Here is a 144,179-nt window from a genome sequence, read left to right as displayed (position 1 = left end):
AAAGACGTTTAAAAAAGACGTCAAAAACTTTAATTCTGGCTCTTCAGCGGACGTCTTCTGAACGTTCACTTTTTATGTCAGTTGGACGTCAACAGTGAACGTCAAAAAGACGTCTAAAAAAGACGTCATAAAAACTTTCATTCTGGCTCTTCAGCGGACGTCTTCTGAACGTTCACTTTTTATGTCAGTTGGACGTCAACAGTGAACGTCAAAAAGACGTCTAAAAAAAGACGTTCAAGCTGACTCTTTATTGGACGTCTTTTGAACGTTCACCTTTTATGTCACTTGGACGTCAACATTGAACGTCAAAAAGACGTCTAAAAAAGACGTCATAAAAACTTTCATTCTGGCTCCTCAGCGGACGTCTTCTGAACGTTCACTTTTTATGTCAGTTGGACGTCAACATTGAACGTCAAAAAGACGTCTAAAAAAGACGTCATAAAAACTTTCATTCTGGCTCCTCAGTGGACGTCTTCTGAACGTTCACTTTTTATGTCAGTTGGACGTCAACAGTGAACGTCAAAAAGACGTCTAAAAAAGACGTTCAAGCTGACTCTTCATTGGACGTCTTTTGAACGTTGACTTTTTATGTCACTTGGACGTCAACATTGAACGTCAAAAAGACGTCTAAAAAAGACGTCATAAAAACTTTCATTCTGGCTACTCAGTGGACGTCTTCTGAACGTTCGACAAAGACGTTGTAATGACGTCGTTTGGACGTGTCTGTGCTCAGTGGGGAGATGTATTGTGGGTAAGGATGCAGCATATTAGCTCCACTGAATATTTTGAGATGTGTTTTGAAGTATCATCGGTAAGACAGGGTCAGCTCAATGCTCCCTGCTTTCCCATGTGAATGTACAGCTGCTTTTCAATAAAACATTGAAGTTTCTGTGGAGATTGTGTATGACTTTGTACACAAGTACATGAAAATTGTTGTCTGTTGTAAAAAGCATAAATATGGTTTTAACACATTTTTAACTGCCGTTTTAAATAAACGTTACTTTGAAAAAGTAAACCACAAACACACACGCCTGCTTAGCTTGAGCCTGTCTAAATACATTGCATAGACTTCTATTGTTTTTATATATAGCAAGTTATCAGTAATATAGGGTAGGCAATTTCAGAGAGGACAGCTTTCCATTGTTTTTCAATGTAGGCCTAAACACAAACTAGATGGATGTCTTTGACCATTGCGCTCGCATCTTTCTCGCACACGACACGGCATTCTAAAAACGCGCCGACTCCACCGACCTGTGTCTTGCGTTTCTAACAGCAAACACACGGCCCTGTCCCAAATGGCACACTTCATGTGGACTTTTGGCCTTGTGGACTTACAATGGCTGCCATGTGAGCGTGTCCGTTAACTCCATGAGACCCTAGTAGGGTGTCCCATTTGTCATTGGAGTGAGTGTGAGTGTTTAGGGTGCCATTTGGGACATAAGTCTCCAAAGGCATGTCTCCTCCAAAACACATGAACGCGCACAGCAGAGTCTGCAATGTACGGTGACCGGGAGGGGACATGTTCGGTTCACTTAGGGTGTATTCACATTGTTGTTCGTTTCGATTGGTCGGTAGCCTACCTAAAAAAGAAAAAAAAGTATCCTGGTCCACTTAGCGTTCAGATTGGCATTTTTTAATCGCCAAACCTAAAGGCAAAAGGATGCGTTCACAACCTGATTGGTCGGCTTAAATGACGTATTGCCTATTTTGAGACAGAACTAAACGAACATCCAAAACAATGCTGTGTGCTGCTGGGATAAATGCACTCGTTGTATGTGCATATCCTACATATGATGGTATTTTGACTATCTGAAAACTCGTGAAGAGCTTATACAATGTGTAAAGGAGTCTAAACAGGAATGCCTCCATCACACACACAAATGCAGATGTGCTGCGAAGAGACGCGGTTCTGACGCCTGTAACGTTACCGAACTGTGATGGCAACATCACGACTATGACAAGAAAAAACAGGTATGCGTGAGCATTCTGTCCTTTTTAGGGTCGCATCTTCCTGTTTTTGGTTTCCTATACATGTCTTTGTTCTGTGTTGTGTTCATATATTATTCGAACCGCACTAGATCTCAAGTTCGTTTAGAAGTGGACAGAGACCCATCTTTTCAGCGGTCTGCTTGTTTGGTGCTTACCAGGGTATGGGTGGCAGCGTTCAAACTTATGCCATTGAACCACACTAAGGGTGTGTTTACACCTGGCATGTCTGGTTCCATTAAAACGAATCCTGGTGCGATTGCTCTGTTAGTGCGGTTCATTGAGACTGGAATGACAATTCAGTTTTTTCACAACAGCATGCCCTCAACCACATTCAGTTCTGCCCTGTTGGAATATTGGAAAATATTGTGGACACTTGAATTTGATCCACCTTTGCCAAAGATGAGCAATCACCCTCTGCTGTTCGGCATCTTTAGCAGTTTCCTCCGCAATGAGTCTTAACATCTCATCTGAGACTGGTAGAGATGAACCACCATAGTCACATGTCCTTCCACTTCTGCTATATTGCTAATCTCTGAAGCTACAGTATAAGACCACAAGATCATCAATATATATGCAGACACCCTCTAGAGTCTAGACCAGGGGAAGATATTGTTATTATTCCATTTGGGATCAAGTCAGCTCAGGAGATTTTTCATCGAGCCATGGAAACCCTAAGCAGGGGTGGTGAACGTTGATCCTGGAGAGCCACTGTCCTGCAGAGTTTTGCTCCAACCCTGATAAAAAAAACCTCCCCTGCCTGTATCTTTCTAGTAACCTTGATTAGCTTGTTCAGGTGTGTTCGATTAGGGTTGAAGCAAAACTCTGCAGGGTGTGTGGAGGTTTGTAAATATTAAATACATGTTGAAGGCAGGTGGGAAATTGCATTATTGCATTCAGACTGATTTTGGACCGAATACAACGATTGGACGAACATTTTTTGGTCCTGCGACTTAAACAGAAGATTGGCCAACTTTTTAAAAATATTTTTAGACCATCTATTAATTGATTGCTATCAGGGTGTGAAAAGAGTTTCAACTAGTATTACAAAAAAGGTTTTATGAAAAACATTGCTTACCCATTTCACCCTAACATAGGCCTAAAACTTTCAGAATTTTTACAATAAAGAAAATGTGTCCCCAAAAGATAAAGTAGGCTAAGTAGTGAAATCTATAAATCGCAAATTATCTTGAAATTAACGCCGACTAATTAATGTCATTAACAAATAAAAGATTACCAGTCAAGGTCAAAATAACTTGAGAACGGCGAGCGGCAAGAACTGCTTAGATTTTCAAATAGGCCTACCTGCGATACTCCGACTCTGCCACAAGAAAAAGTGCGTACATCTTGAACCTGACGTGGTGCCAAGCAAAGACAGTCAAAGACTGTTTTTACATGAACGTTGATGCGTAGGCCTACACAAACGCCAAGTTCAAATCTGTGCATACACACATTTTATAAATGAGGCCACTAAAAACCTTACAGAATCCAGTTCAAAATACTTAATCTAAATTAGAAACCTGATTTGCCCAATTCATAAGCCTTTTTAACTAGTGAGGTCCAGCTCAGTCTGTGTTCAGATTTATAGGCTTATATTAGCGAGGACATTTTGGACCTCACAAGTATTGTCAAACCTAGGGTTGCCAACTTCAGAAGAGAAAAATGCGGGACAATCGTGGTTCTTTACAGGAAAATGGACACTCAAAATATTTGTTCTGTATCAAACAGTATAGGCTATATATGTCTTTTCAGGTTCGCATGTGTTTAAAAATTTCTCACAATATAAACAGATTTGTTTTGCTAAACCTATTTATGTACAATTTAATTCTAAACGAATTTTAAGGTCACACAAAAAAGTCACATTACACACAAACCATAATTCAAAATAATAGCATTTATCTGAAATAAAGCTTTTGTAACATTATACACTACAGTTTAAAGAAATTAAAGAAAGTAATAGCATACTTTTCCCTCAGGAAGATTTCATGTTTTCTTGCGTGGCTGGATGTTGGGACTCATGAACAATAATCACGTTGTTTGAATTCACCAAAACTGATTTGCCGAAATCAAAACCCGGCCGGACAGTGAAAGGGATTTGCCGTTAGCGCGAGTCCGGAATCTCCGGATCGAACAGGGAGCGACAGCAGAGGATTCTGTTCGCAAATCAAACAATAATTTGTCCCAAAAGAATAATTCATTCTCAATTTAGAGTTTGTTATTCGTATGGTCTGATGCGCGTGAGTGTGGGCTGTGATTGGATGATGTCGTGACGGTGTCGTGATCATTCTCAAGTGTCGTGTTGCTGTTGTATCAGTCAGTGGTTAGATCAGCATAGCAGTCTATTTAATCGGGACAAATAAATGAGACCCAAAATACGGCACGTCCCGGCTAATTCGAGACAGTTGGCAACTTGGCAAGTCAAACCTATAGGCCTACACTCACTCATGCACGCATTTGCGCTGTAGCCTACTTGCTTAATGTTTGAATTATTAAATTAATCATGATTAAATGAAACTAGCTTTTAAGTCACATTAATCTGTGGTTATTTAATCAAATCAATTTTAATTCAATGATTAGTAATAGCAATTGTATTTAATTTCTTCATAGTAATATATATGCACAGCATTTTTGCAAACTCTAAATATTAACATATTACATTGCTACTCGCCAAATAAATAAATGGACATGAACTATTGATTTGAGTTGATATTCTTTTATTATGTGAGAAGAAAGAGTGTGTGGAGTGATACAAGAGACACAGTGAATCTAGTACATCGCTAGGAAATCACTTTCCTGGGGCAATTATATCAATAATATAGTTTATATAGCCAATATATATAGTCAATGATATAGTTTTAAGTCATTATAGAAAAATATATGACTGCAGAATGCTGCGATTGATTAGTCACAGTGAAGTATTCTAGAAGTCTTGGAATGGAATAATAAAATTGTAATCTTTGAACCTTTTATAATGCACACAGTCTAATCAATTTCAAATGACATATTTTGTGAAATATTTGGCTGTTGTTTTCTGAACTGAAATCGATTTTATTCTAACAAATGTTACAAGAAAAGACACAAATCAGAACATGCAGGAGAATATGACAACCGTAAACACGCCAAAACACTCTTCAATTCTGCTATTAATACATCAAAACTAAACAATCCCTGCAAAACACTACGCAATCATATAGCATTGATACATCCAACATGATTCTGAATATCTTCATTGTAACGTAGGGTGCTAAAACATATTCTACAGTTTCTATACAAATATACAGCCCTACTCTAACAGGAATAACAAACATACAGCACTGTACAGAACTCCTTTAAAACCAATACAGATATACAGATCAATTCAGTTTTTTTTTTTTTTTTTACAAAATAATAAACTAGCTTTGTATTGTCATGATTTTCTGTGCAAAAATCTAAAGACCAGGCAAGTTCACATAGATTACAGCAGTTAACTAGACTCTAGCCACTGTGAGAAGAACCCAACTGGTGAATTGCTCTCAGAAGACCCAGCTGACAGGAACCCACTGGTGGTCTGTATTGAGTCTGTCTAGCGCCCTCTTGAGGCTGCGGTACGCTCCGTCAAGGTTATCGTTCACAATGCTCAGGTCAAAATAGTGACTGTACGCCCTCTGGATCCTTTCGCTCTCGTCCACTGTCCGTTTGAGTTCTGAGTCCTAGAGAGACACTAATTTAGTCAACACTGAGGGAACTAAGAATAAAAAAAAAAAAATTTGAAATCGCTAGGACACATATTTGACTAACTTTTTCAAAACTTCTCGCACAATTCTCTTATTGGCACAGCAGTTAATTTCACATTCAAAATGCACTAAAACTACCAAAACACTTCATACATGCCTCAAATCAACTCATTCTTCCATAACACTAGCAAAGACTGTCATCCAACAAACACACTTTGTCACTCGTAAAACACTGACCTAAAAAACACTAACAACAGGTTGCACTAGACAATGTTTGCTATTGTAAAAAAACAATTTTTTAAACAAGAATGACAGTTCTCTATTGTTTTTCCCTTTTGTGTAGATGGTAATGAAATTGAAAGACTTAACACCTGTGTATGTGTTCTAATCTAATGGTTTTGATAGCGTTTGATTTTTTAGATTTGGAATATATTTCTATATGGTATTATTGTAGAAATGTAGCAAATGACTGTCTTGTTCAGTATTGTATTATGTTAAGTTTTTAACTTAAGTTTAACCATTTTGAAAAGAGTATGTAAACGTGCAAATTGGCCTGTAGGTACATAGAGTTTTGGCGGTGGTTGTGTTTAAGTGAGAAAAGAATTTGTGTAATATAAAAAAGAAAACCTGCAGTGATAAAAAATCCACAGTTTAGCCCACATCGACTGCTGTTATGCAAAAAACTTTAAAGAAAGGAATTACCGTCATCTGTTTAGTCACAACACCAGACTCGATGGCAGATCTGTTCATGTCTTTCAGAACCTCAAAGTTTGGGGCTTCAATGAACACCACGTATGGAAGAAACTCGGCTGTTCGCAGAACTTTGAGTGCCTGTAGGAGAAGAATGTATGCAATGAAAAGTATATTAAATGGGAGGATAACTGTATAAATGTAATATTTATTTGCATTGCAGGAAAATTTCCCCATAGACTTCCATTGTAAGTGCTTTATACAATCAGCATCATGCATTAGTTGTATTTAGCTTCAGTGAACAGTCATTGTAAATAGGATATAGAACATTTCAAAGGGCACCTGCGGATTGACATCCAGAATGCAAATCTTGCCGGAGTCCACGACCTCATGGATGGAGTCGATCTTGGTGCCGTACAGGTTTGCGTCGTATTCCCCGTGCTCCAGAAAACGGCCACATTTAATGTCAGCTTCCATCTCGCTGCGAGACATAAACAGGTACATCTGCCCCTCCTTCTCATCCACCTTGGGTTTGCGAGATGTGTCTGTCCACAGGGACAAAAAGGGTCAGGTTAACATTAGCAGTGCAAATCATCTGATTTATGCCAAACAGTATATTTTATTTCCTAGTATTAAGCTACAACAGTAAATGTGACAGAACCTTTACTGCATCCAACATAAAGCCAACTTAAAGGCATAGTTCACCCAAAAATGAAAATTCTGTTATCAATCACTCTAATGTCGTTCCAAACCCATAAGACTTTCATTCATCTACGGAAATCAAATGAAGATTTTTTTAATCAAATCTGAGAGATTTCTATCCCTCCATTGAAAGTCTATTCACCAAAACATTCGTAAGATCAGAGTTTTGGGTGAATAGACATTCAGTGCAGGGACAGAAATCTCTCAGATTTCATTAAAAAGATCTTCATCTGTGTTCAGAAGATGAACGAAAGTCTTCTGGGTTTAGAACGACACGAGGGTGAGTAAATGATGTCCGAATTTTCATTTTAGGGTAACATCCCTTTAAAATGTCAAAAATATTTCAAATTTATGATTTATTTAATATATAAATATTGAATCAAAATGATAAATATGCACTGACAGGGTGTTGTGGTTCCATAACGATGCGGGTCCGACACCAAAATCTTATTTTTCAAGCTACGGCGTCCCACTCCCTGAGCTCCGATCAGAACCAGCGTCTTCCTACGGAATGGAGGCACCTTGGCCACTTCCTCGTAGATCCTCAACTCATGTCGGTCGAACTCTGGAAAAGTGAAACATCTCACCTTTTGTTAGTCTGATTTAGTCGCTATATCCATATTTATTACTTGTCAGTTCCAGTTCAGTTTTATTGAGGATCCATGTACTGTAGTTCTCATTCTCAATGCATTTCCGTTTATGAACCTGAAGCACCTTCCCTGAAATGGAACTGACTGCAAACTCATCATCAAATGATTTTAGCATGAAACAAATTTATAGAACTGACTTCAACAACAACAAGCACAACCGAGATCAAGAGTATGACACATGCGCATCCGTTGCACTGGACAGATGGAGCAGTCGTCTTTACCAGCGTTCTTGGTGGTCAAGTACATCATCTTCTTCTTCTTCTTACCCCCCATCCCTGCACACAGAGCCCCTGCGGACATCAGCACACATCCTGGTAGTATAGACACACACAGCATGACTCCTGTCTACTGCAGGAGTCGAACACATTTAACCTCAGGCCATACTTATCAAACCTTTCAGTTCGTTCTAATGTAATAACCAAGTGCACGCAGAAAAATAACACAATACAGTTTTGGAATGACATGTGGATGAATAAATAATGGCCTATTACTGTAATCAACACCAGAGCATTCTGCTGTTGATCTTCCGCTACTCTCAGTTTAGTGTCGTCTCAGGCTGTTAGCAGGCTTTACTTTTGAAGCCATGTTAGGGGCAGTCTATGGAAAGATATTATTGTCCTACTTTTTCATAATTTATGATATGTGACCATGGACCATAAAACCAGTCACATGGGTCAATTTTTTCAAATTGAGATGTATACATCACCTGAAATCTGAATAAATAAGCTTTCCATTGATGTAATGTATGGCTTGTTAGGATAGGACAATATTTGGCCGAGATACAACTATTTGAAAATCTGGAATCTGGGGTGCAAAAAACGAAACATTGAGAAAATCGCCTTTAAAGTTGTCCATTTATGTTCGCAACTGTGCTGCATTCACTCACAAAAATAAATGTTTTATACATTTACAGTAGGAAATTTACCAAATATCTTCATGGAGCATCATCTTTCCTTAATATCCTAATGATTTTTGGCATAAAAGAAAAATCGATAATTTTGACCCATACAATGTATTGTTGGCTATTGCCACAGATATATGACTTGTGACTGATTTTGTGATCCAGGGTCACATATCATGAGAATATGGAGCTCATGATTGAGGAGGAAAAAAACACCTTTCATAGGTCCAAACTGAGCATGTTGGTGCAGATGTTATTTATATGGAGATATAAAGTAATATGAAATTCTAACAGCTTTAGCATGTATTAATGAGATATTTATAACAGTTTCGCAGACTACGTACATAAAATGCATATAAATATCAGTTGTCACTCAATATCTTGCAAAAATGTCCTTTCTAAGATTATGTTTAATGCTTTTAAAGTAATAGTTTTATGAGCTCTGTAGTTTTAATTGTGGGGGGCAAATAATATAATGCAATGCAAAACAGTGTGAATGTGATAATATATATTATAAAAAGAGTAACATTATGAAATATAATTACAAATGAAAAGGACTGTATTCTATTTGAATCCATTTTAAAATGTAATTTATTTATGTGATGGCAAAGCTGAATTTTCAGCATCATTAGTCTTTACTTCTCATCATTACTATAGTCTTCTGTGTCACATGATCATTCAGAAATCATCAGACTTCCACACAATAAATATTCCACTGCATATCCATACTCTGTAGTGGCCTGTGTCCTACCTGTGCTAGTGAGCTCCAGGTCTCTCTTGACAAAAGCTTTTCTCTTCTCCTCAAGCAGCTGACTGGGGATCAGGCCTGCGCTGCCTCCTTCCAGATGACATGCCTACAGGTGAGACCAGACTCAAGGTAAGACCAACATACAGAGCTTAAGGGTCATATATTCACTCACACACATTGTGTTTTCATGTTTTATGGGGACTTTCCATAGACATAATGATTTTCATACTGTACAAACTGTATATTTTATCCACTTACACTAACCCAACCCCTAAACCTACCCATCACACAAAGCTTTCTGCATTTTTACACTTATATAAATATACATTAATGTTGAATATCTCTGATATTTATAGCATTAACAACACTGTAAAATCCAACAGTTGTTCTAACTAACACTTTTTAGTTAACTTTACTTTATGTCTTAACATAATTGTAAAAATCGAGTAATCTGAACTATTCACATGCCTTGTTTACTCAGAAAACCTAAGTTTAGATTAATTAATTGGGTTGAGTGCCATTTTGTCTTAATTCTTAAGACATTCTTAATAGACTTTCCTCCACTTCTGAATACACACATCTCTCTCGCTTTTGCTCACGTGCCAGCGATTAACCCTCCGCGTGCCAGTGTAGGCACGCATTCCATAGATTTCTGACCCCTGATATAGGGTTTTCCCGGCCACAAACACACACACACCTGCCACCAGTTAGGGTCCTCCTGGTTGAAGATCTGAAGGATGTCTCCACTGCTGAATTTGAGTCCAGCTTCTTTACAGGGGATCAGGTTGTCATGACTGGGGTCATAGTCAAAGTGACACTTTACAAAGGCCTGCAGACAGAGAGAGAGAGAGAGAGAGAGATACAGTAAAAACACAGAAACACATTGTTCTTATTAATGAATATGCCCATCCATCAGAGTGTCATATTGTCAGCCTGTTGAAAACTTTACAGTTAGCTATTCTTTACTGTTATCACTGGCTGACTGCAGAGTTCTGGCCTTATCTGTATCTCTAATGATTCCTTATTCTGTTAACATAAACATACACTTACTAATTATCAACTTCAGGCACTTTTATATTAATTTCATTTTTATGTTAGATTGATTTTACTACTTTTTGTCACATGAAGTTCAGAATAAAACTTGTCAATTGTCTTTTATGTGTAGATTTAGTAGTTTTACCCTTGTTAAGACTTGTTTTCAATCTTAAAAAAAGGAAAAACCATAATCAAAATACTAATTATTTGACCAATTCTGTAATATAATATTAATTACAATTTAATACTAATTATTACTCATTAACAGTTAATAATTTATAATGACTACTTGTTAAAAATTTATTTATAATGACTACGTGTTAAAAAATTATGAAATATGAACCAAAAAAACAATGTTTTACACAAATTACACCTCTCCCTCAGTTTTTTTTTAAAACATACTTTTAAGATTTACAGTACAGAACAAGTGCACATTCAATTCAATTAAGCACACTTAAGAAAACTAGCCTTATAACACCAAAATGTCAAAAACATTAAAAGTTAACACCTTTATATTCACACGATCCATTTTAAAGCATTTATAAAATAAAGGTGAGTAAATGATGACAGGATTTAGATTTTTGGTTGAACCATCCCTTTAAGTCCAATGTTAGTGTAAGAGCCAAATCCCCGTTGTCATGGCAACTGTAGTTACCTGCAGTCCAGTGGAATGTTGCTATTAGGTGCTGGAACCTCAATGTCACGGAAAATATGCCTGGATTACATCATTCAAACAGTCAACAACAAGCATAGCCTACTCCACACACAACACAACAACACGACACATGCCAACAATACCATCTGCCATCACAAACACCTAAAAACATGAATATTCCCCACCATGTAAGCGTGAATCACATTAGTAACATAACACACTGTGATGTCCAGTCCCATATTAGCAGCAGGCACAGGAAGCTGTTTGTTTATTTTGGGATCAAATGAAGACAGGCACAGATGGGATGCTGTGAATATGGCGCCATATGGGCAGACAAACAGAACTTCACTCATTTAATTCTCATTTAATAAGCAGCAAAGATGAAGATCTCTGACATGCAGAAAGCGGGTAAGAACGGCTGAAAGTGAAGAAGGGCAGACTTGAAGACTGTCGGTGTCTCATCTCAATCTGTGGGTTTGGTGCAGTGTCAAAAACAGGGAGGGCTTTGGCATAATGCACTAATCTCCCAGCATGCTCTGGAGTGGAGACAGGTGCCCAAACCTGACAGGGCAAACCAAAGTTTGAACTCAAAGATGTCAATTTAAAGGAATGTTGAACCAAGGTTATTACAGTAGATGTTAGTTACATGCGAGTACCAGAGCACTTCGGTCCCGTTACATCTGGTATTAACAGCCACCCGGGTGATCCAATTGACCTTACAACAGATAATAATGACTGACTGCCCAAATAGACAATTGTCTGTCGAGCTTTCAAACTTACTGAACTGTCAGACACATTCAAACCTCCTTTTTTGGCAAATTCATTTGACTATGGTAAAAGGGTGTGGTTATGTCACATGTAATTTGGATACTAGGGACTAGAACAGCTTTACGAACAGCTTGCACCAAACAAACCCTCTTTTGGTGTTAAAAATCACTGTCTAGATTTACTTAGGATAAATGTTTACTAATGCTTTACTGGTATTTGCGCCATTATTTACAGACCTTCACTCATTTTGGACATGACATGCTGTTATAGTTGAGAAAGATCACACTGTAGAAGAGAGAGAATTATCTCCACTCATGTTCATTTATCTGGAACGCCCAGGGCCAGCCAGCGGCAATGAGCGGAATTGCCAAATGCTAGGGGCGCAGCTCATCCACAGGGGCGCCCAAATGAGCGTTTTTTTATTTGACTAATAGGGTACAATGGGGATCTAAACCACTAGTTTGTACATACCTTGACGCGATCACTGAAAGCACTGAAAGTTGATTCTGCGCTAATTTGATCTCATATTTAATGTTTTTTAAATGTTGTAGATTTATGTAGCAAAAAGAATCGCTAAAATTAATGTCTATATTTTGAGACAAAGGTCTTGTTAAAGATTTTCAGTTTCGTTCGAAGTAAAAAAAAAAAAAAAAAAACCACAGTTTTTTAATTACGGAAGAATATGTAAAAGTATGGTATTTGGGGTAAAAAGCTCCCCGTCGGGGCGAAGGGCACAATAATTAACATGATAATAAACAGCTGGCTGACTTTTCCATTTGCTGACATGACATGGTTAGATATATGTATTTGTTACTATACAAGTAAAGCTTTATTACATTATTATTATGGGATCTCATTCAATGCTTTCAGAATCTTTATTTTTTTTAATATAATTTATATTTAATAATTTTTTAGAATAGTTTCTGTATTTTTAAAATGAACATATTTTAATGATAGTATATGTCAGGGTGTGGTGTAGGTTGAAGGCGAGGAGGCAAAAAGGCTCCAATATAAACTTTTACTCACAATGTCACACAAAAGGTACAGACGGGCAGAAGGGTAACACACACCAGCAAACGACGTAACTATGACTAGACATGACTCAGACGTTACCTAGACGAGAACGGACAAAGACTGACTGCACAGAAGGGAACTAAATACAAACACAGAAGAACACTAATTAACAGAACACAGGTGATGCAGATGATTATGATTAACTAAACACAGGTGATACAACTGAACTAATGATGACAGTAGACACGTGACATGACGACAGGAAGACAAGTCCAAAACAAAACAGAACACAACTGTGACAGTATATTTATTGAACAAAAATGTATCATTTTATTTATTAAAATACACCAAAAATAGTTTACTAAAAGTTTTTGAACCCTACTATTTTAATACTATTAATAAAAAAAATTAATAAAAAAAAACGGAAATCCCCCAAAAAAACAACTACATTGTGGTCCCAGCAAGTGTTTGGAGTAAATCAGAAATAGAACGGGGCATTATTTATCGTCTGGAATTTGTCATGTCGTACCGCGCCACATCCACTGTAGACAGCTTCAATTAATATAATGGATTCTATTTGCTTTTGTCACGTCATTTATCTAATTGCATAGTAGTAAGATGATACTAGTAAACTTCACTAATTTGAAATAGCTAGCTAGAGTTAATACCACTTATTATTGCCTTAAACCTTATGCGCTGTTCGCGAAAGCTGTACACTCAGGATGTTTGGGGCCTCCAGAGACCCCGAACAGTAAAATTTTGTGACATAAAAGCAGTGGAAGTGGTTAAATTACTAGCAGACAAGCAAAACACATAATTTACACCTGGTAGTACAGTAGCATGTCTCAAATGTGTCTCTGTGACCACTTTTAGTCTACATACATTTACAATTACTACTCAAAAAAGGATAACAATTCTGCTAAATAACTGAAAGTTGCCCACCTGTCGAGGTGTGTGTGGTTCTTGGTAACTGGGGAGGATTTTGAGGACCACGCTCCCGTTGGACTCCTTCAGCATGTTCTGAAGAACCTTCGGGTCACTCCCGACTTCTTTTCCGTTCACCTCTTTGATGATGTCACCCACATGCAGCAGGCCCTGCTGATCTATCATGCCCCCGTGCAGAATCCGAGCAATCACCAGCTCTCCGCCCTCCACCCGAAACGTCACACCCTGGCAGAGAAAACAGGATGTGATTCAAACAAAAGTGACACTATTTACTTAAAAAAAATTTTTTTTTTTGTTTTTTTTTTTGAGTGCTTCTTAAATAACAATATCAACTTTATTCGACTAATTTACATTTATCGATCACTAGGGTAGAAGTGAGAGTGCAAAATATATTTTTTTTAAATATACTTCTATCCATTGGACCCTTTTCAGGGACTGTGATGATGCATACTCTGTAAATCTATCAAGTGTTTTTTATATACAGTGCAATGCATAAGTTAATACAGCCATGCTAAAGTTGACTAAAAAGAGGAATAAAAAAATCATATTTTGGAAATTGAACTTAATGCCTTAATTTAAAAAATTAGGAAAAATCCAACCTTTAAGGACACCAATTTTCTTTGTGAATGAATAATGTATCGTAAATAAATAAATGTTCTTCCTTAAAATACATGGTGCATAAGTTAGTACACCCCTATGTTAAATTCCCATAGAGGCAGGCAGATTTTTATTTTTAAAGGCCAGTTACTTCATGGATCCAGGATACTATGCATCCTGATAAAGTTCCCTTGGCCTTTGGAATTAAAATAGCCCCACATCATCACATAGCATTCACCATACCTAGAGATTGGCATGGTTTTATTTCAGTTAGCCTAAAAGCTAGTTTGATTTGCATTGCTCTCAATGCTAATCAAACTATGCTATGGTATGCTATGTGATGATGTGGGGCTATTTTAATTCCAAAGGCCAAGGGAACTTTATCAGGATGCATAGTATCCTGGATCCATGAAGTAACTGGCCTTTAAAAATAAAAATCTGCCTGCCTCTATGGGAATTTAACATAGGGGTGTCCAGACTTATGCACCCTGTATTTTAAGGAAGAACATTTATTTATTTACGATACATTATTCATTCACAAAGAAAATTGGTGTCCTTAAAGGTTGGATTTTTCCTAATTTTTTTAATTAAGGCATTAAGTTCAATTTCCAAAATATGATTTTTTATTCCTCTTTTTAGTCAACTTTAGCATGGGTGTATTAACTTATGCATTGCACTGTATACAGTATTTTAATTTGAAAAAAATGAAATGTACATTTATAACACAATACTTTGTTATTTTACCCTGGCATTTAATTACAAACAACTAGTCAACACTGCAAGGGTGATTCTGATGGAGCTAATGAGGAAGTGACGATACATTTGAAATGTAAAACTTTTCTAAATGCCGTAATCAATCTCTTAAACGTCTGGAAATGCAATTTTTTCTTGTGCTGTTGGACCAAAATGGTAATACAAAACAATGTGTAATGTTATTATATTATATTGTTATTCTATTCTATTCTATTCTATTCTATTATAAATTATAATAATAAATTATAAACAGAAATCCATAATCATTTATACAATAATTATATAAATTAAAATTATAATTATTAATTATAATAATTGTATTTAAAATGATTGCCCTTAAATATACACTATTATATTTTTTTATTAATATTTTGCTTTTATATTTATTGTTTCTTCATAATTTTTTTTTTTTTTTGTAATTTTGTTATGTGATTTTGTTAGCTATGTGATTTTGTATTTTATTAGTTTTTATTCTTTTTAAATATAACTATTTACCTTTCATTTGTTTTTATTTTAGTTTCAGTTTGAGTTCAGTTTCAGGTCATTTTTATGCATTTCCAGTTAGTAGGTTTAGTGATTCACCTTTAACTTTTTTCAGTTAGTTGCCAATGCAACATTTAACTTCTTTTTTTTCCGCATTATTTCAATTAACAAAAATATTTTTTATTATTTTTAGTTTTACTAGAACTTTAACAATAACAACCCTGGTCCATACTGCTACAGAAATCTAAAAGTGCTACAGTCCATGTTCCAAATCTGGAAATGTGAAAGAGCTCTATTTAGAAACAGTCGTTTTTTTTTTTTACATTTGTTTTTGTTCTATTCGAGGCAAAGAAATGACACGCTTCATCTTTAATGAGCAGCTCACATTACAATGCTCCATTTTAGTTTTATGAAAGCAAAGTCATGTCTCGCTTATTTGAATATCCAGGTTCAGATTTATTTGCATAGTGCTCACATTACCTACAGCTACAAAAGAAGCATATAACAACAAATAACAGCACACAGTTTGTGAGGTTACTGCAGATTGTCAGGTCTCACCAGGTGCTCTCCAGACACTTTGCGGATGCCCACCATCCTGACAGCATCAGGGGGAACAGGCTGGTTGATGAACGCAGGGTCCATGAACGCACAGGGGCTGGGAGGCGGAGTCTCGTAGCTTTTGGAAGCTACAGAGTCATGTGTTTCAAGCAAAGACTGTAGACAAAAAAACAGGTATTGAGGGAAACCACTTTAAAAATCTATAGGAAACACAATTGAAGATATTGCTCTAGACTAAATCTCTGGACCTGAAAGTGAGGCTCTTTGAGGATGCAGACGAGCTCATGCGCCGCCTGACTGTGAGATGTGAGGGTGGTGAGGTCTCTCAGGATGTCCTGCACTAACTCCAAATTATTGTCCCTCACCGCCTCCAGCTTTGGCTCTTCGTAGTGCTCTCGAGACTGCACACACACAACACATTAAAAGTTCTTTAATATGAAGAAAATGTGAGGTCCGAACATGAGGGTGGGTAGATGATGACGGAATTTAGGTAAATTACATGTTAAGGTGAGATTCGATTGGACTGACCAAATTTAGACATGATGGATGCTTTCTGCCACTGTTGTGAATACTTTTATAACACATCAGACATTGTATAGCACCAAAAGGAGCTAAGCTACTAACTTTACTATATTTTGCTGTAGTGACAGTGGCTGTCAAAGCTATGGAAGCTTGTTTCCACCACAAAATCAAACCAAATGTAAGATAATTTTGACTTTTTTTCTCATAATTGCAAGTTTACATCTCTGAGATATAAACTCACAATTACGAATTATAAAGCCAGAATTGCGGGATACTTTTTCAAAATTGTGAGATATAAACTTGCAATTATGAGAAAAAAAGTCCGTATTTTTCCCCCTCAGAATTGGACTTTATAACTCAAGAATTTTGAAAAAAAGAAGTCAGAATTGTAAGAAAAAAATGGCAGAATTGCGAGAAAAAAAGTATATAATTTTTTTTCTTTTTCCCGGAATTGCAAGTTTATATCTCACAATTCAGACATTGTAAATCGCAATTGCCTGTTTATATCTCACATTTTCATTTTTCATAAATGGATCAAATATGATAACTATCTACAGACAGAGACCCAACTCTTAATTAAAGAAAAGCCTCATGTTGACAAATGGACATCAAGTTAAGAAATTGGGTGGCTCACCACTGGACTCTCCATGATTCCTTTCAGAAAGATGAGGTCCAGGTCATTGGCTGTGGTGGAACTGGTGCTGTCGCTCAAGGTGTCCAGAAGACTCAGCATTGCTGAGGACAGGAAGACAAAAATGATTCAGGCCATTTCATAACTGTTTTCAATGGTTTATTAGAACCATTGGCAGTCTATGCCATTGCCCCATTGGTGTCTAAGGTTCAGGCTGATAAAGTCTGCTGCAAATGCTGCCCGTTTGTACATAAATCTGGATTAAGTTTGAGGGGACACTCAAACTACAGTTTAAAGTCACCATAAAATAAAAATGGACAATTCTTGATTTCTTATGGAATATTGAAGTACTATTATTATAAATGATTTATCAGTACACTAATACATTTCTTATCGTCTGAGAAGCCGTTTCACTCGGATATATGTTACAACAGGGAAGAAAAGACTATTGCAACTTTCGTTTCTTGCCGACTTTAGGAGTGTGCACACAAATGACAAACACTTCTGGAGACAAATTGTAGCAACCACAAAATGCATGAATAAAACATGATATTGAGATAATTATATTTATTTCAGAAGAACTCCCCTATACACTGTTCAAATGAGAAACATGTCAATGGGAAATAGATGTATTTCCCACTGATCAAAGACAAAGTTCTTTCTCTTCAGTGCGCAACTCATTATTTAAACAAGCCTCATTAAAAGCATCTAACATCATGTTCCAGGGCAGATCAGAGAGACAGCAGATGATTTATAGTCTTCTATGAGTCATTTTGCTAAAATAATGTTTATAGATTGCTTGAATAGCCATAATTATTTATCCATTGAAGTCCTAGTTTGTACATAGATGCTAAAAAAAAAGACATGTTTCTTTTCATACTTGAGAAGCACTGAAACAGCCATGAGAGAAGATCAATGCAATGGAGAACCATCAAAGCTGAATCTCCTCATACTCAAACAGAGTTTATTTTAATAAAAAAAAATTGTTTCTAGAGAGATCCACGAGACCCTCATGGTTGATCTGCACCAGACTTTTTAAATAAGAAACAGACCTGGACTGCAAGCAAGCCAGTCAAGCACATTTCTTCTACAGTGTAGTGTGTCTAGAAACCACTCTGTTGTAGCATGTGCAGAATGAGGCCTGGCATTGTCTTGCTTACCAGGAAAGATGCCATCTTGATATATGTCAGTATATGTTTCTGTACAATCCCAATATATCCCTCCACATAAATGGTACCTTCACACATATGCAAGTCACCCATGCTGTTTGCACTGATGCACCCCCATACCATGACAGATGTTTGCCCTGTACCTGTCGCTGATGAAAGTGTGGATGGTGTCTTTCGTCTTAGAGACTGAGAACTCATGGTTGTGGCTATATTTAACACAGCAGCATGACGGTTTCTCATGCAATGCTGTCTGAGCACATTCAACAGAGGTTTCCTGCCTTGCCCTACACTTTTATCTTGCCTGTGTCCCAACTTTTATGGAGTGTGTTGGAGCCATCAAAATCAAAATTTGTTTATATTTGCAAAAATACAATTAATTTGGTCAGTAAAAACATTAAAAAAAATATATATATATTTATACATTTGTATTTTTCTCAAGAGGTTTAAGAGAATTAAATAATCACAGATTATATTGCGTTTTACAAAATGTCCCAACTTTTCTGGAATTGGGGTATAAAAGCCAACTTTTAATGTCTTTATAATATCACGCTTTACTCACACAGTATAAATGAGTCTTTATACAATTTATGGTTGGTGTTCCTCACAAGGGGATTATCATATTTGGGTCCTTGGTATAATATATACCTACAATTCAAATCTTAAAAGTAGATTTTTTAATACTATAGAAACAAACCACCACTTAAGTCTACTTAAAGAGAGTGCACTTTCATGACTGTTAATTAACACACTTAAGTGCACTTTGTAATAATGTCAAATTACATATAAAGATGTACCTGAATCCAACATGTAATAGGTAATAAAAAAAAAAAGCTCTCAAAAGTTCAGCTAATTGCATTTCATATAAAACTAAACTATGATACATTTTCATTTAATTGCAATTAACATGCAATTAAGTGTCTGAAACCAATACATTCAGTTTGCATTGAGTATACTCTTGTAAAGTATATCCTTTCCCTACTAAGCACTCTTTTTTAAAGTATGCTAAAGTGTACTTCTTTTTCACAGCAAATGACTAGTGTTTGGAACAGAGTTTGTGATCTGGGTTCTAATGAGATAGAAATCCAAAGCAGCTTAAGGAGTTTTGCTAAAACTCTATACCACTCCTTTCTCTTTTAGATTATTTTGTTGTTGTTGTTGTTGTTGTTGTCCATGAGCAAAGAGGATTAGGTTGCATATTCTGAGAGAGTAACAACCACTGAGATTAATGCGTACGCTAAAGGAGAGCCCTCTCCAGGTATTATAGACCTCTTTGCTATAATTTATACCACAGCTCTGTAATGTAAATCTCTATGGAAACACATCCTACTGGTGTGTCTCTGAGCAGAAGGGTCAAGCTCATTACTAGCTTAATGTCGACATCCTGCCGAGACTTACTGACATTTAAGCTGAAAGGACACACCAAAGAAATACACACATTTATTGAGTCTGAGCCCTGAGATTTTTAAGCTATGCTTGATTATAATTCTAAAACATGTTTTATGGAGAGGTGTATGGAACGTATACGTGACTAACTTGTGCAAATTTACCTGTAGGACATGCCTTGATGTTCAACAAGAATCTGTCACTGTATACTGTCACAATATGTCTTTCTCACGCTGCAGCACTGGTTAAATTCAGGTCTCTGAAATTCTGCAATGCTTATCTATATGTAAGAGCTACATTACTGCTGTTTATTTTCCCAACTCAGAACTAAGCGTTTGGCTTCTGACTCATTTCCATTCCACCACTCCTTCAGAAATGGAGAAAGCCTGTAGTATTTAGTTTCCACACCAGTACAACAGTCATTTCCTGGAACGATTAACCTTCCTTTACACTCATACTGCATGAAGCCTGGCTGACAAGACAAATTAGGTTACAATTTGGCATACTGTGTCATCAAATTCTGTTTCTTCATTTATTTAACTGAATCATCGACTTTTTTTTAAATGTCAAATTTTGCCACTGTTTTTACTTTATGCCGTTTTTGCTTTCATTTAGAGGGACATTTTGTCACGTGGAGCTCAAACTTGAGACTAATTGTGTCTCCTAATAATATTCATCCAGCACAGTTACAATCAATTAAATTCATAGAGATGGCCATGTATTTAAAAATACAGCCATTCAATGTTATTCGATGTCTCAATATTTATGTATTTGCTCTTAAATACCTTCATAAACACGTACAGTCAGTAAAAAAGACATTGTTGCCAATTTGATTTGCTTTCATATATATATATATATATATATATATATATATATATATATATATATATATATAATGTCACGTGTCAGTGTTTGTTTGTATTTTCGTAAGTCACATGTCTTCCTTTGTTCTGTTTTCCCGCCACTCATCTGTTTCCTTGGTAACCCTTATTAGTTCATCTGTCACACCTGTTTACCTCGTTAGTCTTGTCAGCTGTGTCTCGTTTTCCTGATCTGTTTACCCATGTACTTAAGCCCTGTGTTTTGCCTTGTTTATCGTCTTATCTCTGTCCTATTAAGTGTGTCTGTGCCATATTGTTAGTAAAAGTTTGCATTGGAACTTTTTCCGCTCTTCTTCTGCCTGCATCACACCGTGATATATAATATATATATATATATATATATATATATATATATATATATAAATTGCATTAATGATTTATATACTTTTTTTTAAATAAATGTTTGTGTATAAAAGTCACTTAAACCTCCAACTCATTTCTGCAAGTGATCTATTAAATGCAATCTGTTCATTCCCTAGAGCCCAAATTATTACTCACATTTATTCCTCTTCTCATTTACTTGAATAAAAATGCCTCAACCTAATTTCTAATTACATATTTCCAAACCTCTCATGGGGTTTAATCTTGATCATTTCTTAGCTTTAATGCTTTTTGTCTTATCTTTTACTAGTGATCTCATATTGGTTTGTGCGTTTGGTACTGTACACACTCACTCATAACAGTGGCTATACTTAAAAAAAATAAATAAATAAAAACTCTTACAATTAAAAGGCCCCCAAAAATGTATTTACTAATACTAAAAGACAAAATTAGGGCCCTGACATAACTGAAAAGTCAATTTTACACTTTTACCAGCCCTCCAAAAAGGATCACTGGCTAAATATCTGCAATAACAGTGAAAATATTTCAGTCCAACTCTATATTAAGTGTCTATAACTACTGTACTAATAACATTTAAATTGAACATTTAATTCAATGCACTTATTGCGTACATACATGTTTTTACATTGTACTTACATTTAAAAATGCCTGCATATAATAACAAATCTTTAATTGGTTTCTGTATTTACATCAATAAATAGGCTACAGTGTTGACCCTTCAACCCACCCTTAGTTTTAGTGACTTAATGGAATTGTCTTGATAACTTGGGAAAACGGGCAGTGGATTTCTTGTTAGAGTGGCGTGACGTGAAGGCCAAGTATGGTAACCCATACTCGGGGTTACCTTAGTTGCTCAAGGGCACCTCAGTGGTGGGTATTGAGGGTGGAAGAGAGCACTGTTTATTCACTCCCCCACCTACATTTTTCCTGCTGGTATTGAGAATTGAACTGGCAACCTTTGGGTTACAAGTCTGATGCTTTGCGTCAGTAAGTATTGTAAGTTGTAAGTGTTAAAAATAAATGTTGAAATTAAGTGTTATTTTATGGGGTTTTTTAGTGAAGGGAAAGACCTTTTTGCTGTTATTTTTAATAACTTGCTTGTTTAATGTTTGTAAGTTTTTGTTAGTTTCATTCAAAGTTGTCAGAACTCAAAAAAATAAATGCAAAGTGTTGTGTTCATTTTTTGTTGTTGAGCCAACTGTAACCGCAACTGAGCCATGTATAATTGCGATTCTTTTATGATCTACTTACGATACCAGATGTATATCTGATCCACAGAAACTAATATTGTCAGGAAATGAAGCATGTAATAAAAAAATATTCTAATATCTCCCTTTTCTGATATGAAAGGGTTTAAGTATGCAAAAACGTCTGGAGAATACGGCATTATATGTAAAAGTATAAAGGTTCAGTCATCTGAAATATTTTTGTACATGAATACCCTACTTTGCCTGATCATGCATCATTACAACTATCATTATTTGTTTTTATTTTTCCTCATTTATAAATCACTTAATAAAAGCATGGACGAAATGAAAAAAATGTAAAGTAAGGCCCAGTTCACACTAGTCTCGCGTAGTCATACCTTCGGAATGACGGCATTGGCCAAGAGGACGTCTGACCGTCATGTAAAGCAATTAATCACAGTTCATCCTGTAAATCCAGTTTAGTTCATCCTGATAAGTACGTTTGTCACAGTTGTAAACATGACGTCTTTTTTCTTCTATGAGGGGGTTTGGCGTCACAGCGGCTTTGTGTCCAGGAGGACCGTTAAATAACACAACACACACATCTACCGGAAACCCTGTAGAATTCAACCAGTCAGATGACATTTCATCTGATGTGAAATCACATACATCCCCAGAACAACTGATCAAATCTCCTTCGCTCCATCTGCGATCCCACTGTTGTGAATTTGAATCTTTGAGTTCCTAGATGCAGTCTGTCATTATTACACCCAAAAGTCCCTCTACTGATTTCTCAACAGCTTGACACATCACACCTAGAATATTAAGAGGCTCATCTTGTTGGCCTTTCAAAAATGTTGATAGGAAATGTCAGCCCACCTATTCATGCAATATACCCAGCCGGCCTACAGGTGTGTTAGCACGTGATTGAATGTAATCATGCATAATTCAACAGGCAGATTGAATATTCATGAGGCTGATGCTGCTTACTGTGTTTGGGAAGGACACGTTGTCAATATGTTGTCAACCATTTCAAGTGTCACTGGAATTTTAATTCAGAATAAAAAGTTGTGTCTAACGACGAAACTCCGTATAAATATGAGAAAACTGCATTTTTTATGAAAAGATGCAATGGAATGTATTCCACTCATAAATTACTGTATATTGAACCTCAGAGAAAGGGAGAGAGAGAGAGAGGAAATGTGGAAATACAGGACTCAGACTCATTCTCTCCAGGCAGCGATAACAAACACAGGATGTGCTCTCAAGCACAAAGCTAATTGGACACTAGTTTGTCACTTCTCTTTCAATGCACCCCTCCCTGTCTCTCCTTTCCACACACACACACACACACACACAGTCTGCTCTAGAGAGGAATGACATTTTTTTTATGACAATTTATATGAAGCCTGTATGAATAAGAGTATTAATAATTCATTAATAAGGTCTTAGATTTTACACTATTCAATAGTATCGTGCGTTATAGCACTATAAAACACATGAAATGTGCTGCTGATCACTGTTAACATGATGCCAAACATGTATAATGTTACATTCTTTATAGCCTTAGTACATTTTCATGTTCCCATCCAGTATTGATGTTTTGGATAAAATCTTATATTGGCAAATGTAAAAGATCAGAAATCATATTAGTTATTTTTTTATTGGACATACTGGTTCTACAAGATAAATTACACACAATTATATCCCATGCGAACTTTGACACATTGAGTCATGTTGCTAAATAAGGACTAAAGACATCAACCTGCAAGAGGTGGTTTCATTTTCGTAGGGAAAAGCAACACAAGCATACTGTGAATTGATTTGATTATTTCTGTGGCGTTTTGTAGTATTAGCTGGTTTATTTCATTCTAAAACAACCCACTGTATATCAAATATCAAGTTGACACCCTCACTTAATTTAATGTGTTAGTCCTTTACTAAACAACTGCTTACATAAGCTTTTGCATCTTGTCTTGTTTTACCTTATTGGCAATGAGTAAATAATTAAGTATTATAATGTATCAGAAGTTGTGGAAATAAATATAATAGATTGCATTATGTATGCCTTTAAAATACAAAATATATACAGCAATAAATGCACTACTATTTACGATTATTTATATTATTCATAATTATGGTTAGTGATTTGAACAAACTCCTAACCCTATTAAATGTACGTAACTGTAATCAAACGAACAATTAATTTGACCTGATAGAATAATAATACCATGAATGGGAAAATATAATCACTATGATAGCAATTATAAAAAGATTTTTATTAGATTCATCTAACTTTTAAACATTTTAATTTAACACCAAAAGTGGTATGACTTGATCATGTTATCAACCACAATGAGGATATGACAACTCTCGATACCAGCATTTCATAGGCATTTCAATCAATTCATCCATTATTATAGTTGCATGTACAGTTATAACTGCAAAACCACAACAAAAACTAAAGTCCCTATTTATCCAGTGACACCACAGCATGCTTTTAAAGAGCTGAGCTGATCGTTTGTTCTCTGTGTCTTACCTCCTGGACCCTCTAGAGATCTGATCGATCCAATCTCCTCCAGGGACAATCTATAGAGACTTCCAGCCATAGTTCAAACCTCTTTTCCTGCCTTTAATTCACATGCGCTCCTTCCCTATGTTCTGTTCCTTCCCTTTTTTTCATCTCCTTGACGTCAGTATCAGTTACCAGAAAGCTCCCCAATCTCTCATTCTTCCTCTTGCTTGAACCTTCCTAGATATTTAATTTCTTGACTGTTCCCTCCCTGTCTGGTAACACCTCAGGCTTCCTTGTTTTTCCAGTTTTAGTCTTCTCTCTTCATCCCCCCTCCCTATAAAAGGTAGTTTGAGGCAGCATACACAACTGGGCGTCTTTGCATTCTGCCTCTTAATTTGCTTCTATCTGACTCTAACAGCACTGTTTCCAAATACACAGGTTGCCAGAAAATTTCAGCCTCCTCCCCATCACTCCCTAGCTGAAGACTGTGTCTGTCTCAATGCCTGACAGACCCACTGAGAAAGCTCAAAACTAAACGCAGAGACAGAAGAGGGAAAGACAGAATATAGAAGAACAGAGGAGGAAGACAAAATGACTAATGCGATCACGAACAAAGAGTGGAAATTCTCTGTAGGAAAGAAGAATTACTTAAGAGACCTCTATAAAAGCTAATCTCCTTAAATGTTTCTCCTATTAAATTACATAAGAGTAAATGGAGTCTTTTATTTAAGTCTCTTAGATCTCAGATGCTGTAGAATTTCAGATCTCAACAACATCTCAAACCCTGCCAATATGCGTCTGCAATCAGAGATCTCAATATTAACTTTTCAATGAAACATTTCTTGTGAGGTACCTCCAATATGATCTGAGCTATCATATCCACACTGAAAAATAAGTAAAATTTACTCAAATTACTCAAACGTGTTTTTTCATTCAGATGTTTCAAGATAATTTTACAGACAAAATTCAAATCCAAGTAACTAAGTAAAAGTGCTGCTATTTTTCTATTTTAGTGTCCCTACATTTCTTTTGTAGGTCTCCTACAATAGGTTTACAACATGCATACAAGGTATAAAAAATAAAAATACAGTGTCTGAAATGGTTTGATAAAGGATCCTGTTTCTCTAAACCCCTCTTTTCCGAGAGCATACTCAGCTCTGATTGGTCAGATGGCCCAGTCTATTGTGATTGGTCAACAGCTTACAGTGCATGTCGGAAATGAAACGCCCATTATTATATCTGAATTTCAGCTCCAGTGGCTTCCTCAGCACTTGTATATACGGTTATAAAAACTGTACCAATGAAGTCAGTTTTATCAAATCAATTCGAGCCCAAGTCCTTTGGAAGTGCATGCAAAGTGGATTTGCTTTCGCAGCGCAGAACAGCATCTGCTTGACATGTTGACCACATGAATCAAACTCTTCCAGGACTCAGCTACAAGTTGAGGACTGGTCAAAGCAGACATTATGGGCTTTGACATTATCACATGCTTGGCCATGATGCAGCGTGTGCACAACGCGCATACACTTTGCTTCTCTCATCTACACGCAACAGTTCCCATTTTTGCAAATCATACATAAGTACAAGGAAAAATATTACCAGAGGGAAATCATTGTGGTGTTCATGAAGATGTGAAAAAAATAGGCATAAATCTAGCTTACACATTTACCCAAATTATTATACGCCTGTTTAACCGAAGCTAATTTGGGTGGGTTTCTCCCATCCCCATACAATGTCACTTCTCTGTCTTTTATGGCCCTGATGAGAACGTCTGTCTCCTCGGCTGTGAACCGCTCCTGGCAAATCCGCCGTTATAATAGCAATCCGCCATGGAACAAGCGCACCACCTTTTAAAGGGAATGTGAGATGACACTCTGATTGGTTTATTGCACGTTACGCCAAAACCACACCTATGGGTAATGTAGCTACTTCAGACAAACCCATTTTAGATTTGCGTCGGGCGCAAGAGTCATTTATCCCGCCGGTATAATAGCAACAGTGCCCGAGATCCACCCACAAAGTTACTTGCGTTTCGCATTTGATACTTGCATTTCAGATTGTTAAAATAGGGCCCTAGGTGTGTTTTACTTGAAGCGGCACTGCACAGACCAATCTGTATATGACATCAAAGTCCTGAAAGAGCAATTCGAAAGCATACGGAACCGTCTACTCTCTAATTTCTCTAGCGGTACTTTGATGTCATACACCGATCGGTCTGAACAGTGCCGCATCAAGATGAACACACCTATTGTTTGCGGGCAGCCAATGAAGATTTTAGGAATTTAGCTGGTTTGTGCAGGAAGCAAGACTGGAATTACTGACGACTCATTTCATGCAGTTTAGAATCGGTTCTTTCTTCTTTAATCTTTGCAAACCTTTTTATCTCAGCCAAAATGACATATTTAAATGTTTTTTCCTTGAAAAATAATTCTTCATGCCTTAGCTTGAATGTAACTACTTTGAGATGACTGTAATACAGACATATAATCACTGTAATTCTAAAGCACAATGTTGCTACATCAGTAATTTCTTGTTCATTGTGAAGTCACAGTACGCTATTTATGTATTTAACTGCAATATATATTGTAGAAGTACTATTGTAAAAAATGATTCTACAAGTATAAGAACTAGTTTCTAATAAACACCCCAATTCAAGCAAATGTTTAGTGTACTGTTACTGTAAACATAACCTTGCAAACAGTAAATCTAAACCTTGCAATAAGGTAAAAAAAAAAAAAAAACGAGAATGCACATTTCTAATAACTGGCTGAAGGAGTCATGCTGTATAATACGTTAGTTGTCACGATGTTGGCAGCTAGTATTTGTGGCAAACTGGACCTCATTATGACAAGTATCAACTGAGGTGATATATCTAGAGCTAAACGAGGACTCTGGTTGACATGGACACTTCAGTAATGGCAATGAAAGCAGTTTCTTTAGTTGATCGGATGAAGGAAGAGCATGGGATGTTCACAAGTGCTCATTAGCTAAGTGGAAGGTTGATTAGGTTCTTTCCAGTGCATAGAAAAAAAGCCTTGCTAGTGCCAAGAACAGGCAACAAAAACGTTCTGACATCCCTTTTAATGAAGACCTTTGACAATCTTGTCCTAACCCACCTAAGAACCTATCAGCTAAAGGAATTCTGTCCAAGAACCATTTTGCCGTGCACTTCATTCAGTGAGTAATCGAGCTGGCCTTCTGGATCAGCATGTTTAGGTGCTTAGAATCTGCTGAAATAGCATTGCTCCCTCAGCACAATGCAGAAAAGCATGCTGGATACTAGAGACTGGTAACGCTACATGTTTAAAACCTGAGCAGCATTATAAAGTACAGCCCACTATATACATACTGACAGCCAAAACTTTGATTTAAAATCACCCGATTCACAGAGTATTAGTTGCACAGAATTAGTTTTTAGGAAATATGTAAATTAATTGTTGCTTCGGATGTTATCTCTAATGTTTATTTCAGGCAGGATTGGCAATATATAGAAATCATTATGATGGGTGTGTCTACTGCATAACACAAAATATATTTTATCTAAATAATTATGTATTAAATATTAAACATGAACATAGTGAATGCTGTATACTGGTGGTGGTTGAGGTTGAGACTCCCTGATATAGGAAATCCGCTATATAAATACCTCATTCATTCATTCGTTCATTCATTCATTCGTTCATTCATTCGTTCATTCATTCATTTATTCATATACCTGGGATTATTAGCAGAAACTGATTTGAATACAATAAACATTATAATAGAAGCCTCTATTACTATATTGTATTTGCAACAGTATAAAAGTTTCGAAATAAAACTTAACTTAAAGTCCATACGCAGTCAGCATTATTTCTCTCAAAAGTATGTTTTGTTTCCTGATGTCTTTTTTATTGACCAACATTCACTTCTTACTAGCATGACAGTTTGCATGGGAAGTGTTATTTGTATATATTGTTAAATTAAATTATTAATTTAATCAATGTTTAATTGTTATCTTAAATGATTTCAAATACATGCTGATGCTGTTAACGGAATCATTTTTGAATCATTTACAGTTACAGTATTTATAACACGATATAATCATAACCACAGTGAATGCACTTTTTGTATTCACGCTGGTTCCATGTTTACTTTTTTTTTTTAACACTTTATATTCTCATTTGTTAATGTATTAACTAACATCAACTAAAAGTGAGCAATATATTTAATTCATCTTGGTTAATGTTAGTTAATAAAAATACAATTTGTTGTTTATTAATGTTAGTTCACCATGAATTAAGTAATGTTAACAACATTTGATGATTATAAAAATGTATTAGTAAATGTTTAAATGAACATTAACTATAAAATTAATAAATATTTTAAATGAAGTATTGTTTATTCTTAGTTCATGTAAACAAATGTAGTTAACTATAAAACTTTATTGTAAAGTGTAAAAGAAAAGTTTGAATGAAATGACTGTCATGTGGTGTAATCATCAAGTAGTAACATATTTTCCCTATACCTTGATATGCATCTCAATCATTATTTCCCAAAAAGTTTTTACATATATTTTTCAAGGTAAAAAGTATTTTTCACAAAACTATTATTTAAAATGAAGTATTTGCGGAGCCACACCGAATGATATCTTACAACCTGAACCTTGTCATAAAATATCAAATGATCAGTTATCAGTGGAGAAAATAATTATAGGAAATTAAAATTAAAATTGCAAAATGCTTAATAAGGTTTTCTTTTTACTTTGACATTTTTTACTTTATGCCCTTAAAACATCCAAATAATATCCAAATAATTTTTAATTTAGAAATGTAAAAAAGCTAACCACAGATAAGGTGTATTCAAGCATTATATGAATTGCTTTTTAAGGTTAAGGTTAAGGCATACTTTATATTAATGTTTTTTTTTTTTTTATATATATATAAATTAGTAGATAAAACTAAAAACTGATGACAAACATCACTGACCAACTATTAGAGATGCTTCTTACCCCCAGTGCTTCTTCATGTTGTGCTGCTGAAGCACTCTAGCTTGTCCCTGTGGAATTTCTTCCACTATAAAAACAGTCTTTACCAAATGACTCATAAATCATGTTTTAGTATGTTTCCTTTAACCAATCATGTGAAGCGAACTTAGCCTCTATGCACTTCCAATGAGAGGATCTGGTGAGGCCTGGTGAGGCCTTCTACCTGATAACCAGATGGCTGGCTATCTAGTACCCGTATTTGGGAACTTGCCTTTAGGGAGGCCTAGTGAGGCCTACTACCTGGCAGCCAGTAAAGCTAGCTGTGCAGTTGCACATCCTTGGGACTTCGACCCTAGAGAGGCCTGATGAGGCCTACTACCTGCCTTCAGGGAGGCTTGGAGAGACCTACTACCTGATAGCTAGCTAAAAACTGGTTATTGCTATGAACCCTGATTCCGGGTGTCAGTCCCAGGGTGGCCTGCTAAGGCCTGCCAGTCTTGGGGCTCAGTCTCGGAGCAACCTATTAAACCCGTAGTCTGAAAGCTTTCTTTAGATTAGAAACTGATTGCCATGGTCGTAAGGTTGGGGACCGAGCTACATGGTGGCCTGATAAGGCCAAGTGCCTGACAGTGGTCAATCCTATTTGGTTGATCATAATCGGGGCTAGCCTCCAGAGTGGCGCACTGAAGCCAATTGTCTGATTGGCCAGCAAATTAACCATTGAGCACTCCATGATGGGGTTCAGGGTCAGGGATGCCTTGCTAAGGTCAATACCTGACCATCAACACCACTGTTTGTCAGCCAAATTCATACTGCCGGGGACTCGCTATCAGTTAGGCCTGGTTGGGCCTACTAGCTGATAGCCAATCTATTCTGCTACACATATACCATTGGGAACCATACTACACCAACACAAATATTGAGGCCACCCACAGGAGGCCTAATAAGGCTAGCTAGAGGGTCGCAGCTAAAATGTATGTCCCACAACGTAAGGACTCCCTTCCGGGGAGGCCTGTTTAAGGTCTACTATCCATCAGTGAGTCTGCTGCCCGAACTACTAAAGCTAACCACCTCAGGTAAGCTGGCCTACCGCGCCCTCTTGGGGGCTGCCCAGTCAAGGAGGCCTGCTGAGGCCTACTACCTACCGACTCAGCCTTTGTTGGCAGATAAGCTGTTTACACAGTGCCTTACAGCATCCTGGTACCTAATCACATTGCCCATGGCAGTGTACTCAGCAAAAAACGCAGCACCCTTTAAGAAAGGGGAGTACAACATACACCACTCTGCCTCAACGGAGGCCCCAGAGTCATGGGCATACCATCTGTACACATGGACGTCAGCTCATGGCAATGCTCTGGCTTCATGGAAGCGTACTTCGACAACCAAAAAGAAGTGAAGGTTAGAACTTTCCGCTCGACCCGAGCCAAAATGGTGCGAGGTAGGATAATACAGAACTGAAGTGAAGTACTCAGACCTACCCTGTATCACAGGGGAATACTACAACCTCACCCTGAGATTTAACAGGGTGCGGGCCCGCCAGCGGCTCTAGAGGTGACAGAATTTTATCTGCGCCCAGCCTAGGGGAGTGGGGCTTGCTTGTAAGCCACCCACCTACAACCAGACACTCGAGCAGTAGCTCAGCAAGGTGAGTGGAGCCTATTCTGGCGGCCCAAATCCATATGCTAGTTCTGCACGGCGGGGTGGGGCAGACAAAACCCAGTCTCTTCGTGAGGCGAAAGACGACCTAACCCTGCTCAAGAAAGACCCATTGTACCGGGGAGGCCTTATTGAGGCCTAACCCAGGGTTTTTATAAATCATGCCTTTGCACCAAGCTGCATTACTCTTCTTGCCCCAGAAGGTTTGAATTTGTTACCATTAGTCAACACATTAGGTATTAGGTACTAACAATGAATGAACAACAGTTATTACAACATTTATTAATCTAGGTCAGGGGTATTCAATTAAAGTTCTAAGAGTTCCGGTCTCTATATTTCCTTCCCAGCGGAGATTGAGAGAAGCAATGCGCACGGAATGGAAAGTTGCTTGAATTAAGCGATTCAAGAGGATATAGAGGCGAAAGATTATTACCTTAAACGAATATGAGAGCTTGTGGTGTGTACAGTAAAATGGCACAATTATGTCCCACAGTCCAGATGGAACCAAGCCAGGGCCCAGGTTCCACAATTTGAATACCACTGATCTAGGTTAATGAATTCATAAATACATAAACTGTTCATTTGTACAGCTTAAAAAAATTTATGCATACGTTCCCACCAAATGTGCGCGTAATAATCTGTTACAGCGGATCAAAAAACAAAAAACAAACACCTTCACAAAAAGGGCTTTTCTCTCTCTCACACTCTCTCCTAACAGCACAAAGGTCAGCTCCACACCACAGAGCGGCGACCTGCCACACGCAGCATCCCTGCCTCTGGCTGCCTGTCGGCATGCATGGGAGGCCATTCCAGGAGTATCAGATTGGGTCCTGGACACGATCAAACAAGACTACTTACTCCAGTTTGCTCAATGACCCGCTTCAAGGGTAAGGTTCGGACCGTCCGGTCTACAGTTAGAGACAGCAAGATGCATGTTTCTCAGTTCTCTCGCATGCGTCGTGGCGCTCTCGTGAACTCACGTCAGAGGCCCACACGGAAGAAAATGAATAGTTGAATAAAGTCGTTATTTTGGGGGTTTTTTGCGCACAAAAAAGTATTCTCACTTGATAAACTTAAGGTTGAGCCACTGTAGTCACTTGGACTATTTTAACAATGTCATTACTAACTTTCTGGACCGGCAGATGCAATTACAAAGCAGCCTATGAAGAAGTGAGACAGCTCTCAGATTTCATCAAAAATATCTTAATTTGTGTTCAGAAGATGAATGAAACTCTTACGGGGTTGGAACAACATGAGGGTGAGTAATTACTGACAGAATTGTAATTTTTGGGTGAAATAACCCTTTAAGGCCTTTCTGCCAGACCCGAGAGGCCACCACGTCATGGTCTGGTCGGAAAACATGATGGTGGTCGCCGGTGGACGCCTCCTCCTGTTGGCACAGCACAACCTCCGATCATGTGCCGGGCAGACTGAACCAGAGTGTGATCTCCTCTCCCAACGGCATGCTTTGCGGAGTCTACAATAAACAACATTGCGGAGACGAAAGCCCCATCTACAAGGCGCCATTATGCCCTTAAGTGGTCTCTCTTTTCCGACTGGTGCGCAGTCCGGAATCACGACCCTGTAACTTGTGATGTGGCATTAATCCTTTCCTTTCTACAGAAGCGGCTGGATGACGGGTGAACCCCATCCACGTTTAAGGTCTATTATGTCGTACCACGTCCCCATTGCTGGCCAGTCATTGGGTAGGAACGATCTGATCATTAAATTCCTTAAGGGAGCCCGAAGACTAAAACTGACTCACCCCCATAAGGTTCTGACTTGGGACCTGTCCGCCGTCCTCAGGTCCAAGGTCCCCGTTTGAGCTGATACAGTCAGCCAGATTATGGGCACTCTCGCTTAAAACCGCTTTTTTGCTAGTGCAGCATTGGTTAAGAGAGTTGGTAACCTGTAGGCACTTTCTATTAGCACATCCTGCTTTGAGTTTGGGCCAAATGACTGTAAGTTCATCCTTAAGCCAAGGCATGGTTATGTGCCTAAAGACCCCGATATACTCACGGTGAGGTACTTTTTCGTTCTTCGTTTAGGCGGAAAAACAAAGTTTGAAATATATGATGCGGTACACTGTTCGCAAACATCAGACCCCGGCCACTCTGCTGAGAGCGACGGTTAGAAGAATATGTAAATATGTGCTGCGCGCTTTCCTCTCAATAAACAAAATAAAACAACAAAATTGATAAAACAGCAAGCATTTTAATAAAGCATAAGAAAAACATCTGGATGTGGATGTTTGCACAAGCTCTTGCAATTCGGCACTCTAGTAAAGTCATGTCACTTTTATTTATATAATCACTTTATACAGTAGATTGCTTAAAATCAAGCAGCTTTACCATTTTAAACATAAAAAAACAGTGTCAGTGTTTCATTTCATCAGAACTACAACTTAATTTTCTACTAAGCAGCTCTCCAGTGTGTTCATGTTTTCACTTGCAGGTCACATCTGACCTTGACAGACTAAAGAGGAAAAATGAACCGGAAAAGATTTCCACGTGAAAGAGTCTCCGTGCACACCTACCTATTATGTAATCGCCAATGACCAAAGGTAGTACAAAAGTGTTTACCAGCCGTAGCGAACTTTTCCGGAAATTTTCACAGGTCATAACCCTGTTAGCTCTCCCTGACTCTGTGGACTAGCAGTTTTTGCACCTGCTGTGCCCGGTTCGGGCACTTAGAGTGTATATTCAGCGCTCCAGCCACTTTTGGCTATCAGAGCAGCTTTTTGTGTGCTTCGGAGGCTACACCAAAGGGCTGACGGTGACAAAGCACAGCCCTTTGGCATTCCCCAAAGCATCAGCTATCGACGCAATGTGAGTGAACTGTTATCGAAAGGGAATATTTTGGTTACTAACGTAACCTCGGTTCCCTTAGATAGACAGGAACAAACATTGCATAAGCTTGCCATGTTATTATGCTTGCACTGTTAGCAGCAGAGGTGTCAAAAGTATTCACATTCATTACTCAGGTAGAAGTATAGATACTAGGGTTTAAAAAGACTTCTGTAGAAGTTGAAGTATCAACTCAAGCTTTTTACTCAAGTTAAAGTATAAAAGTACTTGTTTCAAAACTACTTAAAGTATAAAAGTAATGTAAGGGAAAAAAAAATGCAATTCAGTTTAGCGATGTATATTCAGGAGGCGGGACTCAGATCTAAACCGTTTCTGTAATTGGCCAATTTTTTTCTTTTAACGACGACAAGCCGGAATGAAAACAAGCCGAAATGAAATAGGAGTAACGAGGCTATTTTTAAAATGTAAGGAGTAGAAAGTACAGATAATTGCATGAAAATGTAAGGAGTAGAAGTAAAAAGTCGTTAGAAAAATTATTACTCCAGTAAAGTATAGATACCCCAAATTTCTACTTAAGTAAGGTACTTGACACCTCTGGTTAGCAGTCACTTGCCTGCTTCCTCAGTTGAAAGATTCTGATGAAATGGCACACAGCGGCAGCTAATATAGGCAAATGAGCCCGTCCATTTGGGCACGCTGAAACGTCATTGTTCTGTACGCCCGTCTAGTTAGTTAGTTACCGAAACGTTAGTAACCGAAACGTTCATTGTTAGGGCATGACACCTGCATTCTAACAAATTGAACCTTATTGTAAAGTGCTGCTAATTAAATGAAAATAACTTCTAATTAATTTTTCACCTGACATTTTAAAATACTAAAGTTATTAAATGGCAAAAAAAAAAAAAAAAACAAACATGCGACGTGAGTCATTTCTGCAGTGCAGGTACATTAGAGGTACAAAGAGGTACACAAATGTTTTCAAACATGTTTCAAACACTATCCATCTTCCATTGTTTAGAAAAAACAGTCCCACCTTAAACTACAAGAATTGCACACTTCTCCTTTAATTATTTCATGGTGCCATGAGGTACAATTAAAAAAAAATAATGAACACCTATATGGACAAGCAATCGAAATATAAACTGTAATAGTTGGTTTTAGTTTCTATTTTCATGTACATTTTGCTTCTACATAATCTTTATTCTTTAAAAATTTGTACCACCTATAAATTCTAATTACTTATCTTATGTTACTTGTCTCATCACCACTGTTTTTCATCAACACTATGTGATCATCTCTCTGTTTTTGTCTTTCTTTCAACAAAAGAACATCATAACAGAACAATGCATTGATTTCATTCTATGTAGCTGTCCAGAGAAATGCAATAATATTGATTCAAGTGTCTCTCCAGTGAAAGCTTGGTGGATGAGTGGATGTTCAGTGAAGCACTAACATTTAATCCCAGTTTATTGTGGTGTTCCAGCCAGAAATGGCTGACTGGCTTGTTAAGGTTGTCACTGACTTTCCCTCCTCATTATTTCACAAAACCCTTTTGTGGACTAACAAGCTTTTGGAATGGTAACAAACTCTAAGTTCAGATAACTGTTAAAATAAAGCATCATACCTGAGTCAGAGCTGGCAGACGCCACTGGCATTTTCGTTTTCGTTTGTGTCTGTCCGCGTATCAAATTTGTCCAACTAAAGAGGGAGAGAGAGAGTTTCTGTATGAAAAGCAACTTCATCACATGGTCAGTCCAAGTATTTACCCCAAATCCCCCCTCTCTGCACAGAGCTATAACACATTCAGTTCTGGAAAGAGTACTTACAAATTGTAGTCCATTACTGAATACAAATTACATTACAAAAATTGTAGTTAGTAACGTAATCTATTAGTTTAAACATTTTAGGTAATGTATTCTGATTACTTTTGGATTACTTTTGACCCCTCATAGATTTTAATAAGATTATTCTGTACCTTGTTGATATAAAAATACAAAGAGAAAAAAATGTATTCCATTCTTTATTATCAGCAACAAGAGGCCTTAAATGACAGGGTTTCCCAAAACTGGGGTTTGTAAGTAACTGCAATGAGTTTGTGAGATGATGAAAATGGAATGAATTGAATCATAAAAATGTTAATATTAATTTAAAGAAAAAAAAAAGATACTTTTAAAATAAAAACAATACTTGGACTCTAAAATCTGATTTTTGTTTTGTTTTGTTTGTTTACCTGCATACCATTAAACAACATTAGAGAACACATTATTTAAATATTAACTTAAAATCTAAGTAAATAAGTAAATATTTTTGGTCAAAATAATGTTAATAATATGTAATCATGCCATCCATAAAAAAGAAACTAATCTGATTATAAGCATTTTAAAATGTAATATAATCTAATTACAAGTCCTTCTTTTTTGGAATCTGATTACAAAATTCAGGTTACTTATAATCAGTTACAGCTCTAAATACATTACTGTTTTAATTTTTAAATCTCTTTTGTTAATCATCCAATTTTCAGGTAAGCAAACAAACGCTTTTCCAAGACTTTCTACATTTGACATAAACAGAAATCATTGCAACATTTAGTCTCTTTTTCTTTCCTGAGAAGGAATCACGTTACACTATCCCAGTGGGAAAATAAAAATGTGTGAAGCCATGGGCAAATTTGACATCTCTTTCACACAGTTTTAGCTCTGAGCTGCACACCTGGATACACACACAGCTAAACGGCACTTTATTACGGGGAGTTTAAAGGCGCTATCTTACGGTGTGACACATCTACTACACACGCACCATGTTAAATATAGCTCTCACTGAAGCTGTTAAACTCTGACTGTGCACCTCAGCAAGACTTTGCATAACCCAGCTGAATGTGCATGTGAGAGAGAGATTGTGTCAGTGTGTGTGTATTACGCTCCAGTGCTCTTAAACATTCTCCTTAGCTTAATGTCAAAACCAAACTCTTAACACAGAAACACAGCAGTGATTGAGCACGGAGAACTACTAACATTGTAATACAGGGTTTCTAAAGACTTTGAGAAGAGTGTAATATTAATGATAACATATGGTATCAAAACATAAATCAAGAAATTTACCTTCGTTTCACAAGACAAAGAAGATGATTTTCAACAGCAAAATCAGTGTCACTCCCCACCTACAGTTAACAAAATGCAAGAATATAACTAAACACCTTATTTATTCAAAACCACTCATAATCCAATTTATGAATCAATATAATCCTGCTTCAGAGTTTATACAAATATTATTTACAAAATGTATTATTATTATTATTGTTGTTGTTGTTAATGAGCCTTAATAAATTTTGATGATAGTCTACAAGCTATAGTATAACCTAACAATGAAATATATTTTTGCACAAAAACAGTTTTTTTCAATCTTCCTTGTTTAAACATTCAACAAGAAAACAATTTACAGCATGTTCAGTTAATACTGTATTGTGCTTACTATATTTAAAGCAGCATGTGAAGCAGTATGCAGTATGCAAAAATATTTCAGTTTTATATTTGTTATGGAATGTCCAAAAACTTTCATTTATTTGAAATAAAACACCGTTCTGTCATGACCACTATCGTCGAATACGATTGACAATTAGCATACAGTTAGGATTGGCAGTATGGTTCTGTTCTGGGCAAGAACTCCCTGCGCATCCATGCAGCCTAGCATGGATAAGAGCAGGGAGAGCAGCAATAACCCCCCTTAGGGTAAACAGAACAGAACCAACATGAATGAAAAAAATAATAATTATAAAAACAAACTGCTTTATACTTTAAAGCTGTTGTAAGGGGTCATTTAAGGAATGTCACTCAGAAAATGTCCTGACAATCTGTCAAATATCAAGTCTTGTACGAAATCCCACCTGTCTCTGCAACTGTAAGAATTCATCTTTTTTTTAATGTATATTTGCACTTAACTAAAATTAACTTTCACTTTCCTATGACACCTGTCTGTAGTCACCTGTAGTAAGTCAGTCTAACCAATACAATCAAGCTTTGTATTTTGAACATGTCTGTTTTTGAATGTTAAAACTAAAGTCATTTTAATTAAAGCTACAATATGCAAGAATTTTTTGCCCGCTAGAGGGCGCTACATTCCAAACAACAACAACGGCGTAGCTTGATGACGATGTGAAGGAGCGTGGAATGATGGGAACTGTCGTTTTAAACTCCACCGTGGATGTAAATCAGTCAGACGGGAATCGAAAAATCATGTTCATGTATGAGGTTAAGTTCTTTTTTTATAATGACATGCTTTTTGTGGCGAGGGGGGCGTGGTTCAGCGCGGTCTGTAATGGTAGAGAGAAGAGACGAGCAAGTAGGTCAAGTGCAAATGACGAACACCTGTGTCTTATTGCTGTGATCCGTGTGGAGAGACCGCTTATAAGTCGCGCGCTGGAACGAGAGAGACTGGAGAGAAAATTGGACGCAGAGAAAGAAAACCGGTGGATCCGAGCTCTCATTTTTTAACTGTTTTGTGCCGTCGCGGTTGCCACGGTGAATGCGCGTTGTGCACACTTTTATTTCATTAAAATGAATTAACCGCAAGAAAAGTAAGGTTTAATACTAAATTGGTTATCATAGATGTTACTGTATGTCGAATTCATTGTTGTGATAACGCGGCGCAGTTTTACGTGTTCTAAACAATTGTTGTGAAAGTACATTCGAACATACCCACATCATTTGCCAAAATACTGATTCATCTTTATGTATAACACATGCTATATTTATTTACATGGCCATAAACACCAGACGTGATAAACAATGTCAATAAACTAAACACAAATCTAAAGCAATATATACTTCCCTTACATAAACATAACTATTACCGAATGCTACATTTGGAAAATATAAAATTAAGCATGCTTTGTCGACAGAACCAGCTGCAATCGGTAAAGAATAATTGTGTTCCATAACGACTGCACAAAACAAGCTAACGTTTGTTGCTTGATAGACGCTACAACTACAACTTCCGCATTTGTCAAGGACTCCACGCAGTACGAGCGGAAACCGAGGATAACGCGGATATGACGCAATTGACTGGCGACTCCCAGCTCCCCCCTGCTCTAACGCCCCGTTTCCTTGGTTAAAATCGCAATTTTCTCACGATTTAAAAATAGTTGGAAACATTTGGGATATTGTAAGTAATCAACTTAACAAAATATATAACACTGGCCTTGAGATTATGGGATATTTTAATGCAAAATTCTTGCATATTGTACCTTTAATACAAATTATAAGTTTTAACAACTTGGAGGAATTGGCAGATGTTCCCGAAGGATCCCGTGTTGTGGTAGCACGTCAAAGCATTCTAGAGTATAAATATGCAGCTATAGCCTAACTATAGTAGGTGATTTCAAATGAATAAATATTGATATACAATGGTTAGCTACATACTGGTAAAACTAATCGTGGTGTTGATATATTTTTTCTCTATAGAACAATGGCCAGGAAAACTAACTTTACCGCGCTCCAGGAGCCCTCTAGTGGTCGGGAGCATTTCCGTTGTGTTGTGGCTTATTTCCGTTGTGTTATACATTTTCCGTTGTGTTGTGAACTTATGTTTGCTTTTTAAATTTCATTATGTTGTGCACTACTGGGCCACCGTATTGTAGACCTCTAACTACCTGCAATAATGTATGTTACGGTTATGTACAATATAAGTGTCTGTCATATGGATACAGATCAATTTGCAGATCTGTCTGTTTGTATCCTGTGTACTGTTCAGTCTTTCTGTAATTTAAAAAAATTATATAAAAATAAAGGGAGAGGGAGAGGACGTAACGAGAAACAGATCTGGAGAGAAAGAGTGAGATAGAGGTTAATAACTTGCAGAGAACTAAGAAAAATAAGTCCAAATGCTGGAGCCACACACACCCTTTTTATCTGGAAGAGAGCTAATGGCACCGTTTGAATAGATTTTAACCTAATGGACTTTCCTCCTCCTAAAATCTCAGATTTCTGACTTATCATGCATTACATGAAATGGACCATCTCTACTGATCAAGGAAAGAAACTGCATTTCACAAACATATTTATTCTCATAATGCTAAAAGATTTGGAACATCTGCAGCCCACCATGTGAGCCAATCAGAAAACTAGCAAGCAATTAGAGTCAATCATATTTAGTGTGTCGGCAGTGCGCCGACATGTAGCGCCTTTGTGCTCGGGCGGCCCGAGTTCGAGTCCAGGCTCGTGGACCTTTCCCGATCCCATCCCCCGTCTCTCTCCCACCTCGTTTCCTGTCATCTCTCTACTGTCCTGTCACAATAATAAAAATCACAAAAAAAATATTTAGTGTTTGTATTTGCTAACGTCTTTGGAGGGGGGTGTTTTATAGAGCAGTCAGTCAATACACTGGCAAGTCTACATTAATATAATAATAGTGAATAGTATTAATGATTCGTGCTTTGTTTTCACTTCCCATGTGGATCATATAGGAATAAAGGATTCTCATTAAAATTGTATTGAGCTGTAAAGATGATCTGGAAAACTGAAATGTTTTTTCTCCCACAATATAAAAAATTTGAAGAGTCATTCACAACACTTTTTATGTGATGTTCATTTGTGTAATGTTACAAATGAAATAGTAAAAAATGTGGTGGTAGTATTTCAATTTATGCACTTAAAACCAGAACGGACCTAGATTGTTAAAACAATGGCTTGATTGGCTAAACCAATTTGACTTTTCGTTAAAATTAAACCGAAACATTAAGTGACATCAGTGTGACTTAATATTCAACAATATTATTGATTTGACTGCACTGTCTGACACTGCTGGATGAGAACTGAACTGAGCAGGATGACGACATTACTGTTTTTCTGCAGAACTGCTTTATAGATTAAGTTAACTAATTGAATAATTGATGGTCTTTACAACGGAACTGTTTCAACGCTGAATTGACTTCAGCTGAACAATGACAATATTTTCTTTTAGAGCTGCTGTACAAGTTAAATAAACTGTTTGCATCATTGAATACTTTTCCTGTTTAAGGGACAAACCAAAAACCGGTGAAAGGGTGTTGGGCGCCCAAGGCTCATCGATGCACGAGAGCAACAAAGGCTATCTCGTCTACTCAGAGCCAACAGAAAATGTTAATGATTATTATGGAGGAATGTGTCACAACACACAGTGCATCGCACTCTGCTACATATGGGGTTGCATAGTAGCAGACCAATCAGAGTGCCATATGATGACCCATGTCCACCGTCGAATGTGCCTACAATGGGCATGCGAGCGTCGGAACTGGACCTTGTAGGATTGGAAGAAGGTCGCCTGATCCGATGAGTCCCATTTCCTTTTACATCACATGTATGGCTATGTATCTGTGTGCCATTTACCTGGGGAAGTGATGCACCAGGATGCACTGTGGGACGATGACAAGCCAGTGGAGGGAAAGTGATGCTCTGGGCAACGTTCTGCTGGGAAACACTGGGTCCGGCCATTCATGTGGAAGTAAATTTGCCCAAACATTGTTGCAGAAAAGGTACACCCTGAAATGGCCTCTTTCAGCAGGATAATGCACCGTGCCACACTGCACACATTGTTCATGAATGGTTTGAGGAACATGGTAAAGAGTTTGAGGTGTTGCCCTGGCCTCCAAATTCCCCAGATCTCAATCCAATTGAGCATCTGTGGGATGTGCTGGACCAACAAGTTTGATCCACGGTGGCTCCACCTCACAACCTACAGGACTTGAAGGATCTGCTGCTAACATCTTGGTGCCAGAAACCACAGGACACCTTTAGGGGTCTTGTAGAGTGCATTCCTCTGTAAGCTGGCACTGTTTGGGCAGCATGCGAAGGACCAACAGCATATTAGTCAGGCAGTCATAATGTTTTGGCTTTTCAGTGTATATGACAATACAAACTGAATCCTATTAGTGAGTAAAAAGATGCGTGATATAGATAATCTAGAATTCAAGATCTCCAGTCAAATGTTTACGTTCCAATTTCTCCTTAGGAAACTGCAAGACCAGAAGTAGATTAACATAAAGCTTCAACAGAGAGTTACAAAAAGGTTACTCAAACCGCTCCTCTTTTCGGAAATGACAAGGATGACAACATACAAATGACTTTGAGTAATGTCTGTACATTAAGTTTATCATGGACAAAATTTCACTGTATTGTAAATTAACTGTATTGTTTTATTGTTTTATAATGTTTCCTGTGGTGCATTTATAATGTTAGTATGATTTTTATATAAAAAATGGTCATAATTTAGAAATAAAAGGCATTTTTCCTACCCTGATTTTAGCCCTCTGATCTGAACGCTCTGTTGAGGGGGCGTGTCTGCTGTGAGACTTCAATGTAAACGCCCACTGCTCTGATTGGCTAACATCTTTGCATATGAAATAAGTATTACAAGCGGAGCTCTCTCGAAAACTTTTAGCACGCTTTGACTATTACAGATCTCAAGGTTAACTAATCATGTAAAGTGTTGATTATAATATTATATTTAGATCTATGGCATTTTATTTATATCGTGGCATTAAAGGTTGCAGTGATGAGCAGACAAGTTGAGTGCATGAATGTGATCTCATCATTGCAACTCGATTTCTGCACTCTAACGAATGCTTTCATCACAACTAACAGTGCAAACACAATGGAAATAAGAGATTCATTTTGGCCCAGATTATTACGGAAGTTTTGGTCCAGAACTCTGATAAACACACGCTGTTTGATTGACAGCTCCAGCGATTGCAAAGGGAGCATTCTTTGATCGCATTCTATATCTAATCACAGTTTAAATAACAGATTATTTTCATTCTACTAAGAGAAACAATGTGAAGTAGACCGTTAAGTCACTCACTTGTTTGATTTACTGGCACATAGACAAAGAACATCTGACTGTACATCATTACATATCAGAAATCACCGGTCACTGATCAGGCATTAGAATTAAGTTACTTACATGTTGTGGCATTACTGTCGAGTCCATATCGTAAAAGTCTGTTTGCAAAGCCTGTGCCAAAATTGCGACAGTTTTACCAAAGAATCCACTGTGAAATGTACCGCATGCAAATAAATAATGCTCAAATGAGACATTCACATTGTTGAAAATAAATAAAATAACCATATTCCTAGTTTTGGGAAGATAATATTTGTGGTTCATCCTGTATAGCTCTACTCTCGTCATCTTAACACGCCAGTGGGCGAGGCCAAAGTTGCAATGGTGAAGTAGGCGTTGATTTTCTTTCACCACTCTATTACGTCATTAAGAGGCACATTCCAGGACGAGTCGTTCTCTGGACTTGGTGACAATTAAAGTTGTTTTTGGAATAACAAGGAAGTTTTCAGTTCTTAGAAACTTACAGGATATTCTTATAGTAAGATAACCTCTTACATGTAAAAAGCATGTTCATGACCCCTTTAAGTTCATGACCCCTTTAAGCTCAGTGTAAGAACACAACTCTAACAAACAAATGTCCAAAAAAGGCACAAATCCACAGGTCCTGGTGAAAATGGGCTAAAAATAGCCTCTTTCCGCTCCCTCAAGTTGGGCTTCTCATTACTTTACATGGGAGAATGGTTGTAACCAAGACAACCATAAGCTCTGCTCGTACACGCAGCTTCTATTTATTCTTTTTCTCCCTTGTGCCGGTTCACCACGGCAATGACAGAGACTACATTAAATAGCAATTACAATCTACACCAAGTAGTGGGTTTTGAGCAAAGGATGTGGGTGTGTTTACAAAGAAATAAGTTACTAGTTACTATAAAAACCATATAAAAAGCTTTTGACAATTTAACACAACCTCAAATACAATTTATAAAATGGTTACTACTTAAATAAAATATTAAAGACACAAATTTTCATTAAAATGTTGTTTTATTAAAATAACTATGAAATCAAAATTGACAATTCTTATTTTTTAAGGATTATTTATTAATTATTTATTTGTGCACATCATTATTATTTTTTTATTCATGTGCCCTGATAAACTTTAATCAACATTACTTGTACATTTATTTAAAAAAATAAATAAAAATACTTGTAAATTAATCATAATACTACGGATCCCCTAAAAGGACCTTTGAAAAAATTTAAATATACAGACTTTCATGTGCTCACGAGATACATTTCTCCTGAGCATGTGAAAGTCTGTATATTTTTATTTTTGCAAAGGTCCCTTTAGGGGCTCCGTAAAATACATCTCCTTGCAGCAACATCTCTTCTCTGATGAAATGTTTACTGGTGTGAGGGTGGGACAACCTGTCACTCACATGAGATCACACCAATAGCAAATGACAACGATCCAACAATCCAGTCAATTCCCAATGAACAAAATGAAGTACCGCCCAACATTTTTTCTTGTTTTTCTTAAAGAGTCCAGCCCGGACTCAAGGCATGACTCGCTGACCAAAAATGCCTGCAGGTCCCCCACCCTCTTAATGGAAGCGAGCGCGATCAGGAGCACTGTCTTTGGAGACAGAACCTTAAGCTCAACTGACTCCGGCGGCTCAAAGGGGGCTTTCTGCAGACCGTAAAGGACCACAGAGAGATGGCAGGAGGTGAAGAGGGGCGGCCTGGGAGGATTTAGCCTCCTGGCGCCTCTCAGGAACCCGATGATCAGGTTGTGCTTTCCCAGTGACTTGTGACGCGGGTGTCATATGGTGCCCCGTCCCTGAGAAAGAAAGTCCTTCCTCAGGGGAATCCCCCAGGGAGGGGCTGTCACAAGGAGCATCAGGTTCGAAAACCAGGTCCGGGTGGGCCAGTAAGGCAGGCTTACTGGGGAAACGCGTATTTGTGTAGGCCCCCAGGGCAAAATGTGCCAAAGTGTCTGTGCCGAGGGGTGCCTCATCAGGGAGTAAAAGAGCAGGAAGTGGGAGGACTCCTGGGAGGCAAACAGGTCAACCTGTGCGTCCCCAAATCGACTCCAGATCAGCTGGACCACCTGGGGATGGAGTCTCCATTCTCCTAGAAGAGTGAGCAGTCATGAGAGCACATCGGCCGCACGATTGAGATCGTCTAGAATTTGAATGGTGGCGAGCGACCTGAGCCGCTACTGACTCCAGAGGAAATGGCGGCAAGGTGTGACATGCGACGTGATTGTACCTCGCCTTGGTGGTTAATGTATGTAACCGTCAGCAATTGGTATGCCATAAAATTCGAGGTCCCGTCCAGGAACCCCAAGCTGCATGCCCATTGCACACAGCGTCCCAGCCTGTTCTGGAGGCATCTGTTGTAACAACAACATGCCTGCACTTTATTTAACCAGGCAAGTCACTTAAGAACAAGTTCTTATTTTCAACAACAGCCTGACACTCCAGCCCATAGAAACACGGTCAGGGAAAGGGGGCTGTCGCAAGCAGCAACAGGTCCAAGGTCTGACCAATGGCTGAATGTTCGGCGACAGATCAGCACGTGTGCCACACGGCAAGTCCAAATCCATTCCGAGAAAAGAGATGCTCTGCACAGGGTAGAGCTTGTTCTTCTCCCAGTTGACCCAAAGCCACGCTGGGTCCCCCACGAGGAGGACACGCGCCATCATCCGGCAGCTTGGCGGCACATGGCACGCTAGCGGAGCAGAAGCGCTCCCACTGTAACCCTTAGGTCTCCCAGAGTGTTAACCAGACCAGCGGCTCTGCCGAACTACACCAGGGTTCATTTGGAAGCAGCTATTGTTGGTGAAGGCAGAGCAGTATTTATCATTTCTCATTATATGAAGAACCCCAATGCACAACAGCTTTTTATTGTGAATTTAATCACGACTGTAGAGCAGGATTTGAACAAAGCTTAAATTTCAGTAAGTCATCCTGCATCATTTGCACTATGGACATGAAATACACTAAGGCTACGTTCAGACTGCAGGTAAATGTGGCCTAAATAAAAAAAAATTGCTCACTTGTGACTGGTCTCATGAAAGTGTAAACAGCACAAACCACATGGGACCATATGGAAGTGGCACAAATCGGAATTGAAAAGATCAGATTATCTTTTCAATTCCGATTTGTGCCACTTCCATATGTGCTCAGAAATCCGATACAGGTCAGATGTTTTGCAACGCAACCTCAGTCTGAACAGTCACATCGGAATTAATGCGACTTTTACGTCACTCTAGACTAGAGCAACATTCGTTACAAATCTGCAAGACAGTTGCGAAAGTTAGTCAACGGAGAGGATGGATTTTTTTTATATTGCCTGTGCTTAAATTTGCTGGCTTTGGTGGAAGATCACACTATAAATAAACACGCAATCACTTGCTGCGTGACGTAATTTTTCGTTCTTTTGCGCATGCTGGTCAGTCCAGGACCATGATCTGTTCACACTGGAATCTGACATTGGCCAAAAAAAAAAAAAAAACTATGTAAACAGCTATACAAAAAATTCGGATCTGAGCAATAAATCTGAATTGAGCACTGAGCTTCACTGTGTGAACGTAGCCTAATCAGACTTATGATGTTTAGCCTGACTTTATTGACTTGTACTGAAGAAGGGACTTAAAATATCTAGAGACCAGAATACTCTTGGCCCTGTTTCCACCTGACACATTTGAAACAAGTTAATAACAGGTGCAAACAGCATTGAGTCTCGACCATCCACTTGTGAATTTGCACAAGCAAAGCACCACTCACAGTTTCTTCAGCAAAAAATATTTTCTCAATATTTTTCAAAATACTTCTGAATTACGCAGATACAGCTATTTTAAACACTCACACAGTTACACACATAAGATCAATTAACCAAAGGCAGTCAGGGCAGCAGATGACAGTGGGAGGTCAGCACTAACGGTACTGTATAGCATTAACTCTCCGGGTGCGCAGCTGCAGCAACGGTTGCCTGGCAACACATGAAATCCCAAGAGCCTCTACTGTAGGGTATTTGAATGGAGCAAAAGAGCTGGAAAATTGGAGAGTATATCTTGTATAGAGCTGTTCTGTGTTTAGGCATGTAATTTAGTAGTTAATTGATGATCTTTATTACGAGATTGTGATGTACATTATTCAAGTAACTGGCTGGCTGGTTTCAAGTTTCAGGACAATCTGTGGTTAGCTTTTAGAACTGTCTTTGTGTGTCTACACACTGATAATTTAATAAGCACATTTCCCTCTTTGGCAGCTGTTGTGCCACCTGGTGTACAATAATGTGCCAAACGAGTGACTGAAAACCTCTTTCCATGGCATGTTGGTGTCTCACAGTATATATATTATCCAGTCGAAGACATGTAAATTACCTTACAGCCAATAACAATTTTAAAATCCAAACAAAATCAATGAAATCTGAAATATTAAACATCTTAGACCTTCTAAGTCATATACCCCGTTTTGCAATGTCACTTGTTTTTATTGAGTGCACTGACTACATCACCGGTTTTCATGGAAACCGTCCCAGACGCTGCACACGTGGGTAAAGCTGTCACACACAGAGTGGAACAGAAGCAGAGAGGTCATGTCATGTTTATGAATGAGACTAAGAAAAGAATGTAGGAGTTGAAGAGGTGTCGACTTTCCCACACAAGCCAGCAAACACATGTTAAAAGTACAGACCAAAAAAAGAATAAATTCAATAATAATAGAAATATGGTAATAGGAATTTAAATACATATCATTTAATTTAAAATAAATAACAACATTATAATTACAAAATAGCAAATAAAAACAAATAACCTTGACAAATGTCTCACAACCATAATAGAAAAAAAATAGAAAATGTTTGGCCTAAGCATCATGCAGTGAAGCTGTTGTTTTCGCTCATATACATGTATAATAAAGTATATCCATTATAATCATAATTACAGCATCTATCTCTTTCCTTATGATTTATGAAGTGGAAACAACTAAAATATCTCATAAAAGCTTTGTGATAAAATCAATCTTGCAAAGTCTTCATGATGGGTGACGTCATTGTAAATTATCCGAACTGTTAATTAACTGTAAAAAAATAATTAAAAATAATAAATAAATACAAATATTATGATCTATTCAAAAAAAAGCATGGTTTTCATTTTAAATACAGCCTGAACACATTTAGTTATGTAGTATGGTATCAGATGGTAAAGCGTGGTACGCTTATATAGCCTAGCTATTCAATGGTAGGCTACTGATTACCATTTTCTTATCCCTTGTTATTTTACATGATAGCCTACCCAAAGAATCCCATTTACCATTAAACCAGATGTCCAGAATAGGCAATGCAATAATACCATTGTATTGTTTGCTCGAGTATCTTAGATAAACACTGACATTAGTGAAAAAGACTCAAACTCAGTTCAGATCAAACTCTATATCCTACTTGTTTATCGCGTCGCGTAGCTCGCTGTGCAGAAAGGAGTGTAATGAGCTGTTTCACTATCTGTCATGAACGCCTTTGACTCACCTGTGATGTCTGACAGGGTGAAATAAACCAGCAGTGCACGTCTTTCACTTTTTGCAGACGGCGGTCATGATGATGGTCGCCGAATTAACGCGTATAATCCATCGGCTTTCGAATCATTAAGAATTTCGCGTCTTATTTACCACACTCATACATGGGCTACATACACCTGATAACACAGCAACCAGTGAGTCTCACAGACAGCGATATTATCACACGAACACTTTATACTAGATTATCTGCTCAGTCAACCTCTTGTCATCTGATAACTAAACGAAGATTTAAACAATCTGTGTAACTGCTTTACATCACGTATCTGGACCGGCGGCTATGCGCTTTTGTTTTATTGAGATGCTGTGAGTCTTAAAGGGGCAACACACTCCACGCCTCTCTGCGGACCCCACAACTCACCCCCCTCTACATCGTGTAAATCACTCAAACCTTTACAGTTTTAAGAACAATTCACCTAATACCGCAGCCTCTCTATCTCTAAATACTATTAAATTATTTATATTTTCTATTAATTAAAACTATAGACTAGCCTACCGAATAGCCTTGGTTGTTTCTCCAAAGTATCCTGAAAATATACTGAATCAGGCACTTTAACCCTTGTGCATCAATGTAAAAAAAAAAAAAAAAAAAAGTTACACATAGGTAGATAGAGGACAAAGATGTCCGTGTGTCAAAAAACTGGCATAAAAAATTGAAGCTTGGGAGCACAGACTTAAGTTTGGTCTCATTTTAAAGAAGACCCATGGCAGATTATTGCTGAAGTAAAAAGAAATAATAATAAGTTAATCCAAAGCAAAGTTATATAGGTTTAAGTTTATGAAAATTATTTATGAACATTATTTTAAATAAAATATATATTTTATGAAACAAGTTGAACTCTAAAACGGCTAGAAAATTAAAGCCATAAATGGACGTCCCACTGTCCACTGTGGTTTTCCCTCACACATCTAGCCCCACTGGGGTTGGATGCCATGGTACAGGTGTGGCTGAGGCTGCGCTTGTACGCATTTCCCCCGATCGCTTTGCTCCCGGGAGTTCTGGAGAGGGTCCGTCGAGATGGAGTCAGTCTACTTCTAGTAGCCCCGTTCTGGCCGGCCCGAGTATGGTTCTCAGACATACGGTAATAGCACTCCTGACAGGTCCGCCATGGCAGATCCCTCTGAGGAGGGACCTGCTGTTTCAGGCGGAAGGCACGATATTCCACCCTCGCCCGGAGCTGTGGAAGCTGTGGGTCTGGCCACTGAGGAGGTTTAGTACCTAGATGCTGGCCTCTCAGCCGGAGTAGCTGAGACCATACTTAGTTCCAGAGCTCCTTCCACTAGGAGATTGTATGGCCTAAAGTGGAATGTGTTTTCCACTTGTTGTAGAGAACATGAGTTAGACCCAGTTAACTGCCCAGTGGCTTCAGTTCTGGAGTTCCTTCAAGATCATTTCTCTGTTGGTCTCACCCCATCCACACTTAAGGTGTACGTAGCTGCCATTGCGGCTTTCCGTGCACCATTAAGTGATGGGCCTCTGGGGAGGCACCAGCTGGTCATACGTTTTCTTCGTTGTACATGGAGGATGAGACCGACGACCAGGACCAGAGTTCCAACCTGAGAACCTGGTGGTTCTTGAAGGGTTATCCCTGGCCCCTTCGAACCACTTCAGTCGGCATCAGCTAAAGACCAGGGCCCGTATTCATAAAGAATCTTAATGCAAAGAGTAGCTCATAGTGACAAAATTCGTAGAAAATTCTTAGAAATGTGGGCGTTTACTCTTAAAATTAAAGAAAAAATCCTAGTAAAGAAAAAAGTAATTCAGAAAGCATCTTAACCCTTAAAAGAGGTCTTAAGGTCAAAATTGTTAGGAGCACGGACGAGGACTTTTAAGAAGCTTAAGAGTTTCTTTAGCAGAGGAGAAAATGGCAGAAAGACGAAGAGGGAGAAGAAATGTGTTGCAGACAATGGATGACAGTGAGTTAATAAGACGCTAGATTGTGCAGGGATCATGTTTGTGACTGATCTTATTAGAGACACTAACATCTCTGACACAGCGCAGAAATGCCATAGCGCCAGAAATGAAAGTAATCACTACATTACGATATTTGGCAACTGGGAAAATTCCATGTTTGATACATTAAAACCAACATTCAAACCACCATTTAAATAGACATGCCAACAATCAGTTTAATTGGAAAGAGTGGAACAATTTTTATCATTCTAAGCCAAGCAAATACCTTATAGGAAATCAACAGCATGGTAAATAAAAAAAAAGGATTTATATATATAATGTGTGTGTGTCAGAACGGTCAAATAGGAAAAATTACGCATGTAATTTCAAAGTGGAGGCTTAGAATAGACCCTATACTTAAAATCACTTTTTTCCCCTTCTTGGACAACCAACCAATCACAGTCTTCAAAAGATTGTGTCATACATAGCAACGGGGTCAGCCCCGCCTCCTTACTAAGATAAAAGTTTTTGTCTTTTCCTTACTCAGAGTTGTTCTCAGATCGGTCCCGAATTGCTCTTAAGCTAAGACTCCTACGTAAAAGTTTTTAAGCTAAATTAAGAGTTTTCTGAGAGGATTCTTAGAATCTTTATGAATACGGGCCCTGGGCCCGTATTCATAAAGAATCTTAATGCAAAGAGTAGCTCCTAGTGACACAATTCTAAGAAAATTCTTAGAAATGTGGGCGTTTACTATTAAAATTAAAGAAAAAATCCTAGTAAAGAAAAAAGTAATTCAGAAAGCATCTTAACCCTTAAAAGAGGTCTTAAGGTCAAAATTGTAAGGAGCACGGACGAGGACTTTTAAGAGGCTTAAGAGTTTCTTTAGCAGAGGAGAAAATGGCAGAAAGATGAAGTGGGAGAAGAAATGTGTTGCTGACAATGGATGACAGTGAGTTAATAAGACGCTATATATTAGATCGTACAGGGATCATGTTTGTGACTGATCTTATTAGAGACACGCTAATATCTCCGACACAGCGCAGAAATGCCATAGCGCCAGAAATGAAAGTAATCACTACATTAAGATATTTGGCAACTGGGAAAATTCCATGTTTGATACATTAAAACCAATATTCAAACCACCACTTAAATAGACATGCCAGTAATCAGTGTAATTGGAAAGAGTGGAACCATTTTTATCAAGCCAATCAAATACCTTATAGGAAATTAACAGCATGGTAAATAAAAAAAAAGGATTTATATACACATATATAATGTGTGTGTGTGTGTGTGTGTGTGAGAACGGTCAAATAGGAAAAATTACGCATGTAATTTCAAAGTGGAGGCTTAGAATAGACCCTATACTTAAAATCACTCTTTTTTTTCCTTCTTGGTCAACCAACCAATCACAGTTGTCAAAAGATAGTGTCATACATAGCAACGGGGTCAACCCCGCCTCCTCACTAAGATAAAAGTTTTTGTCTTTTCCTTACTCAGAGTTGCTCTCAGATCGGTCTCGAATTGCTCTTAAGCTAAGACTCCTACATAAAAGTTTTTAAGCTAAATTAAGAGTTTTCTCAGAGGATTCTTAGAATCTTTATGAATACGGGCCCTGATGCTTAAGATGGCTTTTCTCCTAGCCATTACCTCGCTTAAGAGGGTGGGAGATATCCAGGCCCTGGCAATATCGCCAGCTTGCTTGGAGTTTGCCCCAGGAGGAGTTAAGGCCATCTTGCATCTGAGACCTGGCTATGTGCCCAAGGTGCCCTCCAGTATGGCACGGTCTACAGTCCTGCAGGCATTTCATCCTCCACCACATATGTCGGCAGAAGAAGAGAGGCTCCATGTGTTCTGTCTTGTCAGAGTACTGAGTATTTACCTTGAGAGGTCCTCTTCTTGGAGGAGGTTGGACCACCTATTGGTGTGTTTTGGGTCACCTATGAAGGGGCTCCCTCCATCCAAACAAACAATTAGCAATTGGATTGTACATGCTTCACCTTTGGCCGTGAGGGCTCATTCCACTAGGGGCATGGCGTCCTCTAGGGCCCTCTACTCGGGAGTGCCCCTCCAGGAGATCTGTGAGGCAGCTGGTTGGGCTACCCCTCATACCTTTATCAGGTTTTATAGTCTGCAGCTCCCCAACATGCCGGGTGCACGAGTGCTCTCGTCCTAGCTTGTGCCTGACTAGGCTAGTTTCTCACTAGGGCAGGCATATTTGGTGTGTGGCATAGAGATTCCCCAAATCATTCCCCAAAGAGTCATACTCAGTTAATATTTTTATTTCAGGTTTTTTATAGCCCAATACGTACCATATAACGTTAAATGATGTCCAGTTTTTGTTCATTGCAATGTGAATATTTATGATATTTTTTATTTACCTTATAACAATAAAAAACAAAACTTCTAAACTGTGATTATTAAACATGATACTGGCAAATGTTCAAAATGTAGAAATATTGTTGAGTTCCTCCATCTAGTGGTGTGCAGATGTCCTAGTTCAGACAATCTTTCTTTATTTGTTTAAGAAAAGGTAAATAAATGAAAACATGTAAATGCATAAATAAAGAGAGGAATCAAGTGTTCAACATTCAGTTATTTTTTATTATTGTCAATTTTGTCAGTGAATAATAAATTATTTACAATTGTCTTTCACAAAGCGTAAATTAAATCATAGAAAGAGAAAAGAGAAAGAGGCTGATAGACATATACAGATCATGAGGTGTTTTTGGAGACTCGTTTTGATGAGAGTTTGGCTCATGCTGGTTTCTGATGTTCATTTATTATCATAGAGATGGATGGATGAAGAAAACCACTGCACCAGCCACAGAGGAGGAGAGAGAAGTCGCATCACCATAACAATTCTTCCATGCTGCACAAAAACAAAATCATTCATTTTCACATCTCCACCACGGGTTTGTCTGAATATCTCTGGACTGACTGTGACTGTGATTAAATATAACATGCAGTAATACCCCAGACAGCAACATAGTGTCGGCCCAGATCCGGCCCACATCTGGTACGCGTGGAAACCATATGTACAACATGTGGGCCGGATCTGGGCAGACACTATGATGCTGTCTGGGACAAAGCTATGATATAAGAGTAAGCAAGATATTCCAGCATGTTCCCTCACTGCTCACCGAGGCTTGACGTCCTGTTCATTATCACCGAACAGCAGTTCAGCCACAACGTCCTCAGGGGTGGAGCGCTTCCCGTATCTGAAGAATGAAAAGCAAGATGTAAGAGAATGAATTATGCATGATTTGAGCTGTCATTCAAGTCTGAAGCACAAGTTACACTGTAATAAATTGTATGATCAATAGGTTGACAACATTTGCTTTTACATTTAACTCATCCAAATAAGTTTAAAAAAAAAATCTAATTTTAATGTTATACAAGAATGTTTTTAATTTAAGTTGAAATGACTTAAACATCCAAGTTGATTGTACTTAAAAATTGAAGGCAGCAACTTTTGTTTACAGTGTTTGTGCTTAGTAATTGTGTCAGAAGTTTGTTCAAATTCCATTACCCTAATTGTGAGCAACAGCAGTGATGAACAAACAAGCACTAAAAAGGATTACAGTCCAACTTCCTGATTTAACTGAGGATAAATGTAGATCAATTCAGAGAAATAAGGAAATCCACAAGAAACAGAACCAAAATAACACATGAACGTCATTTAATTGTGGCTTTTTAGGTTAAACGCGTTGCAGAAAATATCAGGGTAGATCTCTAGCATGCATCATCAGAGACGTTACCAGACATGTTAATCCCACTTAATAACAATCTATCTAGCGCACAGCACAATAATGAGGGGTTACGCACAGGTTGAATGATATCTGGCAACTCAGCCCACCCTCGCACATATGTGAGTGTTCAGATAAAAACATAGCAACGCACAATTTGGTAAAACCATGCACACAAATAGGTTTTGTTTAAACTGTAAAGTAGATTTGGTTTATTCTCCTATGAACCCACTTGCATTGCTAAGTGGGACTGGATTCAAATCAATTCAATTTATTTGTTTAGTGCCTTTCACACACCGCATTGCTCAAATGCGCTTTACAAACAATAGAGATTTACAAACAAAAGGAAGCTTGAGAACCTTAGGGACTAACATTAACATACTATTATATATATATATATATATATATATATATATATATATATATATATATATATATATATATAATAGTATGTTATATATAATAGTATGTTAATGTTCGTCCCTAAGGTTCTCAAGCTTCCTTTTGTAGGGACTAACATTAACATACTATTATATATATATATATATATATATATATATATATATATATATAATAGTATGTTATATATAATAGTATGTTAATGTTCGTCCCTAAGGTTCTCAAGCTTCCTTTTGTTTGTAAATCTCTATTGTATATATATATATATATATATATATATATATATATGTGTGTAAAAAATATTTCATCAAGTTAAACTATTAGAAAATGAGAACAACTAGCTGAATCAAAATCAAAAAATGTTTTTTTTATATATTTTTTTTTTTCAAGTAAAAAATTTTTTTTATGGTTTATCTTTTTTTTTTACTGTGGCAGTACCATGGTATTCCTTAAGTACTCTTGAGTACCTAAACATTATTCTACAGGAATATGAAAACGATATGTAGGCCTATATATCGAAGTACTATTTTCTCAATATTTACTTCCATAACTATACCTGCTATATACTTTTTGTAAATGATATTTAAACAAATTGAATAAAGGCTCAAGTAACCCAATGACTGGAAAATGCTGTGATGTGAAAAAAATACACTGATTCACAGTCAATTATGTCATTATGATGGGAGCAAGAGAGAGATGTGTTAGAATTGATTCCATTAATGTGGGCATCATCTCCATTATCATCTGAAAATCTTTGTTGGGCCATTAGCTGTTTTCTGCTTTTTTTTCCACAGAATCATATTTCAATAATCCTCTGATCTTACTCATCTTGGGTTGCAACCGTACAATGGGCTTTAATCATGAATTACGAACAGAAAAAAAATAAAATAATTTGTTTGTAAAATAATGCTTAAAAATATTGTTGCATTCAGTCCAGTGTTACCATTTAGATGCATTTCAAACAATTTACACAGAATGTCTTCTACTGTTTCATGAATTATGATTGTGAAGACAATAGACTTTGCAATTGTAACACTTAACTTCCAATAATAAGAAATTAACAAACATTAATCTATAGGCTCATGTTCATTTATAAATATAGGCCTATTGTTCAATGTTGACTGATGAATGTTGTTCATTCCAACTAATGTTCATTTCAAATGTACATATTAGTATATGCAGACTTTAGATTTATTCTACATTAATAAATGCTGTAAAAGCTTTGTTCATTAACAATTAATGATGACTAATGTAATAATCATGTAAAATGGAATTAAATACTGTTACCAAATGTTTAAAATATATTAAATAAATTGTTTCATGACATTTCCATTTAGTTTTAAATTCTGCATATATAATGTTCTGACAATTATTAAGGAAAGTTATTATTAACTGTTACTAATAACTAATCAGTGCTACTATTAGCACCTAATCCTGATTTATCTGTTTAAATCTGCACTGACACATGTAATGGTAACACTTTACAATAAGGTATCATTAGTTAACGTAGTTAATATTAACTAACAATGAGCAAAAAATGAATTGCAGTAGGCTATTTATTAATATCTCTTAACATTTGTTAATAAAAAGTTCATGTTAATTTAGTTCCATTAAGTAATATTAACAGATACAATGTAAATGTAGAAAAAAACATTAACTGAGATTAATACGTGTATTTATCATAGTTAGTTCATGTTAACAAATAACCTTATTGTAACGTGTTACCCATGTGATTATACGCAGGTAATGCACAGGTAATTGTAGCCGTACCTCTGTCGTGTGATGAGGTTGATGTAGTGTCTTAGAGCCGTGTGGTACTTGGCCATCTCCTCTGGACCCACATCCCCCGCTGGAGGCTCAGGTTTGGGCGGGTAAGCTTCGGCCAGGCTGCTGAGACACGCAATGACACACAGCACAAGAGCCAGCGGCACAGTCCAGGATCTCAGTGCACTTGCCATCTGATAGACACAGAGAGAAAACCTTTGGGAGTCATACAAAGTAGGATGCACTTTTGATCCAGATAGACTGTGTAGAGCAATTCTACAAAAACATTTAAACATTTCCTGTAGATTTTCAACTCTTGTTGCTGAACGGTTTTGTCAAGTTCACTGTCACAGAGCTATCCATGGTCCTGATTCTGATGCCCTTATGTTAAAGTTATCATCAACTAAAGAGTGAAAGAAGCAAAATGATACTTACTCTGCAATAGATGTTCAGGCCTAGAAGGATTGTGTAGAGCTGATGTTGGTTGTTGGCGTTGATCTGCTCCTCTCTCACCAGACGATGATGCTTTTATAGCTCAAGACACCCCAGAGGGAGGTCCAAACCCCACCCAGCACTTACACACAACCAGTGTTAATAATGAACTAATGAGTCATTGGCTCAAGCCATCCAACCTTGTGATCTCAATATCTATGAGACTCTGAACATTAACTAGACAGCTGTATAATACTAAAACTAACTTAAATTTTGGTTCTGAAATTATAACTTCTCAGCCATATATTTAATATGGAAGCTTGTTTCCGCCACATAATAAAAAGGTAATTGAGACTTTTCATCTCACAATTCTGACTTTCTCACAATTGCGAGTTTATAACTTGCTGACTTGTGAGAAATAAACTACCAATTGCGAGTTATAACGTATGAAATGCAAGATATATACTTGCAATGGCAAGAAAAAAAGTTGCAATTACCTTTTTTACTTTTTATTCCATGGCAGAGCAAGCTTCCATAATTGTATGCTGTTACATAATTCAGCAATTAAGTATATATTGTGAATATTATAATGCGTTAAGCACAACAAGCAGGGGTATACTCACAATACAGCACGGCCTCAAGTACCTTATTGTCATAATAACATGGTTGCTGCATAACAAAAATATTAAGGGCATGCATTTTCATAAAAAAATTATTTTGTTAAGAAAAATCATTTGGTATTCTCCCACAGGAATACATATTCCCTCCCTGACATGTAAACTATAGGATAATAGTTGTCAAATTGTCTATTTAAAGGAATAGTTCACTTCAAAAGGAAAATTCTGTCATCATTTACTCCCCCTTACGTTGTTTCAAACCTGTATGAATTTCTTTCTTCTGATGAACACAATAGAAGATATTTTGAAGAATGTCGGTAACCAAACAGTTGCTGTACCCCGTTGACTTCAACATTGGAAGTCAATGGAGTCCATCTACTGTCTGGTTACCGACATTCTTCAAAATATCTTCCTTTGTGTTCAGCAGAAAAAAGAAATTCATACAGGTTTGAAACACCTTGAGGGAGAGTAAATGATGACAGAATTTTCATTTTGAATAAAACTATTCCTTGAATAGTTCAGATTCCAAATTCTGATTGGATCAACTGTTTGTGTTTGAAGCTATTGTAAAATAGTCCATACACACAACTGTAGTGCACATAAGTTGAATTTTACAATAATGTAGGCCTACAAATTTGCAATAGGGAACAAAAACAGCTAGTGTTTGAATTTAGTTGTTTAAGGTTATTATTAGAAATACATTTAACTTCTTATTAATCATTGGTGGGCTTTTTCATTATTATTATTATTATACTGTCATTTTATCAAATGGCTTTACACTGACTGAAACTTGCACCCCTGATGTGGTAAAATCAACTTTTAGTGGCATATGGACCTTTTTCATGCTACTTAATATTTTTGTGAATGAATCTATCTGTCACTAGGACATTTTTCTGAAAGATGTGTTGTCATTGTTGTGTCAGATGAATGATCAACACCCAGGAAGCCTATAGGCTAAAACTCCTTCGAAAAGTATAGTGTCCATTGAATTAGGTCTTTTTGAAGGTTGGTATTTTGTACTGCGAAAAATATTCATGAGACGCGTTTGATAAAGTGTCCGCTAAAATAATAGGCTACTTTAATAAATGCAAAATGCTTCTGTAAATCCACTATTAGGCGGAGTTGAGCAAACGCACAGCGCGTGCTGAATGCGTGCAGAGTTTAGGCCTTTATGGAGCGTAGAACACTAGAGGCGGACAGAGTACACAGCTTCATTACTTGAGTAAAAGTACAGATACCCCTTGCTAAATTTTACTCAAGTACAAGTAAAAGTACTACAGTCAGATGTCTACTTAAGTAAAAGTACTGAGGTACTTGTTTTTAAAAGTACCTGAGTATCAAGAGTACAAGAGTACATTTTCTAAATATTGCATTACTACTGCCACAGTGCTTACATTGGTAAACACAGCAAACACTTGAAGCGAAAACTATCATTAACTTGTTCAGAAAATTGAAATAGTCTGGCGAGGTGGGGCCACGGGTTGGCACATTCCCGGGATGGACCTTCATCCATTGTTTCGTCCATGGTTTCGCCTCTTATCTAAATCTGACCTTGGAGTTGACTTTGGCGGAAAGCTGAAGGTGATTGCTGATAGGCTGTCCCAATCAGTGGCGCCTGCACAATCCAATCACGTTTGAGAGGGAAACAACAAATTGAGGGTTTCCGAGATTTTTCTTTTTTCCTTTTAAAAAAAAAATTTTTTAGAAGAAGTAACGGGTACTCACGGTTATGGATAGAAATGTAGCTGAGTAAAGAGTACAATATTTGCCTCTCAAATGTACTTGAGTAAAGTCATGAGTACTCCCCAAAAATGATACTCGAGTAAAGTACAGATCCCTCAAAATTGTACTTAAGTACTGTACTCAAGTAAATGTACTCCGTTACTGTCCGGCTCTGGTTTTGACCTTCGTTAATCCAGATTGCGGTCAAATTTTTATTTAAAATATTTGTACACTATTCACGATTAACTAAGACATTTGTAACGAGTTGTACAAAATAAGTGATAAAACGAATTGTGTGGAAATGGGCGCCTTACTGCTGTTCTGCTGTGTGTGAGCGTGTTCTCTCGCGACTGTGACGATGGCGAGGGCGCTCTTGACGCAAAGAATTCCTCTCAGATCTCTAATTGACAGACATTCTTTTAGAATAAGGACTCTGGAAGAAAATGAGAGCTGGAAATGTTAATTATACGACATTGATTTGTAAAGAAGGCAGGGATGGTTAATCAATATTCATCTTGATCTCGATCACTTAACTAGCCAGTGGAATTAATCTTCAAGTGTTTTAATGAGACAACTATCAGAGCGCTCAAATTACAAATATTGACTAACAACTCGATTATGTTTAAGCTTAAGTCTCGGGAATTAAATTAGGGAAATGTAATAATATACAAATAATATGGATGAATAGACAAATCCAACAAACTCTCTTTGAAAAGCTACTATTTTGTGTTTGATTAAATTGTTAATAATTAAAATAGTTACATATTTCTCATGAGATTGAGTTGAAGTTTACGTACTTCTGTAAAAAATTTCAGCGCTGCAGTAATTACATATTTATAGGCCAGTTCCCTGATAGGATTTTTCCATTAGTTTTTTTTTATTATTGTAGAGCTCCGCAGAGCTCTTTTGTTCATTATGATAATCTTCACAAATGAACACAATCTTAATGAATTTTTATGAATGAATTAATACAGTCAACAGAAGTAAAAAGCTAAATGTATTCTATAAACAAACTTCACCATAGTCGTGTTACTTCAACATCACCATAAGCTTCCGACAACTTCAGTCTTTATTTTAAAAACATTTAGCAACTTGTTAGCAACCACCTTTTTCAAGGCAAGTAAAAGCTATAAAAATCACAAGGGGGGTAGGTATAATGCTGATATATTTTATGTCATAGAATTAAATGAAGAAATATCTTGAGCTTGTGTACCACAGACCTTATTTCAGACTTTTAACCAAAAACCCATTGACTTCAGGACGATGGAATCAGAAGTGCTAAAATGCTAATTTATTTCAGGGTTTTGGCCCACAAAAATAGGCTACTTCATCCATGCAGCACTCTATTGCTTATTATGAAGCCATTAATCAGACAGTCATACAAATTAATCTGCATTCTTCTCATGAATAGCTGCTCAAAATTGCTATTTTGTGTTTACTCTTCCACCTAAAGTCACCTTTATTTATATAGCGCTTTTTTGTTTCAAAGCAGCTTTACAGTGAAAACAGAAAAATTACACATTTCGGCTGTTGTTCAGCTAAAGTCATTTCAGTGTTAATTCAATTCCATTGTAAAGATCATAAACTATTAAATAAGTTCATTTCATAAAGCAGTTCTACAAAAAATGATGGCATTGCCCAGCTCAGTTCAGTTGTCAAACAGCAGCGTCAGTAGACCTACAGTCAGAGATCAACAATGTTAAATATTAAGTAGTATTGTTAAATATATTCCACCTCTGCTGAATACTTAGGCCTAATTAATTACTCAACTAATCGTATTCTTCATTCAACATCTTCTAACTAGTTATTAGATTACATATCACACTCTTCCAACACATGAATGTGTTTTGCAGCAGGAAAGTAAAGGCACATGGGCACTTTCTCTCTGAGTTCCCATAAATGCAGGAATAGATTAAAGTGTAAATCATCATGTCATGGCCGATCATGAAGGCGTATAGAAATTGTGTAAATCTCAGTGGTGCATGGTCTGTACATGTTTTCTTGAGGACATTTTCTTCAGCAAATATAAATCTGATATCAGCCTGCAATGTGTAAGATTGATACAGATTGCTTGTTCCTCTGTTTATATTACGCACACAATTTACAGGAACACTTCCCATGGCTTCTGTTGTAAAATTTTTAGGATTGCATCGGTGGTTGGAGTCGCCCAGCAAGTGCAACCATAAAAGTCAATGAGGAGAAACACCACACAGTAGATATTGATGCTCACACTTCAGCTTATCAGTATGAATAAACACAGAGAAAGCCACACCAGATAATACAAGCACAAACTGATTGGCTGAGTGTTTACGCTATGATAACTCTACAAATAATATCCTCTGACGCGGAGATGTTGTGCGGATGAAAGGCTGCTCGGATGAACTTGAGAGAAGAAACGTTTTGATCTGAGAGTGCTCTGCATGTTCAATGTAGATATGAAAATAAATGGTGTTATTTCTGATCAATACTGGTGGGAACACCTTTTTACTATGGAGCTTGTTGTAATTGTATTGATTTTAGGTTTTAACTGGATTATGTGTAATAATTCCACTAGGCATAAAAATGAAATCATATGAAGAATCATAAAAAATATGTGTAGGGAGAGGGAGTGATATAGGCTACAGAATAAACATGACAAAATAAACAGGTTAGAGCAGGAAAACCGAAATGCCACACATGGCAGATAAAAAAGACAGCAGTTTATTATTGTACGTGAATGTAGCCTATTCCATCATATAGAGTATGATATACATCTTATCCTTGTTGTGACTGAATCCTTCTTATTTAACAATGTCAATTTGCAATGTAGAGTTTAATTGTAAACAGTTTACACCAAATGTCTAATGGGTGCTTTTTAAGGGTAATTGCATGAGGTGTGACACAGCATCAGCACTGTCCTGAATGTTTAACATTTTCTTATTCCTTTCTCAAATATACAGTATGTGTGTAATTCAAAACTTGGGTATAAAACGTTGCTGCAATTAGTTATAACAACTTCAGATTTGTTGAGATAACTTAAAGGGATGGTTCGGAGTAAAATCAACCTAGGGTCCTTTGCACCATGACCCCGAGCCAAACACCCCCTCAGAAGCCTTTTTTCCCTTGGTCGAACATTATTAAAGTTAGAGCTTATTTAGAGATATCAGCCGAATGGCTTAGTGCAGGCGCTAATGGATCCAAGGTAAATTGCCCCACTAATAAAGCCCAGAATGGTACCAAACTTCTACAGTAGTACAAATAGGTTCTGTACTCATAAAACGAGGCATTGGAAAGTTTGTAAGTACATCAGGAGTTTATTTAAATAACACTTGCCTAATGGCTTATGCTACCGCTAACCCGGACGTCGAGGTCACTTCCGTGATTTGGGAAAAGCACGTAAAAGTCCTGGCAGAAAGTGATGCACAAGGAAGTAGTGTAACGACGAATTATAATTTTTTTTCCGAAGTGTTGACAACTTAGTGTTAACTAATAATTGTTGCAAACTGGTACTACCAACAAAATATTAGTACATTCCTGGAACTGGGCGTCGTTACACTACATCCTTATGCATCGCTTTCTGCCAGGACTTTTAAGGCCTTTTCCCAAATCACGGAAGTGACCTTGACGTCCGGGTGTTATTTAAAAGTGTTATTTAAATAAACTCCTGATGTACTTACAAACTTTCCAATGCCTCGTTTTATGAGTACAGAACCTATTTGTACTACTGTAGAAGTTTGGTGCGATTCTGGGCTTTATTAGTGGGGTAATTTACGAGATACAACCCTGGATCCATTAGCGCCTGCACTAAGCCATTCGGCTGATATCTCTAAATAAGCTCTAACTTTAACAATGTTCGACCAAGGGAAAAAAGGCTTCTGGGGGCTTGAGGTCATGGTGCAAAGGACCCAGGTTGATTTTACTCCGAACCATCCCTTTAAATATCCAACTTAACTAATGTTAACTAAACTTAATATTTAAGTCAAGCACAAACACATACTTTTTTAAGTTGAAAAACACATTATTTCTTATTTTAATGTTGAATTTTAAGTTGTGATCAATAATCACAGCAATCATGTTTTACAATGTATGGTCCAGTAAAAAAAATAAAAAATACTTCATATCCCTACGGTATTGGGCCGTATTTTTTACATCAGTTAAGAAATATTGATAATTGATGGTATTTTTTTTTATTTAAATCTTTGTGAAATTAATATGTACTAAGCCATTTCTGGCTATGTTTGTGTGAGAAGCCTAACGAACCGAAAAGACACGTGGAAAATAGACAAAGACAGAGGCAAGAAAAGTTCACTGCCATCATTCAGACAGAAAGGAGCCAAACAGCCATTTATGACCATTTATGAAAAACTGCAATCGCTCATTGTTTTAACTTTGCTACCGTGCGGTCTTCCACTTACGCACACAAAATCCTGAAACTTCCTGCATTTATGGCTGTCCTCCTGTCTCAGGGATAATGTTAGAGAGTCAGAGGAAAGGATGGAATTATTATCAGACTTATCGCATGTTATGGCCTCACTAATGTGAGCAGAGTGCTTTGGTAGCAGCCTAGCATGTTTACACGAGCTGATTCAGTTCTGAGAGACGACCTGAGAGAGTTTGATGACCTGAGAGAGACAGAACACTGATAGCATAATGTCAGTCCAAAGAAACTAAGAATAAGACATTAGAGAAAGAGAGAGGGAACATTTCCAAAGTGTTTAACATGCTTTAAATTAATTTAATGCACATTTCAGATAAGTGAAACTTATCTACATATGTGTGTTTGCGTGTGTGTGAGTGGCCGTGTAGTAAGGTCATAGTGAAAATTGATCATGTTTTTACGATGAAACTTTGTAAACCTATTAGAAGTATTGTAGTCCTGCATTGAGTTAGTAATAGATCCCATTCTAAGGAAATTTCAGGAGATTTATTTTAAAAAAGTTACTGCTGAACTCTTATTTTACCATCTCAGATCCAAACTTCCAGGCAAACCATCCATCGAACCATTGAGGGATCACAATAGGATACGTCCACACAAATATACAAATTGGTGAACAAATTCGTGTTTTTCCTTGGGCTGATTCTAAAACTGCATAGTTATTTAGAGTTACCAACCTTAATCATAACACTAAAACGCAATGAAATGTATATACTTACTTCAAAGAGTGCCTAAAATCACACATTATAATTAAAAAAATTACACAATATTTTTATTATAAGGAAAATATACATGTAAACGTCATGAAATACTGATAAAAGAGAAGCTAATCTTTGTTTTAACCATGTGGTCACAAACATGATATTACTCCTGTAAATATGCTGTCATGATAATTAAACCATTATTTTAAAGAGGGGAAAATTATATCACAACAGTTTGAACAGAAAGCGCAAAGATAAATTCTGGATTTTAGAGGGGAAAAACTATATAGACAGTAAAATCATTTTAATTTAGGTAAAAGTTTTACATTAATAAAATTCCAAATGAACTAAATTACTAACACTATGTAATGTAATGGGGACATGCAAATTAGCTGATTTTCATTTGAAAAATAAAAATGTTTGATTTGAAATTTACTTTGCATCACACCCCCAAATATATATCAAAACAAAAATGCAACAATATGTACCGTGACAATATGTATTGTGTATAGTTCACCCAAAAATAAAAATGACTGTGTAAGAAAAAATTCAAGTTTTCAGAGTTTTAGTGTCAGTACTACATTATAATGTTGAATATAATGTATAATAATGCAATGGGGGGATATTTGTGGGTCCTGATAATGCTAAATGTGTGATGTAACCAGTAAAAAGTGTCCTATATTATTTTAAATATATACTTCTAAAATAATTCTGTATTTTCAGCTTCAGAATCATGAATATTTTTATTCTGGTGTCACCATTGTGTGCATGGAAGACATGCCCTCTTCACACTTCTAAATGCTCACTATTGTGTGGCTGTTTCATTGACATTTCTCAAATCTGTCACTGGGAGATAAATAGCATCTAACAACAAATAAGTGTAGTGACTCAACTGAAACTAAATGACTCGTAATGCAGACAACCTGACTGATTTCCCTGGAGTCTACCTCAGGTTACAGAACCATGCCAATCTTTCTTCTTCAGTTAGCATCCTCTTATTAAAACAGATAAATACCAGTTGATGTGCCATTAAAGATTTACAGCTTAAATGTGTCGTGCCTGGGTCATTAAGTCGCTGCCGTTCAATTTCTCCACTTTTCGACAAAAAAAATTGTCTCTCAAAAAGTAGACTGTGTAGACGTAGAAAATGTAATTTGAGCTTAAAAAACTAGACCTTTCATGAATCTTTAAAGATAGAATAAACATCTAGACCATTCAGTCTCATTACAACTGATTGTAAAATGCTAGCATATAAACCTAAAGTTATGCAACTAATGCCCATTAAACTGAAAGCCACTTTCACTGACATATCTTGTCTCAAAATGTACACCAGTAATGGGTTTTTTTCTAAGGCAAGTTTATAAAAGCTACTTAAATATCCTAATTTAACTAATTAGGCCTAATCCTGGCTTAATCAAAGACAAACCAGCCAACTCCCACCTTAATATATTCATTTTAAATAAACCAGGAAAAATTCACTCGGCAAAAAAAGCATTCAAATCTACATATGAAAAATCTACATTAAGAAATAATGAGAAACTCAATATTTTAAATTTAATATATTTCAATGGTAATCTAATTGAATTTTTTTATTATTAAATTTAATTATTTAACTATTTTAATTATAATTTATGTTCAGTTAAATATCAATTATTTTAATTTAATAAAGTTTAATAAAGGACTAGTGGTTTTGGAAGCATAGCATTTGAAACTATAAAACCGATCAAAGTGAAAAACAAAAGATTATTGGAGCACGTTTTACAATATAGGCTTTCTACTTCAAAATGCTGTTTTAATTCAATGTTTCTTACCGTTTCTTTGTTGTTAATTGTTAATTGATAAAAGTGAAAATTGTTTCTACACCATTTTTTCAGTGTAGAGATACAGTGTGTGTCTGAAACTGAAAGGGTGGATTCTGGAATCCACTGCTGCTTTAATGTATATCTAATGAGTGATTATAATCAAGGTATTTATCAATATTTTTCCTTCTAAATATCAAATGAGTTGAATGACTTCTCTAGGCTTATGAGATTTTACTGTTATAGAAGTTACCAGTGTGATTACTGAAATGTTCTTTTCATGTATTCTCTAATGTCTGTAATATATGAGAGGTGACTGAGGGTCTGGCCCAATGAATGCAGTTACAGTGCTTGCTCATTTAGCCCGGCTTCCAGAAATTAAGTATGGACTTCTTTAACATGTGTCACTATATCCATCTGTTTTTCTAGGGTACCCTGACAACTATGGTCACAGGGGTCATTGAAGTCTATAGTTTAAGGGACCATTTCTCAGTTAAAGCCTTACTTTCCAGTTAGACTAAAGTGTCCTCTCCTTGAGAGAGAGAATGTACTATCTTGATGTTTTGAGAAGACTCTCCCGTTTATAGTTAGAGCCTGGCCAAATCCAACCTTCAGGAAGCCGTGTGTCGGTGTGTGTGTCAGTCTTTTTGGTTAAGGAACAAGTGGCATTATTGGAGATGGACTTACTTGTTTTCTTTGACACGTTGGCACCCAGCAACCCAGATCTGCGACCTGGAAGGTCACGACGTGCCTAACTTCAGGGTCTGAGTGTCAGCTGCATAATCGATGGAGATATGCTTCAGTCTATCTGTATATGGAAAATGTGTGTTTATCTATTTCTTAGCCAATCAGAATCATTCAACCTGAAGCAAGGACGTTGCTTAGACCTTGATGAAGGCGGCCTACGAACTCCCGTGTGAGTCTTGAAGCTGACTTCTGCTGATGAAACTGCAAACTATGTCTTTAATTTATTATAATTCTGACTCTTGTCTTATATTGACTGCACTTCTGACTCCAGGTCTTAATTAATCATCTGGTCCTTTGGTCTTTAACTGTAAATCCCCTAACAAAATGGTTTACTCTACATTTTATTTAATCTGTTTATTTCAAACACTGACTGTTCTCTTCATTAATGGATATTCTGATGCAACAACTAGGAAGAATAAATAAATCAGCTCACAGATGTCACTGATCACGTCATCTGTAATGCACCATAAAACAAGCATAATACCCATAAATACATACATGCTCAAAAACATACCAGAACACCACGGAATATTGACATTAATTTGACCGAATGCTTCAAATACAGCGGCAAATTTAACCTAAATTAAAAATATATATATTCTACAAAATTTGAAACGGGTCTACATTTTCTCCAACTCTTTCCAACAATAAAAATAAGAAAAATACTACTACCTCCTTCATTTTATCTCTTAATTACTCTTGCATCCGCAACAAACTGCATGAAATAAGGCAGAATATGTGCTGTTCATTTGTGAGTAATCCTCCAGTGTCATATACATTAGCTGTAATGAAGCAGCATGCCTTGTTGTGTAATTACAGTCATTTATCTCTGCACACACCTTTGAATTCTCATTCCAGAGTACTCACAGGTTTTCCATTCTAACCATGTCTTACGGCCATAGCGTCCACCACATGGACATCAGGCTGACGGGTAGAACAGGTCTTGAATATTAACATGGAAAGCAATCTTCAAAAAGCCATACAAGGTGCGTTATTTAATTTACCGAAGGTGGGTAATTCCTGTACATTTTCATGTCACAATCATGTCTTAATATATTGGATAAAACATTAAACTCACAAGTTATTAATATTGAAATCATATTAGTTCATTTTCTTACATCACAATACCACTATAAATTGAGTATACAGGTGGATTTTATAAAAGTTTTGCCATATCAGGGTTCTATAAGGGCAGCCACTGGTAAAGCCTTTGAGCTGTGTTTGATCACTACAATATAGTGGTTTTCAATTTGCATAACAGTGACTGTTAAATATGTATTTTAGGTATGGGAATGGCAACTAACCACTGAAATACAATACAGGGCATATATACCAGCTTTAAAATATTCTCAAATACTATATTATATACTATATATGTATTTATATTATGGAGATTAAGTTTTAGTAGAATATTTGCTCAATTCCATGTGAAAATTCATACATTTACCATTTATAGCAGGAATGTGAACAACTTTTCCACCAAGATACATTTGTATAGGTCTTAAGAGTATCTGTAGGTGATTTATAGTTTCCAAGCAACAGAACAATTAGTTAGTATTAATTAGTAATTAGTATAAATAATGAATTTGACAAAGGAAGGAAAAGATCGGATGGAATGTAGCTCGTGTAGACCTATTTCAGTTCTAAATATTGACCACTTTATGCATCCAGCTAAACGATTAGAACACATTCTTTTAGATTTAATAGATACCGATCAAACAGGTTTTGTAAAACAAAGACATATGATAATATATGGCGAACCCTACACATAAATGATAATTATTAATTAGTATTAATACATAATAATGAAATTGATAATGTCAGAATAAAACTAGTGCCCTCATAATTAGTCTAGAAGCAGAAAAGGCGTTCGATTCAGTGAGTTGGGACTTCTTATATCGATAGCCTCATAGCATAATTGCCTAAATAATATTTTTAAAAAATGACTTAGGCAATTATGCTATGAGGCTAACGATATTTAATTTTGGAACGTTTTGGATTTGAAAATGAGTCTCTTAAAATATTTATTCAACTACAGCAAGAATTCAAATTAATGGTGACATTTCAGATTATATTACTTTAGAAAGGGGATGCTGACAAGGGTGCCCATTAAGCCCTACCCTATTTGCTTTATTTATTGAGCCATTGGCACAGCTAATCAGAGATGGTATAGAAATAGAGTGGTAGTCAAGGATATAGAACACAAGATATGTTTATATGCTGATGACGTGTTGTTTCTCACATGCCCTGGTTAAATCATAAAAACGGACTTGAATAGATGGCTTCTCCTACCTTTAGATTTATATAATCGAATAGAGATTATAAAGATGAATATTTTGCCACTATAAGCCAATATAAGTTAAACAGAAGAAGAACGGCTAACTATGTGTAAAACACAGATGAGTACAACAAATTCAGAATCATGGAGGGAATTTGCTTGGAAAAATGCACTAGGGTTCTTCATAACCCCCAAAGTAAAATATATGCAAACTGGGAATCAAAAGGCTGGTGAATGCTGGAAAAAAAATGCGGAACTATAATGGCTGATAATTTTCACATCTTTTGGGACTGAAAAACGTTATTCATACTTGATCTGAATAGAGAAATAAATGCAATAATGGGGTGGAATCTTGAGTGTAACTTTAAAACAATGTTACGTGGGCATTTCTCCTTCCAAAATAACAAAGGAGGACATATACATTTTTTATATATTACTAGCAACTAGTAATAATGCCATTTCAAGGAAATGGCTCAAGGAAGATCCTCCATCTGTATATGAAAGCCAAGAAATTGTAAATGTGTACAATATGGAAACTCTGACCTTTTCATTAAGACAACATACTAAAAGAATTTCATCACATTGGGGGAAATAGTAGAATAGAGATGAAAAGATTACATCGGGTACCTAAGGTCCCCTACCCCACCCCCACGCCATGTATAAATGAGGTAGAAAGTGAGAAAAAAGAACTTGTGAACCATTTTTCACTTCTAACCCTCAGACTGTTTTGGAAGTGTAACCCTTAATATAACTTTATACTGCAGAATTTGATCGAATCATGTGATCATGAATGTAATGTAAGTTATACCCGGTGTCTATGTATGTGCATATGTGCTCAAGTATACATTCTGTACATGTACACAAGAATATGTTCTTATGTAAGGATGAGTACATATGTATTGTAATTTTTCTTTTTTCTGTAATTGTTTGGGAAAAAAAATAAAAAAAAGAATGAATTTGACTCTTGCAAATACCAGATATTCACAACAGATCAAACACAGCACATCAAATCAGATTTTGAAATCATAACTATCTACTTTATAAAGAAAGCTACAGTCCGGGTCTCAATGGTTTATACTTTCAGTTTAAATTTTAATGTCAGTATTCACATTCATTATATGTACATTATAGAGGCAAACAAGCCAAAATCATGGGGGGAAAAAAAGCAAAACCCAATTCAAACAGGAAATAAAAATTGAACTCAAAACATGCAATACACAAAAAGCATGAAGTATATTGTTATACTGTCAAAACATAAAATCACTAAAATATATATATTTTTTTTGCTTACAAGGTTTGCAAAAAGTATGCCTCTTAGCTCTACATCAAAATATGCAGATTTTATACAAATTCAACGTTTAACCAAAAAAATCATTTTAATTATGACATTTCTGTAACATCCTCTGCTCTCCCTAGGATCGTTTCAGCCATCTTAGGCAGGAAGGACTCTAGAAAATGGTAGAAGTCTTGAAAGACGCCTGCAGTATCATGGCTGGGGTGAAAATGGAGGACAACCATGGTGTTTTCATTCCCACCAACAACTTCTGCATCCACTTTGAACAACAACTCTTGAATTTTCTCCTCTTTCTCCACAATGCTCTGTGTCACCCTGCTTTCAATGTGAACGCAGCCTCCTTCAGGTTTGGAAGTCTCATCACTCGTCTTCAAGAGATCTCTCCGCACTTTCCGTCGGCCTGCCCAAACACAGTTCCTTTGAGTCCAAGTCCAGTGGACCGGCTCTGGGTGCTCCATATCAACATCTAGTCTCTGTCTTTTAGCTTGTATAACAGTGGAGGTTGAGGGACCCTCCTCCATTATAAGAGGCCTCTTCTTACCAGCTTCACTTTTGGCTTGAGGACCAGTATCTTCTAGACTGTGGTTATTATTCACCTCCATTTCATTTCCATCTCTGTCAGCTTTGTCCAGACTTTGACAAAGGGGTGCAGTTTGAGTCTCCTCAGAGGGTGAACATTTTAAAATTTCTTGAAACACCATCTGCACAGCAGAGCAGACCTTTGCAAACCAAAGACCCCTAAAACCTTTCCCAGCCAATGCCAGTTGGGCACGCAAGGGTTCTGGGAGAACGGCTGCCTTGAAAGGGATGCTGATCTCCATAATCTTCTCAGTCTCGACCTTCGGACGGGGTCCTGCTTCACTTGGCGGTGCAAAGAGCCGCACAAGGCCCCAGGATTTGCCCTTGGTTGATTTGCGCTGGTACTGCAAACTGCGGCAGTACTTCTCAGCCTCGCAGCATTCTCTCTTGAAGTTCTTTTGCGTTCGTTCGTTAAGGTTCCCGGCCACATTGTGATTTAGCTCAAATGGATCCAGGACATTCATTGGGCCCAATTTAGGGGCAGAGGAGCGCTTCGGTTTGGGACTAGAGGCCTCTGGAGCGTTTACCGCTTCCTCGTCTCTTCGAAGGAAGTCTGTAATAGGCAGCACACGGCCGTCTCGCAGAGACACCACTGATGCAGGGAAATCAAACTGTGAGTAAAAGGTGAAGAATCCAAAAAGCAAAGTGCCTGAGGGAAAGGAGATAGGGAAAGTTATAGGGAGAATAACAATTTGCTTGTCCATGAACGCACACGTGACATAATTTTCAAAAACTGATTGGATGACTGAGGAGAGCAGTTAGATATAATTTTAGGTTAATGGACATTCTTATGGTGATTAAAACAATGATAAAAATGTTGAATAGTGTTCATTTTGTTAACGAAATCTATGACAAACAATTTATGTTGACGAGACACCAACATCATTAAACAAATAAATGTGACTATATCAACATACAATATCGTTTACTAAAATGTGGCTAAATCACTCTGTTTTGTTAGGGGGGAAAAAGGACCAAAAATATATATATTTTTAAGCCGCTACGAGTTTTCTTGCTTGCAGTTGCCAGATTTCAAGAATTTAAATCCCCCAATCAGAGCTTTTCTGTTAAAAGAAAATGTTTTCTACCCAATGTTTTACTTAATCTTTGCAATCTGGTAACCATGCGCAAGCGCTCTCTTTACACTGCGGAAAAAGCACAGATTATCTATTATTATTAAAACACCAACAAACAAGTAAACTGGAGTTTAGCGATCTCCATTTATGATAGACCGACTGAATGACATTCATTTAAGCAAAATGTGTTCTGTCACGAGCTGCTTGCTAAATCTGCCATTGTGATGAACTGTAATAAATTCAAACATTGATCTCTCGACTATTTGCGATTGTGTTTGCTGAATAACTCAACCTCTGTGTGCTGAGCCCACCCAACATCTGCCTTGCCCAACCAATCAGAATTTAGGCAAAGATAGTGTTAATCTGTTTTTTAGGATTTGGGCATTGATTAAAAACAGTCTGAGGTGGGCTGTGCGTTGAGAAGTTTGATGAAGTGCTGTAGAACGCCACAACCAATCAAAAAATAACACCAGAAAATAGCTGGACGTACATGGACGTAATGCAAGTGTATAAAATGCATATGCATAGTTCAGTTGAAACCTTGCTGTTAAACTGAATGTACGAAGCAAACTTTCTGCTTAAATAACACTGAAATAAGAATGCGCTGTTTATCTGTAGATCAGTTAAAGGCAACTGTCAAACACGTCCGTTTAGTGCGTTTACATTGAAAAACAATAAAAAAGCAGTGCCGTGAACAAGTTGTGCTCGCTACTAAAGCAAAACAGTGGGCTTCCATGGCATTTTCTTTCAGAATTGTCACTGAACAGTAGAAAAGTATTTTATTTAAAGTGAAAATAAGATTTAAAAAATATATATATATATTTTCTCTCTCATATCATGGAGAGCTGTGATATAAAATGTTCTGTATACCAACAGACAACATTTTGTTCAACATTTTCTTTTCTCATTTTGTTCATTTGTCCTTTTTCTGATACTGTCAATTAACACGGGGGACCTGACTAATGGCATTTGATTAACTTTCAACCACTCAGTAGACTAATAATCGCAATTTAACAATTTTCTAACAATATTGTGTGAAATAACCATTCACAATTACTGAACAACCTTTTTCATATAAGATTTCTATGAATATTTCCAGTAACTAGCCCATGTTGCCCCTGTTGGTAGATGTTGTAACTACACAGCATATATAATGGATGTAAACAATGTTCAGCATGTTCCTAATTGTTTCAAAAGCAGCTTTCTTACAAAAAAAAAACATTTACAAAATAAAACAAATAAAAAAACTAATATTCTAGTAGATAAATTATATGATAACATTAGTAGAACTAATTGAGTACAGCAGGGCGGGTCGACATTAGCCAACCAATTACCATTTAGATAAATGGCAATAAGACAATCTCAGAAGAAATAGGAAGACATTTCCCTATTTATTCTGGGATTTCAATACCCACAGAGGATACATGCAACAGCCTTTGTTTACGTGAAAAAATGTTTATTAAAAGTAATATAGTGCATTGGAATACGGTTGACAACCAGTTTAAATAAACATTTTAAACCGCCGGTTAAATGATAGTTCACCCAAAAATGACAAATCTGTCATCATTTATTTACCCCCATATCATTCCAAACCTGTATGGCTTTCTTTGTTCAGTGGAACATAAAAGAAAATATTTTGAAGAATGTTGGCAGCCAAACAGTTTTACTTCCCATTGACCAAAAAAAATTGAAGTCAATGGGAACAAAACATTCTTCAAAATATCCTTTTTTTGTGTGCAGCAGAAGAAAGAAATGCATACAGGTTTGTAATGACATGAGGGCGAGTAAATAATGACAGAATTTTCATTTTAATCGAAAACAGATTGCCTTGTTTACATGAGCACGCACTTTGCCACCTTATTAAGAATAACTGGTTTAAGAACGTTCATGTAAACACTCACTGACAAGTCAACTGAAATGAGCTAAAAGCAGGTGTGGTACTTACAGAGATCTTCAGTGTTTTTGCTGGGTGGTACACTAAAGGGCTGACTAGGAAACGTACAATCCCTTTCCTCAATAACGCACTCTTCTTCCTCACCTACACAAACAAAAAACATTTTTAAAAGAGCTGTGGAATATAATCGTTTTTACGATGCATGGCACTGCTGATGTGAACAATTCTGCATCGATGCATAAAAACAAAAGAATCTTAGAATTTTTTTTTATTAAATAGGCATATAAGACAAAATAATGTGCTGTTTTATTGATATTGCAGTTTTTAATGAAAAGAACATGCATGAACGTGAATAAGGGCAGGATGTGCTTGATGTTAAAAAGAGTTAAGAACAATAAGCCATGAAAAAGATCTCAAAGCGTGCACACAAATAGCCACCTCTCTCAGACAGCATGCGATCGTGAGTTCAGTTCTCTTTAGTGGCATATTCCACTCGAACGGATAATTTTTTCAAAATATCTGTCTTGAGTATTCATGTAAACATTGTCGGTTAAGTCTTAAGTAAACGTAAACAGTTGGGGGGGGGGGGGGGGGGGGATTCTGATGTGTAACATTATATTAGATCCGTGCATTAGGTCTAATAGGTGCAATATAATAAATCAGCTGCTGTCTGTCATTAATGTTAATCAAGGAACAGAAGAAAAGAGGGAACCACTCACTGCTCTTTTCTAAACTTTTGTAGGTTTAAAAAATCTATTTGTGTGTAATTAATGCATGAAAGACTGCAGTGATTACTTTTACATTTATTTATTACATTTCTGTATTTCTTACTCAACAGCTTCGGTTAAAAAAAAAATATATAGTTTGTTTCTTTCTAATATTGTATTCGCTCTATTGTTTGTTATTTGCATCTTTGTTCTTATTTTTAATAACAAAGATAAAATAGAAAAATATAGTGTGATTATTAATATTATTAATAAAAGAATGAGGAAAAGATGCATTGTGATGCTCCGAGAATTATAATCGAATCAAGAGGCAAGTGAGGATTCACACCTAATTATTAATACTTTTAATACACATCTCATACTCTCATGACAGATACTGTTTTGTCTGGCTTCCTATTGCTTTTGAATTTAATATTTCTTTGAAAAACAGTCAATAAAATTTGTATTATGTAATAAAATACAGATAAAACAACTGATTAAGGAAGTTAAATAAACAAACAGTAGTCCAGATTAACGCACAGGCCATGTTCTTGAGCTGATTCACAGAGGGAAGCACATGAGGGTCTCGATTCTGAAGGTAGAAGATCACCAGCAGTGTAAGAGCGTAATTGTTCAACAACGGTCCAGGGCCAGACAGGTTCCCTATGACATTAGAAATGTACAAGGTTTAACTCAGAAAACTGTACATGCATCAAGAAATGTCCAGGCCGCCATACAGTGTTTCACCTCAAAATCAAAAGAAAAAAGTAGTTACTTATATTTTGCATAAGGAAAATGAAACTTGGTTTTAGAAACATTAAAAGAGTTTGCATTTTGATATTATTGTCATGACAACAAAGCTAATTTTTATCCCATCTCAATTGTAATTCTCATTACTGTAAAAAAAAAAAAAAACTAAAGTATATAGATAGGTCTGATTTATTTTAACACTGACTTTAATTAAAAACAAAAGGATTTATTACTTTTCTACAATGAAGTGTCATCATTTTACAGTATTGAGAAAAAAAAATTGCACTGAAAATGTATGTTATAATCACTAATATGCAGTCACAATAAAAACTTAAATTACAGAATGTACCTTTTTTATAGACAAATAATTATCATATAAAACTATATTACCTGCTAATTGTTTCTGCTTAGCCCATAATCGGACGGCGTAGACTAAGGGTCGCAGTCTGGAATCGATGCCTGAACACAACTGCAGAAATCGAGTGTTTCTTACTGCCAATCTGATACAAAAAGGGAAGACATTATAGACAAAGATTTCAAAAACCTGAAATATACTACTGTCAAATGGGGTGCTACATTCAAAGTGGTTTCTTTTACAAAATGGCCAAAAATAACTGTTTTCAACCTATTGTTGATTGTGATGTCTCCTTGGAGGTTGAGCTCTCGATGACTGAACTTGACCACAGGTAGTCGGGCAGTGCTGAGCGTCTGTACTTTGTGTACACCTGGAACGCACTTCCTCAAAATGGCTGCAACAAGCTCCAAAATTTCAACAGGAGTGGCAGTGGACAGGTCGATGTCGGACAAAATGGAGTCTTCAGAATGGCAATCCTCAGACTGATTTTCTCCCGTCTGTTGAAATGAGTAGTTTTAGACATTTTACAGATAGATGTAAATAGATTCATTATTTGATGTTTGAGTTCACAGATGTCCCGTATTAGTGGTGCTAACACACCGATCCAGTAGTCTTTGCGCGAGCTTGAAATGCTTTGGTGTTCTCAAGGTCGAGGAACAGATCAAGGTCACAGGAGTGAATCCCAAATGTGTTCACAGAGGAGCCAAAGGGAACAATCTGGCAATCTATAACACATGACAGAAAGACTTTTTTTATAATCACTAGAAAATGAACAGGAAACATAGTTGGAAATAAAGTAAATAAAAAAATCCAGAACTAATGCTGCTAAAAAAAAAAAGTGTTGCACTATATTCTGCACTGATGACAGTCACTTGGAATATGGAAAAGCTTACATCCAGCAGCTAGAAATATTGCCATAACTTTGATTTTGTCCATTTATAAGATTAATACTATGCTTTTACTCAAAACTTACTGTAAACCACCATTGAGTGTTTGTAATAAACACTGAGTGTTGTAATGTAATCGAAAGATCGCAATGACTTTAGTTTGTATCAGCCACTCCGCTCTTCCTTCTCTGCAAATGTCTCCACTGGTAAAACGACATAGTACCACAACAAAATGAACAATTCCTCTGACTCTCGCACACTTTTCAAAACCATTTTCCTCCCTTCTTTGTCCTCCTCCTCCCCATTCTTCAGAAACTCTAACCGCTGATGGCAATTCTTCATAAATAAAGCAACCATCAGTGACCAATTCTCCACACCACAAACTGACAAACACATCTTAACAGCACACGCTGGATATGATTGCTGCTTTTGACACATAACCACCAGATCCTCCTGTCAATCTCATGACAACTCACAAACCGCACTCCAGTGGTTAAAGTCTTACCTCTCAGGTAGGTCCTTCGGGGTGTCTTGGAGGGGTGAGGTTTTTAAGTCGCAACATCTGGCTACTGGAGTGCCTCAGGGCTCGGTGCTTGGACCACTTCTCTTCTCCATCTACACTAGGATCTGAGATTCAGAAACATGGCTTTTCCTGTCACCTTTCCTATGTTTATGACACACAACTCTACCTCTAATTCCAGCCAGAAGATCCGACAGTAGCTGTAACTCCTTCCAGGACAGCCAGGAACCTTGAAATTGTGACTGGTGATCCGTTAAACTTCACAGACCTCATTGCTAGAACTGCCCGGTCCTGCAGATTTGCCTTGTACAACATTAGGAGGATCAGGCCCTTCCCATCGGAGCATGCTACACAACTCCATGTCCAAGCTCTTGTTCTATCCAGACTGGACTATTGTAATGCTCTATTGGCAGGCCTTTCAGCATGCACTGTCAAACCTCTGCAACTGATCCAGAATGCTGCAGCAAGAGTTGTCTTAAACGAACAGAAGAGAGCGTATGTCACACCTCTCTTCATCAATTTTCACTGGTTGCCAATAACTGCTTGCATCAAATTTAAGGCATTGAAGTTTGCCTACAGAACAACCACAGGCTCTGCACCCCATACCTAAACTCACTACTCCGGACTTAAGTGCCCCGAGAGAAGCTTGCACTCTGCAAGTAAATGGCGCTATGTGATGCCATCTCAAAGAGGCACAAAATCACTTTTACAGACCTTTACCTTGACTGTTCCCTGCTGGTAGAATGACCTGCCTAACTCCACCCGAACAGCTGAGTATTTAGCCATTTTCTAAAGACGCATCTTTTTTTTTGGTCAACACTTGACCTATCTCTCAGGTAACATTTTACATACAGGCTGGGTACAATTAATAGTATATGATTTTATCATCTAGTACATCTATTTTGTAACTATTTCAAGTTTAAACAGATATTGTCATTAAACCCTTTCAATTACAAATGATGTGCTATCTACAATCGGGAAAAGACAGGGCAGGTTATGAACATGTAATACGAGTGACACGTGCAGCAAATGATCTTTTAAAAAATTATTTAAATAGAAATGATGATTTTGAAAGAAATTCAAAATAAATGTGTAAATATAGCCTAACATTCAGAAGGAGGCACAAATGCGAAGTCAGAATTTTGAGGAAAAAAATATGCAATTACCAATTTTGTGGCGTGTAATGGAAAACTTATATAACAAGGAGTGTCACAAATTACTGTTGCCAGGTAGTAATGAGTAAAGTAATAATACTACTTCTGAAAGGAGTTAGGTGTAAAGAGTAATAAATTACATTTTAACGAGCCCAACAAAGATTGTAAGATACATGCAAGTGTAACGAATTATCAAAAAAGAAAAAAAATAAGTCAAACTTGTTTCTATGCAATATTGTGGATTGGATTTTGAGATGTGGCTAATGAACTCAAATGTGTTGGCAGATAAATGCGAGCTTGCAGGAATGGGTTTAAGCTGACTAAATGATTGGAAAAGTCCTGTATACGTCACCAGAGCTAAATCTGTCCTTTTCACCGGAAGGTCCAGTTATGACATTGATTAAACATTACGAGGTCAAACTTTTTTTTTTTTAAAGAAGAAAAAGAAATACATGCACAGATAAATTGTCCAAAATAAGATCTATAGCATGCATTTAGAAAAGAAGACTGCTGGATTTAAACACTCTTGTCTAGGGCAGGGGTTCTAAAATAAATTAAGCAACTATTTCAATAGTTTAATGACGCATTTGCATGTTCATGGTTCACTAATCTGGGTTAATGGTCACATGACATGCGAGTTAACAGATAATCTTCAATTAATATTTAATCTTTTTTTATTTAGATTGTTTTTATTTTTAAAATGATTTATATTAAGGGCTGCACAACTTGGCCAAATATTATACTGTGATTATTAAGTCATATTTTGATATAAACTGCGATATGATCACTTTGTAGCTGGATTTGAAGTGGACACAAACCTCTTTTTAGTTGTGATAAGTGACTCATATGTAATAATAATAAATAACAATAATAATTTTAAAATGAAAACAGAAATACATTACCGTTATAAATTACAATTGTACTGTAAAATAAAATGTGATAATTATTTTTTATTTTACACTAAAAGTTATAATACAAATATTTATGTCTTAAATTCTTCACTTTCAATCGTTCAAAACTTTTAACACTTCAAATTCAAGTGTTTATTTTGCCAGAAAACTATAATAAATGCTATGAACTTTTGTCACCAAAAATGTTGGAAGTTATACAAAAGTGAATTTAAATAGTGTGAACCCACCACACACTGCATTTCCAAATGTATGTTTAACTCATAGCACATGCAGAGATGAAGTTCTCCGCATTTACTGCATTTGATTTAATTATTAGCTTTTCATAAACTAACAAACCCCTGCAGTTCCATCACGAACCCTGCATTTTGGAAACCCTGGTTTCCAATAGGATAAGGATGCAATGATGGAAATCTGGTTCAAGTTTGAGTTAAGAATGGACCTGGAAAGAACTCTGTGAAGACTTCCTGTAGCAGCTGAACTAGGAGATCTCTCACTTTCTTCTCATTGTCATTCAGCTCAAAAAACTCCACCACCTTTTGTATCTGCTCATTGACCTTTTACACACAAAAAGAAAAGAAAATGTAAAAATGAGCAAAAGCTTTAAAACAAGAAAGCTGTGTGAATGTAGAACACTTTAGATGTACACTTACAGATGTAGCCTTGCAGATCTCATAGTTGAGTTTGTCCAGGCTGATCTGGGTGTTTTTGGGTTTCCCCCTGCTGGACAGTTTGAAGTCTTTCCTCTCTCTGGGCTTGACACGGAGCTGGAGTCCATTGAGCTGATGCTGTAGCTGTTCCAGAGCTGTCTGAGCGTTCTTTGGCTCGGAGAACTCCACGATAGCATACACACCCTACACAGAACAACTCTCACATTAACATCTCCATTAACTCTTCTGTCTTTCTTGACTATTATTTCATGTCTGGCTTTACAGAGTTAACACCTTCACATATTCACAACTTTTTTTTTTATATTTGTTTTATGGGACGCTTTCAAATGCCCAAGTCTCTAAGATAATCTGCTCTCTAAATAAATGTAAAGTATGTTGACACACAGGTATCATTTGAGGGCTTGTTTAAATCATTAAGCCCAAGTACTGTATAAGCAACAATAATAGTGATGCTTGCCTTAGTAAACACCACTGATAATTGGATAACATTAACCACACATTTACAATCCCATTTCCAGAAAAGACTTTGTAAAATGCAATAATGTTATATAAATAGCAGTAGTGTCTGATTCTGTGAGTGAGCACATTAGTTATCACAAATGAAAACCAAAATCTTCTTTTCAAAATGTGCTTTAAAAGTGTAGTATAACATTTAACAGCAGGAATGACAGCTACAGTCGTATAGTGTTTGTGTTTGTCTCTACAGTTACAAATAAATAAGCTCATGGATGGAGCGAACCTGTCAATCATCTTGATGGACAACGCAGAGGAAACTCTGACTTGTAACCTTTCTTGTATGCTTTGAAAGGTTGCCTTGTGAAAGCGAACCTAACCAAGAAAAAAAGCATTGTAACAAATTAAGTCCCCGTTTCAGAACAAAACAAACGATCTTTGGGTGTGAAAACACCCTAAAAGGAAAGGTGATGTGAGACAGTGGTAATGCCTCTATCCAAACTTCTGCAGCAATCAAATTCAAATTTTTATATTTACAAAATACAATTAAGTTGGACAGGGAAAACACTGGAAATATTTTCCTTGTACTTTTTTGTCAGATAAATAAATAACATTTTTGCATTTTACAAATGTCCCAACTTTTCTGGAAATGGGGTTGTAAATTGAGGTTGAAATGCCAAGATAATTTCATATTCTGAATTAGATTTATGGCAGACCTTCAAATAAAGATGCAAGCAAGACAAAGATCAAATGATTACCATGAGAATAACCGGTATACCACATGATAAAGATGGTGTGTATATTAACCTTGTCCTTGTCCATGATCACATCTGACACCGGCCCAAACTGTACGAAATACTCCTTCAGATCGGTTTGTGAGGTGTCTGGTTTAAAGCCGCTCACAAACACGCTGTTTTCCTCCTGAGCTTTACGCTGAGCTCTGAGCCGCTGCAGATGCTGGTGCTTCTTTCCTTTAACATGATCTTCCAGGCTCGGCTCTGCACAAACAACACTTCAGTTAAATGTGAAAGCAACATTGTTGATGGAATACCGGTGTATCTAGTCAAATGTTTGTGAAGATTTTCTTAATTCATATTTTTGGTAACACTTTACAGTAAGGGTCCATCAGTTAACTTCTTTAATTAACATGAACTACTGTAAGAATGAACAATACTTCAACATCATTTATTGATTTTAATGTTTATTTCAGCATTTACTAATACATTATTATTAAAATCAAAAGTTGTTTTTGTTAACATTATATAATGCTTTGTGAACTAACATAAACAAACAATGAATGACAGTGTAATTATTAACAAACTTTAACAAAAATGAATAAATAGGCTACTGTATCAAATGCATTGCTCATTGTTAGTTCATGTTAGTTAATACATTAACTAATGTTAACGATTGAGACCTTATTGTAAAGTATTACCATATTATTCATTTGTTTTTTTCTCTTTTATTAATTCTATCTTTGAATTCAAGTATTCACATACTTATACTTCATATATTGCATTCATCATATATCCATGTATTTAGCTGATCATTTAAGTTTCCATAATTCTCTTCGATTTTCGTCCACTTGTATTTACCAGAAACAGTGCTTGTAAGACGTATGAAGGTATTTAAAATCGGATGCAAAACCACACTAACGTTAGGTCTATCTATGTTTGCAGCTGTAGCATTTCGAAATACTTTGGTGCGCATGATTAAGTTACCATATTTACAAAACTCAAATATGCTGCAAGAAATACCGTAATATCATCATAGTCCATAGAATGTGTTCAAACGTACTTTTGGCTAACAGTGAACTAAATATAGTGGCAAATGTTGTATTATAACAAGTTAGCAACGTCTCGAAACGTGTCTCACTTGTTTTAACGTATTAGCTCTACTGTTTTTAGTTTATTACAACTTACTGTTGGGTATATTAACATTGCAGAGGTTGCAGTGAAATCCTTTTTGCTTTGCCTGGATGTCTTTATCGAGCTCCATTGAGAGGCTGTGTTGGTAATTCCAAAGAAAAGCGTCCAAGTTGCTACATTTAACAACTCAAATCTCCCTCCATGATGTTCCGCTGCGTCCGTCCCCGTAATTCTTCCTACAGAAACACGAAGCGGGAAATGTTTTGTTCCGCCCTTCAGAAGGAGGGTTGCTAGAGATAATCTGATGAAGTTACAAATTATTTTTGTAACTTTAAGGTTAAAGTTATTTATTTTGTATTTATGCATGTATATTTAGTGTATACAATAAACCGTACAATGAAAAATACTGTTAACTGAACAGAAAAATACGAAACACAATATGCATAACTTCATTAGAGTATAATCTAGGAAAAAAATACAGGTTTTGCATTTTTATTACAAAAGGAGGGTTTTAAAATGTATTATAATATATCACAATTCGTGATATTTAGCTGTGCTGTCAAAAGGGAAGGTATATCTGTAATATAACAATACTGTACATTTAATTATAGATTTACTAAAAAATGTGTAATGCACTCACAAAACAGGGTTTAATATCAACATTTTATAGTCACTCCTTCTTAATCCTATATTTCCAATTGCGATCTTTGCCAATGATGAGCTGAGTGAGGGGAAAACCCAATAGTTGGGTAGTTTCTATGATCGTTACCGCTTTCAGAAATGCAAGTAAACATCTAAGAAGAAAAAAAAACTAGCTAAATTGTTGGCTCAAAACTGAAAGTAACTTTGTTTTGCTCAGATGGGATCGTCCAGGATAACCAAAGTAAATGCATTGTCTAAAAGGTGTTGTGAAGATGACATTTATATATGGCACAATGAATGCTTGCGGTTATCCAGATCATAAAAAAGATTCTGACCGGAAATAGTTGACCATCCGGGTATCTTTGGAATACTCATTTCAACATACGATTTGGGACGTACTCATTCTATTGTATTGCTCATTCTATTACATTCTATTGTAGGGCAGACAATACTATTTAGGACGGATAGTAGGCTATATACGTATTGGGACGCACCAGAAGAGTCAGTGGGTCACTTTAAGTACATAAAAGTTTATGAACTACATAATTAACAAACAAACAAACAAACAAACAAACAAACATCCCCTTCCATTTTCAATTTTCTTTAAACAATCAGACCCCCACAGAGGCACTTAAGGGACATGGTGATGGACAAAAATAAGATATAGGCCTATTATATTTATGTATTTTTGCGTTTTCTCACAAAAGTTTAGCATTTTCCCCCCAAGAAACTGCATTCATTTGCAAAAAAAAAACTCAAAAAGTTTTGAGAGTGAACACAAAGTTTCTTGGGGGAACGCAAAACATTTGCAAGAGATTTGTTAGTCTGAGGAAGGGCCATGTGAGGCCCGAAACGTCACTAATAATAACAAAATTCTTTGAATGGGAGCTTATTCGGTGTGCGGATCTGTTACTTACTACTACAAAAGAACGCAAAAGCATTAATCATAATCATAATCCAAATTTTCCTCCAATCTTGTATTTCACCTCCCATCACCATATATGTCCCTTTAAAGTGATAGTTAACCCAAAAATGAAAATTTGTCACTATTCTCATCCTCAAGTTGTTCCAAACCTGTATGAATTTCTTTCTGCTGTTGAACACAAAAGAAGATATTTTGAAAAATGTTTATAACCAGATAGTTGACAGTTGCTGTTGACTTCCATATACAAAAATACAATGGAAAATGACGATTTGATCCAGATCAAAACCAATGTTGGATTTTGTGATCTAATCTGAATTCAGAATCCTTTGTTTCTTTTGATTCAATCTGATAGAAGAAATCTGATCAGATTACTTTTGAACAACTGGCCCCAGAAATTTGGCAGAAGTGGAATGTTTCAACATAAGTGACATTTTATTGTTATTGTTCTCACTGTCTTGTGTATGATATGCAGCACAGCCCTGGAAATACTCTATTAGAAAAATATAGCCTACTTTTTATTCATGTCCTTGTTTTATGCTTTATATCTTTTTTAAATAGGCTATTCCATTTTTCAGAACATTCCATGATTTCTTACAGATTTTTATTATGAGTAGCCACTTTTTATGAAAATAAACTTTATTTTGCATTTTTAATTCAATTTTGGATAGAAATGTCTCAACCTTTTGCAAAGGTTTCCCCGCCAACTTTTTTTTTTTTTTTAAGTTGCCAGCCACCGCCAGCGTTTTTGATAATTTTCAGAATATTTTGTTGTATGAATTCCTGAACATGCAATATGTCAAAGGAAAGAAGAGAATCTGTTTTTAAACAAAAACTGCATTCTTTTTTAATCAACACTTGAATGTGGGAAAGTTTCATAAAAACAAAAACATTTTGAGCAATAAGCTGAGAAAATTGCATTTCTGTCAAAATACTATCATATTCAGAACGATGATCAAACCAAAGATGGAGTAGATCGAGTCCATCAACACCCCTAATGCTTGCAGTCCTGTAGCTCGTCCTGGGTCGACATTAGGCAGCTATGATTTACATGCTGTTTACCGTTGATGATCACGTTATTTTACATATGCATAAGATGTGTCATAGCGCCATAGAATTACACTCTAGATCATGTACACATATAAAATGTACTTTTCCCACAATTATACAATTATATCTGATTTGATATATAGGTATATAGGCTAAGTATTCTTATTAGCTAACATAGTACTAACATCTGATCTAAATCCTATTAAAATAAACTAGACAATTTTTCCTCCACATAATGTGAAGTGAAATGTTTTATTCAGACACATATATTATAGATAAAAACTTAATTTGTAAAAAAAAAAAAAAAAAAAAAAAATATGATACTATAAGACCCTATGTAAGCAATGAAAACAAACTAGCACAAAAAAAAAACTTAATTTTTTTAGTAAACAAACATGTAAATACAGGATAAATACACAAAGTATGATTCAGTCTCCAAAGACAATGTCTTTACTCCAACATTACTCTATGGTTGCCAGAATCAAACAACATCAGCAAAAAAAAAGTAGTCTAACAGTAAAACTATTTACAAATCAAAACTATTAAGACATTACAAGCTGTTCGCTTTCTTCATGAAGTTTTCCACTAGATCCATCAGCTGTTTCATTTCAGCCTCATCTTCACGGCTGACTTCCTTCATCTTATCAAACCTTTTCAGCTGCTCGCTGCAGTGTTTCTAAAGAGACAAAAAAAAAAAAGAATCTTTACAAGCCTGGTCATATAACCTTTTGAAGTACAGATGTAAAAAATGGGGTGGTATATAAGGAATAATACAGGGCTGGGTGTGCATTAAGCAATTTTAATCGATCACATGGCAGCAAAGAATCTTCATGGAGTGGAATAAAATCAAGTAATGCACACCTAGTCATCGATTATCCCGATTATACCATGGCCACTTGCCAGCACTGACAAGTTAAAGCAGTCAATGTTTGCAGCACAAAATTTGACTGGTAGACAGCCAAACATTTTACATTTTAGATTTAAATGAGAGAAGTAGTACGTTAAAGGAGAACTCTGGTCAATTTTAACATTGAGCTCATTTTTTTGTACGTTTGGAGTGCTGTCAATACAGAGAACAACGACAAAAATCGGTGTTGCCTACACCGAGTTATTCTATTTTTAAAATTTGCACCCTATTGACTTCAATGGGGCAAGTAGTAAGCCTGCTTTTTAGCCTCTTAACATCCTTTAAGTGTCATTACAAGTGCACAGAAAATGTGAGTGATTCCTTCCGAGTGAACACGAGTGGATCTGACTGCAGTAGATGTTAGAGATATTAATAAAAATGAAGTTAATTCAGCCAGCGCTCATACCTTTGTTTACATCCTGTTTTCGGTGGAAGGCCATAGTAATCGATTGTCGAGTTCACGCGCGTGATCATAGGTACTAAACCTATGCGCGTGAACTCGACAATCGATTACTATTTGTTCTCTGTATTGACAGCACTCCAAATGTACAAAAAAATGAGCTCAATGTTAAAATTGACCGGAGTTCTCCTTTAAGATTGGAAAATAAATTAGAGTTTAATTTCTTAAAGTAAGCAATGCTTTTTTAATGTGTGGGCTTCAATGAAGACAGCACATACATTTTGACTAGGACTAAGGGTTGTTCACACCAAGGATGATAACTATTAGAATAGGGAAGTCCACACAACAACTACAGTGATGGTTGGAATCACTTTTAGAATGTTTTCCAGCTGATGAATGATAAAAATGATCAACAGCCAATCAGAATCCACCTGACGTTACAGATCTCGAGCCTTTAAAGCAGCAGAACTGCAGCAAGCCCTACTAATAACCACAACTTTATTGTTCATTGGTGTGGATGTTAATATAGGTACTTTTATAGTTATCATTCTTGGTGTAATCGGAACTTTAACAGACACCTTCCAGCCAATCAAAATAGAGTATTCAGACAAACCATGGTATAATTCAAATACATAGAGCTTTTTTTAAGAACCGTATCTGGATTTCCCTTCAAGTTGCAAAATGTTCAACCTCATATAGAACATATCAAGTCAAGATGTGACTGGTAACTATAGGCAAAAATCACCACATACTTCAACTGTAACTAAGTGGTCTGCTGCATAAGAGAAGATTTCAGTCAGATTCTTGTTCACCATGCGCTGCTCCTCATTAGTCTCCTGCACGACCACATGGTACCTGGTGGAGAAGTTCAGATACGTAAAGTGAGAGCGACCGGTGACGTATTTAGAAGAATAAAGTGGAAAAAAGATGCTCACTGTTGTTGGGCAGCTTTGCATTCCTCCTCGGCTTCCTCACATCCCTGCGTTACGTTCTTTTCCAAGCGCTTCTTGTGGGTTTCAGCAGAGTCCACCTCAGCTGCCCACTTTTCATCCTCTTGTGCCATTTCCTACACACACCAGAACTAGTTCAATCACATGCTCCGAGTAACAATTTAAAATGTGTCATTACTGAAAATCAATTAAACATCTATTTAACATATATTAGGCTAATATATTACAGCAGGTTTAAAATCAGAAATCCCCATACTGATGCATATTACCTGCATGTCATGCTCCAGCTGTTGGTCGACTCTGCGAATCTGCTCTTTTAGCTGCTTGATGTCATTCTCCTTATCAAACATGTTGGACTTCACCTAATAAACAGATGGGGTGGTACATACATGAGCTCACGTCAAGCTTTGTAAGCACATGCCTTATTACAAAACCTAGAAAGCGGTCTCACTTTCTGACTACTACATAGATAACTCCCTTTTAAGGTAGCTTCATTACTTCACGCGCACAGTAACTGAAATTTAAAACTGTTAAATGAAAATGCTTAATAGACTATTGCATAGATAGATACTGTATAATACACTACGCATCAATATGTATTTTCTTTGTGCTTTAAACTTTTCAATGCGGACTCGACGCGCTGCGCGCTGTGACTCATGTTGCTTCAAGCGCATCATTCTGCGCTCGGGATGAGCATAAGCGCTCTGTGCCGCACTGTATTGGAGCCTTTCATATCATAATACAGTGACGCAATGAAAGATTATCAATAGCCGTTCTTGTTCTGTCCTATCTATTATGTTGCTACCTCATTAAACAGCTGTGCTATACATTTAAAAAATGTCTACATTTTATAGTAGGATATAAAATAATTGCTATTTTTGATTTTTATCTTGTTTTTCATGAATGTATTTTACAACAATACAAAGAGCAATGTGTAAAGTTTTACCAGATTTAGTGTTAGACTTATTGGCCCTCATTTATCATTCTTGCGTAGAAACGGGCGTATATATTGGCGTAAGATTATGCTTACACTCTTCTCATCGCCTGATTTATGAAGCTGTGCGTACCTTTGAAATCCAGGTGTACGCAATACCTGCCCTTGATAAATGCCACGGCTGAAAACGATCGTCATTAGAATAACACGCCCCTATATATTCAAGTCTCCGCTCCCCCCACGCCCTCATTTTACGCCATGGACACACGGAAGACGGCAAAGAAGAGAAACTTCTTTGAGAAAGAGAAAGCGAAACCAGGGAAGTGGAAAGAAACAAAATTGATTTTTATTATAAATGACGCTTATTATTATTTAGAAGAAGAATGTCGTTATTATTATTAGTTGTATTATTATTATTATTATTTAAAAGAAGAAGAATGTCTTTATTTTGTCAGTCTGAATTATTTTTTTGGTCATTGAAAGCCTTTCATTACTGAACCCAGTCCGTGCAAACCCTGGCCTAACCATCGTTTCAAAGAATAGTACAATGGCGAGCGCGTCGAGTATAAACGCCTCGTCCGTTTGGGGAGGTGCGCGCGCAGTCTGCGGAGACTCGCGCTGCGGAGCCAGCCGAAAGTATAAACAATTAAGGCTTGAAACGTCAGGTAAAGCGCACAGGCTCGCAACTGAATGAATACATATGCCTACAATTCAAATGCTTTGGTAAAGTCACAAATTAAACATTGAAGTCCATGTTGCACAAAAATAAACACTGAAGTTTATAATTACTATGTTGTTGTTGTTTTTTTACAGTGGGTCATAATATATCATATCTTTTAGTTTGTCAGTGCGTTTTGTAGTGTTAGGAATTGTTTTTCTGCGCATTCCCGCACTCAAAACGTGCGTACACCACCTCCTGAGCTGGTGTAGGATTTGAACGTGCCGTACGCCAACGTCCATATTGATAAATCTCAAAGTCACCGTGGTTTTAGGTGTACGCCAGGTGTACGCTGGAAATTTGGTGTATGCACTTTTGATAAATGAGGGCCAATGTCTCTAATTTGTTCCCTACTAAACTTTTTTTTTTTTTCACAAAATGTTCAGATTTTATACAATTATTGTGCACTCGTGATTTTTCTAGACTAAATTTTACTGCTGAATTATCCACTAATCTATTTTATAATAGCATTTATGTCAGATTATGATCATATATTTTTTGTTGTTGTTTTACTTTTTTCAGTTCAACACAGAGTTATAGAAATTCTACTTGATTAAAAAAAAAAAAACTGCGCTGGTATCGGTACGGATCGGTATCGGCCGATACTCAGAATTTTTGGCATCGGATCGGATCGGTTCTGAAAAAATGGTATCGTTGCATCCCGATTTGTGTCATATTCATTTCATATGATATAGTTTAGCACTATCACACAATCAAGAGTGCTGTTTTCCCCCAAAATATCTGCACGATTGCAAATGTGATATGGATTTCATACAATAAACAAGAAGTGAATATTTGTTTCATTGCCGAAACTGAGCAAAAACAGACAATATTGACAATGAAAGGTTCTAAACAACTCATTAAGACAGTGACTTGCTGGCAGTTTTAGTTTCATATTTAGAGTATAATTTCATTTTTCATCCATATTCATGCTACCTCTGAGCTGCTTTAAACCATCTGAGTAAACATACCAAAATGCCACTTCAGATGCAGCTTTAAAAATGTTTTAAAAACATTTATGGACATAATGTCACAAATCTGAGGTAGAACATTCGTCATTTTTCCTTAACAAAATAAATATCTTTATTGGACAATTAATTTCTTAGTTTCTGCATGTACTAATTTTTATTTGGTAAAATGTAATATTCTGACTGTTTGAGTTTTATTAAACTTAACCATTGGTCATCCAGTATCATGCATTTAGATCAGGCGTTCTCAACCCTGGTCCTCGAGGGCCACTTTCCTGCAGGGTTTAGCTCCAACCCTAATCAAACACACCTGAACCAGCTAATTAAGCTCTTCAGGATTACGAGAGAGCTACAGACAGGTGAGTTTGATCAAGGTTGGAGCTAAACTCTGCAGGAAAGTGGCCCTCGAGGACCAGGGTTGAGAACGCCTGATTTAGATCATGATAAACCTCACTATCATGGCAAAATGTAACTTTATGGTTTCTATGGTATTTGTATGAAAAACAGTAGCCTAAATACATTATTAAATACTGTAATTATATTCCATCAGTCCTGGTTTAAATCACTGAGACATTTGTGTTCTTCGCTGAATTCAAGTGCTTCTCACTGGATCTCGTGACCGAGACCGATCAGAGTAAACGCATCTGCTCTAGTGAGCTCGCGCTGCGCTGCCGTTTGGACTTTGAGCCGAGCGGATGAATGGTCCGTGTGGCGCGCGGCGCGGTTCAAATGAGTTTAGTTCCGCTTTTGGCGCATAAACATTATCGAACTCTTGATATCGTTTTATCGAGAACAATTATATCGCGATAATTATCGTTATCGTTTTATCGCCTAGCCCTACGTTGAATCAAATTATTTCTTTATAAATTTACTTTTTGTAATATCTATTCAATGCTTTTCTCATCTAACACAAAATGACTTTAAATGGTCTTAAATGGGGGTAATTTCTCAGCCAAAATTGACGTGTGATTACGTTGCAATTTATTCGATTAATTCATCAGCACCTATTAGATTTTAAAAAATGTATGTATATCAAAAATATGCACTAACCACAACCATCTACAACAATTTACAAAATAATCACCATCATAATTCATCAACTCTAACCAAAAATAATAATAAAATACATAAAATTCACTAAGAGTTGGTAAAATAATGTTACAATACAAATAATAAACAGTACAGTCTTAATTGTACTAAAACATTCTATGTTGATAGTATTCTTTGTTGATTTGAGAGTGAAATATGAACTGGACATTTTCTTGACAGACTTTGTGAGATTCACCAGACTAGGATAATCAGGGGTCACATCAGTAAGTTGGTGTATTTAACAAGATATACATGTTTTCTTATGCAAGGCATAAACAGCAACTGAATAAAAGGTAGAACAAAAGCCTTGCACCTGTTCAACAGTCTCTTCCAAACTCAATTTCATATTGGTGAGTCTGCTGCACTCATCCTCCACGTCAACCACCATATTCTTCAGTGGATTCTAACACAGTTAAGACAAGACAGAAAAAAAGAACAAAGAAAGATCCTTAAATAATAAATAAATAAATAAATAAAAGAAGCTTCTGATGGATGGCAGTAGTGACTGTACCTGTATCTGTGTCTTGTACTGCGTGATGCTAATGCCACTATAATCTGTTCTGATTTCAAAGTCATGACCACAGGCATTCTCTGCTGACTGCGGGATGAGCTTCAGCTTACGACCCAGTTTATTATACTCAGCAACCTTCTCCTCCGCCTGCAACAAAATGTGAAAATTTACAGACTTATGTATACTGCATGGAACACAAACAAAACCATCTCTAAACTGATTGGCTGGCTTCACACAACTCCTAGGCCCTGTTTATACCTGGTATTAAGATCCGTTTTGGTCGATCGGATCACAAGTAAATAAGGGAGGCACATTCCTGTTTACACCTGGTATTTTAATCCATATCTTGTGTCCACTTTTAACCACTTCTGTCCTGATTTCTTTGAGGGGAGGGTCAATGGGCAGGTAAATGTAAGGGCTTTTTCAGATCTTGCAATCTAATGTACAAAGTATGCACACACAAATTACAAATGAATGCGACCGGAGACAATGGACAACCATACAGAGGGCAGCAGGTTTCGTTTCTGCTCTGATACCCACAAGACCACGGCGAACGCAGTTGCGAGTTCGTGTTCGAAATCAGGGATGTTGAAAAAACAATGTGCATGAAGTATGCATGTGTGTACCATTCACCATGTTGGCACTGTCATGTGACCTACAATGTCGGGGTCGTCACTTTCCTGCCTAAAAAAAATAAAAAAAATCCTATAATGTGGCCTCATTAGATAGTGAAGTGACACCAACGGATTTCGCCAGACATAGTGCCTCATCCGGCTATTTTCACTTACCGTTTTAAGAATGCTTCGAAATCGAATTATGACATGCTATTATTTCGTGTTGTGATTTTCACATACTATATAGTAGGCATATTTAGAAGTTTTGCTCTCTATCTGAATATGCCTACTTCCCTACTATATTAAGGATAAAAAAGTATGTGAAAAAAGTCATGTCTGAATACATAGTAAAGTGTCCATCAAAGATGTGTCCAGGAGTCCAATGAGGCCACAGGAGAGGAGTTGTGAATGACAGTAAAGTGACAAATGACACTGTAAGTCACATTACAATAACAACATGGTAGATGTAGTTTGTCCGAATTTCATTCATACTACACACTACAGAACATACTATTTGGTCACGAAGTAAGTACTAATTCAAATGAAGTACCTATTCATTGACCATTGCACTTGTGTCTTTTGCACCGTCTCATGCATGACACAGCATTCTAAAAAACGTGGCACTGAAGTTAAAAGTTGTTAAACTTTTAAAAACCACATCTCTAGACCTTATTTTCGTTCCACTGACCTGCGGCTCACTTTTTTAACAGCAAAAAAACGTGTTCTGTGTGAATCAGCCCTAACAACTCTTACTAGACATGCTGGGATGTCTGTTTGTGGGTAAAGTCCTGACCTTCTCTTTGGTTTTGGACAGGTTGACCTCCTCATTCCAAACCAGCTGCTCAGCCTCCACAAGATTCTGGCTTAAGCTGTGAACGGTCTGCTGCAGTTCATTCCTCTCTCGGTTAATACGCTCGATATCAGCTGGAGTGAACTTCTGATTCTCCAGGATGTGCTGCAGCCTCGTTCTCTCCTGCTTCAGACCCTCCAACTGCATCTCTGTACAAAGAACAGGGACATTTACCAATTGAATTCAACCTTTGTATCTTTATTATCATATGTAGTGTACAAAGTACAATGAAATTCTTACTTATTGCAGAGCTAAGACTACCCTGGTAATCCAGAGTTCTCGCGAGAGCACAAGTTGAATTTGCTCAGCGAGTTACCCTGGTGTCGAGAAATGATGCTCATTAAATATGCCCCTCTATCTGAGCTGCACCAATCACATCGGGTTATCTGATATAGGCGGGCCAGAGGCGAGATGACGACAGCGCTGTGACGTCGAAGTCATTAGTAAACATTGCAAGATGGCTATGGATGAACACAATTTGTTTGAAATGGCTTTGGCCACTACAATGAAAGATTTAGACTTTCTCTAAAAGAGGAACAGAAGACGGCGCTCGAATCATTCCTTTGCAAGAAGGGCGTTTTTGCTGTTTTGCTGATCGGATACGATAAGAGTCTAATCTACCAGTAAGCTCCGCTGGTAGCTAAGCGATAACTTCTTGTGATTGGTCGTAGTGTTATCCAATTGCGTGCAGTGAGATTTTCAAATGTATGCTTGGTGCTGCCCTTCGAGCTGGCCGATTTTCATTAGTCGACGCCAGACCATTAATCTTTCAGATTTAGGTCTGGATTTCCAGGCTAAGCTAAGACAACATACAGTGTGCAACGTGAACAAGGCATGTGTGGCTGCATCTTGTAATCTCTCTTACCAGCAGCCTCGAGCTCCTCAGACAGTCCAGCAGTTTTTTTCTTCAGTCCAATTTTATGGTCCTCCAGAGTACAACGATAGTCCTGCAGCTTCTGCAGATCAGCCTGTAATCTGAGTTTCTCGGTCCTCTTCCCTGCTAAACGATCCTGTCAATAAACACAGCATTAACATTCATATCATTTTTTTTCCTACTTTACCTAGTTCTGGCATGAAACTCTAGGCTGATAGGTCCTTAACTCGTTTATTTGCGATCGCATCTTCATCTACATAGGGCAGCTGATTGGTTGCTGTTGCATCAGCAGCCAATGAGCTGCGGCTCAACATCAACCAAATACCGGTAGTGTTGCTGTTAGCAGTCTGCAGCGCGCTTCAGAAAGCATCTGAAATCAACATCCAAGATAAGTGCAAACTGTAGTCTCTTTAAGAGGGCTCTACACTTTTCATGCCTTGTCTCCTGCTTTGCTGAGGGGTTATTTCATGCATATTACAAGTGCAGCAACATGTCTTACATGCTCACAGCAATGTCTGTGAATGTATTGGCTGTAGCAAAGTCTTGGTACTTGCTCTGCAGCAGCGTAGCAGATCTATTCCGCAAAGACCAAATACATACATTTTTCCATATCCATTATTCTCTCAGAGAGTTCTCTCTAAGACCTTAATGACCTATGTAACATCTAGCCTAGTTTTCACAATCCATCCTTTTTTCTTTTTCATATTGGAGTTGTACATTTTCAGCCATTTCATGAAGGTAGATGAGAGATGTGTGTGTGAAAAGATGTAAATCAAGACGACAAAGGGTGGCAACTTTGAAGAAGCTCATACTTCATACTCACATTAATGTTTTTCAGAGTTTTGACTGACTTTATTATTTATGCTATTATTCTAAAATTAGTAGATTATAGTAAGAAGTAATTCTCATGATCTGAATGAACCTAATAAATGAAGTGAAGGAAACATGTATACACTCACAGTTTGACTTTCCCTTTCAAGTCTCTCCACGTGCTCCATCAGTATTGCATGTTTTTCCTGCTGGGAGTGCAACAGCGCCCCATCCACATTGTACAGCTTCTCTGAGAAAATTCCAAAAATATTTTCTTATCAGCAATGAAACCATATTTTGCATAAGTGTTATTAAAAATATATATTTAAATAATAAAATTTGTGATTATTATGAACAAAGACACAAAATTTTCCCTTCTTATTATTTTTGTTTCGGTTGCTTAATGTGAGGGATATCCCACACATAAACATGGAGTGCTGGAGAAAAACAATGTGGCATCAGTAAGGCATTCAAAGTCAAATATGTATTATGTTGTAGTTCCGAATAAAATATCTGGTTTTGTTACGACTGTCACCACAGACATACGTAATAATCAAGAAATTTTGCTGCCGTACCATGAGTGCAGCAGGCGTAATCATATGACGCAGCACCTAAAAAAGGTCTAATAGGTTCCAAGTCACATTGGAAGTTACCGAGCTAGGGACTATTTTCAGGCGCTGTGTCATATCATTACGCCTGCTTTACTAATGGTACGGCAGCAAAGTTTCTTGATTATTACGCACGAATGAGAGTATAGTTCCTAGCCATATCAGCCTAGAAAATCACAACTTTTAATTTTCCGCCGGTCTTAGTACACGATGTAACTACAGAAGAGTCAAGTTTTAAATAGGAAAAATATCGAAACTCTTTGGTCATTTTTTTGAGAGAGATGCTAATGGTCCTGTCCGATTCAATGATCTATGCTAAGCTATGCTAAAAGTGGTACCGCCAGACCCGGAGTTCGGCTGAATGGATTAGAAAACGGTAAAACTCAACTGTTTAACTCTGGGTGAGTTGTAAAATGAGCCTATTTCCAAAAAAAGTGGAGTATCCCTTTAAGTGGGTAAATGATTGGAGAATATGTGCACACATCACCAGAGGTCCAGTTATGACATTGATTAAACATTGAGGTTTATTTAAAACATTGAGGTTTATATATATATAAAAAAATACAAATAAAAATAAACCTAAATTGTTTACAATAACTGTTTACAATTTAGAAAATAGGATAAATTTTAATTTCACGCCAACTTTATTTTAGTTTTACTGAAATTTGGAAGTTGTTCAGAAGGTCAGATATAATTTACCTCCATCATAATCTTCAAAATTAAATTTCCCCCATCCAAATAAGTTCAATGTACAGTTTACATCGTCACACTGTGGTGTAACTTACTTAATTTATTAAGATAGTCATCTTCCTCATCCTCAAACGTATCTGCTCCCTGCATGAACTTGTTGTAGGTGTCAGAGCAGTAATCCGTAAAGAGCTACAGAGATAATATACATTTACACATTTGGCAAATATGTGACGTCTACAATTATGCAGAAGAGTGAAATATACAGTCAAAGCAGACGTTTTGTCTGATACGGTACCTTGTTGTACTCGACCCCTTCCTCTAGATCACACAGCTCATCTAAGAAGTCAGAGAACAGATCCTGGTCTCTCGGACCACTGAAGAGCTGTAGGGAGAATATCTACATGTCAGTCAAAGCTGCATGTTATTGTTCACACTGCAGTCTGGGATAGTAAGGAAAGCTAGATTTTCAGAGTTTCAAGTGAAAATGGTCCTTGTCGTCACAACTCAAGGGCACAATGTTTTTAAAAGAATTGTTTTATTCAGGAAGGACACATTAAGGGTGTTAACACTTGTAGTTCGGTTCTCTTGGTTCTTTAGCCTTCACACTGTCAGTTTTAAGACCGAACCTAAAAAGAGAGGGGGGAATTTAATTTTTTTACGGAACTTAATGAACATCCAAAACAATGCTGTGTTCTGGGCTAAATGCGCTCAGTCTGTGTGTGTACGTATGATGGTATTTGGACCAGCTGAGAACTCGTGAATAAGAGCTTAGAAAATGTGTAAAAGGGTCAAAACAGCGGCAAGAATTCCTCCGTCACACAAACAAACATCTACTACAAGTAGACCGCATTTCCATCACATGTACTGAACTGTGATGGACAACATCACGACTATGATGAGAAAAAAAAAACAGGTATGCTTGAGAATTCTGTCCTTTTTAGGGTCTCATCTTGTGGGTCTCATCCTGTCTTTGGTCCATGTTACCGTATTTTCCGCACTATAAGGCGCACTTAAAAGCCTTTATTTTTTTCAAAAAACGACAGTGCGCCTTATAATCCGGAGCGCCTTATATATGGATCTGGCGCCTTATGTTAACGTCTGTTAAACAACCGCTGACTTAAACCTTGTTTATACTTTCGCCTGACACCGGAGCGCGAGCCTCCGCTGACTGCGCGCGCAGCTCCCCAAACAGACGAGGCATTTATACTTGACGCAACTGTTTTGTTTTAGACTGAACACCAGACCATACAACTGATTTAGACGCGCAAACTGGGTGCCGGTGTGATGAGATGTACTACTAATATCCGTCTGCTCGGGCAGATTCGGCTCAAAGTCATGCATCTTCGGATTCAGAGGCGCGCGCGCTGTTAAGCCGAATCTGCCTGAGCAGACGGATATATTTTTTTTATTAACTTCGCGCTCATGCGGACGCGTCGAGTATAAACAAGGTATCTTGGTTTACATTTGGACTTTGGATGTGATCTTAGGCTTGAAAAGGTTGGTGACCACTGCATAACGCAAACCCAGTCAAACATTTGACTGCAGTATCTTCTATTCTATGCGCCTTATAATCCGGTGCGCCCTATATATGAAAACAGTTCTAAAATAGGCCATTCATTGAAGGTGCGCCTTATAATCCGGTGCGCCTTATAGTGCGGAAAATACGGTACATTTATATTTCAGTCGAACCGTACCACAGTTCATTTGGAAGTAGTTGCTCTACTTCCAAATGAACTCTGGTACAGTTCGACTGAAATATATAGGCTTGCTGCCTATGGGATCAATTTGCCGCCTAAAGTATTGCAGCCACGGATAAAAAAATAATAACAGGGTTCCTGCAGGTTTCAGTAAGTCAAATTTAAGACCTTTTTAAGACATTTTAAGACCAAAAAGATTGAAATTTAAGATCTACACGGCGCATAACCAAAAAAAATTAATTAAAAGAATTCTGAAAAAAATATTTTTATTTCAATGAATTCAGTAATTGAAAAAGCATTAATTTAATTTACAGACAAAGCAATCACATTAGTAACCTTCCACACCCAACAACATGCCAAATGCCCAAAACCTTAGGCCTAAAATGAAAATAGGCTAAAACAAACTTGCCCTCTAAATTAGAATATATTTCATCTCATATTTATTTACATTACGAAGCAGCATATGAATAGCCTAATAGAGATTGAACAGGCTAAGAGATTATTTTAGAAAATTGTAGTTTGCATAATATACTCTAAAAACACATAATTATAGCTGATTTTAGTTGATCATAACTAGAGATGAAATGGCATGAACATTTATTTTCACGATTATTATGAAATCAATTTACAGAGTTTGTCGAAACCCCGCAAATAACAAATAAAATGATCAATATGCAAGTTGTTTACATAAACATCAAAATACTATTAAAAATGATGGCCAGATTTTAAATGAGTGTCTTGCAACATGTTATCTACTAATATGTACAAGTTCAAATAAAGTTTTTTACAAAAATAGTTATATTAAAAGATAAACCTCACATATTTCAGCCTTTAAATTTTTTTTATAAAAAGAATGAGTCAAAAAAGATTAATTACTGACATTTACAATGCACATCCGCTTATCTAATATTATTAATAACATTTGGTCTGATTTTCCTGTGGCGTCTGTCGTTGCTAAGCAACCATACAACGCACTCTCCACAGCAACAAGGAAGATGTTGTCCATCTGGCTGCGGGTGGAAAAAAATTGCGCGCTGCTTCAATAGCGCTTGCCGCATGCCCACATTTTAATAAACTTGAGCACGCAAAAAGACGCGGTATGTGAACTGCCTGTTGGCGAGCGACCTCATATCAAGCCCCGGGCTACTGGTAGCACGCGAGCGAGCTCGGCTTTGTAGGCTAACTTGTGTTGTGTTGAAGGCATCACGTGTTCACAGTCTGTGCACTGCGGGGCTGCGTTGCATGGTTCCGCCACTCTTTATATATACTACGTTATTTAATCGAAATAATCGTGGTTGACAAATGAAACTTTTGAGGAAAAATACAATACGGAGAAGTTACATACAGCACAATTTGTAAGACCCAGACATCAAAATTCAAGACTTTTTAAAGACTTTTTAAGGTATTATTTCCACATTAATAAATTCAATGCTTTTAAGGCTTTTTAAGACCCCGCGGGAACCCTGTAATAAGCGTGAATCAAAAATTAAAAAACACGTGTAAAAATATATTGCACAAACTGAAAAAAAGAATGCAAAATGATCAGAATAGCAAACAACGTGGTCACGGATCAAAATATAATAAGCGTGAATCAAGAAATAACAAGCATGAATAAAAACTTTAAACGCATTAAAAGTTATTTTTCACAAAACTTAAACTGGTCATGCTTTCTTAAAAAGTATGTTTTCCTTGGTTTTATTACTCTGTGCTTTGTGCTCTCGTGCATTTTCTGCTCATATTTTACTCTTTTGTATGCTTGTGCTGTTTTTCTCTTTGCTCTTCTTTCCACGTTCTGCGATTGCTTTCCCAAATGTTGCAGTTCGAGTTTCATGTAAATTAGGGCGGGCTTAAGCGTCACCATTGGTCCACTAGTTCTAGATTGACAGCTCCTCCTCTAGCCAATCAATCGAAGAGGGGAGTTGACGTCACACCAATGCGACTCATGGCTACTGATGCTTATACAGGGAAAGATGACAGATTAATTTAACTTTACAAAGACTTAAGCAGTAAAGCTATCTGAACTCTGGAAATAAATAATTAAATTCATCTTTTTTGAGATACATGAGAATGTTAATGTGCACACTGGTAATTGGTGTTAAACAATATTACTTGGCTCATGATGTCAACATGCTAAGGCTGCTGTAAGTGAAACATCCTGCAGTTATAAAAATGCTACAATTCTTTGCAAAAACTAAGTTAAAAACGGCCATTGTCTGAAGACTTTAGAACCTTGACCTGTCACCGCCACGCATTTCCTACCTTTTTTATTAACCTCGCCAAATTTGACAAAAGATTAATGAAAATTATTGTGTTACAGAGAAGATATACAGAAACCAGTTGAATTTAATATACAGTGATTTATTACATACTTATTATGTTTATTTATATAGCTACATAATTGCATAGTACTTTAGGATTAATGTTTTAAATATAGCTTCAAATTTGAATACAGCATCATCTCCATCAGGGATAGGTAAGAAGGGATGTGTCTGGAGTGCCGCTGTCCTGCAGAGTTTAGCATCCGATAAAAACCTCACCTGTCTGTAGTATTAATTATCCTAAAGACGATGATTAGCTGATTCAGGTGTGTTTGATTAGGGTTGGAGCAGCTAAACTCTGCACCCAGGACCGACATTGCCCATCCTTGTTATTGATTAAATATGAAAGTAAAATGGCCAGTAGGTGGTGGCAAGTTACTGTTTTTACGAGCGAGTTATTCGTTCAAACTTCTCGTTCAAATCGGCAATTCTTTGATGAAACACTGTAGCTTTACTGCTTGAAAGTCTTTGTAAAGTTAAATTAAACTGTCGTCTTCCCCTGTATAAGCATCAGTAGCCATGAGTAGCATTGGTTTGGCGTCAACTCCCCTCTTCGATTGATTGGCTAGAGGAGGAGCTGTCAATCTAGAACTAGTGGACCAATGGTGACGCTTAAGCCCGCCCTAATTTACATGAAACTCGAACTGCAACATTTGGGAAAGCAATCGCAGAACATAGAAAGAAGAGCGAAGAGAAAAACAGCACAAGCATACAAAAATGTAAAATATGAGCAGAAAATGCACGAGAGCACAAAGCACAGAGTAATAAAACCAAGTATAACATACTTTTTAAGAAAGCTTGACCATAAGTTTAAGTTTTGTGCAAAATAACTTTTAATGCGTTTAAAAGTTTTTATTCATGCTTGTTATTTCTTGATTCACGCTTATTATATTTTGATCCGTGACCACGTTGTTTGCTATTCTGATCATTTTGCATAATTTTTTTCAGTTTGTGCAATATATTTTTACATGTGTTTTAAAATTTTTGATTCACGCTTATTTTTTTGATCCGTGGCTGCAATACTTTAGGTGGGAAATTGATCCCATACAAGCCCCAGCTTTTCAGCAGACTTGGTCGGATGGCAGCGCTCACACATATTCAAATGAACCGCACAAACAGAGCAATTACAACAGAAATCTTCTGAATCGAACCAAACATGCCAAGTGTGTGAACACCCCCTAAATTGATCAAGAGTGACAGTAAATAAATGTTACAAAAGATTTCTAATTAAAATAAATGCTGTTTTTTTTCTATTCATCAAATACTTCATCATAGATTCCATAAAAATTAAGCAGCACAACTGTTTTCAACATTGTAAAAAAAAAAATCTTGAGCAGCAAATCAGCATATTAGAATGATCATGTGACACTGAAGACTGGAGTAATGATGCTGAAAATTCAGCTTTGCCATCAAATGACTTAATTACATTTGAAAATATATTCAAATAGAAAATAATCTTTTAAAAATGTTATAATATTTCACAATATTACTGTTGCTGTATTTTTGATCAAAGAAATGCAGCCTTGGTAGTGACAAAACCTTGACTTTTGAATGGTAGTGTACATATATTTATGGAATGTTTGCTTTGCTATGAGCAACAGTGAAAGTCTTGCTTATTTCATAACTTTAAAATGGAAACCAGTAATAGTTCTATGTACAGATTATATCTCACGTAAATATGTTAAAGGTCTGAAGAAGAGTCACCTTGACTGTGTCGCTGAGCCAGATAAGAGCTCCGAGAGCCTGTGGCCACGTATGAGGAGCACCAATGGAGTACATGGAACTTTTTGAGAGTGCAAACGGGTATCTGAAACAAAACGATAATCATCTCTTAACAATTAGGGCAAAATACAAGGTGGTTAACACTGAGCAAAGTGTGTTTGACATCAGACTACTATTGTAGAGTTTCAAACAGGGCGTAGAAATTAGGGTTGGGCAACGATTAATTGCGATTAATCGCATCCGAAATAAAAGTTTGTGTTTACATAATATATGTGTGTGTACTGCGTATAATTATTTTGTATATATAAATACACACATATGTATGTGTATATTTAAGAAAAATTTGCATGTATATACTGTAGATATATTTATACATAATTTATATTATATATGAATATTTGATATATAAATACCAAATTTTTCTTAAATATACACATACATACAGTATGTGTGTATTTATATAGACTAAATAATTATACACAGTACACACACATATATTATGTAAACACAAACTTTTATTATGGATGCGATTAATCACGATTAATCGTTGCCCAACCCTAGTAGAAATGAAGTAATATTGTCATCCTTTGTTTTTATAAAAATGTGATTACCCCAGATCTTTGAGCATTCTTGGGATCTCCTCTTCCACTTTGGCAGTGGGCATCTGAAAGGACGGTTCCAGGAAAGTGTAGATGAATTCGAATATCTTTAAAAACTCTTTTGTGGATGGAGACTGGAGACCCTTCACTGTGATGCTGCCTGGAAAGCCTCGCTCCACCAGGAACTAGAAATAATGGAAAAATAAATTAATTGTAAAAAGACTTTTGGCCCAATTACTTTCTGACTTTTTAAGTTGCTTATAATCACAAGATAAGCTTTTTAAAAATCATATTATATAGTGTGCCTCCTCAAAGAGCAATTTCGAACTGACAAAATATTTATTCATTTAAAGTTGACCATAACTAGAAATATCTGTTCACAGTCCCAATAGAAAACCCATTGATGGTGAAAACACTGAAAAACATCCATGAACCTTCTAAAGAAATATTGTTTTACACAAGGAATCTGACACATAGAGGCTTGACAAGTATAGACTTGTTAGAGGCGAGTGCATGATGACAGAATTATTAATTTAGGGTGAACTATCACTTTAACTTTTCACCAACCCACAATATGACATTAAAACTAATCATACTTCACAAAGTTGTTTGATACACTGTTGGACAAAAGCTTTGTCATGTAGGGGTCTGGGGTCCTTCATCTTCTCTGGGCCCCCATATGCCCCAAACATGCTGTTCCTCTGGCCACCTGCCCCGATGCCTCTGTGGAGAAGGATGCGGACACTGTTGTACTACAGTATATGATTAACCAATTGTGCTTTAACAAAAACTCTATTCCCCGATTTCACAGACAAGGATTAAGACTAGTCCCAGACTAAAATGCATGTTTCAACTGAAAGCAACTTGCACTCATCATATCTTAAAGTATGTCACTGCTATTGTTTTGTCTCAAGATGCACACTAGTAAGGTTTTTTATGGCATGTTTATAAAAGCTACTTTAATGCTCTAATTGAACTAAGGAGTAATCCTGGCTTAATCTAAACCCTGTCTGTGAAACCAGGCCTATATGACATGATCAATACACAATCACAAGTTACTACCAGACTCACTTTCCAAAAAAGCTTGTTCGTCTCTCAGATGTGGTAGACTGAGGTTTAGGTATGTTCAGCTTGCCAAAGACATTGTCCTTGCTGTAATGAAATTCAAGTAAACATAATCATATATATTGAAGCATGAACGCTGAAAGCAGTTTAGGCCAATAAAACCACTTCAATGTCCACTAAATTCATCTACAGTAATATAATGTAAAAGGAAATGTAGATGGGGTGTACTTTTGAGGGGTGGCATTGACCAGACTCATCCTGCTGTCTGTCACTCGCATGGGCATCTCAGAATATCTGCTGCTGGGTCGCCGACTCATCTTGCCCTTTATAAACACACCCTTCACATGTAGGACAGAGAAAAGACCCAGTTACTACAAAAGTAAAAGAAAAGTAGTGATCAAATCCAGCATAAGACAGTTTGGATTTGTTTAATATTTTCGGCCATTGTCTTAATGACTTAAAATACTAATAAAGAATGCGTTGGTGTTGTACTTAGGCATGTAATGTAAATAAACCATAGGTATTGTCCAATAGAAGGAATGCGTAAAAACAAAGAACGCAGATTTACTCAGTAACGTTACTTTGAATCTTACAACCATGCAAAACTATACTGTAATTGTTAGCAATATATGACTAACTTGTCCGTTAGCTTTGACGTGAAGAACATAAGCTTAAAACCCACACATACAAACATTGAAACACAACAGCCATCTAAAATGATTGAGAAATAATCAATTTTTTACGAAACTGCATTACATTAAATGGTGCTAAATGAATAACAAATTAACTAACGTTACATACTATGCTAGTAACGCAATAAATGAGAATTATGGACAAAACAATAACTTACCTCCGATATAAACTTCAGCTGGAGGCCGATTCTCGGTTAATACGTACTATTCTCCAGATATAAATATCAGCATACCAGATATATCACGAATAGATATAGTTTATTCTTCCGTCGATGCTTCGGTTGAATTTCAAAAATTTCCGCGAACGCTGTTCAACGGATCTCTCTGATGACGTAAACGCCTCCGTTTGAGCTGCTTGCGCAGAGTACTGCCTCCTGCTGGTGTGGCGGAACTGCGCTGTGCATCAAGGATTGAAGTTTTGTAAAAAAAAATTAAAAAAAATAATAATATACAACTAATTTTACACTACAATACCTCATCACTCAAATTTTTACATAGCTCAATGAAACATAAAAACCGCAACAGCCACATGCCTTTATGACCTTCTGTCTTTTTGTTGCTATACAAATCTAAATGAATTACTGTCCACAAACCACCATTAACAATTAGACCTAAAAACTTTTAATATTCAAAATAAATGCACAGGTAACTACTACCCACTAAAAATATATATATACTGTATATATATATATATAATATATATATATATATAGATAGATTTCTCAAGTGGACAGTTTTAATAAATCTCAAATTTATGAAAATTCAAGATTAATAAGAGCAGAGCCAATCAATGAACATGTTGAGATTACATTTAACACGAGAAAAATTAAAGGTTGCAGGGATATCTTACTACTCTACCATACTACCTTTATTGCACATTGGAGTACCACTTAAATACCATGGTGCCAACTTATAATAGCAATCATTCAGGTCCATGGTAGTACTTTTTTATTTTTTTTAATATTACTGTTAAAAGAATTTACAGAATCTGCAACAAATTTTTCTGTTTATTTAAGCAAGAGGTGCTGCCCTTCTGTCCAAAGAAAGAAAATCCTTGGCCTCAGAAATTACACTTTACGGTTCCTGTTAAGATTTGGACATCAACCATGATAAAAGTTAGTATATGGAGTACCATGTAAAAATACATAATAGCCTATTTATACTATGGTATTCATGGTCTCAAAGTACCATGTTATTAACATCTTATACAACCATCGTAATGTACTTGTAAAAGTACTAGTGTATATACACCATTAACCATTTTTCTCGTATTGCACTGCAGGCGTTTTCCCCTCAACACATAGTTTTAAAACTTGCTGATCTCTGGCACACCTGCATTAGATACAATGAATGGATGAAAAGTTTAAACATATTCAGGTCGAACAGAATAAATTTGAAAAGAGAGAAGAAAAAAAACAAAAACAAACATGAGGTTACAAATATCTTTTTAATGAAAACATTAAAGCATGTCACATCAAACATGTCATACCACTAAACCACATTACATGCAAATTGTGACAGCTTAAGCCAAGTTTTGTAACACCTCGCTTATTTTATTCTTTTAATACATTTAAAGCAGTAAAAAAAAAACAAAAAAAAAAACAAACAAGTTAAAGAACACAAAGGGATATAGAAGATAAATGTTTTGGAGGGACGTTTACCATTTAAACGGTAGAAATGGTCTTTAAACATTTTCTTGAATTAAAACATTCGATAAGTGTACACAAACACTTTTCCCTAAAAAATAAAAGCAGCTAAAATTACACTGAGAAATTTATAGAAAAATATCATAATGAAATAGTACAAACATATAAAACTAAAACTTTTTTTTCCAGAGATTTGAAGATTAAGACCACTCTGTAGGATCAGTGCTTTACTTCCTCCTGGTACGCCTGACGGGAGCTGCCTCAGTAGAGATGTCCACTTCCTCTACTTTTTTAACATTTCTTCCTCTTCGAGTGGTGGTTCCTGTGAGAAAACAAATGTTCTCAAAACGTGAATAAATGATACAGCACAACAAATTCAAAACAGAAAGCCTAATTATAACATGTACTGTATGTACATAAAACAGGTCTAAACAGTATATACAGTATATACACAACACTTGTCAAGTCCATCAGCTTTTGTGGCCTTACATGCCACAAAGCTAAATATAAATATTTATTGTGAGATCAAACAGGCAAAATATTTTGTACTTTATTTGATGCTAGTGGGTCCAATGCTTATTACGTCTTTTTGACACAAAGCCCTATTCAGGAGGCACTAGTTTTTAAAATATGTTTGAGTTCAAATTAGTATTACTCAATGTCTGATTTCATGTAACGATTTAACAGTACCCATGTTTATTACAGCGGTGGGAGTGTTTTCTAGCCGTGGGTTTTACAGAAGATCATCTGCTGTGAAAGTCTGTGAAAGATTGGGCCGCTAAAGTCAGGTAGGTCAAAAAACATGAACTGTTAGTATAATACGATATTGGAAATCACAGACATTTGAACAGGATTAGAGGTCTGTTGGGTTTGCCGAAAAAACTTTTAAGTTTTACTAAGGTTTTATGAGAAAAACACAGACATGGCAGATTCATACAGTGATTGTATGTGATAAATGATAAATAGAATTCACTGAAAGATATGAAAGCTACATCCTTTAAAAAAAATTAAAAAAAAAACTATTTTACAGTCATAAGATGCATAATCGGGTTGACTTAACACCCGTCTTACTAGACCCCAAGGTAAAGTTCTCTTGTATTCTGGAATACATTGGAGACAGCATTTATAGAATGCATACCTGAAACAGACTCCTGAGCAGGTGCTGGATCTGGTTCCTGAGCAGGTGCTGGATCTGGTTCCTGGGCTGTCTTTTTCTGCCCTCTTACAGCTCTATTACCAGTCTTCTTGGGAATAACCTCAGCCTTTTCTGGTTCAGTGTCAGGCATTTTCTCTTTGCTGGAGACCTCAGCTGGAACTTTAGCGCTGATGGCTACTCTTCCTCTTTTCTTAGGCAAAGGTTCCTTATTTGACGACTTGTCAATTACCTCCAGCAAATCATTCCTTTTCCTTTTGGGGGGAGTTGATGCCTTACTATCACTGAGATCTGATTTAGGTGCAGCAGAGCCCACTACCTTTCCTCCCCTCAATGGCTTGATTTTAATCTGAACTTCTTCAACAGGATGTTCCTCTTTTTTGGCTCCTCTGCGGCCTCTGGGTGGCAGATCAGTTGACTGATTTGATGTGGAGGATGTCTCAGCTGGTATTTTGCCTAACCTTTTGGATTTCTTCAGCTGTTGTTCTACATCTGATGTAGGTTCAATGTCTTTAGAGACCACCAAATCTGGATTCCAGTTAACAGTTTTTGAGGGTTTTTCTTCACTAGCTTCCTTGGCTTTAGAAGATTCATTGACTGGGTTGTTAGGGATGTCTTTAGTTGAATCCTTCTGTTTTCTGCCACGGCTTCCTCTTCCCACCTTCTCCAGTGCCACAATTGCTGTATTCTCAGCCGCAACCAATTCAGAACCTGCCTGTGTCATGGAATTTTCTTCTCTCTTTGATTCAGGTACTTTTGCTGCTCGCCTGGTATGTTTGACAGGTTTAGCTGGCTCGTCTGATGAAGCTACATCCTCAGTAACCTCTGACTCTGCCTTGGCAACTGCTTTACGTCCACGGCTGAAAACCACAGCAACTGGTGGTGCAGGGTTTGCAACAGCACGGCGACCTCTTTTGACGGAAACTTCTGCCTCCACTTCTGTTTCCTTTGCAATAACAGGCCTCTTACGACCAGATTTCACAACAGGGGTCTCTGCTTGTTCAACAAGGCTGACAATGTTCTCCTCAGTCTCATCTGAAACGGTCACCTTTGACTGCTTTGTCTTCCTACTTCCCCTCACAGATTTCACCACTGTTTCAGTGTGTTCCTCAGTCACTGGTAGAAGTGTGCTGGCATCTACAGCTGGTTGGTCAACAACCTCTTCAGCCATCTGTGGTTTCTTCTGTTTGGTCTTTCGTCCTCTGCCAGACTTGATCACAGGTGCTTCAGGCTTATCTTGTTCAACATTCACCTCTGCCGCAGTTTGAGAAACAACCATGGCATCATCATTATCCAAAAGTTGCTCCTTGACAATTTCTTTTTTAGCCTTCCTTCCTCGCCCTGACTTTGCTATAGGTGTCAGTGGCTTCTCAGCCACTACAGCAGCATGAGTGCTGGTTATTTCATTTTCCAAATTAGGGGTTGGCTCAGTTTTCAAGTGTTCCTTCTTTGGTGGCCTTCCTCTCCTAGATCTAGTTGCAGAGACAGTCTCAGTAACTGGTGAAGCCAACAATTTGACACCACCTGGTGCAACAGCATTTACCTCACAAACAATTTCAGGTGTTTTCTGTTCAAGTTCTTCTGAAGGATGGCTTCCTATTTTATCCATTTTCTTTCTCTTCCCAGGTTTTACAACAGGGGCTTGGACAAGCTCTTCATTTGCAGGTGCATCAGGACACTGTGGGTCACCAGCATTTATATCATCAATGAGCTCAATTGCAACATCATCTTGTTTAGCTTTTCTTCCTCTCCTGGTTTTAGTAACTACAGGTAGGCAGTCTGGTCTCTCAATTTTCATGGAGTCTGCAGGAACTTGGGAAGCCTGAGTGTTCTTTTCCTCTTCACCCACAAAGTGGTGCTTGGGAATTCTACCACGGGCAGATTTTCTGACTGGGCTGGCAGTGACTTCTGGAACTTCGAGAAGCTTCTTGCCTCTCCTTCCCCTGGCAGGGATAGAGGGAAGTGGACCGTTTATATTTTTCTCTTCAGTTACTGACAGCACAGCAGGAGGTTTGACCTTGTCAGTGGTAGCATTTTTGGATTTCTGTGGCACTCTGCCTCGACTGCCACGCTGAATTTTGTTGGCAAGTGAAGACTTGATTATCTCCCCTTCCTCTTCCTCAGCAGTGGATGAAGTTAGGGTAGCTTTAACTGTTGCGCTACTATTTTCAGAGGTACAAACAGATTCTTCACACTGCTCTTCATTTTTCTCATCAGTCCCAGAAAAACAGACATCAATAGCCTCAACTGAAACGGACTCCTCTTCAATCTGGTCAAGATGTGTTTCCTGGGGGATTACAGCATCAGTCTCTACATCACTGTGAATAGAATCAATGACTTCAGTGGTGCACTGGGAATCCACTTCAGTCTCCATGGTTTCAACTGGACAGACATTTTCTTTGTCGCATTCCTCATCAAAATCTACGGGATAAGTCAAGACAGCATAAGTTTAGCTCAATCCAAGTAGTTAAACGTTGTGTACCTCCTGTTTAAGATTAAGCAAAACATACATAATTTCCCAAATTTTAGGACTGAGAACAACAAAGTAGAGAACATTTGTGCATTTCCCAATTTTAACTCACCTTTAGCTGGCACGAATAAAGAACCACTTTCCACTGCTAGAAGAGGCTCTTGAATCTAAACATTAAATATATGAAGATAAATTAATTATATTTGAAAAACCTAGATTACAGAATGACTCTACCATCTATCAGAATAACGTTTACATATATACACTGCAAGCCAGAAGTGTGGCAAAAAGTTCCATTGTAATCAACTAAATTATTTACTGCATAGACATGATGTGCATGTTTAACAGGAATAACCTAACCGTTTACCTCAGCAGGCTCAGTCACACCATTTTCTGTTGTCAGGGTAATGTTATTTTCTGGTTCAAGTTCTTTAAAGCCAGTGATAACTTCCTCTGCCATCACTCCATTTTGAGGGGTCATCATCAGTTTACCGATTACCAACTGATTGCTAAAAGATTCTCCTTTTTGATCAGGGGTCTGTATTAACTGCTTTACACCAGCCTTCTCTACAGCTTCAACCTTCTCTTTGGGAGTCTGCATCAGCCTTTGAATACCCATTTGATCTTCAACTGGTTCTTTGTATTTGGGGGTCTTCATCAGTCCTTTAACACCAGTTAGGTCCTCTTCGACTTGATTTCTCTTCTGTTTAGGTGTCTTCACCAACCTTTTCAGCCCAAACTGATTTTCCTCCAGGTCTCCCTTTAATTTAGGTGTTTTCGTCAATTCTTTCAAACCGGCGAGTTCTTCATGTTGCTCAGACTTTTCTATGGGAGTTTTCATAAGCCTCTGAAGACCAGCTGCACACAGTACAGGGTTGTTTTTTTCTTTTGGGGTCTGCATCACTCTTTTCACTCCAACCATGTCTTCTACTGGAGCTCCCCTGTATTTGGGAGTCTTTAGGAGTTCCTTAATGCCTTCCAGACTTTCTTCCTGGGGAGGTTTATATTCCTTGGGGGTCTTGAGCAGCTTTCCTCTTAAGTCTTCAATTGGTTCAGCCCTCTGTTTGGGTGTCTTCATGAGACGCTTCACTCCAGTGAGGCACAAGGATGGTGCTGCTTTCTGTTTTGGGGTTTTGACTACGATTTCAGGGGCAGCCTCTTCTTCTGTTTGGTCATTGGGGGACATCTCTTGATCTGGAATGATGTCATGGCCACTTGCCTCATTTGAGTTGTCAGTGAGTTGAGAAAGACCTTCATCTTCCAATAAACTACCATCCTGGTTGTCCAAAAGAAGTCGTGTTACTGCTTCATTGTTGTACTGTCCACATTTGGCAGTGGAGATCACACTTATTGGAGAGACAATCATTTCACCTGTGTGGGCAATGAAAAACAAGAGCATGAAATCAATGATATCAAAACATTACTCAGTAGATAACTAACTTGCGACAAGTCCAAAACACTAACCCGATTCTTCTGGTGTTCTCATGACTGAAATCTCATCCAAAGGAATCTCAGGACATTCATTATTTATGGGAACAATATTCTTAGACCTGCTGTTGGCTGGCGTTTTGAAAATGTCTGCAACACCTAACAAAACATTTAGAATTTGAACTAACAATTTCACAGAACATTTATTACATGCATGCATATACGTTTTCTTCAATACTGAACAAACCTGTAAAGTCCTCATCCATTTTCATGTCCTTCTTGAATAGTGCCATGTTGGTGACTATTTTAGGTGCAGCACCAAAAGACTGGTTAGTCCTCACATGGGCTTTGCCAACAACAATGGTGACTGGAGATGCTGCATGCCCAGTGCTGATATCACCCTTCAACCTCTGTGCAGGTGTCTGCATAGGTAATTAAATGTAATTTGTAATTAAGTCAGATTAATCAGTCATTCAATGAGCTAAAAGTCATCAAAAGAAATGAGAAAAATGAATCAGAACAACAACAACAACAAAAAAAATTATGGTAAACATTTGAGACTGATAAGAATCGTTTGCATTTTACCTTGGGTTTTGCCACCACATTTCTTTTGACTACGTTGCTCTTTGTGGGTTTCTTCTTAGTTGTAACTTCTGTTTGAGGTTTGATCTGACCAAACTTCACAATATCAGCCCAAGAGGTCAACACTTAAAACAGAGAAAGAAACATACATTTTAAATATTTATTTAAACCATCTAAATCAATTAAAGATTAAAACTTCAAAACAGGACAACATGAATATAACCAGATTAAATCTTTCACCTTTTAGATTAGCCCGTGACGCTCCACTGCGTCTTGAACGAATTACATCAAGTGCACTTTTAATTGCACTCTTAGGAGTTTTTCTTGCAGAAGACTTCATGCTCTTCCTCCTTAAGGGTATCTTTGGTGTTTCACACTTCTGAGGCATGTCTTCTACAACGGTTGACTGTACTTCAGACTTCTCCTCCTGGTCCTGGACAGGCGATGGAGTACTGATGCGAGAGACTGAAAACCTCCCCTGCACCCTGGGTGTCTCCGTTAAAGACATGTCACTGGCAGCCTCAACAGCTGAAGTTGATGCTCTTCTAGCAGATGCAGGTGTCTTGGGTGTGGCAGGAGTAGAGGATGTTGCAGGTACCTTGGATGGAGCAGATGGCGACTTTTGATGTTTTGGTGATGGAGTTTTAGCCTTGGTACTCGGTGACTTTTTGGCAGGTGATGGAATCTTCGCAGCACGTTTGGGTGAAGCTTTCTTTGCAGAACTATTTTGAACATCTGGAGCAGTTTCTTCAAGTCGAAGAGCCTGAAAATAAAGAAACATTAAAAACCTTTGAAAGTTTTCAATAGATAAATGTTATTGTCCTCAAAAAATGGTTTTAAGTATTACCAAAAGACCAATGGTGGATGCTCGTCGTAGGAGAGATTGAGGTTTCTGGGAAGGTCCCAAACTGTATCGTGGAGTTGCCCCACGGCGGAGGGGGGAATTCGGGGGCAGGCGTTTGTCAAATAGCTCTGGGGTCAACTGTCCACCAAAGGACACTCGCTTTCTCTTTGCTTTTGGAACCGTTACTTCGGTGTGAGAATTGTTTCCCCCACACAGCTCATTAATTGAAGTACCATCTGCAGGACAAACAAAATGATGGTGAAATATTTTTAAATAACGGCATATGTTTGCAACATTTACCTAATTGACAAATGGTGTACATGCCAAGAAAACACTTCTAAGTAGAGCTGCACGATTCTGGATAAATTGAGAATCAAGATTATTTTGTTTCAAACAGAGATCACATTTCTCTCACTATTCTGAACAGACAACTAAAAATAAGTAATTTACCAGAGGTTCTGACAAAATGTAATTGCTGAAGTCTATTTAAAATGTTTTATTAATTTGAATGAATTTTTTATTTTAATTTTAAATTGGTTTGATTGAATGATTCAATGGCTCACTCATAAATACTTCACTTGTTTCATTACTGGATGGATCAGCGTTTTTGAATGAATCTCGACTGAATGATTCAAAGGCAAATAAATGTTTTAAACAGTCACCTGTCGCCACCTAGTGGCATAACAATGTAATTGATATAATTGTTATTTGATGCACCAAGTTATTTTTAAAAGGTGATTTGCTCTTTTATGATCGCTACCATAGACAGTGTTTATGGTCTTACCTTTGTTCTTAGAACTTGATGTTGTAGCCTTAATCTCATGTGGACCACCTTGGACTTGAAACCTTTTGCCAGCATTTGATCTTGGGGATGTTCTTGGTGACATTTTCACTTCAGTGTTCTTACCTACTGGGCCTGGAGTCTGAGGCTGGCCCAAAGGCATTTGGAGATCAAGGCTTTGATCCTGTGATCCAACACTTCTCCTTCCTTTCGGGGATTTAGGAGTTTTGTCCTCATGCTGAGGCTCTAAGAGAATTTGCTGGACAACCTCACCAGCACTGAAATTCTGAGGCGTTTTCAAGGGTGTTCTCTTCTTCTGGGAGACAGGAGTTACAATTTTCTCTGTCAAGTGGGTGATGGACCCTTCAGAAGGCATATCATCAGCAGGTTTCTCTTCCTGATTTGCATTAAATGAGCTCTGAGGGATAGCTGGTCCAGTAATATCTTCAGAACTGGATTTCAAGGATCTTCTCTTCTTGGTAGATGGAGTTGTGACCGGTTTAGGGCTACTTTTAACATCTGCAGCGGGAGCTTCCTCGTGATCAACCTGAGGTCTTGCAAGAGGTGTTTTTGGTAGCTCAGATTTCCATGGTGATTTAGCAACAAGGTCCTGTTTGACCATTTGGTAGAGCTCACAAAAAGGTGACATACTGTCCTTTTTAATTTTGCCATCTTCTGGTTCATTCGCAACAGATTGATCCACAGATGGCAGTAAATTTGACCCATCTTTTAAACAAGTGTCTGTAAATATAGCACACAAGACAATCACAGATATGAAATTATATTCTATCAGAATTAGCAAAACTAGGGGAAAAAACAACTTCAGCAAACATGTTGCAAACAAAGAACTTTATAGAATATCATAGAAAATAAATTTCATGATCACTAACCAAACGAATGCTCTGACTTCCTCTTCTCTGCATGAACGGGTGTGCTTTTTTCCTGCTGGTCTTGCAAAGCCTACAGGATGACAATCAAAATTTTACAAAGAAATAAATGATAAATTAACAAAAAAATACCCATCATCTTTCTCACAACACCGGGATTTTTCCTGCATTGAAAATTTTTTGGTGGCTGCTAAAGTGAATTTGTCCCACCAAAGCCTTATTTGATCGTTGAGTGATGTAGATGACTGCCTCTCTCGCCCTCAAAATCAATTGACAGTTTTGACATGATGGTAAAAGGTCAGAAGACCGAAGTTTCACGTGGAGCATTCTGAGGATTTTTTTCCTGAATTACCGCTGGGCGAGAATTTCGTGCTAAAAAAAAAGTTGCCTTAATTATCTACGCTGAAAAGCGTTCCGCACATTCAGCTGTCATAAACCACACTTTCAATAAATGAAAAAACCTACCAGTGATGAAATGTTTTCTGTGTTGACAAATCTTGTGCGATGTCCTAACTGCTGGGATAATCACACAACACGTTCCGTACACGTCCGCTAATGACACGTCCAATTCATTAACTGATGACTCATTTGAACCGATTCACTTTAATGAATTGTTAAAACAACTGATCTGTCCAACACTGAACTCGCGACGTCTGAATCGATGTATAACAAATCAGTAACACTTAACAATAAGGTTCCATTTATTAAACTTTAGTTAACTACATTAGTTAACACATTAACTATAAACTGCCATTTCTACCAAAACTAAATTTCACCATTTACTAATAGCCTACATTATTGAAATCAAAAGTTGTATTTGTTAACATTAGTTAATGCACTGTGAAGAAACATTAACAACAGCTGTATTTTTTTATTAACTAACATTAACAAAGATTAATACAGACAGTAAAACAAATGTATTGCTTATGGTTAGTTCATGTTGGTTAACCTAATATATTAACTGGGGATGTCACGATACCAAAATTCCAGAATTCCAAAATTACAGTACACGGTACCGATACCATTAAAATTTTACGGTTCTCGGTAGCAATTTCGGTACCACAGCAAAATCTGTTGGAACTATTTTTCTATTTTATTTAACTTGTAAAAATAAATAAATATTAAATTTAATTCAATGATTTTTATTAATGACAGTAATCATGTAAGGGATAATGTAGAGAAAGAATTAACACCGGCCACCACATATTGCGTTTCGTTATTCATTTATTCTTTTTTTTTTACCGCTATTTAAAACAAGCAGCGTATTTGTTCAGCTGCATTTCCTTTCCCTTCCCTGCCCTCCCTCAGTCTCTGTCACTCACACGTCTCTCTCACACACTCGCGCACACACACACACCCCCCTCTGTGCACACCGCGTCTCCATGAAAACGAGTGTTCGCTGAAAGCAAGTTTGCGAAAGGTTGGTATCTCGTGAACACCTTAACACAATCACACATTAAAAAGTGGTATAAAAATATAAAAAAATTTGAATACAATTTTGTCAATGTGTTAATGTCGACCCAAGAAGCGACTGAGCCTTCTTTAGAAAGTTAACTAGTCCTAAGTTTGAGGTAAAATGCAGTTGGGTTGTCGATGTGAACACTATATATTAAGCTGTGATTCAAATATTAAATAACATCATGTAATTTTTTTACTCTTACTGAATGTTTGCTGCTTAAATCCAGATGAGTATTGTTTAGGGTAAATTTAGTATAGGCCTAGGGTGTGAAAATTGTACAGCTGTGGGATTTGTATAGGGTGTGAATTTTGTATAGAAGGTGTGTAGATTTTTGGTATGGCTTGTGGATTTTGTATAGGGTCAGGGTATCCATCTCTCTCTTTCTTTCTCACTCACGCACACACTAAAACAACTGAAAAGCTGTATTTGAAACAGCTGATTCATTAATGCAAGGGACTTACATTCTTTTGTTTACCATGTTGGCCACAAGTTGATGTAAACTTAACATAGAAAAGCAAACCACATCAGCTTACAGCTGAGATGGTGCAGTATCTTGCCAGCTGTCTGGATCTCAGTGTACTTGAAGTGTTCAAAATATTCACTGTTACTTATTAATGTCAAGTATATGCAGTATTGTATTGCTATTCAACTGCAATGATTTGCCATAGAGCTGCAGCACATGCATCTAATGCTGGGCAGTCCAATTCATTAAGTAGCCTAGATAATTTTGAGATGGTTCATCTAAATGGTTGACCCAGTCTAGAGTTTGTTTTTCATTTTTAATGTCCTTTTGTCAGATTGAGCTCCATGACACTCTGACAGCAATGTCTTGTGTGGCTCAAAAATGGATTGAATACATGCTGTTCATGTCTTCTTTAGTCTGTTTGGGTATTTAGTTTTTTTCCTGGCACACATCACTTACACATTTTGCCCTTACTGTGGAGTCTTGTGTAGACTGTTTACATATTTGTGCCCATATGTACTGGTGTTATTGTTGAATACATATTTCTAAAATTGTATGATGTTTTTGTTGAGTTATTATAACACAATACTTTTTCTGACCTTTTTGAATCTTGCCCCTGACAAATAACCCAAATTACAAAAAAAGACTAAAACTAACACTAAAACTAATAAAAACTAAAACTAAGCATTTTCAAAAAATAAAAAATAAACTAGCAAACCCACTATAAAATCTAATTAAAACTAAATGCAAAACTATAATAACCTTGGCTTAGACTGGAGTGAGGTGAAACCAGAATTTTTTTTGTAAATAAATAAATACAAGTTGCTAGCTAGCTGCTAATTGTATAGTTAAAAAAAAAAATAATGTGGTAGAAAATTAGTCTATTAGTTAAAATAAACTTTTCAATGCTACTTTTTAATATTGATATGATTATATACCAAAATAATGATCAGGTCTAGTAAAGAAGGATTTTATTTTACAAAGCTATGAAATCAAGTTAAAAAAAAAGGGCAAGAAAGGATGAGTGTCTTTTGGACACCACCGAAGACCAATTTTGACCCAGGAAAAACCCCGAAGACTCACATCAACTACATACCTGAACGGTTTTGTCTTTTCCAGCCGTGGACAGTCTCTTCTTCTTCGGTGTCTTTGGAGGTGGGTACTCAAACCTAGCATTATGACAATATGAAACCACACAAAACTAATTATTCCCAGAACAAAGATTCTACAAGAAAGAAAACTTTAATGTTTTTTTTATTTTTTTTTAATAATTATAATAAAAATCAGACTCACCTGAAAGAACGATCAATGATTGTGATGAGATCACCATGCTTTAAACGTTCAGATTGATTAATCACTTCTCCATTAATACGTGTGGGGTTCACGGAGCTTAAATTGGTCAAAATGAGCTTAAACAAGAGAGAGACAATAAATTAAACATTTAAGTACCTTTTATGAATGTACCATAGAAAAAAAACATTACTGGTGAGCATCTTGAGACAAAACAATGAAACACATTTAAGATATACCAGTGCAAGTTGCTTTAGGTTAAAACAGCTCAAACATGCATTTTAGTCTGGGACTAGCTTAAACCTTGTCTTTGAAACTAGGGTCATAGTGTAATATCACAATATAATTACCTCCTTGTTCTCATTCAGCTCTATTTTACAGTGCTCTTTAGACACCTGCGGCAGCTGAATACGAATATCACAGTCCAGCTTCCTAAAAAGGTAAAAAGTCCACATTAAAACGGCCCATTTTCATTTTTGGTGAACAAATTTATAATTAAAATATAATTTCAATACATTGTTTTGCATGTGGTCTAAGTTTATATTCAAAGATACATGAATCTATTTATTGGTTATTTCTAGTTTCACCATAAGTTATTAAAATAGATTGAAATATTCTAGCAATAGCTTCTTGCATTAGTGCTTTAGTTTTTGCAGGCAACATTGTTTTTGTTCATTGATGTCTAGAACATATCAAATAAATAAAAAAAAGTTACAGCATGACAAACCATATATGCACCACACATTCAAGTACATTATTAATTTGTTGTTCAAGATCTCCTTTTTTTATATACACATTAAACCTGCATATTTAAACAACTTTGTTTCATTTGTCAACATTTCCTCTTGTCCACTTTCATGAACCACTATCATCAACAGACAAAACTTAGATAAGTGAATATTTTACCAAACATAACGGTAAATAGGCTATACTAAATAAACACAAAGGTTATAACCTGTTACATGCATGATCTATGAAATGAGCACGATGACATGCACTTCATGCCGTTAAGTAATAACGCATTCTGATTGGCTGGAGATATCTCTACGTCAAATTTGACACCAATGAAGCCCGCCTAGCATCAAAAGAAGAACTGTAAATGTTTGGCTCTTGCCATTTCAGATATTTTAAACCAAATGTTAAAGTTTTTAAACAAATGTACTTCGATTTTACTTTCAATCATAGTGTGTATGTGCTATAACGTTAGTAGTAATTTTATCCTTAGATTTTGTCTTTCACGTGCCTCACTATAAAAACTTGGCAGTAGTTGAAATAGTTGAAAATATTCACAGCCATCATGTAACGTTAAGCCATTATTGTAATAAGATGTGTTACTGACCTTCCGAACATACAGGATGCTGTGAGGGGAAATTCAGTCCCATCTCCTCCTCCATGTCTTTTGATCACGACTATCTTCCCCAGCAAAGGCATTTTAAAGCAACTTACCTTGTTTAGCAAACACAAAAGACAAAATAAAATATAATTAATTGAGTGAGTAACGTTACATTTTCATCAACGTACTGTAAATGCCGTATTTTACAATCAAGTTTCATAAACATAACTCGAATATCATCAGCGAAGATAAATGCAACACAAAGAAAAAAAATATTATATACAAAGAAACAAGTATATTAAATATTCCATATCAATGTATAGTTTCTACATATAACGTAGTTCACATTCACATAAAGTTAAGTTACACAGTTGAAAACGCAAGATCAGCACATGGCCAAAGACATTTAAAACATTACATAACAGGAAAAAAAGCACACGTATAAATCCACATTTGGCTTCGTTTTAGTGACCGACTGGAATCAAATATTGTTCACACTATTTGTGGCCATAATCACTGAAATTAGTTATCGATTTATTTTGATTGTTAACAGAAATAACGTCACTCATCTGTCGTTAGCATTGTGTCAGTTTAAACAGTTCGTTTGTATTCGTGAAATAAAACGTCTCTTTAAGTTACCTTAAGTTCCGTAAATCAAAATGTCAAAGTATATTCCATCGATGTTCAACCCTGATTTTAAAATTAAAATCAGATTAATCCAGCATTCGGATAGTTGTCCTTGTCGCTCCTGCCGTTAGCACAAACTACTAGCGCCAACATTAACACTGTCTATCTAGGCATCGACCGTCAGCGCGTGTTGCCGTCTTCACTTGACGGCATATATCCCTCCGCAAAATAAAATACAATAAAACAACTAAGAGTTATTTACTACATATAAACACAATATCACATAATGCATGAAAATTATTAATCGGAGCCTTATTCAAAGATTCATATAACATATAATGCATTATAAAAGTGAGGGACTAGTTTCCCTGTCAATCTGCGGAGGAATATAAGGCGCACAACTACCAATGTTTGAAAACTATTCAAAATACCGCGCGAAGGCATTTGGTTGGCCAGTAGTAATACTTGCTACTTGACGTAGCCAATAGGATTTAGTGTTGACGTAACGCGACAGTAAAGGTGGCCAATTAAATCATGTTAAATGTGCAACCGCTCTTTTAAACTAGACACGATCCGCCCTAGTCTGTAAAAGAGGGTAGCAGGCAGCACAAAAGAGCCGAGTTTACTTTAATAGAGTTGCACACTACTATTCCTCGAGTAAACGAGGAGTAGGCCTAGTTAAATTAGGACATTTATGTAGCTTTTATAAACATGCATTTGAAGAAAAAAAATTACTGGTGTGCATCTTGAGACAAAACAATGGCACTGACATATTGTAAATTATGTCAGCGTAAGTTGCGTCCAGTTTAAACAGCTCAAACATGCATTTTAATCTGGGACTAGATTTAAGGCTTGTCTGTGAAACCAGGCAGTAATCTACTAACCACTGAATGATGATGACCACACAAAATTAAAATTATGGTCACTAAAATTGTAACTTGTTACAAAAATGATGGCCACTGTAACTGAATGAATACATACATTCTTTTCGTTTTTATTTATTTTTAATTGCAGAACAAGAACAAATACAATACTGTTGTGTACAAAAGGAGTAAAAAAAAATTATATACAAAATGAGATATTAAAATCACTTACCTGTACAGTAAGGAATATAAATGTGGATAAATTCAGATAAAATAAGTTACATTATTTCAAAATATTATATAGAAAAAAACAAACATCAGTAGCCTATTGATTATTGCTGTGTAGGTCAACCAACACAGCATGACACTAGAAATGCTAAAGTCTTGGGTTCGATTCAGGGAATGCATAATGGTATACCTAGCGTCTGCCAAATGCATAAATGTTAATGTTAATGCTCTTGTAATTAGCAATATAATAAGTATGTAGGGATAAGTGGTTTTGTGGTAGGCTACTAACAAGAGTAACAGGCTCTTTTATTTTATCTGAGTGAGGGATAATAGTTTCTAACTTCTTTTGCCTCACTTATGAGTCAGTGGCCTAATAACAATACATTTCCATTGAAATATGATACATAAGTAATCAATAAATTAAATAATTAGTATTTTTAAATATTTCAATTGTCCAAGAACTATATCTAAATTTAAAAAGGTTAAAATAATTCTGATAAACTCTAAAATAATGGACAATTAACAAATACTAAACTGTCTATGTAAGAAATTACATTATGTTGCACACATTATGCTGGCATTATTGTAAAACTCCAGACTGAGTGATCAGAACCTTATACCACCCTGAAGGGATGTATTTTGTCATAATGACCAATAGTCCAGTCATTTTATGAAAAAAGGTTGAACAAATTGCAACAGAAGCAAACTCAACTGATTTTGTGTGTTAGTCTTCTTGGTTACAGGTTAAGGAACCACTGGCATTATTGGAGATTGACTGTAGTTGTAGTTCTGGACATGTTGGCGCCCAGCAACCCAAATCGGTGACCTGGAAGGTCACGACGTGCCTAACTTCAGGGTCTGAGTGTCAGCTGCCTAATCGATGGAGATATGCTTCAGTCTATCTGTATATGTGTGGAAAAGTTTATCTTTTTCTTAGCCAATGAGAATCATTAAACCTGAAGCAAGGACGTAGCTTAGACCTTGGTGAACGGTATAACTGCTGTAATCTTTGTAACTGTAAGCGGGGCGGCCTACGAACTCCTGTGTGAGTCTTGAAGCTGACTTCTGCTGATGAAACTGCAACCTATCTTCAGTAAAACTTTTCTTCAATTTATTATAATTCTGACTCCGAGTCTTCTTTCAAACATCTGGTCACTGTGTCCTAAACTGTTACCCCCTAATAACATTTTATGCTTTGAGACATTCAATTTCATATTAACCTTTATTTAACCAGGCAAGGCTACTACCAAAAAGATTAAGGTTTAGCCTAATAATAAACCTTGGATGTCTAAAGCAGTTAAGTCTAGTTTACAGAAGAAGAAGCAGCTGTCTTACAATCAAGGAGGGACATTAGAAAGAGAAGCAGCAAAAAAGGAGGTTAAAGTGGAAATTCTAAAGGCTAAACATCTTGGTTCGGTATGAAAACTATAGGTGTACAGAAAAGTGTGAATAGAGCTAATATTGTCATGGATGCTTTCAGTTCAAATAGTGAGCTTGCCAATGCTCTTAATAATTTTTACTTGAGATTTCATCAGTTTGATTTTAAGGATGAAGCTGAGGAATTGAGATGTAAATTTAAAGATAATCATCTCGTCCTGGATCAGAGAGGAGTTGAAAAATCTTTTCTTTCACAGAAGTTAAATAAGAGTATTGGTCTAGACAATATTTGTGGCAAACTACTGAAATATTGTGCAGGACAATTAAGTTCTATCTTCTATAATATTTTTAATATGTCTTTATAACTACAACATGTACCTAACCTGTGGAAGCAGGCTGTTATTATCCCGGTCCTAAAAATAATAGTCCCAAGGCATTAAATGATCTCAGGCCAGTTGTCCTCACTTCTCTTATAATTAAATCTTTTGAAAAGCTTGTGAAGATGGAGATTGTGAGGCAAACTGAGCAAGCTCTAGATCCTGTGCAGTTTGCTTATAGGGCACATAGAGGAGTTGAGGATGCTACAGTTACTACTTAATCATTTGTTTAAGCACTTAGAAGGGAGAGATACTCATGCTAGACTGTTGTTTATTGGCTTTTCCTCAGCTTTTAATACTATCCAACCTCATATTTCAGCCACGAGACTAATAAAGCATTTTGTGGGTTGGATATTGGATTTTTTGACAGATCACAGAGGGTGAAAGTAAATGGCATTTTATCAGATTTACTATGTACATCTACCGGCTCACCCCAGGGCTGTGTTCTCTCACCCTTATTTTATATTTGTTACACTAACATGTGTCAAAGCAGGTATGCAAATAAGACGATATTGAAATTTGCTGATGACACAGTTATTGTGAGTCTGCTAAGTGACAATGAGTCCGGTCATGGTCCTATTATTGAGGAGTTTATCACCTGGTGTGACGAATCTTATTTGGAGTTAAACATAACTAAAACAAAAGGGCGTGGTGTGTAGAGGCACATTGTCATGATCTTTTTCTTAGAAGTTTTTTATGCTTTGGATATTTTGTAATGGTCTATGTTTATTGTTTGTTTTGATGTTCTTTGGATTGTCTTAATTATGGATTGCTGAATCTTCTGTCTGCACAACAAATTTACCCTTGGGTACTAATAAAGACACCTTGACCTTGACACTCCAGCCAGGTGAGCTGCCTTTCAGTGTGTCCGCTGAGGATGTGAAGAGGTCATTGCTGAGAATTAACACACGTAAAGCAGCAAGCCCAGATAATATCCCAGGAAGGGTTATAAAAGATTGCACTCATGAACTTGCTGGGGTGCTGACTGACATCTTTAACACCTCACTCTCCCAGGCTGTGCTGCCAGTGTGTTTCAAGACATCATCCCCATGTCCAAAAGCTTGGCCGTGACGTGCATGAATGACTACCGTGCAGTGGCTCTCACTCCGATAATCATGAAATGCTTTGAACGGCTGGTTATGGACCACATAAAGGATACATTGACAGGATACATCGGTATGCTTACAGGAAGAACCGGTTTGCATCGGATGCGGTTTCATCGGTCATCCACTCTGCTATCACTCATCTGGAGAGCAGGGACTCTTATGTCATTTTGCTCTTCCGGGACTTCCATTCTGCCTCTAATACAATTATCCCACAGACAAGGCAATAAACTGCTGCTGCTTGGATTTAAACCATCACTTTGTAAATAGGTCCTGGACTTTTTAACAAACAGGCCACAGACTATTAAAGTCCATAGCATTTCATCTTCACCTATCATCCTTAACACTGGCTTCCCCCCCAGGGAGGAACGACGACGAGTTCTTTTACAGACAGGAAGTGGAAGAACTTGTGCACTGGCGCAGAGTAAACAACCTCTGCATTTGTGTGGGGAAGATGAAGGAGATGGTCATGGACTTTATGGAGAGGTTACACCCCCTCTCCCCTCTTCATTGGAGGAGCATCTGTGGAAATGGTCTCCAGTTTCAAGTATCTCGGGGTAGACATTTCCAATGACTTCACGTGGGACATTAACACAGGTTTGAATAAATTATTCAATGATTCAATTTGATGCTATAAAAAAAAGGAGTGTGACGTCATGCTTGACAGCTGAGATTGACAGCTTCTCTGAGTGAAATAGGTACTGAGGCACCAACTGACTTTTTTCAGGAGGAGATTGGAGCTTTAACTTTAATATCTGTTTATTTCACACCAACATAATGAGATGTTCTGCAGAAAACTGTACCAACCGATTCTGCTGGAGTGTGGGCGGGGCCTTGATACCACGGCTCCTCATTCATGACCCGTCAGCACCATATTAAGACATTGGCGGCTTCACTTTTCTACAATGCTGCATCACGGCAGCCTAGCACCAACTATAGAACAAAGGAACCTGAAATAGCACTACTCATTGATTCAAACGGCAAATTCATTGACATAAAGAAATTTTTCCCACAACACAGAGCTGTTAAATTCTAGTGTCCCATCACTGACAAAGCCCTGGAGCTCCTGACAGAATCTCATCTAGGCCGGCCCAGCCACATCATAATCCATACGGGCACCAACGACCTGCAGAGCCAACAGGACAGAGTGTCTGACTCCCTCAGAGCGATTGTGGAAAAAGCAAGAAAAACTCAAAAATCATCCTGTCCACTCTACTTCAGAGGAAAGATTTACATCCCAACACAATCAATCAAATAAATTCTAGACGCTGGAACAAATCTCCAGATGCTATGCCCTCCTGCCTAATGTCCACTTGGCCCACCATCCAGACATGGACACTGACTGTCTATATGATCACATCCACCAATATAAGAATTTGGTACATATTCTTTCAAAGAGACTCAAAGATGTCGTTCTAAACAGGACCAACCAGACAAGCTCCAGGTGGAGCAGAACCAGCCCTAACCCAGCCAAGCCAACGAGACACACTTCAGGAAACCACATCCCAGCCAACACCTCATCTAGAGTCCCGGCCAAAGCACCTCGCAAGGCTGAGTCTCTAAGGCTGAGTCACAGGCTGAGTCTCTAAAGCCTGGTTCACACGGGACGATTTTAAAATTGTCGGCCGATTTTCCAAACCTGAGAGACCCCACACACGGCGATAAAAAATCACGGGTCTAACGGTTTTGGTCGTACAGTGTGTGGTGCGCAGCCACACGGCAAAATCAACACATCACACACGAACCGATTTGACTCCCGAGCATTCCCAGGTCAGACGGGAAATCTCACAAAATCCCTCGAGATCAAACGTGACTTCAGAGTAAACAATCATGGCGGACGAAGAGGATGCAGTGGCAATAGTTTGTAGTTTGTTTTTAACCGAAAAAAAAACGTTATCAAAAGAAAAGGCGTTGATCTCCAACGTCCACTGGACTTTCTGGTGCGCCATGCCGCCGGCTATTTTGATTTTGTTTCCCACTGCTTCCTCGCCGCCTCGTCACCTCGCTTTCTGATTGGCTACACGCCACAATCCACAGGCTGGGTGCTCGTTTGTCTCCGGGGGACACCACACACGAGGAGAAATCGGGCCAAATAAATCCAACATGTTGGATATCCCCGATTTGAGATCAGAGCGGTCCCGACGTCCTTCCGAGCAGACGAGAGCAGTCTTAACACACCACACACGGCAGGAATATCTGATCAGATTATTTTACGATAATCGGAGCATCCTTAAGATTGTCGGAAGGGGTGAATCGGGGCTAAAATCGGCCTAATTATCCTGCCGTGTGAACCAGGCTTAAGTCTCTCACTTACTAACACACAGTGGACAGTGGTATAAAAAATAAAAAAACATAGTTAATGTAAGTGGTGTACAGTACGTGTACATTTTTTTTTTTGATTTGTTGATGCTCGAGTTCCTACCATAACATTGCTTCCATCATTCATTGTTTTCATTTAATCTATTGTAATTTTTGTGTCATTCTCTTTTCACACAATGGCAAACAAACCATACATATTATTTTAAAAGTTTAAAAGTTTTTCTGGATGGAATATCCAATGTCTAAACTCCTCAGTCTCTGGCCTAAAAAGTATAAATTCTGACTTTATGCAGGAACGTCAAGACTTAGATGTCATCATCTTTCAGGAAACCATGGCGTAGAGTAAATGTGTTCACTGATTGTCCCTCAGGATACAGAGAAATACTATTACCATCAGTCAGACTCACATCAGTCACACAGTGAAGAAACTCGGGAGGGATAATAATCTGAATTAAATCTGAACTGTCCATAGAATTAGTCAATAGAGTAGTGGTTCTCAATTCCAGTCCTCGTGACCCACTGCTCTGCACATTTTGTATGTCTCCCTTATTTAACACACCTGAACCAGATCATCAGCTCATTGGGAGAGACTCCATGAACTGAACTGAGTGTGTCAGATAAGAGAGACATACAAAATGTGCAGAGCAGTGGGTCACGAGGACTGGAATTGAGAACCACTGCAATAGAGAACAATACCATCTGTGGCTGAAAATTAAAGAAGGAATAATATCGGCATCTCAGCCTGTTTTCCTTTGTGCCATATATATACCACCCCTTGAGTCTCCGTATTTCCAAGAGGAAACTTTTCAAAACAAAGAACGAGGAATCAGCCATTTCCAGGCCCAGGGAAATGTGCTGCTTATTGGTGATATAAATGCTAGAACCGGAGAAGAATTTGATTTCTAAGAATCACAAGGTACCAGATTCATCACTGGCAAATAACAATTTGTACCCTTCTTACCCCGCCAGACAAAACTGTGATAAAACTGTAAACGCTCACGGAAGGCAGCTGCTGCAGCTCTACCAAGGACTGGCTCTGTACATCGTCAATGGAAGACTGCGAAAGGACTCACTCGGGCTATACACCTACAGCTCAGCTCTTGGTAACAGGACAGAGTCAAACCCGTCAAACCTTTCTCAGACCACAGCCAAATCACCCTCTATATAAAGCAATCAGAAAAATCACAATCATATCAAATGAACAAAATGATGTCATTCAAATGGACAGAAAACGGTTCCACTAATTACACCAGTTCTATTGAACAGTACAATCACTGTTACATTCATTCCAAATACAGGTATACTCTAAAAATCAATTTGGCATTACAACATACATACTAAACAATATACAAAACAGCACAAAAAGTAATTTGACAACTGTTAAATCAAAGAAAATAATTGTTAGATACTGACAAATGGTTTGATTTGGACTGTAAGTCTCTGAAAAAAACAAAAAAAAATGTATCAAATCCAAAATACAGACAACCAGATAATCCGGACCTCCACCTTCATTACTGTGAGGCACTAAAACAATATAAAACTACACTGTAACGAGATATGTTGTTACGGGAAGAAGGAGGCGGGAACCGGCAAAATAAAACGAATACAAAACGAAAGTAAAAGACAGCAGCCCCTCACGGACGACTGCTGTCACAATAAACAGAAACAACACATCAAATAAAACTCAGGCCTGTTTCTCTCTCGCTCTTCACTGTCGTCGCTTCTCCTTTATGCTTCCGCTCCTCCGTGAGAGATGCGAGACCGGTGCGTCGCGCACGTGTCGCTCATTATCAATCACGCCACCGGCCTCGCGCCATCCTCCCACGGCCCTCGACCTCGTCGTGCTCGCCACATACCCCCATCACCCCTCGCAGGCCGGGGGGCACCCACGAGACTGCGCCTACTCCCCCTCCCCCCCTCCCCGGGGGAACCAATCACAGCGGCTGCAGTACCTGGGCTGGGGGTATGGTTAGACGAGGTGAGAGAAAAGGAAACGGAAGCATGAGGAGCGACAGAGACGAGAGAAGGGAGAGAGGAAAATAAAATAAATAATAATAATAATAATTCTTGGTCCGGTTCCCATAACGCGCTGCCATCTGGCCCTACACCAGCTGGGCGATCTTCTCCGCGGTGCCTGGTGGTGGCGCTGGCGCTGGATAGCCCTCGGTGGACGGCTCGACACTCCTCCGCCGCCTGGTGGACGGCGACGGCTCCTCAGTGTTCGGGCAGTCGGCAAGAGTCCCCCATTCCCTGCTCCTCCCCGTCATGGCGGATGGCAGCAGGCTCCGGCCCACGGCAAACGGTGGCGACTCCTCCGCTCCATCACGGACGGCAGCCGCCCCTCCAGCACCCAGATGGCCAGCAGCGAGCTCGACCGCCCCCCCGGCAACTCCCTCCCGAACACCGCCTTGAGCGTCCATGGCGACGGAAACTGCCCGCCACGATGGCACCGCGGATTCACCACAGCGGCGAGGGCTCTTTGATAGCGCGTTCCTCCTTCCTCCCGGGTTTCGGCACCAGTGTAACGAGGTATGTTGTTACGGGAAGAAGGAGGCGGGAACCGGCGAACATTTAAAGACTTTTAATAATAAAAATAAAACAAATACAAAACGAAAGTAAAAGACAGCAGCCCCTCACGGACGACTGCTGTCACAATAAACAGAAACAACACATCAAATAAAACTCAGGCCTGTTCCTCTCTCGCTCTTCACTGTCGTCACTCCTCCTTTATGCTTCCGCTCCTCCGTGAGAGATACGAGACCGGTGCGTCGTGCACGTGTCGCTCATTATCAATCACGCCACCGGCCTCGCACCGTCCTCCCACGGCCCTCGACCTCATCGTGCTCGCCACACACTCTCGGTCTCAAAAATGCACAATGTTATGCAAAACCAGTTTGAAGAAATTGCAAAATCTATAAACTCACAAAACATTTTGGATAAATAGAAATTATTATACAAACCAAATCAAGAAGTTAGGAAAACTAAGATGGGGAGAAGTCCGGGAGGCCATCAGCTCGGAAGAACGTCTCTGCATTTTGTCTGAGGTATGTGCATATAGGTGAAAGAAGTATTCAGAACTTATTTAATTTTGTGCACTATTGCAGTAGCTTATTTGTCTCTTGGATATAGTGGAGTAGAAGTAAAGTAGCAGAAAATGAAAAATGCTCAAATAAAGTACAAGTGCCTCAAAATTGTACTCTAGTACATGTACTTAGTTACAGTCATCACTGCATATGTGGTACGACATTGCTTAACTTACTAATTTACTTATTTTTAGGTAATTAAGTTTCAGTGACACAAGATATTTTACACATCTAAACGCATTTATCATTTAAAGGTGCATTGCGCAACATTTCATGTTAAAAATACCCGTTTTTCTAACCCATACATGCTTAAACAATTGCCTGATGGGCTGAATGAGCCCTTCTATGATCACTGCGATTGCCTCTATAATCCTGTACAGTAAAATAAATAAGAGGGATTTGGGTCGGAATCGACTGGGCATGACGTCATGCGCGTTCACGCTCACCTGGCTATGTCTGGCAGGTTTGTGTATTCGCCGCCATTATCCGCATCAGCGAAGACAACTCAAGCGACTTTTGCAAAAGTAGAAGATGGATTCAAAGAGACCGGCTTCTAGTTCATCCCAAACCCCAACGCAAACTCCACGTAACCGCGTGCACAACTCTGTTTGCAGTTTCGCGTGTCGCCAGAAGGGGGCATAGTTCTGCAAAAACTCAGAGACTTGCGCAATGCACCTTTAAAGGTCCTCTAAGTGATGTTGGGTGACGTCACTTCTTGTTGACATTCAAAGTATTGTCAAACAAAACGGAGGCTAGCTAGACCCTCCCTCCTCCTCATCCGCGCACCAACCCCCAAATCCTTCTTGTCGGTTATTGGCTGGAACAGTTTGCTATGTTTCGTGGTGCAGGTTAGCCCAGTTTTTGTTGCTGTTTGTGGAGCCTGGGCTGTCTACAGAGACCGAGTTTTTTCATAGTGTGTTCAGGGGACAGGCAGCTAGCAGATAGTGAGGAGATGTTTGCTGTAAGTGACAAAAAAAAAATTGGCCTAAATAATGCGTGACATCGCTTAGAGCACCTTTAATAAAATGTTATAGAATTAAAGCATCATTTAAAAATATGTTTTATTGAATTTATAGCTAATGAAAGTATTATTTAAATAGATGTTTCATTGAATTTATAACTAAGGGCCCTTTGCAACTTTTTCTGTATTTATTTCAGGTATCTGTCAACAGGAGACTCATTCAGATCAATAGCTTTTAGCTACAGGGTGGGTTACTGCACAGTAGCAAGGGTGGTAAAAGAATTGTGTGAGGCAGTATGATCTGTCATGGTCCAGGAATAATAATAATAATCCATCCATCTTCTTCCGCTTATCCGGGGCCGGGTCGCGGGGGCAGCAGTCTAAGCAGAGATGCCCAGACTTCCCTCTCCCTAGACACTTTCTCCAGCTCTTCCGGGGGGACACCGAGGCGTTCCCAGGCCAGCCGGGAGACATAGTCTCTCCAGCGTGTCCTAGGTCTTCCCCGTGGTCTCCTCCCAGTGGGACGCGCCTGGAACACCTTCCCGGGAAGGCGTCCAGGAGGCATCCGGAACAGATGCCTGAGCCACCTCAGCTGACCCCTCTCGATTTGGAGGAGCAGCGGCTCTACTCTGAGCTCCTCCCGAGTGACCGAGCTTCTCACCCTATCTCTAAGGGATCGCCCAGCCACCCTGCGGAGAAAGCTCATTTCGGCCGCCTGTATCCGGGATCTTGTCCTTTCGGTCATGACCCAAAGCTCATGACCATAGGTCTCCACCAACCTGAAGTGGGCAAGCCACCCTTTTCCAACTGCAATGCAATGACCAGGGGTTTAGTGCCAGACAGTTTGAATGATAAGTGCTCAAATGAAGCAGGAGTGGGGATGAGTACTGTGGTCGTTTTGATATCATGTTTGTGTATTGTTGCAATTCCGCCACCATGCCCCTCATGTTGTGGTTTGTCTATGTATGTAAATCCAGTTGGTGTAGTTTGGTTGAGAGAGAAGTATTCAAGTGGTTTTTGCCAAGTTTCGGTTAAGCAGAGGAAATCCAGATTATTGTCCAAAATAAATTCACTGAGGATGGAGCCTTTGTTGCTGAGAGAGCGGGTGTTAAAAAGGGCTAATCTGAGGAGTTGGTTTTGTATAGTCTGATCGGATTTGACTAGTGTTTGTAGGCAGGGGGAGCGCACGTGCTGTTTGTTGTGATGACCTAAGCAGGAAGCGACAGGGCGAGCGTTGGACCAGATGGACGGAATGTTGTGGTTGAACCCGGAGTAAACAATCTTTCTACGGAAGCTTCAATGGATGTAGCGGGGGCGACGTAGAAGACCGAGTTTTTTGATGATGGAAATACAGAATGGAGATATAGGGGTATTCAGCTTGTACAGTTGTAATATAAAGTATGTAAATTACATAATTAGCTGGGAAGGGTGAAGACTACAGTCACACGTTAGATGATGGGAAAGTTTCGACACGACAGGTCAGTCTGCAAAACTGACTGAAAGCCACGGTGGACGAAGCATGGTGAACGTGGATGATGAGCAGAGGAGACAGGGATTGAGAGGTCGACAGTGTAAGCCACTGTCAAGTAGCCGAAGCTGCCGAAGCCAAAACTGTCGTTCGGTAGCTAGCCGCCTACTGACTTGGTAGCGGCTAGCAGATGCTAACTGGAGGCAGCAGTCCCAGGCAACGAAGCCTAACTGCACCCGGACAGCAGCAGACTGTCCAGGGGTCTACCTCGCAGTAGCAGTGCTGGAGAAGGAGATGAAGTGGTGAGGAAATCCAGGTTGTAAGCGTCAGGCAAACAGCGGGCGATTTAAAATGGCGACGGATAGCTGAGCCAGCTAGCGTTTTTCGTTGAGAAGGGCAAAACGTTTGTGGAGATACCCAGAGATGAGCTGCTGGTGGCGGTGATGTTACCACGGAGAAGTCCGGATGGCAGCAACACGAGTGCTGGTGGTGTTGGTCAAGGGTAGAAGCCGTCGAAGCCGCCGTAGGATGAAAATGATGGCAGGTAAGTTGACATCCAAATGGATATAATAAATTTTTTTCATGCAAGGAGGATGGAGGAGTGCACATTTGGGATCCTTTCTGCCCAATGGAGACTCTACCACCTGAGTGCTTGGTGTCTCACCAAAAGTGGCAGATGCAGTGGTGATGGCCACTTGCATCCTTCACAATTTCCTACACTATGAGGATGTTGATGAAGAGGAAGAAAGTTGTGCCCCCCACAGTTTGTCATGCAGTGAGTAGGCAGCAACAAAGCCTCTTGGGAAGCACTGGAAATTAGGCAAAGGTACACCACCTACTTCTCCTCTCCAGCAGGTGAAGTTGCATGGCAGCATTCTGTCATCTAATGTCTGATAATTACTCCCACCACCATCAGGACCACTGCCATCAGTAACATCAGGACCACCACCAATTGTATCAAAAAAGGCTCTTTTAAAGGGGAACTTGGCAGCTATTTCAAATTAATAAAACTGTTTAGAAATCAGTTGGATGGTTAAATAACCTGTTCTGGTGAGAATGGTGACTTTTCCTGCTCCCCCCAGCGCTCCCAGACAGAAAACCAACCTTACAACATGGGGACTAACGTCCCGGTAAGTAGGAAATAGGAAGTCCTGTGAGAAGTGAGAACGAGCGAGAAACACGAACTGCTTTATGGCAATTCGACATAAACACACATTCCCTCAATACCAGTTAGCCACACCGGCTAGCTATAAGAACAAGTGACGATGGATCATTCTTCAGATGTTCCAACGAAAAGACCAAAGAGATTGTTCTCGGCGGAGGGGATTAGGGAAAGTAAGATAAGAATAAGCAGTAATGTTTGCTAGCTTCATCCGCCCACCCCGTTACAGCTTAAGGTTGATAACACAATGTCAATGCTCTATGATACTGTGTATGATGTATTACCCACCTCGGGAGATATAGCTCCACATGATAAAGTTGGCCAGCTCTGATAATAACAAATGCACATGGGCAGCGGTAGAAAGGGGGAGGAGGGTGCCGCAAGTGAGTTTTTTTTTTTTTTTACAACAGTGTTGTGAAATATACGGCCCACAGCTGTAGGGGGAGCTCACTGAGAAAACATGTGACAACAAAAGTGAAAATCAGCGAAGAAATGGCTAGAGTTGCCAAGTTCCCCTTTAAGAGCCACACATTGTCACGCTGTAGGTGGTCATTGAAGGCACAAGATGACGATGAGGGTAAAAACATTGTTTATTTAAACTAACTCAGGCAGGACTGACACAACCACATTCAACACAACCGAGAACCGACAAAGGACTGAACAGAACAGGGAGTATAAATACACAGGAGGAAACTAACTAGACACAGGTGTAGAAAGTAAACTAATCAGGGACTAACAAGCACAGGTGCAGACAATATATGACATCATGGTGACACACATAACCTTAGAAAACGAGCATATTTTCTTTCACTAACAAGCTACACATTACTACTGATAGATTTTGTATTTTCAGTCATCAGATTAATTTACATTGTGACTGTGTATCAGATGTAATCCACTCTATCTGTGTCTGCAAAGGTGTGTGTCAAATGGCCCATACAGATGAATGGCCCATTCAGATGTATGGCCCATAGAAACTGATTGGTGTGAATGAATTAGCAAGTTAGATCGATCTCCTGTGGGAGGTCCTAACAGTTCTCCTTTGTTTGTAGCCCTTTTGTCTTCATGTATAAAGTTCTGTCTTAGACACAGAACTTTGGGTTAAGATTGTTGAAGGGCGACATGCTAACATCGCTGCTGAAGGACTGCTACACTACAAACCTTCAATAAATTCTTCTCCCCACAAGAACTCTGGTCAAGCTTACTTATTTTATGTATTGGAGAAATCTAATACATTGGCGAGCCACCCAAACGACTGCTCGGCCAAATACACCAAAATCTAACAATTTGGCGAGCCAGCCAGGAGACACTGACAAGAAGAGAACTCACCAACTGCAACAAGGAGTAAACCAAGAACTCACCAGCTGCAACAAGAAGTAAACGGACTAGTTTTCGAGTATCTGAAGTTCAAAAGATTGCATCTGTGGACACAATTTATTTGAATCAACTGGATCCGGTCTCAAATATCCTAATTTGGTGAGTGAAACTTATCAGCTGTCTAAAAGAACATCTTCTGAAAAGAATAATAGTAGACCAGTAAAGATTTGTAGTGTAGTGTGTATTGTTGAGAATTTTAGGCTTGGTCCTTTTTCATGAGTCTGTAGGAACCTTTTAAATGATTTAGTTAATTCTCTTGAAACTGTAGGAGCTATAGAAATAAGTTGTATAGCTTGGCCCTGTTCTCTTGAGTCTCTAAGAATCATTTAAGAAAGAGGTTTGGTCCATTCTCATGGGATTGTAGGAGCTATTGAAATAAAGTATAAGTTTGGTCCTTTCTCTGGAGTCTGTAGGAATTGTTAAAGAAACAATTTAGTCCGTTCGTCCAGAGATTGCAGAAACTTTAAGCTTGGGCCTTTTTCATGAGTCTGTAGGAACCTTTTAAATGATTTAGTTAATTCTCTTGAAACTGTAGGAGCTATAGAAATAAGTTGAATAGCTTGGCCCTGTTCTCTTGAGTCTCTAAGAATCATTTAAGAAAGAGGTTTGGTCCATTCTCATGGGATTGTAGGAGCTATTGAAATAAAGTATAAGTTTGGTCCTTTCTCTGGAGTCTGTAGGAATTGTTAAAGAAACAATTTAGTCCGTTCGTCCAGAGATTGCAGAAACTTTAAGCTTGGGCCTTTTTCATGAGTCTGTAGGAACCTTTTAAATGATTTAGTTAATTCTCTTGAAACTGTAGGAGCTATAGAAATAAGTTGTATAGCTTGGCCCTGATCTCTTGAGTCTCTAAGAATCATTTAAGAAAGAGGTTTGGTCCGTTCTCATGGGATTGTAGGAGCTATTGAAATAAAGTATAAGTTTGGTCCTTTCTCTGGAGTCTGTAGGAATTGTTAAAGAAACAATTTAGTCCATTCATCAAAAGATTGTAGAAGCAGAGGCTTGGTCCTTTCTCTTTGGTGTCTGTAGGAATTGTTAAAGAAACAATTTAGTCCGTTCGTCCAGAGATTGTAGAAACTGTAGAAAAAGTTGGGACTGATGTTGCTGCAAGAATTGGATTGGGAATTCTTGACTGGGTGCTAATTCAGTAGCCAATATAAGATTAAAATGTTTTGGGACTGATGTTGCTGCAAGAATTGGTAATTCTTGACTGGGTGCTAATTCAGTAACCAATATTTTAGTTTTGAATTAAACATTCTAATTGTGTTAGAAACTAGAAGTTTATTTGCCTTCTGATGAAAGATGCAGAAAGATTGAAAGTCTAATGTCTAAGGGACAAATTTAAACCAATTCAGGTTAGGACTCAGAAAGAACTGAACAAGTCTTGTCAATCAGGAGTTTTCTTTTCTAGAAATGAAACAAAGAAACTTAGTCTGAAAGTGAATGTTTTGTTTTGAATGTAGGATTTAAAACTAAGCTGAGTTAGTAAATTAATGATTTGTCTAGGTAACTGAAATGGTCAGTTCTCAGACGGCTGAGAATTTAAATCCGAATAAGCACCTTTAACGGCTCTAACACCTTTTGTTTTGTTTCCACACCTCTGAGGGCACTCCTCCTGTACTTGCCATGGCTGAGTCTGCACTAAAAAATGGTAATGGCCCTGCACTGAGGCCAACAACAGAAAGATATGGAACAGAACCTCCAAATGTTACCATTGATCAGATGATGGACAATCTGAATGCATATTTGGGCAAAAGGCTGGGACTAAAGAAGTGCCATGATGACATGTGCCAGAAGTACAGCATCAAGCACTCAGAGAGTGGACTATGGGCCTTGCCGGACATTAAAAGGGCTTACGGAAAGATGCAGCGATTAAGGACAAACACCAACAGAGATGGCTTGTCTGTGATTTTGGTAAAACAAATTCTACAGCATCGACAGAAGTGTGAGATTGACAAATCACAGCGTGAGTACAATGCAGAGAAAGCAAAGGTTCGAGCACTGGCTGAACAATTACAGAATGAGAAGAAGGACAAAGAAAGGCTCCTAAATGACAATGGCAAGCTATTAAAGTTGCTATCCACACAACTGGGATCAAAAGACGGTTCTGGATGAAAAAATCCCATGAAATCTAGCAGCAAGATAGAGAAAGAGTCACTCTACCCATTTAAAGACCTCAAGAAGATTGAGGATCAACAACGTCATTATCTGCTAGAAGAAAGTGACAGCAGCTCGACTGGGAGCCCTGATGACAGTGATGTTGAATCTGAGACACATGCTGCTCATGTCACCAAGAAAAACAAAAAGGTTAGACTCGCTCCTGTAATTGTCAGGAACAGAAGGACTGAAATTGAAGTTGACAATGAGGAGGAGTATGAGGAGGAAGGCGAAAGACGAACCCGCATCGTAAAAAGAACAATTAAGAAATTTGTTCCACATAGAACATACCAACCAGCTTCTCCAGAGCAAGTTGACAAATGGTCAAAAGAATTGCCAGACGTGTACAAGCAACCAAGGAAAGCTTGGCAATTTCTTCAACGCTTACAGAAAATCTACAATTTACATCCAGTAGATGGTGTGATGATTGTTAATGTGAACTTAAGGTACAATGACCAAAATAGGCTAACTGAAAGTGTTGAAAACAGGGTAGGTGAGTCTCAAGAAAACATTGAGGCTGGATGGGAAGCTCTACGAACATTCTTGTTTGAACTGAAACCAGCAGAGGTTAATTGGGCTAGAATTGCAACGAAGAAGGACATTGGGTTCGTGATTGCAAGCTGAGTTTAAAGCATCAAAGCGATGACGAGGAAAACCTGTTGAGGAGGTTTCAGCAGTTGACAGCCAAACAAAAACAGATTCTGCTAAATGCTGTTGAGCCACAGGGAAACTGAAGAGCCTCTCTCTGCAGCACCAACTAGTGACATCTCATCAGACAACTGATGGAATCCATGTGTATGCAAAAAGGACAAAGGAAAACACCATCCCAAAGGTAAAAGCATACACAGAAGTCTCAACAACTGAAGCCAAAGATGATGTCCTAGTAGAAGGTGCTGTTATACAAGCCGTAAAGGAGAGAGGTGCACATACAGCGGCATTAAGACAACTTCAGCAAGTTGTGCCATGTAAACTGATTGAAAATGAAGCATCCAGAAAACAAATGCAATCAGTAACGGAAGCTAAAACAAAACTGCATAATGACAAGCAATGCAGTAAGGATGACCACAAGGAAATTGGACTATGCCCTTTTGAACATGTCACAGGCCGGCCCATGTCCAATGAAAACCTAACATCTGACAGCCTTGCCCAAACTGATGAAAGACTCAGACTGGTAGGACACAATGCCAAGAATCAATTTTCACCATTAGAATCCAGGAGGGAAAGCCTTCATGATCTCATGGTAACTGATGAAGCAGTTACGGTGCAGAGAAAAGATGAGTGGACCGACATGAGCCATTGGGATTTGAAACATCGGCCTAGAGATGAGGGATAGACGGCAGTAGTGTTTATCAGAGTCCAGATATGGCGGGACTAGGGTTTTTAGGCCCTAGCTTGTCGCCTGAGGACGAAGACATAAACCTACAGCCACTGATAAACACAGTAGTGTCCTGCCAATTAAATAGGGACAGTTTTTCAGGCAGTTATGAACTATGTGTTTAAAATATTTTCCATGGCAAGATACGTTCCCCTTTTCTCTTTTGTGAGATTGCAGGTGTTCCAGTGTGCCAGAGGATGAGCAAAGACATCCAACGTGTAAACTACACTGCATTGGCCACTAAGATGAAAACTTCTGAACATTCACAGAACACAACACTATCCGCCACTTCCAAAAGATCACAACTCCAAAATAAAATCTTCCAGAGGACTCAAGCATTCAAGAGGATGCAAAGTTTCACCATGAACTCTTATCCTGTCATTTTAAGTAATGGAGCCTGTTTGCAGCATGCTGTATATATGATTAATGAAGTTTGTTTTGTGATCAAATATGATCAGAGGAGGGATTGATAGATTTTGTATTTTCAGTCATCAGATTAATTTACATTGTGACTGTGTATCAGATGTAATCCACTCTATCTGTGTCTGCAAAGGTGTGTGTCAAATGGCCCATACAGATGAATGGCCCATTCAGATGTATGGCCCATAGAAACTGATTGGTGTGAATGAATTAGCAAGTTAGATCGATCTCCTGTGGGAGGTCCTAACAGTTCTCCTTTGTTTGTAGCCCTTTTGTCTTCATGTATAAAGTTCTGTCTTAGACACAGATCTTTGGGTTAAGATTGTTGAAGGGCGACATGCTAACATCGCTGCTGAAGGACTGCTACACTACAAACCTTCAATAAATTCTTCTCCCCACAAGAACTCTGGTCAAGCTTACTTATTTTATGTATTGGAGAAATCTAATACATTGGCGAGCCACCCAAACGACTGCTCGGCCAAATACACCAAAATCTAACACTACTAAAATAAAATAGTCTTAATCAAAAGAGGAAAATTCACACTCCGGAGCAGAAGGTGGCGGAAATGCACCAATAAGCTGGATGCCAACCGCCGTAAAATAGCAACAAGAAGAAGAAGAAAAGAGGAAAATAAATGACTGGGAAAGATGAATGCTTTTAATTAATATTTTAATGATAAATGTTACCCCTCCTTGAACTGCCACCTTACCGTGGTGGAGGGGTTTGAGTACCCGAATGAACCTAGGAGCTATGTTGTCTGGGGCTATATGCCCCTGGTAGGGTCACCCAAGGCAAACAGGTCCTAGGCGACGGGTCAGACTAAGAGCGGTTCAAAACCCCTTATGATGCCCAAAAAAAGGAGGACCGTGACGTCGCCCGGTATGGCGCAGCCGGGGCCCCACCCTGGAGCCAGGCCCGGGGTTGGGGCTCGTATGCGAGCGCCTGGTGGTTGGGCCTCCCCCCATGGGGTCCGGCCGAGCTCAGCCCGAAGGAGTGACGTGGGGCCACCCTCCCGTGGACCCACCACCTGCAGGAGGGACCGTAAGGGGCCGGTGCAAAGTGGATCGGGCGGCAGTCGAAGGCGGGAGCCTAGACAACCCGATCCCTGGACGCGGAATCTAGCTCTAGGGACATGGAATGTCACCTCTCTGGCGGGGAAGGAGCCTGAGCTTGTGCATGAGGTTCAGAGATTCCGACTAGAGATAGTTGGGATCACCTCTACGCACGGCTTGGGCTCTGGAACCACACTCCTCGAGAGAGGATGGACTCTTCACCACTCTGGAGTTGCCCATGGTGAGAGGCGGCGGGCTGGTGTGGGTTTGCTTATAGCCCCCCAGCTCAGCCGCCATGTGTTGGAGTTCTTCCCGGTCGCTTCCCTACGCCTTCGGGTCGGGGATAGGTCTCTCACTGTCGTTTGTGCTTACGGGCCGAATGGCAGTGCAGAGTACCCGGCCTTCTTGGAGTCTCTGGGAGGGGTGCTGGAAAGTGCTCCGACTGGGGACTCCATCGTTTTACTGGGGGACTTCAACGCCCACGTGGGCAGCGACAGTGACACCTGGAGGGGCGTGATTGGGAGGAACGGCCCCCCTGATCTGAACCCGAGTGGTGTTGTTATTGGACTTCTGTGCTAGTTACAGCTTGTCCATAACGAACACCATGTTCAAGCATAAGGGTGTCCATCAGTGCACATGGCACCAGGACACCCTAGGCCGGAGGTCGACGATCGACTTTGTGGTCGTTTCATCTGACCTCCGGCCGTATGTCTTGGACACTCGGGCGAAGAGAGGGGCGGAGCTGTCAACTGATCACCACCTGGTGGTGAGTTGGATCCGATGGCGGGGGAGGAAGCTGGACAGACTCGGCAGACCCAAACGTACTGTGAGGGTCTGTTGGGAACGTTTGGCCGAATCTCCTGTCAGAGAGATCTTCAACTCCCACCGCCGGCAGAGCTTCGACCAGATCCCGAGGGGTCTGGAGATATTGAGTCTGAGTGGACCATGTTCTCCACCTCCATTGTCAACGCGGCCACTCGGAGCTGTGGCCGTAAGGTCTCCGGTGCCTGTCGAGGCGGCAATCCCCGAACCCGGTGGTGGACACCGGAAGTAAGGGATGCCGTCAAGCTGAAGAAGGAGTCCTACCGGGCCTGGCTGGCTTGTGGGACTCCTGAGGCAGCTGATGGGTACCGACGGGCCAAGCGGACTGCAGCCCGGGTGGTTGTGGAGGCAAAAACTCGGGCCTGGGAGGAGTTCGGTGAGGCCATGGAGAAGGACTATCGGTCGGCCTCGAAGAGATTCTGGCAAACCGTCCGGCGCCTCAGGAGGGGGAAGCAGTGCCCTACCAACGCTGTTTACAGTGGAGGTGGGCAGCTGTTGACCTCGACTGGGGATATCACCGGACGGTGGAAGGAATACTACGAGGATCTCCTCAATCCCGCCGTCACGTCTTCCATTGAGGAAGCAGAGGCTGAGGGCTCGGAGGCGGACTCGTCCATCACCCAAGCTGAAGTCACCAAGGTAGTCAAGAAACTCCTCGGTGGCAAGGCACCGGGGGTGGATGAGATCCGCCCTGAGTACCTCAAGTCTCTGGATGTTGTGGGGCTGTCTTGGCTGACACGCCTCTGCAACACCGGGGTGGTGGTCCCTCTTTTCAAGAAGGGGGATCGGAGGGAGTGCTCCAACTATAGGGGGATCACACTTCTCAGCCTCCCTGGGAAAGTCTATGCCAGGGTACTGGAGAGGAGAATCCGGCCGATAGTAGAACCTCGGATTGAGGAGGAACAGTGTGGTTTTCGTCCCGGTCGTGGAACACTGGACCAGCTCTATACCCTCTACAGGGTGCTGGAGGGCTCATGGGAGTATGCCCAACCAATCTACATGTGCTTTGTGGATTTGGAGAAGGCATTCGACTGTGTCCCTCGCGGCGGCCTGTGGAGGGTGCTCCGGGAGTATGGGGTCCGGGGCCCTTTGCTAAGGGCTATCCGGTCCCTGTACGACCGGAGCAGGAGCTTGGTTCGTATTGCCAGCAGTAAGTCAGACTTGTTCCCGGTGCGTGTTGGACTCCGGCAGGGCTGCCCTTTGTCGCCGGTTCTGTTCATAATTTTTATGGACAGAATTTCTAGGCGCAGCCAGGGGCCGGAGGGGGTCGGGTTTGGGGACCACACGATTTCATCTCTGCTCTTTGCGGATGATGTTGTCGTGTTGGCCTCATCAGACCAGGACCTCCAGCATGCACTGGGACGGTTTGCAGCCGAGTGTGAAGCGGCTGGGATGAAAATCAGCACCTCCAAGTCCGAGGCCATGGTTCTCAGTCGGAAAAGGGTGGTTTGCTCGCTTCAGGTTGGTGGAGAGCTCCTGCCTCAAGTGGAGGAGTTCAAGAGTCTTGGGGTCTTGTTCACGAGTGAGGGAAGGATGGAACGGGAGATTGACAGGCGGATCGGTGCAGCTTCTGCAGTAATGCGGTCCCTGTACTGGTCTGTCGTGGTACAGAAGGAGGTGTTCCGGGCATGTCCCACCGGGAGGAGACCCCGGGGAAGACCTAGGACACGCTGGAGAGACTATGTCTCCCGGCTGGCCTGGGAACGCCTCGGTGTCCCCCCGGAAGAGCTGGAGGAAGTGTCTAGGGAGAGGGAAGTCTGGGCATCCCTGCTTAGACTGCTGCCCCCGCGACCCGGCCCCGGATAAGCGGTAGAAGATGGATGGATGGATGGATGATAAATGTTAATGTCATATACAAAATTAATTATAAAATATAGCTGCAAGCAGCAATTATCGTGGCCAAGTGCAAGAAGATCATAAGGCATGCCAACATGCCTGGGAGTGTAGGAGCCAACTGCAGCCAGGAGCAATTGAAGACATTGTAAGATGATTATAGGCAAAATAGCAGAATAATAATATATACAGTCAGTTAAAATATGATTTAATGGTTTATCACTTTCAACCAATAGGTGGCACTATTACAAAATTGATGTGGTATGGTCAGAGTGAAGTGACAATGACACATACAAAGTTTGGTGTCAATATTTTAAGGAATTGCAGAGATACAGCTTCAAAGTCATTTTGGTAACAAAACGGTCAAAGCGGTACAAAATCCATAAATTTTTGTCGGCATGGTCTGGAGATGATATGATTCGATTTTGGTCAAAATCAGACAAACCGTCTATGATTAGTTTGAAAAAGTAGGAATTGAACGAAAATAAAGATGGCAGACAGGAAGTGCGGCCAAATATGGCAAACTTGGTATCTGTGTTCTCAGTGTGACCCAAGAGATCTATAGGCCTTTATCACAGTGCGCTGTGACGTCACTTCCAATGGCGAATAGTAGCGTAAACCGACTTTCTGTCTAGTCTGTAGCAATGGCGCGAAGGTTTTCAATATCACTGCGGGATCTTCCCCAAATCACCAACGTTTACACGATTGTGGAAAATCATTCACAAACGAAAGTATCCAAATTTGAGAAGGGATATAAATTCTTCTATGAAAACTACATCTTCAATTATGAAGGTAAGTTTAATTTTAACGTTTGTTTATTCTCTCAAAATGGCTAACATGCTACCTAGCTGGCTAAACCATGATTGTCTTTGATTAAATCCGTAACGTATAAAACGTACAAATACGCAAACCGATACAATTTTCAAGTAAAAAAAGATTTTTATTTTGCTGTGATATGGTATTGTGATTATAATGCGTATAATCACTATTATAATTATAGTGAGGTGATTATCAGGGCACAGTGTTACCGGTCCATGAAGAAAAACAAAGAACCACACTCTCTTCAGGTTACCTGTTCAGGATGAACGTACTCGGTTACTAAACGTAACCTCTGTTCTCTCTAGAGAGGGAACGAGTATTGCGTAAGTAGCTTACGCTGCGGGAAAGTCTCCTTTCTCGAGATACTGAAGCCAAAAAATTATCCTTAATTTTTAATAATCTTGTCAACGCAGTGCGGCAGCATGCAGACCTAGGGCAGGCGACTCGCGTGCCCATTGGCTGCCCTGCGGCAACTGCAGCAGCCTATCGCTGAGCCCTTGGCGTGACGTCACGACCAATGAGCGCGCTTGGCGCGCTTAATGCGTCACAGCCCGTCATTTGGGGTGTGGCCTAGCGTATATAAGCAGGGCTCAGAGGCTGCTTCACTGGTTTCTGTCGCATGAAGCGAAATGAGCTCGTGGTGTGAGCACGGCGGGTTACGCAATACTCGTTCCCTCTCTAGAGAGAACAGAGGTTACGTTTAGTAACCGAGTACAATCTCTTACGAGAGGTTCTCTCGTATTGCGTAAGTAGCTTACGCTGGGGGAACTCCCTTGTCAACGCCGTGCGCGTGCCCAGCATCCACTGAATGAGTCCCAGGGGAAGCCCGGGGAACATGATAGCGGAGCCGGGCGGCCAACAGAAGGCCAGCGCAGTACACAAGCACATACTATGGGGGCGCGGAGCGGCACAGCCGGTCCGAACTAACACTTCCCTACGTAGTGCAGCTCAACCAGTAGAGCTAAATCACACAACGTAGCCCGCGCACAGACAGTGGGCTGGCTACGCGAGACTTAGACTGATAACACTTTCGCCTGCAAGGCGGAAACTTCCAGGTTGTAAAACCTAACAAATGTAGAGGGGGAGGCCAGGCCTGCCGCTGCACAAATGTCATGAATGGAAATCCCGCTGGTGGAGTGCGCTCGAATGCCCAGTGGGCATTGCAGGTTTTTAGACGCATAAGCAGCAGCAATAGCGTCCACTATCCATCTGGACAGGGTGTGTTTCGAGGCGGCGAGACCTTTGGTGCGCCCACCAAATGAAACAAAAAGCTGCTCTGAGCGCCTGAAGGCGGCAGAGTGCGAAATATAGTTTCTCAACGCCCTGACTGGGCAAAGGAGATTACTGTCTGCCTCGCTGCCAGAAATAGGCAGGGCTGAGAGAGAAATGACCTGCGCTCTGAAGGGAGTGCCCAAAATTTTGGGAACATACCCATGCCTTGGTCGGAGAATATGTAACCCTTGTTAAATAAGATTTACAAATATTATTTATTTGTATGCTGCTTGAATATAATATGATTATTCATATATAAAAAATATCAGTCTCTGTAAATGGGTTCTCTTACTTATCTCAGGAAGAAATAATAGAACTGAAAACGGTCCTTTCCTCTAAGCTCGTGATCCTTTCAATCGAAGTGGGAGGCTCGCCATCAATTAATGAAATCCATCTTGAACAAAAAACATTCACACAGAAAAAAAAACCTGGCCTGATCACAGGCCAGAATATGCATTCAATATTGTATCTTAATGATGTTAACATTTAAATATAACGCAGAAAACATATACAATACATACATGAATACCATCATCATAGTAAATGACATTATATTCAATTACCTGTTCACTCACGTCTCTCTTGTGAACTTTGAACAGTTTAAAGAACATATGTTTCTATGTTTTTGCTCTCTCGCGTCAGATCACATTTCTCCGTCACTCTGCATCTGCTTTCTAACGTGATCTGCGCGACGCGATCAGTAAGCAAGGAGGCGGGGCTAACAACCCAGCACTCTGATTTGTTGTTTGTTACTTCTGAACTCCAATCAAATATACATATATTTATATAGATGTATTTTTATATAGATGTATTTTTTATATATGAATAATCATATTATATTCAAGCAGCATACAAATAAATAATATTTGTAAATCTTATTTAACAAGGGTTACAAATAACTTTAGAGTCATTGGGTCCGAACTCGAGGCACGCGGCGTTAGTAGATAACGCATGAAGGTCTCCCACTCGTTTGACTGAAGACAGCGCTATCAGAAAAAAGTTTTGAGCGTGAGGTATTTCATATCCACAGTTTCCACGGGTTCAAAGGGATGTGCTTTCAGGGCTTCCAAGACCAGTGAAAGATCCCACATAGGAACCGAGAGGGGTCGCGGGGGGTTCATCCTCCTCGCTCCTCTAAGGAAGCGGATGACGAACTCGTTCCTTCCTAATGCGCGGCCCAGCTCTGAGACAGAGAACGCTGAAATGGCCGCGACATAAACTTTGAGCGTGGAGGGGGACCTGCCCGCGTCCAG

The 144,179-nt window shown here is 38.2% G+C and overlaps 5 protein-coding genes across 10 annotated transcripts; all 5 read right to left on the bottom strand.

Moving 5' to 3' along the window:
* Positions 1-5,365: 5,365 nt before the first annotated feature.
* On the bottom strand, positions 5,366-48,971 carry mpp2b (MAGUK p55 scaffold protein 2b). Of its 5 annotated transcripts, none has more exons than XM_084435005.1 (14): positions 48,592-48,946; positions 37,353-37,411; positions 35,879-35,952; positions 17,355-17,455; positions 16,447-16,599; positions 16,199-16,354; positions 13,805-14,032; positions 10,088-10,219; positions 9,394-9,496; positions 7,963-8,031; positions 7,495-7,656; positions 6,732-6,934; positions 6,402-6,530; positions 5,366-5,675 (listed from the first exon to the last, which is right to left on the bottom strand). In XM_084435005.1, exons 3-14 carry the CDS (start codon positions 35,907-35,909, stop codon positions 5,499-5,501), a joined length of 1,644 nt encoding a protein of 547 aa, XP_084291131.1. In that variant the 5' UTR covers positions 35,910-35,952; positions 37,353-37,411; positions 48,592-48,946; the 3' UTR covers positions 5,366-5,498. The 5 variants fall into 5 exon arrangements, with proteins under 5 accessions (XP_084291131.1, XP_084291133.1, XP_084291132.1 ...); XM_084435007.1 differs by having other exon boundaries at positions 7,963-8,016; XM_084435006.1 differs by lacking the exon at positions 37,353-37,411 and having other exon boundaries at positions 48,592-48,971.
* Positions 48,972-53,205: 4,234 nt separating this feature from the next.
* On the bottom strand, positions 53,206-56,930 carry pyyb (peptide YYb). The gene is made up of 4 exons (XM_084433504.1): positions 56,877-56,930; positions 56,448-56,635; positions 53,673-53,750; positions 53,206-53,401 (listed from the first exon to the last, which is right to left on the bottom strand). The coding sequence occupies exons 2-4, from the start codon at positions 56,633-56,635 to the stop codon at positions 53,380-53,382; spliced, it is 288 nt and encodes a 95-aa protein (XP_084289630.1). The 5' UTR covers positions 56,877-56,930; the 3' UTR covers positions 53,206-53,379.
* A 13,285-nt stretch (positions 56,931-70,215) lies between these two features.
* Positions 70,216-82,534, bottom strand: tut1 (terminal uridylyl transferase 1, U6 snRNA-specific). The gene is made up of 10 exons (XM_084433794.1): positions 82,319-82,534; positions 81,204-81,394; positions 79,926-80,126; positions 79,715-79,829; positions 76,404-76,528; positions 76,074-76,300; positions 75,839-75,948; positions 75,239-75,361; positions 74,046-74,138; positions 70,216-71,673 (listed from the first exon to the last, which is right to left on the bottom strand). The coding sequence occupies exons 1-10, from the start codon at positions 82,392-82,394 to the stop codon at positions 70,532-70,534; spliced, it is 2,403 nt and encodes an 800-aa protein (XP_084289920.1). The 5' UTR covers positions 82,395-82,534; the 3' UTR covers positions 70,216-70,531.
* Positions 82,535-84,652: 2,118 nt separating this feature from the next.
* Positions 84,653-104,232, bottom strand: ndc80 (NDC80 kinetochore complex component). The gene is made up of 17 exons (XM_084433661.1): positions 104,053-104,232; positions 103,431-103,540; positions 103,209-103,289; positions 102,734-102,860; positions 102,150-102,322; positions 101,521-101,623; positions 96,097-96,183; positions 95,897-95,990; positions 94,653-94,753; positions 93,685-93,829; positions 92,763-92,968; positions 91,356-91,502; positions 91,158-91,247; positions 87,405-87,497; positions 87,121-87,251; positions 86,938-87,040; positions 84,653-85,554 (listed from the first exon to the last, which is right to left on the bottom strand). The coding sequence occupies exons 2-17, from the start codon at positions 103,517-103,519 to the stop codon at positions 85,429-85,431; spliced, it is 1,896 nt and encodes a 631-aa protein (XP_084289787.1). The 5' UTR covers positions 103,520-103,540; positions 104,053-104,232; the 3' UTR covers positions 84,653-85,428.
* A 1,090-nt stretch (positions 104,233-105,322) lies between these two features.
* LOC311305727 (uncharacterized protein) lies at positions 105,323-119,046 on the bottom strand. 2 transcript variants are annotated; one of them, XM_084433536.1, is made up of 16 exons: positions 118,870-119,046; positions 118,237-118,343; positions 117,248-117,329; positions 116,901-117,016; positions 116,704-116,776; positions 113,689-113,758; positions 112,802-113,539; positions 112,021-112,253; positions 111,414-111,936; positions 111,177-111,298; positions 110,839-111,013; positions 110,628-110,750; positions 109,531-110,534; positions 109,276-109,330; positions 106,679-109,114; positions 105,323-105,862 (listed from the first exon to the last, which is right to left on the bottom strand). In XM_084433536.1, the coding sequence occupies exons 2-16, from the start codon at positions 118,326-118,328 to the stop codon at positions 105,768-105,770; spliced, it is 5,937 nt and encodes a 1,978-aa protein (XP_084289662.1). In that variant the 5' UTR covers positions 118,329-118,343; positions 118,870-119,046; the 3' UTR covers positions 105,323-105,767. The 2 variants fall into 2 exon arrangements, with proteins under 2 accessions (XP_084289662.1, XP_084289663.1); XM_084433537.1 differs by lacking the exons at positions 116,901-117,016; positions 117,248-117,329; positions 118,237-118,343 and having other exon boundaries at positions 118,870-119,021.
* Between the last annotated feature and the right edge of the window lie 25,133 nt (positions 119,047-144,179).

The sequence above is a fragment of the Rutilus rutilus genome, assembly GCF_951802725.1.
Source record: "Rutilus rutilus genome assembly, chromosome: 16".
Lineage (NCBI taxonomy): Eukaryota > Metazoa > Chordata > Actinopteri > Cypriniformes > Leuciscidae > Rutilus > Rutilus rutilus.
The sequence above is the reverse complement of the archived record's forward strand: the minus strand, read 5'-3'. Positions and strand labels throughout refer to the sequence as shown.

Coding starts and splice junctions, on each gene's coding strand:
- mpp2b (XM_084435009.1), bottom strand. CDS start 24,922: ATGGCTGGAAGTCTCTATAGATTGTCCCTGGAGGAGATTGGATCGATC. Junction 16,600..17,354: donor GAATCATGGAGAGTCCAGTG/GTGAGCCACCCA, acceptor GTGTGTGTGCAG/TCTCGAGAGCACTACGAAGA. Junction 16,355..16,446: donor TCAAAGAGCCTCACTTTCAG/GTCCAGAGATTT, acceptor TTTTGTCTACAG/TCTTTGCTTGAAACACATGA.
- pyyb (XM_084433504.1), bottom strand. CDS start 56,635: ATGGCAAGTGCACTGAGATCCTGGACTGTGCCGCTGGCTCTTGTGCTG. Junction 53,751..56,447: donor AACCTCATCACACGACAGAG/GTACGGCTACAA, acceptor TTCATTCTTCAG/ATACGGGAAGCGCTCCACCC. Junction 53,402..53,672: donor GAACAGGACGTCAAGCCTCG/GTGAGCAGTGAG, acceptor GTTTTTGTGCAG/CATGGAAGAATTGTTATGGT.
- tut1 (XM_084433794.1), bottom strand. CDS start 82,394: ATGGAGCTCGATAAAGACATCCAGGCAAAGCAAAAAGGATTTCACTGC. Junction 75,362..75,838: donor TAAGCAGAAACAATTAGCAG/GTAATATAGTTT, acceptor CTAATGTCATAG/GGAACCTGTCTGGCCCTGGA. Junction 71,674..74,045: donor CAAAAACACTGAAGATCTCT/GTAAGTACCACA, acceptor CCTTTCCCTCAG/GCACTTTGCTTTTTGGATTC.
- ndc80 (XM_084433661.1), bottom strand. CDS start 103,519: ATGAGTCGGCGACCCAGCAGCAGATATTCTGAGATGCCCATGCGAGTG. Junction 94,754..95,896: donor TGACTATCTTAATAAATTAA/GTAAGTTACACC, acceptor GAATTTTCTCAG/AGAAGCTGTACAATGTGGAT. Junction 87,498..91,157: donor TGGAAGAGACTGTTGAACAG/GTGCAAGGCTTT, acceptor TCTGTTTATTAG/GTGAAGTCCAACATGTTTGA.
- LOC311305727 (XM_084433536.1), bottom strand. CDS start 118,328: ATGCCTTTGCTGGGGAAGATAGTCGTGATCAAAAGACATGGAGGAGGA. Junction 117,330..118,236: donor GCATCCTGTATGTTCGGAAG/GTCAGTAACACA, acceptor TTACCTTTTTAG/GAAGCTGGACTGTGATATTC. Junction 110,535..110,627: donor GAGAACACCAGAAGAATCGG/GTTAGTGTTTTG, acceptor TTGCCCACACAG/GTGAAATGATTGTCTCTCCA.